A 144,179-nucleotide genomic window follows, 5' to 3' on the forward strand; every position below is an offset into this window, starting at 1 on the left:
TAACATAATTCTAAACAAGAAAAAATAAATACTTGAATCTGAAAGAATTATAAGGAATATGGGGTAGCTCCCATTAAAGTTCAGACTTTATTGTGATATGCGTGAAGAGCAAATGACAACATCTCATGCTAAAGTGATCACCATTTTCTAAATAATCTTCATGACATTCTTGTTGGTAGCTTCTGCAGTGTTGTTCATCTTTGGTCTGTATGATGAGGAATAAGAATGCTTGATTTTCCATTCAGCACAAAACTCTATTATCATCTTGCCATTGAAGTTCTAAGCATTGTCAATCATTATCTTTCCTGGTAGACTATATCGGCAAATTAAGTCCTTATGTTTAAAATGTTTCACCATTTTTTGTGTTACATGAGCATATGAATTGGTTTCTACCCATTAAATAAAGGAATATGAGGTGTATTGATCTTATCACTATACACCTGACACTTATGCTATTTTCTAAAATATTTGATGCAGTCTCTTTCTAATGTCATCCAGAAATAACCAACCGTTTGTATTTTCCTTGCCATGATGTGCCCACTAGTATGAGTTGAGCAGATCCCTTTATGGACTTCTTGTAACACATTTCTAGCATCAACCTCATTTAAACAGCTTAGCAAGGTTCTGTTGAATGATCTTTTATACAACATTTCTCTGTCTAATTAGAAATCCATTGCAATATTCTCAAGGTTTTCTTATCTGTTTTAAAGGCTCCCATAGGATATTCCTGGTTTTGCACAAGATTTTTAGTATCGCAGTACAAAGGGTTTCCATCTATCTCTCATTCAACTGAGCAACATTGAGCTCAGAAATTTCTAATATGAATGTGTAGCCGATCCTTTAATACAAACATTGTTGTTGCATGTCTTTCTTCCATGCATGTATGCTTCAGTATGAAAGACATATCCATTGACAAAATACCCATTATAGCACTTGACTTTTCTTTATGGGCCTAGGCTTAGTAAAAACAGTGAAATAGCAGCACTACCTCCCATTTGATAAACCTTGTATATCAAATACAACAATAATCAATAAACAAATATTCTGTAATATTGATGTACAGTTACCTTGCAAGATATACTAAGTTTGTGATAGGACTTACATGTGTTCTAAACCACGTGGCAAATTGTTCATCTTGTAATTGAAAGATTTAGGATTTGGTCAGCTGTGAGTTATTGGATAGTAAATATCGTCGATGTTGCCCGCAAGGTTTTTTCAAATTATATGAGTTTATGATATCACAATAAATAAATAGTACACTCTTGACAAAGTTTAAGCAAAACATCTACTTACTTCATAAAAGGTCTCAACTCATTACAGTTAAATATGACATAATTGTGTGCTTATCTGAACTCTATTTTAGACAAAAATCTTCCCCTTACAAGATTTTTAAGTGTGGGCCATCCAAGATTGGAGAATATTGACAAGTTCCCACATGAAGGCACTTCACCACAATCATCATGCCGTGGAACACGGTTGATCCTCGTTCTCAAATGAGGTTTGAAATAGTATGATATAAATGTTGAGATCTCCTCAATAATATAGGCCTCACATATTGACACCTCAACATGCGCCTTGTTCTTAATCTTTTTTTTTTTAAGATTGAACAAGTACCTGTATATATAGAATTAAATAAAATTATCAATTAAAAAAAATAAAAAAAACATTTAATTATGAATTACATTGCAACTGTAATATCTAACCTCTCGAATGGATACATCCATTTAAATGGTAAATGTATAGGTAGATACTCCTTTGAGTCAAAAGTATAAGAAACTTAAGTGTTTGTGTTGAGAAGAGGGGGAGAGTTGAGATGGGTGGTTGGCTGCAATTTGGGAGGGAAGAGTTGGGATGGAGAAGAAAAAGGGGAAGAAGAAAGAGAAATAGAGAAAGAGAGAGTCGGCAGAGTGGGTATATATTGGCTTTTATAGATGGAATCAATGATGGACACGTCCCATTGGTAAGTCCGTTGGTGAATGTGCCACGTCACTGCATGGAGATCCCGGTTTGAATCCCTCGGTCATTTCATCGGTAAAATCATCTGAAAAAAATCCACGTCATCACACCGTTGCAACTTTTCAAAAATCTATATAATTCGTCGGCAATACGGTCGATATATATCGACGGAATATGTTCATCGATATATACTGATCGTATTGCCGACGGAAATGGTCTGTCGGTATATACCGATAAAATTATAGATGGAATTATTTTTGTCGGTAAAATATATTGATGAAAACATTCCATCGGTAATTCTGTTGGTTTTCATCGATTTTCTAGTAGTGTGTCTAACTTCTTGTTCGGTTTGGAATTTGATATTGACAGAGTATAATGCATTTTCCTTCATATGGTTATATATAAATGTTTTACCTTTCAATTGACTTAAATTTCACTTTATTTAGAGTTATAAAACTCCATATATAGGCAACATACTGAGAGGAGGTTAGGCTGGAACCTGCTGGACAAATTTGCTGTCTAATTTCTTGTTTGGGTTGTGATTTGATATTGACAGAGTATGATGCATGATCCTTCATGAGATTGTGGATAAATGTGTTACCTTTCAATTGACACAAAGTTTTCTTTACTTAAAGTTATGAGACTCCGGTTACGAGTCATAAGTCACATAAGTTATGAGACTCCAGTTAAGTTGACGCAAAAACAAACTTTAGTCGTACGGACACTTGCACATTGATATAACAACCTTGAAAATGTATACTTGATATGTATATGTATGTTATGATGAGGAAATGAACATGCATGGAAAGTACCATGTGTATAATGAATGGATATGGATTTACTAAAACATTTGGCTTGAAGGAAACATGACCAAAGACTTCTTTGTGATTTAGGTGGAGCGACCAGGATTGGATCTTCTGTTGAAGGAGGTCACAAGAGAGGCAGAGCAGGTACATGGTTTTACCTCTCCTTACTATTATGTAATTTAAAGTCTTCCTGATGAATACAATTACAATTAAGTTACGTTTAATGTAAACAAAGTTTGGTGTATTAACAAGATTAACTTCGGCTAATGGCATCCGTAATAGGATTGCCCGGAAATGAATCTCAAGATTAGCTTCGGCTAATGGCATCCGTGATAGGATTGCTGGGAAGTGAATTATAAGATTAGCTTAAGCTAATAACGTCCACGTCGGGATGCCTGGGAACAAACGACAAGGCTCGATTCGTAAAAGGTATCCATGTTTGGATGAGCTGAGAGAATTGATAAGTATAATTGCCTAAACTGTCCAAGTGGGACTATGCAAAGTGACACGACCAAAAGCTTGATGTCTCTTCCCAAGTGCAGGAGTGTCGAAGTAATAAATAACCCGGCAAGACCGGGGTCGAACCACAGAGAGGTTAATTGTATAAATTATAAATAACAAGACAACAACAACAACAACAATAATAATACTCGGTACGTGGCGTTGTTATACCTGAGAATGATCTAAAGATCGGGTCACAGGTTTCCAGCCTATATACTGACTTTATGAAAAGATCAAAGATATATATTATATAATATAAACAGAATGTAAATAATAATAATAATAACAATGATAATAATAATAATAACAGAAGATGAAGAAATTAATGAGAACTTTGAGATAAAAGATTAACGTAAGGATTAAACAATGATAAAAACAAATGTCAAGGTTAGAGGATCCACTAATGGTACTTCAAACAAGTATAATATAAACTCTTATTACTCAATTGGAAACCACACATAAAGGAGGTTCCAATCAGATTATAAATTGTTAACATGATTACATTAATTATCTTATTCGAATAAAGCTAATACTTGTAAATGTTGGCAGGCATTCATGATTATAACTTATGTTAACAACAAATCAAGTTCCTTTCATAGCTCAGGTGTCGGTTAAACCATACAGTATGGGCTATGAAAGTGCCAAGTATTTGTTGTACCAAGTGTTACACAACATAAATCTAGATTAACCATTTAACAAGCAAAGTATTAAAGTGAACAAGATAACAAATATAAAACATGTTAGTATCCAACGTTAAGGTCCATGTTAAGTTTATATTATACTTGTTCTTACACCATTAGTGTACCCTTTTCACCTTGACATAATTAACTTAGCTAGACATAATAAAAGAAAGAAACATAAATGAGCAAGACAAGAACATAAATGAGAAAGAAGTTAACTAGACAAAGGAAAGGAAATGAAGTGCATAAACTTGATATTAATGAAAGCAAGACATAAGCAATACAAAGAGAGAAAGCAAGAGCATGATCTTGATCTGAACACCAAGATGCCTCAATACATGGTAAGTGCCTCCTTTTATAGGCCAAAATTTGGAACTATTGATTTGTTGACTAATTGATGAGTGGGTGGCCACATCTTGACTAGATAACAATCCTTATCTTCTTGTCTGATCAAGACGTCATTGCTAACATCATAATTTGCCCAGAATCCTCAAGAATGTTCTAGGAAATTGTCTCAGCTTTCCAACAAAAAAAAGATGAGGTCATTTGGACTTCTAGAACTCAAGATATGGGCTGAACACTAAATAGTGTTTGGGCTGCAGGACAGCTTCGGACTTCTTCGTTGTTCCTTCAATTTGGACTTCAAAACGACCTTTTCAAATCTTGGGCTCCTCATGAAAGTTGTAGGCCTTTGTCTTACCTTTCCATCCATATAAAGTGGACCTAAATCCGAAATCTAGAGCTCCAGATATGATCCAATTACCGAGCAATGTTCCGGTTTGGACTGCACCGACATCTCTTTTCTAAGTTTGGCCATCTCTTTGTCCTTTAACTTTCAATGCTTAAACTCATCAATCAATCCTTTTTTATTTATGTGATAGTCCTGCATTTAAAATGAGCATTTACCATAAATTAAGGTATCTTATAATATCAAACTTGTTATTATAAAACATGCTTTAGTTAAGGAGTTATTGATACTTCAAGTGCAAAATGATGATATAAAACCTTGATAAACATGCACTTTTAAGTATTAATCACACCCCCCAACCAGCTTATTACTAGTCCCTAGTAATCTAAAGCGTTAAAATAGAGAAACAATTTGCAAGTTCCACAAAGCAAGGCATTCATCATTCAACTTCCATTAATCTATCCAGATAAACAAACTCTCATTAAATTTATATTCCTGCTTCATACTTCGTAAACAAGATATTAATAAACCTTCTTTTTGTGTGCTCAATGAAAACATAGATGATGGGGCTTTTGTTGGAAGAAAACAATATTATGTTCAAATGTTTAAGGTGAACTTCCTTGGGTTGGGATTATTATTTTTTTTCTTCTTCTTCTTTTTTTTTTTATCTTTTTTTTTATATACACATACAACTTAAAACACAATGTATCTTTAACCCGTGTAACGAGTTTTAGGCTAATGACTCCCAGACCAGTTGATCTTAGGGCATTAGGTGTTGAGACACCCCTACGAGCTTAACAACTCGGGTTGCAGATACTGATACGTAGATAGTGCAATGTTTGATTCCCTTAAGCTTTTCTCCTTAACCCATGTAACAAGCTTTGGGCCAATAGCTCCCAAGTCAGTTGACTTTAGGGTATTAGGTGTTAAAACACCCCTTCGGGCTTAATTGCTTAGGTTAGGGAGGCTACGAAACCAAACTTATCCACGTTTTATTATCATCAATACTATCTCTTTTTTTTTTTTTTTTTTTTTTTTTGAAATTATATACTATCCTTTTCCCTTAGTTGTTACCTTCAACAAAAGAACATAATTAATGTAATAATCCAATGTGCAACCCACAATCATATGTTAAAGTGTGTGTGTGAAAATGAAGGTTTAATAATACTTGTTAAATGAGTATAAAAGCAGAATCAAGTGATAACAATGTGAGAGTTTGTAAACCTGAATATTTCAAGAAGTATTATGATAGACCTTGGTAATGAAACTTACTAAGATGCGTCTCTAGAGTCAATAAAATTGATTCCATACTCTGCCATCCTAATAACAATTTTGTCAAATGGTTTTAATAATAGCAAAAACAGTTAGCAAGTTAGTATTTTTTTTTTTTAAACTACTACCCTCTCCCCCCAACCAAAACGAGACATTGTCCTCAATGTTCGAAGGTAGAAAGATAGAGTATAGAAGACATCACCTGAAACAACGAACAATGACAAACCTGAAACACACTTAAACAAACATAAGAAGTAACAAAACAAAATAATATGCTATTAATAAAACCAAAAGACACAAGGTTTCACAGATGAAGGCTCAAATCTAATCTAAGCTTTTTACGGCTTTCCTTAGTTGACCAATCTAGACGACTCATGCAGGGATCAATGACAGGGATGAAAGATTGTAGTTGGTCAATCAATTGTTCAGCAGTAGCAGCAGAGATTATGATTTGTCGTGCCGAAGATGTTAGAAATTCCTGTTCCACAGCTTGATCAAGGAAAGACAGCAACTTATCATAAAAACCATTAACATTTAACAAACCTATGGGTTTATGGTGAATGTGCAGTTGGGCCCAAGATGAAATATGAAAGATCTCTTCCAATGTGCCCAGACCACCTGGTAAGGCAATGAAGGCATCAGCATGGTTAAACATGGTATTCAGTCGGTCAGACATTGTTGGGACCTGTAGTTCTTCTCCAATTGTTTTTCCAATGATGTCCCCATTTGCTAAAGCTTTGGGGACAACCCCCAAAACTTGACTGCCTCCTAAAAATGCAGCCATTGACACACCTCCCATTAACCCAAGGCTACCTCCCCCATACACTAAATGAATCTTTCTCTCAGCTAGTACCCGGCCAAGATGATTTGCTGATTCTAAAAACTCTTTTTCTTTCCCAGAACTGGATCCACCGAAAACACAAATATTTCTTATATGATGACTTGAGGAACCTGCCATTTCTACACACTTCTATATTTGATGAATATATGGGATGAGTAGAAATGAAGGGAAGGAAGAGAAGAATTTATAGATGAAAAAGTGAAAATGCAATCATACCACCTATATGTAGGCCAGCTGTAGTCTCACAAACTCTCTCTCTCTTTATTAATTATTTATTTTGAAAAAGCATGTATGTACAGGTAGTTGTGATTGTGGCTCACATCTTCCCTTGGTTTTACGTCCAAGAACGGCTTAAACGCCCTCTATGGGTCGGGGATAGGCTTCCCATCCAGTTTTCTTAAAAATTGGCAAACAGGGTCTTTTTTAGTCAGATTCCCAAGACTAAGTCGATCATGTTCTTTATGGAATTGTGGCCATAAATCATGAATTACACGATGTACATCTCCACTAGGATGCGTCTCAAGGGTCAACAAAAGATTATCTAAAGACCCCTTACTCAGGCCATCCTTAATGAATTGTATCTTATCTTCACGGTTTACAGATACCATTCCTAAAGAACGACATGTTGCATTACAAGTCCATCTGGCACATCTGTGACAGACTTTCAGTCGTTTTGCACGACGTTTCTTTGCAAAAGTGCTTTTACCTGTTCCAGGCATGTGTGAAATGAAAGAATTGGATGACTCACCTGATAATCGAACCTTTGCTTCAATTAACCAACGGATATCTTCAGGAATTCCATGATTCATTAACAACCTCAATCTTGCACACCTAGCACGGTAAATTTTATTAATCGCATTTGGAGGCAAAGCGGGAAAATACCTTTTCAACTTTTCAAGAGTGGTGTCCATTTTCAAAAGAGAATTAGAGAAGCGATTCAAAGAAGGAAGAAAGAGCTAAGAATTATACAAACATATACAGATATCAGTTATTTGGGAAACTGAAAAAAACCGACTTAAGTCACGGAGTACCGTTATCCGCCATTTGACCGGGGTGAAAGAGAGACTAGCAAAACAACAAAACACAAAACAATGTGAGAAAAAGAATCAATCTTTATATACAGGATCACTCAATTCAATAGAGTCATTTTCAACCGAAAAATTATCAAAATAAACTTTCAAACGATGCCCATTTACCTTGAAAACATTGCCATTCTTTGGATTCTCAATATCACAGGCCCCATATGGATACACATGTTTCACAATAAAAGGACCGCTCCATCTTGTTCTTAGTTTTCCAGGAAATAAATGGAGTCGAGAATTATAAAGCAAGACTTTTTGACCAACATTGAATGTTTTTCTCAGTATTTTCTTGTCATGAAACTCTTTAATTCTTGCTTTATGAATTTTTGAATTGTCATATGCATCATTTCTTATTTCCTCAAGCTCATTTATTTGCAATTTTCGCAGCTGACTAGCATCATCAAGGCTTGAATTGAAAGCTTTAATAGCCCAATAAGCTTTATGTTCAATTTCCACAGGCAAGTGACAAGGTTTTCCATAGACTAGTCTATAAGGTGACATACCTAATGATGTTTTATAAGCAGTTCGATAAGCCCAAAGTGCATCATTAAGTCGTAAAGACCAGTCTTTCCTATTAGGGTTCACTGTTTTCTCCAAGATCTGTTTGAGCTCCCTATTAGCAAGCTCTACTTGTCCACTTGTCTGAGGGTGATAAGGGGTGGCAACTTTATGTGTGATTCCATATTTCTTCATTAAAGACTCAAATGGCTTGTTGCAAAAGTGTGTTCCACCGTCACTTATCATGGCTCGAGGGATTCCAAATCGACTTAAAATGTTTTCTTTCAAAAACTTTATCACTATTTTGTGATCATTGGTTCGACTTGGAATTGCCTCTATCCATTTTGAAACATAATCTACTGCGACCAATATGTACAAGAAACCAAATGATGGAGGAAATGGACCCATGAAATCTATACCCCAACAATCAAAGATCTCAATGACAAGAATAGGGTTTAAAGGCATCATGTGACGTTTCGAAATAGATCCCAACTTTTGACAATTTTCACAAATCTTACAGAATGCATGTGAGTCTTTGAACATGGTGGGCCAGTAAAATCCACTTTGTAAGATTTTTGCAGTTGTCTTTCTTGATGAGAAATGACCCCCACATGCCTCAGAATGACAAAATTTAATGACACTACTTACCTCATTGTCAGGAATGCATCTTCGAAATATTTGATCAGGACAATATTTGAATAAATAAGGGTCATCCCAATAAAAGTTCTTCACTTCGTTCAAGAACTTTCTTTTGTCTTGGGTACTCCAATGAGCTGGCAATTGTCCTGAAACAAGAAAATTAACAATATTAGCAAACCAAGGCATCGTAGAGACAGAAAATAAAGATTCATCAGGAAAGTAGTCATCGATTGGTGTAATGTCAGATCTCGAATCGGTTGTCAATCTTGACAAATGATCCGCGACAACATTTTCGGTGCCTTTCTTGTCTTTGATTGTGATATCAAATTCTTGAAGTAACAAAATCCACCGCACCAATCTAGCCTTAGAATCTTTCTTAGAGAGAAGATATTTCAATGCTGCATGATCACTAAAACAACAACAGGTGAGCCAACAAGATAAGATTTGAACTTGTCACATGCAAATACTACTGCAAGTAATTCTTTTTCAGTGGTAGTGTAATTCATTTGAGCACTATTTAAAGTTTTACTTGCATAGTAAATCACATAAGGTTTCTTATCTTTCCTTTGTCCCAAGACAGCACCCACGGCATAATCACTAGCGTCACACATTATTTCAAAAGGTAATGACCAATCAGGAGGTTGAATGACAGGAGCAGAAGTAAGCAAGTTTTTAAGTTTAACAAAGGCTTCCTCACAATGTTCAGTCCATTCAAAAATATTATCCTTTGTTAGAAGGTTACTCAAGGGCTTAGATATTACACTAAAATCTTTGATGAACCTTCTGTAAAAACCAGCATGTCCTAAGAATGATCTAACATCTTTAACAGATTTTGGTGTTGGTAAGTTGGCAATTAACTCGATTTTAGATTTGTCAACCTCAATTCCTTTCGATGAAACAATGTGACCAAGTACAATGCCGTTTGTTACCATAAAGTGACATTTTTCCCAATTCAGTACAAGATTCTTCTCTTCACACCTGCTCAAAACCTTTTCTAAGTTAGTCAAACAATCATCAAATGAATCACCAAAAACAGAAAAATCATCCATAAAAATTTCAAGAAAACGTTCAACCATATCACTGAATATGCTAAGCATGCATCTTTGAAACGTGGCTGGTGCATTACATAATCCAAAAGGCATCCTTCGATATGCAAAAGTACCAAATGGACATGTGAAAGTAGTCTTCTCTTGATCTTCCAATGCAATTTCAATTTGATTGTAACCTGAATAACCATCTAGGAAACAATAAAATTCATGACCTGCAACTCTTTCTAGGATTTGGTCCATGAAAGGTAAAGGGAAATGATCTTTTCTAGTCATTGAATTAAGTTTCCTATAGTCAATGCACATGCGCCAACCCGTAACAGTCCTAGTTGGAATTAACTCATTTTTCTCATTTGTTATCACAGTGACTCCAGACTTTTTGGGTACAACTTGGGTAGGACTTACCCATTTGCTGTCAGAAATAGGATAAATGATTCCATTATCTAGAAGCTTAATGACTTCATTTTTCACTACTTCTTTCATATTAGGATTAAGCCTTCGTTGCATTTCTCTAGAGGGTTTAGCATTTTCCTCCAAATAAATCCTGTGTGTGCAAATCAAAGGGCTAATTCCTTTTATGTCAGCTATGGTCCATCCTAATGCATTTTTGTGCATTTTCAAAGTCTGTAATAACTTACCTTCTTGATGCGCATTAAGTTTGGACGAGATTATTACCGGAAAAGTTTCATTTTCTCCAAAAATGAGTATTTGAGATTAAATGGTAACGGCTTCAATTCAGGTTTTGGTGGTTGAACACTTGAAGGTATGGGCTCAATTGATCGTGGTGGCAATTCTTCAATTTGTGGTCTCCAATTGCATGCCTTTGATTCCTGAAAGTAGACCATTTGCAAATCATCAGATTCATCAATCTCAGTTTCACTAGAAGTGGTTTGAAATTGATCATGAACTAATTTTTCAATAAAGTCAACTTCCTGTAAATCATTATCATCTCCAGGTTGCTTGTAAATGTTGAAAATATTCATCTCCAATGTCATGTTTCCAAATGATAGCTTCATCAGTCCATTCCTACAATTAATCAATGCATTAGAAGTGGCAAGAAATGGACGTCCTAAAATGACAGGAATTGAATTACATGCTTCAACAGGTTGCGTGTCCAAGACAACAAAATCCACAGGATAAATGAATTTATCAACTTGTACCAACACATCTTCAATTATTCCTCTAGGCACTTTTACAGATCTATCGGCGAGTAAAAGAGTTACAGAGGTTGGTTTTAACTCACCTAGATTGAGACTCTGAAAAACTGAATATGGAAGTAAATTCACACTAGCTCCAAGATCAAGTAAGGCTCTTTCAATTTTATGTTCTCCAATAAAGCAAGAAATTGTAGGACAACCAGGGTCTTTATATTTCAAAGCATTATTGTTCTGAAGAATGGCACTTACTTGTTCGGCTAAAAAGGCTTTCTTTTTCACATTCAATTTTCTCTTCACAGTGCACAGATCTTTCAAAAATTTAGCATAGGAAGGAACCTGTTTAATAGCATCCAACAAAGGTATATTGATCCTTACCTGTTTGAAAATTTCAAAGATTTCAGAGTTGTGATTGACTTTCCTTTGTTTGGTCATGGCATGAGGAAATGGAAGTGCTGGCGGGGAATCAACCTTTTCTTTGCAATGTTCAGGTTCAACCCCTTCCTTACCCTTAGAGATAGACTCATCATCTTTCTCACAAGGTTCAAGAATGGGTTTTTCAATAACCTTACCACTACGAAGAGTGATGACTGATTTGACTTGATCCATGTGTTGGCTTCCAGAACCACTTGCATTTGCATGGTATTGCCCCTTTGGATTTTGCTGTGGTTGAGAAGGAAACTTACCTTTCTCTTGGAAACTGAGAGCAGATGTTAATTTTGCAAGAGCATCTTTAAAATCAGTCATGCTTTGAGCAAGTTGAGTGTTGATTGTCTCCTGCTTTTCAATGAATGCATGCAATGTTTCCTCAAAATTTCTTCTAGGAGGTGGAGCATAAGGAGGTGCATATCCATGAGAATTTTGGAAATTATGGTGTGCTTGAAACGGTGGATGTGAAGTTTGTGCATTGTTGTTATCACTCTTCCAACTAAAATTTGGGTGATTTCTCCAACCAGTGTTATATGTTTGTGAGTATGGGTTATGGTTGGGTCTTTGGAAACTGTTTAAAGCATGGGCTTGTTCATGGAGGCATTCCTTGAAAGAAGGCAAAGTTGGGCAATCATTGGTTGCATGCTCATTTGTTTCACAGATTTGACACACAATGTCTTGAACAGATTTTAATTGACCACTCTTTTTTAATTCTAGTGCCTCGACTTTTCTAGCTAAAGATGCAAACTTGGCTTGGAGGTCATGATCTTCCCTAAGGTTGTGCATACCCCCACTAGATGTATGAGGTTGAGTTTTACCTGGTGCCTCATAAGTACCTGTGGTGTCCCAATTTTGAGCATTTTCGGCTAGCAAGTCTAGGTACTCCATTGCTTCATTAGGGTCTTTATCTTCAAAGGTTCCATTGCACATCAATTCAACCATTTGCCTATCTCTAGGTGTTAAACCTTCATAAAAATGTGAAACCAATCTCCATGTTTCAAAACCATGATGTGGGCAAGTATTAAGCAAATCTCGATACCTATCCCAACATTAGTAAAATGTTTCTCCTGGCTTTTGAGTGAAAGTGATGATTTGTCTTTTGAAAGAGTTTGTTCTATGAGATGGAAAAAACTTCTTTAAAAATTGTTGTTGCATATCATCCCAAGCACGAATGGATCCTGGTCTCAAATTTTGTAGCCATGTTTTAGCTTTATCTTTTAATGAAAAAGGAAAAAGCTTTAATCGAATGGTGTTCATGCTACAATTTGAGTCATTATAGGTATTACAGACCTCCTCAAATTCCCTTAAATGCAAGTATGGATTTTCTAAGTCTAAACCATGAAAAGATGGTAAAAGTTGAATAATACCTGGCTTAAAATTAAAATGAGATGCATCAGGAGGGAAAACTATGCATGAGGGTGCACTTGTTCTTGTGGGATTCATGTGGTCTCTAAGTGTTCTCATACGGTTATTCTCATTATTCTCATTATGAAGTGATTGATTATCTTCTTCGGCCATATTTTCTGAAAAATGATGAGGATACCCTACAAAGTCTACCACTTAATGTACGTGACCAAACTCTCATGCACGTGTAAGAAGAGAATAAAAGCAAGAAAAGAAAATAAAAGAAAAAGAAACAAAACAAAACAAAGGAAACAAAAATAGATAAAATGAAAAGTGAAAAGAGAAAATAAATTAAATATTATAATTTATACAAGAATTTACCTCCCCGGCAACGGCGCCAAAAAACTTGACACGACCAAAAGCTTGATGTCTCTTCCCAAGTGCAGGAGTGTCGAAGTAATAAATAACCCGGCAAGACCGGGGTCGAACCACAGAGAGGTTAATTGTATAAATTATAAATAACAAGACAACAACAACAACAACAACAATAATAATACTCAGTACGTGGCGTTGTTATACCTGAGAATGATCTAAAGATCGGGTCACAGGTTTCCAGCCTATATACTGACTTTATGAAAAGATCAAAAATATATATTATATAATATAAACAGAATGTAAATAATACTAATAATAACAATGATAATAATAATAATAACAGAAGATGAAGAAATTAATGAGAACTTTGAGATAAAAGATTAACGTAAGGATTAAACAATGATAAAAACAAATGTCAAGGTTAGAGGATCCACTAATGGTACTTCAAACAAGTATAATATAAACTCTTATTACTCAATTGGAAACCACACATAAAGGAGGTTCCAATCAGATTATAAATTGTTAACATGATTACATTAGTTATCTTATTCGAATAAAGCTAATACTTGTAAATGTTGGCAGGCATTCATGATTATAACTTATGTTAACAACAAATCAAGTCCCTTTCATAGCTCAGGTGTCGGTTATACCATACAGTATGGGCTATGAAAGTACCAAGTATTTGTTGTACCAAGTGTTATACAACATAAATCTAGATTAACCATTTAACAAGCAAAGTATTAAAAGTGAACAAGATAACAAATATAAAACATGTTAGTATCCAACGTTAAGGTCCATGTTAAGTTTATATTATACTTATTCTTACACCATTAGTGTACCCTTTTCACCTTGACATAATTAACTTAACTAAACATAATGAAAGAAAGAAACATAAATAAACAAGATAAGAACATAAATGAGAAAGAAGTTAACTAAGTAAAAGAAAGGAAATGAAGTGCATAAACTTGATATTAATGAAAGCAAGACATAAGCAATACAAAGAGAGAAAGCAAGAGCATGATCTTGATCTGGAAACCAAGATGCCTCAATACATGGTAAGTGCCTCCTTTTATAGGCCAAAATTTGGAACTATTGATTTGTTGACTAATTGATGAGTGGGTGGCCACATCTTGACTAGATAACAATCCTTATCTTCTTGTCTGATCAAGACGTCATTGCTAACATCATAATTTGCCCAGAATCCTCAAGAATGTTCTAGGAAATTGTCTCAGCTTTCCAACAAAAAAAAGATGAGGTCATTTGGACTTCTAGAACTCAAGATATGGGCTGAACACTAAATAGTGTTTGGGCTGCAGGACAGCTTCGGACTTCTTCGTTGTTCCTTCAATTTGGACTTCAAAACGACCTTTTCAAATCTTGGGCTCCTCATGAAAGTTGTAGGCCTTTGTCTTACCTTTCCATCCATATAAAGTGGACCTAAATCCGAAATCTAGAGCTCCAGATATGATCCAATTACCGAGCAATGTTCCGGTTTGGACTGCACCGACATCTCTTTTCTAAGTTTGGCCATCTCTTTGTCCTTTAACTTTCAATACTTAAACTCATCAATCAATCCTTTTATTTATGTGATAGTCCTGCATTTAAAATGAGCATTTACCATAAATTAAGGTATCTTATAATATCAAACTTGTTATTATAAAACATGCTTTAGTTAAGGAGTTATTGATACTTCAAGTGCAAAATGATGATATAAAACCTTGATAAACATGCACTTTTAAGTATTAATCAATGAAACTATTTATGAATCTGTAAGGTTTTCAAAAAAAAGTTGAAAATGATAATGGCTTTTCAATTATAAACTTAAAGAGTGATCATGGTGGTAAATTTATAAGTGATTTATTTGAAACATTTTATGAAAAAAAAAAAAAAGATGCCACCATAACTTTTCAACATCTAGAACTCCCTAAAATGGGGTTGTGGAAAGGAAAATTTGGTCCCTTTAAGAAATGACAAAAACAATGTTAAATGAATTTGATACCCCTAAATATTTTTTGGTAGAAGCTATAAACACTTCTTGTTATGCTTTAAATTGTGTTACCTTGGGACTAGAGTTGAAAAGGACTCCTCGTGAGCTTTAGAGAGGTGGGAAACCTTGCATATCATATTTTAAAGTTTTTAGTTAAAAATATTTTATTCTTAACACCAAAGATAATTTAGATAAATTTGATTCAAAATTTATTATTGATATTTTTCTTGGTTATTCCTCCTCTAGCAAGGCTTATAGAGTATATAATAATAAAACATCATGTCTTAAGAAATCCATATACATCACATTTGAGGAAACTCAAAAAGACAAAATTGTTGAGATTCTAGATGACATTAATAAACTTTTTAACATTAAAGTCTTAATGATAAGACCTCTATGAAGGCAGACAATGAATAAATGGACAAAGACTAACCAAGTACAAACAGTCAATAAGAGATTGTAAATAACTCGTTTCTGCCACCAAAGGAAATAAGGTATATAAGCTTTCGTCCTCCCAATTTAATTATCAGTAATCTCTTTAAAAGCACTAAGACTAAAGCATCTCTTAGAAATATAAGTGAGAATTGTCCTTTCTTTTTTCTCACATAGATCCCAAATCCTTTCCAAAAACTGAAAATAATGCAAACTGGATTTAGCCATATAAGATAAGCTAAATCAATCTCAAAGAAATGAAGTGTGAGAACTGCCCCCTTTTTTTCTCTTATAGATCCCTAAACCTAAAAATCAATCTATTATAGGAACAAAATGGGTTTTTAGGAACAAAGTTGATGAGCATGGAACCATAATTAGAAACAAAGCCAAGATTATTTACCAAAAGTTATAATCAATTAGAAGATATTAATTAGGAAGAAACCTTTGCATTAGTGGCTAGACTAGAATCAATAAGAATGATTTTAGCTTTTGCATGCCATGCTAATTTTACACTTTTTCATATGGATGTTGAGAGTGCATTTTTAAATGGTTTCATCATAAAAGAGGTGTATGTTGAGTAATCTCAAGGTTTTGAGAACTTTCATCTTATCATGTTTCAAACTCAGAAAGGCTTTATATAATTTAAAACAAACACCTAGAGTTTGGTTTGAATATGTGAATATTCTTGGACTTGTATGGAAATAGAATCAAATGGAAAAAATAACCTATATATGTTTTCTTGTATTTTTTTTCCTCTTATTATTATTATTTTTTAAATTTTCAAATCATACTCAATTTTATTTATTTATTGCTTGCTCAAAACCAAAAGAAAATGTGAAGAAAAAACTATATATATATATATAAAATTTATTATTAATAAAAAAACTAAAAATCCTTAGTTAAACATAATGGATTGTGAGTGAATCCATTATGAATTAACATGGTGTTATCATTCTTTCTATTACTCTTGCCTCTTTTCTTTGTGCGACAATGCATTATTTTTAGGCTAGGCATTATTTTTAGGCTTTCTTCTCGACTTCTAAAGCTTTATGGTATGTTATGATCGGTTTGGTATAATGCATGTTTGGGTTGAGGTGAACCAAGGATTAGGCATTAAAAAGTGATTTTTTGAGATTGATGCATCTATTTTGTTTGATTTATTTTTTTATGGGATTAGGATAGCATAGCTCGATTATGACTGCCTTCTAGGTGTGTGGTAGGCCTTATTCTTCATGAGTGAGAGAGAGAGAGTGAGGTGTTCCATCATTGTGCATTAAATACACACACCACTTGTAATGTGCTAGGATTTTCCTTGTTCACTAGGGGTGTGGTGGTTGATATGCATGGATTGCATGTTTGATTTCCTGAGGATGAGCTGTTTATTTATTTATTTTTGCCTTTTCTCTCTGGCTTCTCTTTAGTTTTCGTTTGATTTCTACGGAATAAGTCTCTCATTCAATTTTGGTTATGTTTAGTTTGTTATTCCTATTAGAATAGCTTTTTTCTATGCTTTTCATGTTAGATTTTTGCTTGGGCTGATTAGGACATTAGTTTTAGTTAGATTTACTTAATGTTTATTTCTTATTATTTTTATATATACCTTGGAATTGGTAGTGTGCTAAGCCCTGAAAATGTTGGGTTTGGCACTAGCTAGACCCAACCATGATTGGGCTTGGCAGCCAAACTCAGTGTGCCACACCCAAGCCTAATCACGGCTAGGTCTAGCTAGTGCCACACTCAAACGCTATTGAGGCACGCTAGGCTTGACAGTATGCTAAGCCTCTAGCATGTCATGGGAATGTGCATCTTTCATTGGAACGTTAAAGGTAATGACCATCTTTCTTTAACACACCCAAGGGAGTAAGGTAATGTGGGTCTGGTAAACATGCTAGACCCCAAGCACTTGGACTTGGCAATTAGCTAAATCCTAGATAACACGGGTCTAGTAAACATGTCAGACCTAAAATTCTTGGACTTGGCAATTAGCCAAGTCTAAGGTAACGCATGTTAGACAAACATGTCAGACCCAAAATCCTTGCCAAGTCCAAGATAACAATCATCCTCTTTTAGGCACACCTAAGAGAATGATCATTCCTAGGGCATGCACTAAGGAATGACCATCCTCTATTTGCACTTCTAAGAGAATGAGGTAATATGGGTCTAGCAAACATGTCAGGCCCAAGGCACTTAGACTTGACAGTCAACCAAGTCCAAGACAACGCGAGTCTAGCAAACATGTCAGACTCAAAGCATTTTTCAAGTCCAAGGTGACGACCATCCTTCTTTGGGCATGCCTAAGAAAATAATTATCCTCCCTCAGCACGTCCAAGGAAATAAAAATCGTCATTTAAGTCTAACCTTAAGGAAGAACTCAGCCTCTATGGACTTAGCTATACCTAACGTCTTGGACCGTAATTTCCCTACACTTTTTAGGTAAATAAAAGTCCTCTAAAGACCCATCATATTCCTTTTATACATTAATATAGATGTAAGGGATATTTATTTTTCATTAAATGTCATTAGGGTAAGATTATATCTTTTTAGGTGTATAAAAATTCTTCAAGGAACCATTATATTCTCATCAAATATTAATATATTTATTTAAGATATTCCCATCAAACAAAAAGAGAGAGATGCATATATATTTTCAAAGCATCTTTCTCTAGAATATTCTTGTATTTTATCTCTCTAAAAAAATATTTATTTAAGTATCATAAAGTCCCTATTTGCACCCAAAAAAAACCTTTTGCAGGTACTAACCACAAGTCACCTTAACCTACCAAATACCAAATTTATAAGCTATCAGCCACTTTAGCTAGGGAGAATGAGTAAAATTACTAAAACCAATTGATTAACCGATTATTCAATCCAGAAAGCTTATTCCTAAGCTAGTGAATTCTTAAAACCTCATCACTTTCAACTCATTTAATTTTTTTGTTTACTTTCTATATGTTTTTATACCTTCTTGGTTTTTTTTTACCTTATTTCATTGATTAAATTAACTTTGATTTGTTATCAACTTTTACAACTTCCTCTCTTCGGTTTAGAGTCTTGAGCAAGAACTTGGAAAAATTGCTCTTTTCATCGGTGGGTTGCCCTTTCACACCTTTTATATCCATCTGTGCTTATATATTGATTGAGAAATGCATTATTTTCTAACCTTATCTCTTTTACAAAGCTGTCTTTTCCACTGTTTTTCTTTACAATCTCATGCTTTGGTCTTTATTTTTACGTATGAGAGATCAAAATTAAGAAGTCGTTGTGTGTGGGAATTGAATTGTTATACATGTGTTTGGGAAGACCACTGCTTGACTTGGATCTAGATCTCTGTTTCGCCTTTAATGACCGCTGACTGGCCCTCTTGCAATGTGGCTGTCCAGGTTTCTTACCAGGGTCATGTTCATGGGCGGCCATGGCGTCCCTCTTCACTGTGGAAAATGAACATAATTCTGCATCAAGAGGCCTTTATAAATGTGGTTGCTGGTTTTGTTACGAGTCAAATCTTGTGGTTAATGGGAACGATGGAAGTTTCTCCTTCCTAAATCACAAAAAATCTTTGCTATCTTTTTCTTTGACAATAACAAATTGAGATTGCCTTAGATGTCTTGAACATTGTTTGCTTCTTTTATGCATATCTTCCTTCTTACAGCAGCTGCTGTAAATTTGACAGTGTACACTAGCTGATCTTTTGGATTGCCTGGAAAACTGGGTGGGTGATAGCGATGACAATATATCATGTTTTTATCAAAAACAATTGCCAGAGACACTTGGAAATGAACAGGCCTCGTGTAATTTTATTAAATAATATGGTTTTCACTTGATTGATTATTCCTTCCAAACTCACAAACAATTTTGCTATGTTTTCCTTTGGATTTGTACCTGGAAAAAGATTGCCAGGTCTAATGCTTTGGATATGAAATCAACAACAAACTGATACTGTTGTGACTTTGATCATTGTTTTCTATTGTTTCTGTGCTTCTCTCTTCTCAACAAGCTTCTGCAAATTTCATAGTTTCTTGAAGCTCTACCATGTATTTTTTTTAGAAAATTTTTATGATTTAAAGGAAAAAATGAGCCACGAAAATAATAGCAAAGTGATTATAAACCGTTGAATTAATCCCTATCGTGAAAGAAAAAGACTTTTAAAAAGACAGTTTAAGATATCATGTCATTTACTATGCCTAAGACTCCCTTCCTCTCCAGGAAATATCAAACCATTCAAAAAAACATCGAAAATTAGGTTCCAAAAGGACCACTAAAATGATTTTCTAATTCATGTCCACATCTTCGTCTAGCTTAATCACAGCTAGCAATGTGCATATTCTTGGATTGTTCCTAGCTATATTTCATGTCGAGAAATCTTAGCCATTAAAACTATAGCACTGGTTTTAATCAGTATAACAGTTTATTAATTAGAATAAGAGAGCAATTAAGGTGAAATTAAGAGGGAAAAAAGAGGAATCCATCCATCCATCCCTCCCTCTTAATATCAGTCACACACTCTCTGTTCATTTGCATCACCACTTTTTTCTGATTAGGGAAAGGAACTGAAACCAATGAAAGGGCTTTTTCATGGTGGCGTATGCAGGTGGGTCCGTTTTGAGCACACGGTTCCAAAGACCTTTTGGAGTCCTACAAATACCCACATTCCCCCATTCCTACTGTCATCAAAGCCTAGAGCCATTCCTTCCTCAATACATTCTCTGTTATCAAACACTACATCCCCTTGTTCACTTCTTCTGCAACTCGGCTCCCAGTAGTGCTCTGTCTCTTTGCAGACCTCTGATGATGCTGTCGCTGCCTTCCTTTCTTTTCCTTCCTTGAGTTAATCATACAACTCCCTTAACAACTCTGCTAGCTTGTTTTTTTTTTTGTATTAATTTTGATTTTATCGTATTTGTTTGTTACAAAATAGTACATATAAGTTTGAAGTTTGATCATCATTTCTAGTATAAATATTCTGGAGATGTCGTCTCTTAGCAAGAGCCTGCGTTTATCTTCATCTATGGAAGAAGAGATGATGATGATGATGGTGCCACAGAAGCAGGGCATAGTGTCCATTCTTGGGTGTGATGTTGAGAGAACAAAATCTGCTGCAGCTTCTCTTAGGAGAACTCTCTCGGCTGATATGTCCTCCAAACAATGGCAAGCCCAACATGGGTTCTATCCACTCAAGAAAATTGCATCATCTGACCATTTCCCAGCTTGTGGTAGTATCACAGACTCTTCAGAAGATGAGGATTTTGAAGACAGGCCTAAAGAGACTGAAACTCGAGATCAATTCGATATATGGAGCTCGATTCAAGAAGACAATAACAAGAAAGAGGTTGAAAAGCCAGGACAATTTGATATGTGGAGCTCAATCTTATCACAGAAGGCAAAAGAGGACTCCAAGGATGTTCAACCTTATGTCCACCCTCTTGTTAAAAGATCAGCAAGTTCTTTAAGCGAGAAGAGCCTTGAGATATGCACTGAAAGTCTTGGATCAGAAACTGGCTGTGATGGGTTTTCTTCATATCCTCCATCAGAGATTGGTGATGCAGAGGAGAAAGAAGAAGAGCAACGACAAGAGAGAGTGACACAGAAGTTTGATATGGAGGATTTGCGAGCAGCCAAGTACAATCTTGCAGCATCAAATAGCAAGAAATCGCAACCAAGGTCATTCCCTCCACCGATTCCTTCACTGTCTAGCCGAGATGGTGCTTCTGTGCACATGAGGTCTCGTCGCGATAATGGTAGGTTGGTTCTTGAAGTTGTCTCTGTTCCTTCACAGAACAACTTCCATGCTCAGCGCCAAGACGGTCGCCTTGTCCTCACTTTGGCCAGCACTGCTAATCAAGAAGAAGAAAAAAGACAAAAGAATGATGAAATGAGTGATGTGGAGCAGTTCGATGTTGAGATTGAGAATTCTGAAGATAAAGAGGAAGTGGAGGAGGAAATAGAGGAAGGAGAGGTGGAGGATTGTGAGGATAAGAGAGGAGGAGGAGGTGAGGGGGTGAGGTATGTGATGGAGGAAACACCAAAACTGTCAAGTGGGATCTTAAGTGTACATAGGTTAGCGCTAATGATGAACAAATCCTTGGTGTTAGCTAATAGGAACCCAATATGGCCCAATAAGTTCGAAGACATGACGAAGTTTGGTGATGAGGTGGAGGTAGTGGACCCAATTACCCCAATAACACAATCACTCCCACCTTGGCGCCCTCCGGCAACAAGATTGATACCATCTCCGCCAGTAGCTACCATGGCAGCCGCTGCGGCAACAGCAAAGGCAGCTGCATCTTTTAATGCTTGTGAGTACTTTTGGAAGCCAAAACCTATGACGACAACAGCATCAGTTCTCAATCCACTTAGCCAGGAACAAGCATCATCATTAGGAACCACCCATGACAACAGATTGGCCCTTTCAAAGAAGTTTGTTCCAAATGAGCAGCAAGAAGTGGTGGTATTGAGAGGAAACAATGGAGATTTCTTGGTTCCTCTGTTAAAGAGTTGCAAGGGGCAAAGGAAGTCACTATTGTTTTGGGAGCCCCACTGCATCGCCACCTCCTGATGGTTCATAATCACTCTTATTATTAATCTCCAAAATGCAAATCCCAGTCCATAATCACTCTTATTATTACTTAGCTATTTTCTATTATGACCCTTTGTGTCACCATTTTTCACTTCCACTTCTTGAGGAGAAGCGTTGAGTAGTCAAGAAAAAGGGGCTGAAGACAAACAGAAAATATACTTTGATTCAGGAGATCAAAGAGAAAGAAAATAAGAGACGAGATGGCTAGACAGTGCTGTTGTTAGACAACCCTTTTTTTATCAGCCTATAACTGAACAAAATCTTAGCATCATCTTTGACTTGGGCGGACTGTCTTGTCTGTCTCTGAAATACGATGGGTCTGATCTCTTTTATTTCACTTTCTTTGCTTTTTCTTGAGCTAGCCAATGGGGTTTTCTTGAGGGTCTTGTCTTGCCTAACTGATCTTAATTTTGGGAACATCGTGATCATCCTTTGATTTGGGATGTTTTTGTTTGGGTTAAGGTTATCATTGTGAAGGATTTTTCTGATCAATTAATAATAAATATTTGAATCCATTTCCCTATTACCTAATTGATTCACACTTGGGATGTTTGGAGTGATTAGTGGTTATTTTTAAATTGTTTTTTATTTTAAAAATGTGTTAATATAATATTTTTTAAATTTTTAAATTTTTATTTATATTAGCAAATTAAATTGATTTGAAAAAATAAAAGAAAAAAATTATAAGTAAAGAAAAAAATTCCATTTTAAAAAAAAAATACTTTTTCAAAGTACATTTTGTTTGGAGATATATCAAAATAATAATTTATTATTATTTTTTAAAATTTATTTTTAACATTAGTAAATTCAAAACAATCCAAAAATACAAAAAATAAATAATTTGAAACTAAAAAAATAAATAAATAATTCAAATATACAATTGAACTACAATACCAAACACCACCTTAATCCTTGATCCTGGCTTGGGTTTGACATTGCCAAAGGCTAGGCATTAACACTTGCGTATTTGGTATTATAGTGCAATCTACTTTTTAAAATTGTTTTTTGATAAAAAAATATATCAAAATAATTTTTTTTTTTTTTATATTAGCACATCAAAATCATCAAAAACACTAAAAAAATATATTAATTTGATACTTCTTCAAGTTAAATATACTTTTAAAAGAAAAAATACCACACTTTCAAATACAAAATAAGCATGCAATTCCATTTTGCAAATCAAATGTTAATAAATATGTGATTTAAGTGTTACATGGGGATAACAACTAGATTAGTGCAATTACTAGATAAGTGATTCACTAATTACGAGTTGAACTGATTTTTTAAATATTAAAAAAATATCCAAGTTGTGGGAAATTTTCTAGCATTATCATTAAACTTAGTTCAATAAATTAAACTTGAAAACTCTCAACTCAACTTTTTACCTAACTTGGATTTCAAATAAAATTGTAAGAGTTGGCTCGGTGACCCAGTCGACTTAATGGGTTCAGAGGAAAAAAAAAAAAAAAGAAATAAAAAATGACAAAAATAAAATTCCAAGAAGGCAACCTAGACAATTATTAAAACTGTGGTTTGGCCTTAAAAAGAAATATCCCAATATGATTTTTTTAAAAAAACGTATTAGATTATTCTGAGTCAATTCGTTAAATTCGTGACTTGTGTTATAAACTCTAATAGGTTAAATAATATATTTTTTAATTTAATTATATGATAAAAAATATGAACACCAATTCAAAATAAATAAAAAAATCCAATAAAAAATCAATTTGAATTATGAATTAAAAATAAAAATAAAAATAAAAACAAAAAAGGTCAGGTCAAGAACGAGGGCTTGGGCAGCTCAACATGCATGGGCCATACTTGAATTTTTTTTTCTTTTTTAAAGGTAGCAAGCTTTTAAAAAAATAATAGACATGACGTGTTGCTTATTGTATCAAACAATATGTCATACTTGGATACCCTTCTAAAATCTGATCATCATTGTTGGTGTCTGAAAAAACAAGGGAGGGAAGTTTTTTGGGTTGAAAATTCATTTTTCAACTCATTTTTACCAAAAGCACCATAAAAACCTTTCTAAACCATTTCTAAATAGAAAAAAAATGAAAATTACCAAAAAAAATGACCTTAAAACATCTTGAAAATTACCAAAAAAAATATGAAAATCAACATAGTAAAAAATTTTCTAAATCGAGTTCTATCTATTTTTTTCAAGCAAAAAAAAGCTTCAAAACCACCACCATCAAATCCTTATCTAAATAGAACTTGTTGACACCAAGAAAGATGAGTTTCTTTATTTAAAAGTGGTCTAACCAACAACTTTCTCTCTCCAATCTATTTTTAATGATTTTCCCTTTCCTCTTCTAACACAAACTGAAAAATGAATAAAATTTTCCAAACTAAACTCGATTTTACCTTTTTCAAAAAAGTATAAAAGTTCAAAATCACCACCATCAATTTTGATGTCAATAGATTCATTGTAGAGAGGAGAGTTCAATGAAGTTGGTTTTGTTTTTAAAATATATTTAAAAAATAGATCAAGAATAATTAAATTTATTTTTATTGGTTTGATTTCTGATTTTCAAATTAATTAGATGGTATATTAAGGTTGGAAATGATTTCATAGAGGTTTCTAGTTTTTTTCTTTCTTCTTTAGGAATTTTTAGGCTAAAATAGTTGAAAGTTTAGGTTTTTAGGGTTTCAAAAAACCTTGATTTTTTAATAACTAAAGATGACCAAAATTTAAACAAGAAGACAAGGTTGTATGCTTAGTTGGGCAACACATCCTTTCTCAATTGAATCAGGACAAACAACATATCTTGGTCATCATTTGAAATAATAAAAAATAAACAAGAAAGCCAAGTATGCAGACTTAGCCTTCCAAACCAATACGCATCTAGTGTGTTGTTATTTTTAAGCCAATCACATGATTATCCTTCTAAACCTATGAGACTTTTTTGTTAAATAACTTTTAACATTTCTTTAACATTTTTAATTTTAGAACAAAATTATCTATAAAATAAATTTATTAAAATGACATTTGAATAATTATCCAATTATAAATAATTTTATATTAACCCAATATGCATAATTTATTTAAAACAATTCATTAATATTAATAAGAAAAAAACTATCTATTTTTTTATATCTTTTTTATTGTAAACATTTTATATAATATTCTTACATTCATTGCTCTTCTATTTTTTTTTCTTTAATATTCATGATTGTTTTATTGAAACTTGCTTTCATGATTTCTATTTAAAAAATAATTTTTCTAATAAGAAAGTATTTTTCTAAAAAAAAAAAACATGAATAAGGAAATATATTTTTTTATTAAAAAGATACACCTTTTCCTCTTTAATTCAAGTCATTTGAATTTTTACAAATATATTCTCTTGAGTACTCATTAGTTTTTATTCAATAAATCATTTAGCTAAAAAACAAAAGACATGTTATTGTCAAAAACAAATTACATGAATAAGAAAAATACATTTTTCATATAGAATTTTAAAAATTATCTTTTTTACAAGTATATTTTTTAATTGTCATATAATTAAATAAAAATAAATTTTAAAAAGTGTCATGTGATAGGTTGTTTATTTAAAATTTAATTAATACTCTTTCTCTCTCTCATTTATTTGTTTTATTTTATTTAACTTTGCTTTAATTTTTTATTTAAATTTTAATTAATACCCTTTTTTATTTTCAAATTGTTTACTTCATATTTGTTTTTTAAATATAGTTAATCTTTTTAATTGCTTTTATTTTATTTTATAGTGCTTCAAATAAATATTATAATTTATCTTTAAATCTTTTCCTTTTTATTTTATATATATATATATTTATAAAAAAAAATCATTCTGTTTTTAGCATTAATAATTAATCTCCAAGATCAAATAAATAAAAACATATAAAATAAAATAAAAGATGATCGATTATATATTTGCATGCTCACTCATTTTCTGCTTTTATAATACTAACACTTTTATAAATTATAAATTAACCTGAAATCCTATACACTGCCTAGCGCGGGTTACACGACTGGTTTTTTAAATCTAAAAATACTAATTTTTACTAACATTCAAATTTTAAGAATCTAACTACATTTTATTTAACTAATCAATCGTTTAACCAAAGAGAACCTCCAGTGACGAAAAACGTAGGAAAAGATAGACAGAGAAGCAAGAGACAAGAAAAGAGAGAGCGTAAAAGCAGCTAAAAGCGAGCGCGATGGGAGATACAAGATCCTCCGCCACCGCCTACGATGATTTGCTTCTCAAGAGCTTCTTCGCAGAAGTTAGCGAAGTCGAGCGAGATAACGAAGTCGCCAGGTCTCTCCTCTCTATGCCCCTCTCTCTCCCTGTATTTACTTATTTATATTCATGTATGTATGCATTTGAATCATAATTTGCCACTTAATTAGGGTTTTCTAGTTTATGATTTTGAATGAAAACTGAATTTCTCATTCGATTTCACACATGTAAACGCCTATAATTAATCTACTTGTGATTTGTATATTTCTATTGCTTTTCGATCGAATGATTATTTTGATATGTAAATTATAGAAGTGAGATTTTGAAATTTGTGCATGAATATTAATTTTGAGAAACTAAAATAGTAGTTTTAAACGTTAGGGAAGGATAAGAGTTGAAAGCTTTAGCGATGGAATAGTTAGAGATGACCAATTCATCTGTGTAGGATTATTTTACTTGAATTTTTCGTTTGATGATACTCTTTGAGTAATGCGATGGTCTTTGAACTATTGATTATATCATCGCAATCGGCCTCTCGTCATGCTTAAAATGTTTACCTCTCATTTGGCAGAATTTGTTTTATTCTCTTCTAATTTTGTTCTGTCTCTTTGGAAAAATTTTGAACTTTTTAGGATTCTTTCATGCTTCAAGTTAAATCCATTTGAGTATCTAAATTTACCATTTGAAGCATCTCCAGAGGATCTCAAAAAGCAGTATCGTAAGGTAACTGTTTTTGATAGGTTGGAATTTAATGTTATTATTATTACATTCATTATTTTTGTGTCTTATTCACATGCGCTATGTCTAATTCATGTGCAGTTATCTTTGTTGGTTCACCCTGATAAGTGCAAGCATCCGCAAGCAAAAGAAGCTTTTGCAGGTAAATTAGTTGTGCATAATATCTTGCATGGTTTGAAAGTATGAATATTGTGGTTGGCTTATTTTATTTTAGCATATGGGTTTTCTATTTACAAACTGGAAATGACAACTTTTGCATTGACTTGAAAAGATTTCAACTCCAACTCAAGTTCTTCTGCTGTGGTTTTGACAAGTCAAGTTTAGAACTGGAAAAACTGGATTAGCCCAAATATTTTGAACCAAACCAAACCCGACCCAAACTAACTTGGGCTTAGCTCAATCCATCATATTGCAAATGGAATGGATGGATCAAATTCACAGACCAGATCCAAAACAGCAAGTTCATATGCATCATTTTGTCAATAGGGGACTGAGTTAACTTGGTTGCAACTCAAAATGTAAGCAAGTGGGGCCATGTAAAGAAGCTTGGTTTTTGGACCAGAGTTCACCCAACCTATCACACCCAAAAATGTCAGCCTTTGTAGAACTATACATTTTGAGAAAACCTGGTTAGTGCAACCGGAACTGTTATTTTCTGATGTGAAGTGTAGATAAATTATGTGAAGTTGTAAGTTTTATAATTTTCTGTGGAATCATTCTCTGGCATAATGAAACTGGCATACTGTCAAGGTGCAGAGGATTTGAAGTAAAGGGGAATCATTAAATGATGGCATATTGATGGTAATTTGATGTTGTCTTGGTGTCATGGTTGAAAGATGGGCAGGACAATGTTGGATTAGGCATCAGATAATTTTGTTACTCTATTAAGACCAGCTTTGGTAAAGCTCTTGGAAGCTGTATGCACAACAACTGATAATTGACAAGTTCTGTTCTTCACAATGGTCAAAATTAGTCATTATTTAAGAACGTTTTCTATTCAGATTAGATTACAATGCTTGTGGTCCTCCACAACAATATTCTTCTGTCATTTAGGCACAGTGATGCAAGAGTTACAGTGGCAGAAAGCAGAGAGGTGCAGGGAACCTCTGCAGGAGGACTCTGAAGGATTAAAAATGATGTATAGGGTTTTGAAACAGAATCAGAAATTTGAAGAATGACCTGACTGGTGTGGTTGTGGGTTTTAGACTTTGTTTATGTTGTGCTAGCCTTAACTATAATCATCAAGGAGACTCATTTCAATATGCTGTGTATTTTATGGTTGTTTGTGATTTTTTATAATCATTTCCTGATGACTTTTTTATTGGAAATTTTTATATTGAGTGAACTGTGAATGGGTAAGGAATAGCAATCTTAAACATGCATTATGTAAAGATACATAACTATGCACTTGTTTCCTTCTTGAAGTATTCTTTAATGATTCACTCACATGGCATTGTTAAATTGTTTGCAGCATTAGCAAAAGCCCAGAAACTCTTACTTGATGAACAAGAAAGAGATTATGTTCTTGCCCAGGTTAATGCAGCTAAAGGTTAGTGCTAAAGGTTTTATAATTTACTTTCGCCTTTCTGTTTTAATGGACTGTAAACAATTTTTCTTGAAAACGAGAAGGGAAATTTTGTTGGGTGGTTTCATGTTTGTTTATGCATCTTGTTTATTTTCCTTTCCCCATTCTTCATTGCTGGAACATATATCCTGTATGTACCTTCCATCTATGTGGAAGGTATATTTGGGCCATAATTAAGATGTGTTTGCATTTTCTATGTGAGTATTGCTGCTGTAGCAACATTTGAAGGGGTTTATACTGAAATATTAAAAAACGTGGCTGTGCTCTTTGTTGTCCTCTTCATGTTGAATGGGAGCATTTCTGTTCACTTTGTTTCATGTTCTTTCTTTTTTTCTTTTGTGGTTATAGATAAAGTAATGTGAATTTGCAGAAGAACTTCGAGCAAAGAGGAAGAAGCAGTTGAAGAAAGATACAGCCTCCAAAATAAAGTCAATGGTTGATGAGGTCTGTGAGTTTTAATTATATTTTTTCCCTTGATTGCATTTTGTATTTGTGCCTATAGATCATTCTTGATGCACAAATTGGAGTTTTAAAAATGAACTATCTTTTAAGTTGGATACTATAGGTTTCGAGCAAATGGGTGATTACATGTTGAATGCCTCCTCTCGGAAAAAATTTGGTAAAACTACAATCACTTTCAACTTTCCAAAAACTTATCAAAACCCTCTGGTTGTCAAATACTTAAAAGAGAGGTTTCTATCAAGTTTTACTTAGCAGTTGAAATTTTGAGTTATTAATCAAAGCCAGAAACTTTTGGATAGCGTTGGTACTTTGCTATACCCTACTTCAGAACCGAGTATTACCTTAAATTAATTGCTACAAAAAAAATGCTATCAGTCGCATTGTTGCTAAACCTTGTTGCCAAGGTAGAACAATAGTTGTGGAATAAACATTATTGCCTGACCTTCAGAAATGAGAATTGACAATAGTTTTTCACATTACTACTTTCATGTTTCGACAATCAAAAGTTAATTTGTGATGCTGGGATTTTTTTGCGTGTTGATTCTCATCTTACCATAGTGTCATGTTTCCTTCTCACCACTTTACTCCCTTTCCATCTATAAAACTTTTTGTTTCTTTTACCTGTATTGTTTATTGCCATTTCAGAGTTAAATTGAGTTGGTAAATTTTTATTTTCTCAACTATACATTTGTTAACAGTTTGGCGGATATATTGAAGGGGAAGATTTCTATCTGATAGCTTCATTAATATTGAGTTAGCATCTTTTACTTTCCAATATACCTAATAATCTTGCCATGTTTGTTTGGAGTTCCTGGTATCTTTGAAGGGATTGTTCTTGTTTTTTTTTAAAGAAAGTAGTTACTGCACCAGCAGTTCTTCAACCATAATTTGTCATCTATGGAACTGAGCCTCTTTTTGCTCCTTTTAATTTAAGGGTTGTATGTTGAAATCTTGACTTTTATCCCTCTTTATGTGAACAGGGAAAATATGATCAGCAATATGAATGGTCAGAAGAGTTCCAGCAGGAGCTCAAATTGAAGGTTCGAGAAATTTTAACTGATCAAGAATGGCGGAGGAGGAAAATGCAGATGAGGGTATGCTGGAAGATCTGTTATTTTCTCATTTCCTGCAAGTGCTCTTGTTTAAAGTCACACGCTTTCATGATCCTCTTTCTTTTGTTATTAGATATCAGAAGAGGAGGGTAGATTGAAGAAGGATGAAGAAGAACAAAAGGAGATGTGGAAAAGAAAGCGTGAGCATGAGGAGCAGTGGGAAGGAACAAGAGAAAAGAGGGTTTGTTTCTGCATTTGTTTCAAAATCTAATTCCATTTGGTGACATTTAAAAAACTTACGAGTTTAAACTGTTTCTTCCTCAAATATGTGTTTTGCTGTTCAGTTGTCCAATTATATCTAAGGGTTCCGGTATCTGATGGATCTAAATTCTCTGAGTAATAGCATTCAATAAGTGCATAACTTGAAATATCTTATTGCATAAATTTGATTTCATATTTCTAACTCTATCTTGGAAAGCGGGTAAGGCCTATTGAATGGAGAAAGTTATCACCCTGCTGATTCGGTTACTAGGAAAAGAAAACCCACCATTGTGTCACCATCCTCTCTTGCCATTCTCTTTCTCACAAGTCCATGCCTGATCATTCTTCTTGTTTTCACAAAATTATCACTGTTGTCCGCACCAACCACCATTTCCTTCCTTCTGAACACTCCTTATAGGGTGGGCATTAAATTCCTTTGGTTAAATAATTTACATAGATGCACATCATGCATGCACTGCATGAAAGCATATGCCTGTGTTAGTGTAGATATGGATGAGGCAAAAATAGGTGGCAGTAATTAATTTATATAGATCGTGAGAGTATGAGCTACAGTTCAAACATGAGATGGAAATCTCACCTGTGTAGCTATGACTTGGGCATCATCATCTCCATCCTTTCTTCTTATCTTTTGAAAATTTCATGTTTCGTATTTCTTCTACTTCTTACCCCTCAAAAGCAGAATGGTATGTATTGAGAAATGTTTGCTCTACCAGTTATAGAGATTTTTAGCTTTTTATCATTATGTGGCATCACATTGATTATTATTGTTGTTATTGATCATCAGGTTTCAAGCTGGAGAGATTTTATGAAGACGGGAAAGAAGGTGAGACTAAATACTGATTTTGTTGAAGCCTAGATGGGCAACAATTTCTACTTGTGTTAGTTTTAGCAAGCAATAAAAACAGGCCTGAAACTTCTCTTCTTTCTAACTCTGTTTGCAGGGGAAAAAGGGAGAGATTCGACCACCTAAGCTCAAGACTGAGGATCCCAACAAATCCTATGTTCAAAGGCCTGTAAAGCGAGGTTAATCGTAGCTATGACATAACAACCGAGTTTCCTGGGAGTTGAAGGAGGCTTTGAGTGCAGGTATAAAATTGAATCAGTCCATGTCTTGCCTGTATAAAATACATGATTGAATTGGATATTAGGCTTTTGTGGAGCTTTGTCTTGTGTCTTAAAGTGAACCAAAATCCTTGTTAAGGCTTTCTAGATCTTAATTGTCAGGATACAGTTACGGATGCTTATATTACATTTAGTGATTTTAGAAGGCTAATTGGGTCGTGGGATTAGTTGTAGAGGGTAATTATCCAGTGGTTAGCTATTTTTGTATTTTTGTTTCCCTTGAGCTTATGAAATATCCATTTAAAAAAAAAAAAAACTTTTGGCATACTTGATGTTTCAAGTGTGGATATTAGATTTTAGTGCAGATGTTATGCATTTTTTTAGAAAAATTAACAAAACTTTTCTGTAACTCCAAAAAAAAAAAAAAGTGCAGATGTTATGCATTTTTTAGCATTAATTTTTTTCCACTATAAACAGAAAAGAGAAAAGATATAATATGTATTAATAGATATTTAAAAACAAAAATGCTAATCAATAATTAAAGACTGAGTCTTGTAGCTACGTCTAGTCAAATGCATATTAACCGGAGTAGAACTAATTCTTAGCTATAATTAAATTTAATTATAATATTTAATTTAGATTCAATTGATTTGAATTTAATTCGATTGATGAATAAATTAAATTTCTATGTTTTTTTTTAAATTCAATTCATTTTATTTCATATATTATCATCATTATCTTCATTTTATGTTTCTAAAAAAACAGATAGATAAATATTTTAAATAAACTAGTTTTAACATTAATTCTTCCTTTTTAGTATAGTTAATGAGAAAGGTTTTGCTTTTTATTTACTTTTATAATATTTTTAGAGATTGAATTTCTTTTAAAATTCAATTTTTAACACTCTGACTTATTCCAAATATGAATTTTTATTAAAACTTTTTAATTAAATTTAATTCATAAAATTTCAAATAACTCTCCTATGATTTTGGTAGGTGCAAAATTCATTTTCAATAGTTGGTTGCCCTTCAAATTGCATAACATATTTGTTCAAAGCCCTACTAATATAATTGGGATATTAGACTCGAGATATAATTCCCACGCTTGTATGATATACAATTATAGGGCCCTACCTCTATGTTTTTGCGTTTTATTTGGGATTATTTATTGGATTTCATTTTTATTCTTTCCTCACACCTAAATGATCACTAACAATCCTACAACTCAAAAACAGTTTGTAAACCCTAGATTTTATGGGAAACTCTCATCAATATAATTAAAAAGAAAAAAAAGGAAAAAGAAGAGGTCTGCTGCCCAAATCTACCACAAGCTGAGAACCACGATTCAACCACACAAACCACCTCACCTGCCATCCATATCACATCCCGACAGCCTCTCTCTAAAAAAAAACAAGCCACGAGATTTCCTTTCCTGAAATTCCAGCAGCCTCCGCCTCCGCCACCAATTTCCTTTCAAAGTCAGATCCAATCACCATCCGATTGTTTTTTTTTATATATATATATAAAAAAATATATGCATATCCATTACAGCCGAAGACTTTGTTTAAAGCAAGCCAATATTTTGTCAGTTGGTGTCCATACCATTCCAGCCGAAGATCCACCATCAATATGGCATATTTTTTTTTTTTATCAAAAGAAAGCATAGCGGGTCAAAAGCTAAAGCTTTATTTTAATAATAAAAAAAGAAGCAGAATGCATTTTAATCGAAATAACTTATTTTAGTCCCAAAAAAAATATAAGGGGTAATGATTAAAAAAATATCATGACCGTGTAAAAAAAAAAAAAATCAAAGTCAAACAATTAAAAAAAAATTGACAATAGCAAAAAAGGATTGCATATGTCAAGATACTATTGCTTTAGTGGTATTTAATAACAAGAGTTTGTGTTCCAAAAATATCCATTTAGTATTTGAGTTTGATGATTTAAGTCTTGTTCAATAAATTTCTTTATTTTTTGATTGGTTGAATTTTAATTTTTTTAATTTTACACTTATCATTTAAAGTTATTATTAATTTATTTTTGTGCCTAAAAAAAAATCATCTTACATTTAACTCTTAGTGATACTCTTAAAGCTATATAAGAGGAATTTAACCATTAGAGAATTCTTGAATAAAACATCTAAATTTAGGAAATATTATAGAAATAACTATTATAGGCAAGCTCACCCCAAACACCTACTTTTAAAGATGAAGCTTATTAGTAAAGCTCAACTTTATTATAAAGATATTGAGAATTGTCTAGAGAGAAGTAAACCTTCAATCACTTATAGAAATGAAATGAAATAAAAATTAGAGGGGAAGCACCTAATCCAATCTTATATAATTAAATTTTTACACCAATAGAATAATCTTAGATTAAAAAACAAATCTATTAGTAAGTACATAACACAGTTTGATAATTATACGATGAGATTTGCTATACAGGAGGATGAAGTCATCACTTTACATGGATTTTATAAAGGTTTGAATGATGATTTTAGAAAAGAGATTAGGTTCCTTATAGTATCTTTTTTAGGTTTTAATTTAAGAATGATGGTTCTTTTTAGGAAAATTATAGTCATAGTAGTGTCTAAATTTATAAAAAGAAAAATAAAGGCAAATGAGTCATTAATAAAATGTCCTAGGACAAGTTCAAAGGTTCAATGTGTTAAATGTCAAGATTTCGATCATAACTTTGTCAATTGTTCCTTTGAACTTTTAGTCATCAAAGAACATAAGGATATAGGTGGAAAAAAAAAGACTATTATGTTCAATTGTATGAACTCAGTCTTGAGGACTTCAGTGGCCTAGATGATAAGTATGTATAAAAAAAGGGACTTAACATAATAAGATCAAATGAGTTTGAAAAGAAGGTTAATAGAGAATATATTAAGTTTATTTTAGTGGTTGAGGAAATTTTTAGAAAACTCTTCAATGGAATCGCCTAAAGAGGTAAGTTTGGTATAAGAAGAGTCTCATGGTATTAGTCCTTCTAAATTACATGATTCCATACTTATCATTCTTGATGTTATAGGTTTAGAGCAACATGTTGATCTCTTTGATCCTTTAGCTCAACCATGTAATGAGAAAGATAAAAATAATCTTAATTTACTAGGTTGTGTCTAAACCATATCTACTCAGGCTTTGAATAGTGTTTGTTTCACTTCACACCCTCAATTATATAGTGTTCACATATACAAACCTAGAAAGGTTATACATCTTCTTCCTATGTCTCCTCTAACTAAAATATATTATTCAACTAAGTCTTTTGCATGTAGAGTTTATAATTTAAATGTTGATATCATTTAACAAATTTAAGCAAGTAATAAACAATACAAATTTCAAGTTGATTTTATAAGTATCATGATAAACTCAATGTTGGAGATTATTTTATGATACAGATTAAACTTGAACAGTGTCCTTTGAAAACCAATCATAAATTGCAAGTGAGTAATGCTAGAACATTCAAAGTGTTGCAAATTATTGAATCAAATAACTATGTCATTAAATTGCTACTAAACTTTGATATTAACTCTACTTTTGATATAAAGGACCTCTTTATATATAAAAAACAACAATATATCCTTGATACTCTTTTTGAAACCCTTGCTCAATTATCCTTATTTTTGGCATAAAAGGAACATATTAATGTTATTTTGACAACCAGAAATAGTGAACTTCATCAAATCCCAGTATATGGGCTTGACGATCAAATTCAGCCAATATATAGGTTGACGACCAGATACAGACTATATTTAGATTATCAAAGAAACATTATAACAGCTTAACCTTATCTTTAGAAACGTTATCGAAGCCACCTTGACCTATACTTGACAGGGTCAAGTTCTTTCAATCCCGGGAGAATTGGTGGGGACACCGAACCCAAAACATTGTTTAAGTACTCGTATGATCATAAACGATGAAGGACAACCCAAATAATTAAGAGATTGAGATGTTTTAGTTTAATTTATATAAATTTTTAGCTGATGTTTTATTTGTTGGGTATAATTTAATTATTATTGAGTATTTTATTTAGTGAACCATAATCTCAATATAGAATTTTTGATGAATTAATTAAAAAATTACAAAGTTGAATATTTTCCGATCCTCATTCTTTTCTTTCTTTACTTTCATTTCTTAGGTTCTATTTTTAAAAACTTTTTTTATTTATTTATTGTTGCGCTTCAAAGAACCACTCTCTCTCTCTCTCTCTCTCTCTGCTCCCTCACGCTCTATTTTTTTGAATGGTCATTCTTGCATCTGAGATAGACCATTCATTACACATTAATTTCACAATTTCTGAAGAGGTGAAATCATTCTTGCATCTGAGTCAAATTAAATTTTTTTAAATGAATAAATTTATTTTATGTTATTGTTTTTATTTTTATCCTCTAAACCAAACAAGTTTCTATTCTTATCTTTCTGTCGTTTCTTTCTGTCCTGGAATATTAACGGCACACAACTCTAGAGTGGATGACTAATGGAAAGAACCAGTCTAATTTACTTCAATGAAAAATATCGTTTGCAGTTTAAGTAAAGAGTGTTATAATCCCTGGTTAGACGATGACTTTATATATCTATCCAGTGTGAATCTGACTGTAAGAGAATTAACCATGCCTGCTTACCATTTCCACAGCTACAGCGAGATCATGGGCATGGAGGCCTCTATATATAGAGCCAACATGCAACTTCATTAAACACAATAACTCAAATATACACACCAGAGGGGGGGGGGGAGTGAGAGATAGAGAGAGGGAGAGAAATGGAGGTTGCTCAAGTGCTTCACATGAATGGGGGAAGGGGAGAGAAAAGTTATGCAGAGAACTCACTGGTTCAGGTAATTAATTATATAGATTATGTGAATATACATGCTTCTATATATGCTCAGGAGCAAGAAAACAATAAATAGTCGTCGAACGCTATTTGAAAGTGCACTGCTCACAATATATATTTACAAAAAATAGACCCGAATCTTAAACCTCTAGAACGAGTGCATTTTTTAGAAATTTGATACTATTAATCATACCAGGAACAACGTATGTACACAGAGACAAATCAGTGTAGATAATATGCTTTATTATCTTAATATTTAGCAGTGATTAGCTAAGATTTCGAACCAGAACATGAAAAAATCCTACGCTTGCTGGGGAAACTATTAAGCACGGACAAATCGCTCTTCAATAACTAGAAGTATTTGAATTAAATGAGAGAAAAAGCTATTTTTCTTAACAGATTACTGCTTTGTATTTCTGGACATGCAGCGAAAGGTGATATCCATCACAATGCGAATCGCAGAAGAAGCCATAACCAATATCTACTGCAGCACCTTCCCTACAAGCTTAGCCATAGCAGACTTGGGATGTTCATCAGGACCAAACACTCTATATGCAGTATCTGAACTTGTCAAAGCAGTGGACGAGGTTCGCAGAAAACTAGGCCATCAATCACCAGAATATCAGGTGCTGTTGAATGATCTTCCAGGCAATGACTTCAATGCTATCTTCAAGTCATTGGCAGGCTTCCAAGAAAATCTGAAAAAACAAATGGGAGATGGGTTTGGGCCATGTTTCTTTGCCGGAGTCCCTGGTTCTTTCTATTGCCGGCTTTTCCGTGCCAAGAGTCTGCATTTTGTCCATTCTTCCTACAGTCTCATGTGGCTGTCTCGGGTATGGTGTCGTTATATGTCACTAGTTACAGAGGCTGCATCATAAAACTTCGGGCTTGCACGCCCTTTTACATTCAAATAATTCCGTAGGCAAGATAGCAATAAGCAAGTCTAATTATTTAAGGGATGAAGAAAATAAAACAAGATTATACAGACTTATGTTTATGGTTTCAAGTTTTAATTTATAATTTTTTCTTCGTGATTATAGGTCCCTGAAGGGCTGGAGGGTAACAAGGGGAACATTTATATGGCCAGCACAAGTCCACCAAGCGTGCTTAAGGCTTATTACATGCAGTTCCAAACGGATTTTACTCTGTTTTTAAAGTGTCGCTCGGAGGAGCTGGTGGCAGGAGGGCGTATGGTTTTAACAATTTTTGGTAGAAGAAGCCAAGATCCTTCCAGCAAAGAGTGTTGCTACATCTGGGAGCTTTTGGCTGTGGCTCTCAATGAAATGGTCTTAGAGGTAAATTATTGATGAGTAATAATATATATAAACTAGAGAAGATCAAAATAATAAGAACAAAACAATGCAGGGGACCATACAGGAAGAGAAATTTGACTCCTTCAACATTCCTCAATACACTCCATCTCCATTTGAAGTGGAATCACAAGTTAAAAAGGAAGGGTCCTTTACCATTGATCGTTTGGAGATATCTCAAGTCAATTGGAATGCTTACGATAATGAAGTTCACCAGTCTGCAGCTTTTGAAGATGGTGGATACAATGTTGCTAGGTGCATGAGAGCTGTGGCAGAGCCCTTGCTTGTTAGCCACTTCGGTGAAGCAATTATCGATGAGGTTTTCTCTCGGTATGGGGAAATTGTGGCCAGTCGCATGTCAAAAGAGAAGACTGAATTTGTCAATGTGACTGTTTCCGTGACTAGAAAGGGATGATCTTGATGACTTGTTGACTCGATCATGATCATGTGGTTGCCAGTATCATAGTGAAATTAATCTATGTTTTCCTAGTTTACTTGCTCATTGAATGTTGTAGCTCAGCTGTTGTTCATGTCCTGGTCTTGAAGGATCTGAGCAGCTAGTTCGAGCCTTTCTTAATTTTATATATAAAAAAGAAAGTAATCCATTATGATTTTCTTCCTCAAGCTATGATTTCAAAATTTGTCAAGGAATTTGAAGTCCTTAAATTGTTTGCCTGCCCTTCATTGCTCTCATTTTCATTTGTAAAACCCACGGCAGTTCTTGGTTGTTTATTTAAAACAATAAATCCAGTAATTTAATTCGAGGTTTAGAATCGGTCGGGTTTGTTCATATATTATATATATATTAATTTAATCAAACGGTTGATTTCAATAAAATATATCAACTATATTTCTTACACTTGTTACATGATATGCATCGCAAGTTAAAGTGTAATAGAAGAATTATCTTTCAAAATAATAATTAGCAATATTTTCGTATACTTGCTCTTTTGTTTAATTGAATCTTTATGCAAAAGCCATGGGGGTATTGGTCTTAACGATTAATTACGGAAAACGCTAGGGTTATATAACTTAGTTTTTTAAATAAGTTAACATATTTAATGAGATAACTATTATTATGATTTTTTTATAATTTATGTCACTTAATTAAAAAAATTAAATATTTCTAGCATTATTCTTGAATAATATGTTCTAGTTCTCTGAGTAAGTAATCTCTTCCTATGTTTTTCTGGCAATTTGATTTATGTTTACTTGTCTTTGTACTTGCTTTTGCTTTGTTTCTTTAGCTTTTCTCCAAAAGTAGTTTAATCTAGTATTATTCTTTAATAAAAGTGTGCAAATTCACGAAACACTCTTTTATCATTTAAAATACCTTTTTTCCTTATAACGTGGTGCTGATAATGGCAAGAAGAAGTTTATTTTTTTGATGCATGCATTATTTATATAGTTGATGAAGAGGGTTAAGTGCATGTATGTTTAGTGATGTGAACTTGACTATGATTATATCCAAGTTTTCAAGTTAAAACTATTATTTTAATGATTTTAATTTAAGAATATAATCGCAACCATAATTTCATTATATATTTTTAAATTGGCCCTAAAAATAAAACAATGGATACTCATTAGAAGGAAGGATTTAAATTTTAATGAGCAAAAACTCATGATATGAAATATCAAATTTAGAAAAGTAAAAAATATATATATAAACAGTCGACCTTGCCCTAATAAGAAGTAATGGAGAATTTTGAGTGAACTCAAGAAATCATTAATGTAGTTATACTTCTATATATATATATATATATATATATATATATATATATATATATATATATCATGATCATGGCTATAGAGCTAGTATTTTCTTTTCTGCCATCCAATATAATCTCACAGTATCCAATCAATAGGTTCTATTGATTCATAAAAAGAAGTATAAATCTGACCATTCATTAAAAGAATAGAAGACAAAACTTACTTGTCCCTCACTCATCTTTCTGAAGCCAAATCTTCTTGTCCAGATTGACTCAGCTGCTGCTAGCACAGTAACCTCTCAATGCACGAGAATAATGGATTGAAAAGGGAGTTGAAATGTAAAAAAAAAAAACGACATTTCATGAAATGCAATGTACCTTACAGTCAAAAGCTCACAATACATGCCCCCAAATTCCTGGCCAGATATATTTCTCCTGCATAAAGTAAAAGAGAGAATTTTAAAGTTCTGAAAGTCCTGAGAAATTACAGAAATTAGAGGCAGACAACCAGAACCAGCAATTGATGCTGCTAAACTAAGCATGTAAATTCTCTTCAGAATGTTCTCATCTCTCAATACTCTAGTTCGTTGAAAGAAAAAGTGATTGAGAAGTGAAGACAGAAGGATAGAACATCAGTCTTCTACTGGTGTAATATGGAAGGGAATTGTCAAAGAACCATTTTAATTTAATAGTTTAAGTTTTTAAGTAAGGTCCTAGAATATGATTTACATTATTTTCTAACACATTTCCTTAAATGAAAGCTTTTTAAGCTTGAAACTTGCACATGTCCATATTACTTTGTGCTTAATTTTTACCAAATAAATAAAGGTTATGAGATTCGAACTCGTGACCACTTGATCATTAAGGCTCTGATACCATGTCAAAAAACCATCTCAATCCAATAACTTGAGCTTTTAAGTACGATTCTAAGATATATTTTATATTATTCTCTAACATAGATGAATAAACAAGGGAACAATTGAAAATAAGAATCCTTCATTCCAAGCCCTTCATTATCATGAATTAAAATTTAGGGGCCAAAAAAAAGGGAGAGATTTTCTCAGTTCTCTTGTTCGCAATTCCTATCCTTTTACAGGTAAGGACCTTTCTAATTATCCTATCATCTTCATCATCCTTCACTTCGCAAGATCTAAATTATTAGTTTCTCTCAAGGTGGACGGACAGCATTAGTTCCTCTTCTTTTCCCTTCTTCTATTGATAACGGAGAGCTAATGATTCACATGAACTTTGAAAGGAGTTTCATTATGTAACATTCAGCATTTTCTAAATGCTCTTTTGTTTGATATTTTTATTTAGAAGGTTCCTTGTCCATTTTGTAATTGACTCGGTGCTCAATTCAACTCATCTAGACCAAGACTCAATTCCGAACTAGCTGGGGCAGACTTCAAGGATCCACTCGCCCTTGCCTTCATTTTGTTCTATTATGAGCTAAACACTTGATAAAATGAATTGGACTCTCCCCGTGAATTAAATGTGGACAATGCATTTTTCTTCCTCTGTAAAAGTGAAAAATATGTAGATTTCTTTTTCTCTTCTGCAGAGAGGAAGAGAAAAGGAAATAGATAGTAAAACACAACTTATTTCTTCTCTTGCCAAACTAAAATTTCTCGCATTAATATCTACCTCAACCTCCAGTTTTTATCATTTCAATAAATGTACCCAAGAAAAAAGACATCCAAAAAATGATATTGAAGATGAAAAAAGAATAAATTAAAGGAAAATTCACACAAGAAGGCATAATTGCTGCTTGTGTTTTGGGAAAAGGAAGCAGAAATCCAAGAAGGCACACAAGAACTCACTCGAAAAATTGCAGCAGCCCCCGAAAACAGATCTTCTCCGTTGCGACTCTTTCCCTTCAGAATTTGCCACTGCACATCATATGCAGCTTCATCAACAAGTAGTCCTTTCTCGACATGCTTTCAATTTATGATATTTAACAGCGAAGAAGGAATTTTCTGCACTACAGTAAAAACAGAATTCCGGAGAGCTACATAGATATTATTGCAGTCTTGACAGCAGAACCAATTATCTTGGGGGATTTCTTATGGAGAAATATTCAAGAAAAAAATAGTAAATACTCCAGGAAGATCATAAACACAAGCTGTTTTGAGATAATGGACTTACTTTTAGATCACATAGTCCACTTTCCCGCAAGCAACCAACATGAAACTGAAAGAGAGCATAACAGTAAGACATCTATAGTAAGAAAAGCACATATAAAGATTATAGGAACCAAAAGCAAAATTTGATGAATGACTAAATTGAACTGAACAAGCAAAGACCAAGGAAAACTCAAAAACAAATCTGTGTTCATTGACCGGTAGGAAACCCTTCTGCAAAAAGCACTTGGGGCTTGGAGCTCTTGGTTGCTAGGAATTCTATATTAATGGAAGTATTAACTAATCTATTACTCTACAAAAGCTGTGTAATCCTTAATAACTAATTAATCCCATCTCCGCTAATCAGCTGCTATTGTGAATTTCTTATTTCATCAGTAACTCGTTGCCCTCTCCTCTCGTAAAGTTGCCACAATGATCCAACGATAGGTATAATCAACCATATAACCTAACGCTCAGTAATCTTGACTTGGAGTATGAAAATTTAAGCAAGGACATTCTGAGCTCGTAAAATACAGACCTTACAAAGACCACGATGCAAAAGTTAAAAAATTACATCCTTGATGATATATATAATCGTAAGAGTGACACAAAGGTCATTCTTTTCCTAAAAAAAAGGACTTCCTACTATTTGCAAGGGTAAAATCTATTAGAAATTTCAAGAGATTTAACCTGCAAACAACACAACCACCAACATCATATTCTGGAGTTTTAACAACTCGAGTCAGCCGGATGACAGTAGGTCTTTGCAAAATTGCCTTCGTCAATTTGGACAATGCCAAGCACCTTCAGGAGTATCCTGTAAATCCAAACATGCTGCTGCACAAACAAATACAAGATAAAATGGACAAGTATTCATAAAAATAAAAATAAAAGGTCAACTTCAATAATTATAAATCACAATGCACTCTTTTTAAATTGGGGAGTAATTTTATTTTTTTTCCACCAACGACTATTCGAGAGCAGAAAAAACAGTTTGTCTGTCATATGGAACTTGAGAAAAAATGCACCAGCAGAAAGGGACTTGGGTTGAGACAGTAAGATAAGTAAACGCAGCCCACCCCACGTAGCATGGAGAAGAGATTCTTATATTATGAGAATTTAAGCACGCAGAACGAATTTGAAGGCAGTATTTCAGAAGATGGAAAATGCAGGGGAAAGAAATAACAAGAAACAAGTCTCGTGAGTAGAAGCAAATGAAATGTTTATGAACTATACAACTGAAAACAAGTAGAAAACAGAGCTCCGGGTAGTGAAGAGAACATTCACCTGCATGAAAAGCGCGACGGCAACTCTGAAAAAACATTAGATCCCCTCCATCTCCACCTTCTGCACACATATCATCACCAATACCTGTGGTAATGTTTTGTCCATTTGCCAACGAAGTAGCTATACCGTGGAGGCTCAGCCCATTAGAATGTGACGGTAGCTGCAAGAGATAACACTTGATTATGAATAAGAAAGAGGTCAATTAACCAGGGAGAGGTCCATCTACTTTCAAAGGCTACTCACGGCGGACGCCTGGCAGACATTGCAGCATGAGACTCAAACTGTGAAGGGCTAATCTGTCTCCAATAAATTAAGGGAACAATGATGAGTGGGCTAGTGAGAGGGCTGCGACCATCACATGCAGCTCCAGGTATGATGTTACTATACAGCATAGCAATCTTACCTCTACTTCACAACAACTACAGACAATACCATTACCCTGCTTGTAACCCCTTAGTATTTTCTGGAAAAAAAAAAAAAAAAAACATTTCTTTTTAGCTCAAACTTTTATATTAATTCTATTTTAATATAAAAGACCTTATTAAATATAAAATATAACCTATCTTTGTTGCTTTTTATGATATCTCACCGCATTACCTTACCATAAGAACAAAAGGAACATGTTAATACTATTTTAGATATATAAGTTGTTTTTACCAAGAATTATGAAGTTTAAGAAATCTCAGTTAGGTGATCAAATTCAAACTATAATTGGATCATCAAATAAGCATTATAGCAGCTTGATTCTTGTTGAATTAATCGGAATATCAAACCCCTATATAGTTCACATATCTATATAATCTATGATGACAAGAAACAACCCAACCCTTAAGCTAATAAATTTAATTTAGATTATTTATTAGAGTTAATTAGTTAATATTTATCTTAGATTTTATTTTGGTTTATTTGCTATGTATTTTATTTAGTAAGCTACAAACCCAATAGTTTATTGTTATTTTTTAAATGTTAAATAACTTTTAATAAATTGAATAAGATTTACAGAACTGCAAACTTCAGCATTCTTTCTTTTCTTCGTCTTTCACTTCTCTTTATTTGACTTTTTTTTATCATTTTATTTCTTACTACTTCATCTTCTTAATCTCATTTACCCTGCATGATGAATGAAAAGCATGCTTCTATTTGCTGATAGATATTCCTGTAGCTGACAAGATCACGAGGATGGACGACAGTAGACAAAAGTGGTAGTAAAGGAGAGATCAAAGCAAAGATGAGAGAGATCCAGCAAAACCGAAGACCTGAAAACGCATTCTTCTGTTTGCGAGAATCTTTAACAAAAATGACTTAAATAATGGAAACGTTGCTTGTCAAAATAATCCAGGTCCCAAATTCTACTCTAGTTCTAGCAGCAAAGAGCACCAAAGGCCATTCTGACAAAAAAAAAACTTTCCAAGCTTTGTGGGACCAAAAGGTTTCTTATCTTCACACAAATTATATTGTACACAGAGCATAAATGGGAATTACACAAAACCTCTATTATACATCGTCGACGCCCACGGATTTTTGACAACATATATTTCATCATCACATGCAAGGCCCTCGTGCCCTCATAAAAAAGATATTAGGCCTAAGACGAGGAATGGAAAAAATATATATTAAAACTAACGTGAAAAATACCCAGCACTACCAACCCATCATCATAAACAACCTGGAAGACGACTTCTACCTGCTTGTGGCTCAATTTACAATGGGCGAAAGGGAAACTAATCGCCTCCTGCAACCTGGTTCTCGAACTCGTAGCTTAACCATCTCAAGGCCTAGCAATTGTGCATAAAATAAAAAATCAGAAAGCCTTCACTTTTTTGTCAGGAAAAGCGATCACAAGTTCGGGAATTCCTGGATCCATCATGCTCTATACAGATGCCAGAAACCCAAGGTGCAAGCACAAGCCCGGAATGAGTATATGTAAATATCAGAAGCACATCTATTATATCCAAGCAAGAGCGCCCCGATCATTTGTCATTACTTGAGGACGGCCTCTAGTTGGTGTAGGAGGTCTATTAGCATTCAACTCCTGTCATTAGAAAAAACAGTGGAAACAGGATAGAGATCACTGGTCAGCGCAAAAATAAGTCATAATATTAGGCTTTGAAATGCAACAGCACCTGCATCCATGTATCTTCAATATGACGTTCAGGTGAAGCTTCTGGTGATGAAATTGCTGGTGGTAAAGGATGAATGAGTTTGGGAACCACCACAAGATCTCTTCCCAAAACTAAGATTGCCCCTGCATTATTTGCAGTACCTGCAGAAACAGGCAAGAATAGAATCGCTAAAATTAATCATGAATCTTGGAAAAAATAACTAGCTAGTTTAAGTTGATGAGTAAATACCACAATAATTGGTGGCAGAGAAAAGTGTAATCAAATGTCCTTGAGCAAAACGCTCGAAGCCATCCATCACACATTCATGGGCGCGCACAATCAGCTGAAGATCATTGTTATTGCAGAACTCCATAACACGATCAGGCTGCAAATGAAGAAATCAATCTCAATGAGCATAGTTTTTCTTTTGGATTAGCACCAGGTATCCAGGCCAAGGCCTGACTAATCATAGGGGTGCACCAGGCCCTCAGCAAGGAGTTTCTTGCAAGTGCACCATGGTTAATTCATGGGCTCTTACCCAAGTCCGATGGCCCCATGGAATTGTTTGCACCTGGGAAGAGTCGAACTTGAGATCTTGGACAGGAGCACACTGCCAAGTCCCAGCTCTTCTCCACTAGGTCAACTCCATATGGTTCAATCAATGAGCATAATACACAAGGAAAGAACTGAGTTAACATAAATAGCCATCATGGACACGACAACCAGTGCTGAAATCAAATAAACCAGCCAAATGACTACAAATCCTATAATCACAATTTTAATAAGAAAGTGAGGTCCAAAAGATCTTAATTCATCTTATACCATGAAAGAAATTTGAGAGCATGGAACTAATGTAAGAATAATTATAAGTAGATAAAAATAAGAACCTGCTTTGAGTTTAATTTAAACAGTATCATTATTATTTCAAAAATTGCTCTAGTAATTCAAACAGACCTTAGGAAACAAGTTACAAGGCAACCAGGAAACAACCTCCAGTAATGAATTAAACACAAATACAACTGCTCTTACCCCAAATGTTACCAATCCTGGACCCCTAGCATTTGGTCGCAATCCTTCCACGCTGTCATTTTCTGTGGGATCAGACCTACAGCAGAAGAGAAAAAATGTCATTATAGAAAAATAAGCAAATGAGAGACAATTTGGCAGGAGCACTGACCATAACAAATCCATGAGCACAATTGAGCCTGCTTCCATGGTAATTGGACGTTGTAGACTCTCAATCTGTTCCACATGATTTATTGAGCGACCAATACCACCATGCATACAAATGATTTTCTTCTCAATTAGTGCTGCCAAAGGAAGCCAGTTGAACAATCGATTTATCCGATGCCAAACCCAAATTCCATCTCTCTCCCCCTGTTCATCAAGCCATTTAGTTTGTAACTAACAAGTTGATAAGATGTCAAATATGTATAACAAAGTACCATTCGCTCAATGCACTCAATCCGGAAGCCAAAAAGGGCATTGATATCTGCAGCTTCATGGTTCCCACGAATTAAATGTACATTGTTTGGGTACTCAACCTACAACAGTCAAACAACATTTGCAGAGCTCCCATCAAGATCCATGGCAAAGTTTAAAGTGAATCAAAAGGATTATTTAAGTGGAGAAGGAGCAATAACTCTCCACCCCACCCTCAAAGAGAGGGAGAGAAGCAGCCGCACCAAAATACCTTCAAAGCAAGCAGCAGAGTTATGGTCTCCAGACTGTGCTGGCCCCGATCAACATAATCTCCTAGGAACAGATAGTCAATATATCTGATAGTAATGGAATAAAATTAGCCACCTCACAAACCTAACAAACATGTGAATCTCTGCATGTGCATGTTCATCCATTCATGTGCACACAGGCATGAAAAAATTTATGAACACATGAAAACTGAGCACTTTCAACTCCCACCCCATTCACTATAATCCAAACCTCAATTCCCACATCCTGCCACCAAATCTTGCAACAAACAGCCAAAAAGAGCAACAATTCAGTCTTCAACTGGATCAATCTACAAACCCCTAACACCTTTATCCTATACAAATACCTGATTTTGCAAATCATAGCAGCAACCTAGAACTGCTTGTAGAGGTAATAATCAAAAGATCACCTCTCAATGTATAAATATGGGTAGCCATGGAAAATAAAATTGTATAAAGCATCTGAGTTCACTACGATATGAAAATGGGTAGCGGTGGTCTTTAAACATTTTCACCAAACCAATTCGAAATCCAAACCAAAATTAATACTTGACATCAAGCATTTAAACTTTGCACAGATCAACTGATTAGTTAGTATAAAAGGATTTAGAAATTGCAAAGCAATCTTTTCATGGGGCTTTTGCATGGAGCTCATATCATTTGGTGCATGGGAAATTTGTTGCTTCTCATTTTCAGCAAGGCAGGTTATAGGTGAGAGGTTTTGTATTTTAAAAGAGGATTACTGAGAAAAATGGTTGCAGATGAACACTTTATAGAAGATTCTTTCTGGCAGCATATGTTGGGCTTAGATTCCAAAGGGATCCAAAAATATAAAAATTCAGCAGTAGATACGACTCATGGAATGAAATTGTGGGAGGATAGCTTTCAACAAAATTAATAGGTTACTCTGTTGGACATGGAAAAAAATAAATCCACCATTATCTGTCTGTCTTTCAGGACTTTTATCTCATTATTAAGTGACATGAATCAGCAGGCAGAAAGTGGGAGAACCTAACAATAATCGCAAAAACGCTTACGCGATGTCACCAGCAGTTGAAGGTGAGCCATATTCATCAAAAAGGCGCATCAGATCCCCAAATTGCCCATGCAAATCACCAAATATCTTGATAGGAGCCTTAAGCTGTAAAACACTTGGTTCACTTGAAAATATCCTTTCAGCACTGTCACAAAGATCTGCTATTTCATTGCAATCTAAGAAAAATTGACGGCGAACTGGTGGTTTCCAGCCACGAGGCTTTAAGAGATGTACTACGACCTGATAAAATAGAAGCAAATCCCATTAAACTACAAAACAGAAAATTTGAGAAGAAAATTAAGTCTTGGTAAGTGATTCACTTAAAATACCAAAAACAGGTGCCCATGAACATCGAAGGCTTACAACATCTAACAAAAATTCACTTCTTACAACTAAGGAATCCAAGAAAAATAATTAAGTTGAAAAGGGGTGAATCAAACAACACTAAAACAAGTCTAAAGAGCAATTATTTGATTTCAAACAATATCCTTTGATCCAAAAAAAAAACAAATGGTTTGGATGGATGCTAGAAATTAGGTTAGAAATAACAGTGCAAAGCACGACAGGTGTATATACTTGAAAACTACAACCAAAACAATCACTTAATCATAAGGTAGTCCAGAGGGGGGAAAGAAACAAAGCAATACGCTAAGAGATTTGGGAAGAATTGAGCAACATAGCAGTGTTCTTGCATCCTGTATTGAAAGGTAGATGCATTCAAGACTTTGGTGCTAATGTTCTAACAAAGCACAACATACAACTATCCCATAGTCAAAAGGTAGAAAAGAATGATTATATGGCCCTTGACACTAGAGGTTCCGCATCTATTATCTATTAGAATTTATGCCAAATAGTATATAATCAGACAGGAAGTAGTTTGCAATGGAGAGTTATCCAGTTGAGTTTGAAAGCCAATATGGTAGCATTCAGCAACACTGGGATATTCTGATACTCATCTCAATTTGGAACATGTCAACTGAGCCCAAGATCTCTACCTACAGAAGTAGTTAACTGAATCCTGACTTCATTTCACGATGCATATGCCTATCTTAGCTATCAATCAACATATGGACAATTTGATTTACGTTAAAGACAACCCCAGCAGTATACGAATTAAAGTGCAAAAGCAAGAGCATTAACAATATCAATATTTCCAGACTAATTCAGGTCAGCAGCACAAACTGCTCACAAACGCTACGTTGTATAAAGATGCATCTAGCAGCATTTTCAAATCCACAACGCACATGTACCCAAATTGAACGGTCAAATACCTTTTTTGGCACACTATTGATGGACATTTGTCGATCCAGTAGTTTCCTAGCTGCAGTTGCACTCTCAGGGGTCCCATAACTTACCCGCCTGCCTTCATTTTCAAACTGATCGATTGAAAGCTGTCTAACCATGCCACCTAAAGCTCCACCAGTCTCAGCAGCTACAACAACCTGAAAAGGCAGTCTCAGATATAAAGTCTGGTGTAAATATGCATATTTCAAGCCAAATTTGACTTGAGATCATATTCAAAAAGTTCATTAATTTTTTATACTGACAGCTCTGTGATGTAACCGAACTCCAGCAGGAACAATACTGTTCGATCCAGCAGAATCAGGCTTAATCAAAGTGGATATTTGTTTCCCACTAGGAGTAGCCTCTGCTCCACGATCTCTATCAGGAAGTTCAACTTCTCCATTAACTTGTCGTGCCTTGGCAGCAGCCAGAGTGGCACTGATAGCCTCAGCTTCTGCAGCTGATGCTTCAACCAAATACTCAACACCTTTGTTCATTCTCCTGCATATTGATACACATCCAGCAACTCCTTGAATGACGCACATCTACTAACTCCTTGAATGACGACCATCTACTTAGATGTAATGAAAATGAAAGACCAGATGAAGTGGCTGGCTTACCTGGGTCCAGGGAGCATCGCATTCTCTGTGCTTATATCAGTGTACATGTCACCATTTACTGGGGGAGCAACTGGATTGCCCAACACAACAGCACCATCAGGTGCTGCTTCAGGCATGGTTTGCCTAGTTCTTTCATCAATAAATCCGTATCTTCCAGGTACCCTCCCAGCTTGTGCATTGGAAGCAGCAGCTACAGCTGCGGCATGGGAAGCTGCACTTGTTGTTTCAGCAGCAGCCAGATCTTCAGCAACAAGTAGGTCATCGAGCAACACCCCTATGCATAAACACATTAATCAAAATTGAGTACTTTGAATGTTAAGATAAGAAGGGTTCATATTAATGAACTTTCTAGATCAATGAATTGGAAAATCTTCAATAAACTGTCTCCAAGATTGAGTTTTTAAGATATTCTTCGAAACACATATCTATAGTTATAAGTTAAAACATAATTTTTCTCTTGATTGATCGTTTACATATCTATAGTTATAAGTTAAAACATAATTTTTCTCTTGATTGATCATTTCCATTCAGAAACAAAAACAAAATGGTACTAAACCAAACTCCATTGCAGTCTGATAATTTGTGTTAATACATGAACCATCAGGTCAATGGTTCAAGTCAGGTGGTTGCAATATCGAAAGGAAATGAACTAAATCAGAAGAATATAAACTAGAGCTAAGAGTCAAGGACCAAGTGTTATGCTCACATTCTTACAAGTCATTGTTAAGGATGATTATAGACCACTTCATGAAGGCATTTTAACCTTACAGCATGTTTAAGCTAATTGGCTTCCAATATCATCATTCAAATCCATTTTTATGTGATGTAGTTTCAAAAAATTCCAGCCCTTTTCAGGTTACTCCAAGAAACCCAGAATGTTTGTCTGAAACTGTAAACCAGTTAATGCCCTGAACCACATATTACTACAATTAAAAGCCATGTAGGATACATTATGAAATCTGCTTGAGCTTTAACAACGTTTCCATATCTTGTCAAATATACTCCACTAAATTTCAGCAATGTCATATTCAGCCTTTCACATTCCATTTCAAAACCAATTGAGAACATCAAGTAAAATCCTCTAACAGGTTTCCCTAGTCCATCTTTCCATAACATCCAGATAATTTTTGCTTATCACAACATAGAAGTTACCTATACAGCAATTTTATTGTGTGGACATCATGATGGCCTAAAGAAAACTCATAAACAAAATGCAGCAATTATTATAGAAGTAGGATCATCTCATACCACCACGTAAACCACCATAAATAAATATCAAGTCACTAACTGCAGCGGCTGCATGCCGGCAACGCCTTGTTAACTCAACTGCAGCATCACCACCCGCAGCATCAGCACTGTACCTGCCAGTCCTTGGACTAGTAACCACAGATTTGGTATCACACCAAACTCCTGCTGCAGTATCCAACACTATACATGGGAAAACATGAGGTTATTATTCGAATTCAGGGCAGAATCATCTTTGATGACAGTAAAAAACACAATCTTATTGGGAACAATTACATCACTGGAACTGGATTTTAAATTGCTCCACCTTCACAGTAAATTCAAGCTAAATAAAAATCTGACAGCTCAAGCTGATGGCATATTGGATACAGCAATGTAATTAAATGTAACTCAGGGTTTACCAGCAACACTTGATGAATCTTCTACCATGCGACCACCACCAAGTGCCCCTCCAGATACATGGAGTCTGGCATTTACAAAGACCTAGATTGCACAATTGAAGGGTAATTAATCTTCATGGACAGAAGCAAGTCAATTAAACACAATTTACTCAAGCACAAAAACCTACTGCTGCATGCTGATATCTTGGAGATGGAGAGACACCAGGAGCAATTGCCCATTCCCAACGGCCATCCCTATGTTTAGCAAGTCCATATGCACTTGCAAGTGGCTGAATAGGTCAAGAGGCAAGGAACAAGCAACACATAAAAAGAGGTTAACAAAATTTCACATCACAATAAAAAAAATATCACTATTCTTAAAAATAAAGTAATTTCACTATGTTCTTCCAAAAAAATAATTTCCAAATGAAATGAAAATTTAAGAAGAAACAAGGCATGATTTCAAAACTATAAACTCCTTTATTAAAAATATATTATTCCTGTAATATTGTTATTATCTAAATAAAACATGCAGCGAACATAAAGTTACACAATTCAGTCCATTCCTGGCAAAGTTGAATAGATAGTTAAGAAAAATTCCAAGCAATTTAAGAACAAATTTGAGAAATCACATTAATCAAAAGTTTCAAAACTTCAGAAACAAGAATGGCACAGAATTGACAACTGACTACAAGAGAATGCATGAGACAAGTTTCCAAAACCCAAAGACCCCAACAGCAGCACAGACCTTGTTATGGAAATAAATATAAATAAATAAATAATAAAACAGCAAAAGAAAATAAATCTCACTTTTCCCTTCAAAAGCTTAGGAAACCTAGAAAATTCTCTGAAATTCATTTCATTCTCTTTCATAGGAGGAAATTCTAGGTTGGCTTATCTAGATTAAAGATTGAATATCCACTAATGATTACTGGTGTAATTTTATAAATTTCCCCCAAAAAGCTGACGTCATTGTTGCTATTCTTAAAGAGGATTTTGTTTCCATCTTCAAATTCATGAATTAGAAAGATTAGCAATGCCATACAACTTGTTTGCCAACAAATCTAACAATTAGCAATATGAGGTTTCTTAATGAAAAAAAAAAAAAAATCAGAGAACATCTCTTGAAGCAATCACTATGAAATAAACAATAAAGCCCATTAAGAATTAATAATAATTTTTCTGAAATGCATCTACTATAACCAAACATTATGCATGTTGAGTTTTCAGCTCACCACACTGTTCGCATCCCTCCCCCCACAAAGCAGAAGCAGACCATCTGAGCGTGCACTTGCGGTCGCATACCTAGTCATGTATAATAAAGGATAAGAAGTTAGCTAAACCTTCAGATATGACCACAACATAAAAGTAAAATGACAAAAGCAAACTAAACAAAAAAGAAGCAGCCATTTGTGATATCAATTGCAAACATGTACTTGTAAACATTGTCATTGGCACATAAAAAAAAAAAATCATTATTTCCATCTTTTTCTACCATGCTCTGTCTCCATCTCTCCCTCTCCCATATTTTATTTTTCGTTTTCTAAGTAAAGATTCAAGCTCAAATGAATGTAGGGAAAAAGATAATGACGTCAAAGAGATTATAATGTTGAGTCAATTTGCAAAGAACCATGAATTGGATGTGGTTATGAAATGACAGTAGCTGAAACATTTCTTCAATAGTTACCAACAGTAGAAATGTCAGGAATTACAATTAGATAAGCCCCAACATCCAAATAAACATGAAACTAACACTCAAGTTCAGTACATACATACAAGACATAAAGAGCGTACAGAAAAATATCAGTAGGCACAAAGATGAAGTAGTAACAGTATATCTAAATCATACATTATGTTTTCATGAAAGATATATAGAGAGAGAGTTTTACATGCATGGTGGTGGCCCTTCCCCTTCCGGTTCTAGTTTACGCCATTCATAAGGTTTGGCAGCTGTGTCCAAGGCCCACACATCAGACAAAGGCCGCTTTCCTGAAAAGCATAAACCAAACAATTGTGAAAATACATAAAAGATCTTGATATATGCGCGCGCATACACATGCTTGCAGTGATAACCAACATGCTAAATTTAACTCCATGTACAACATGTGAGGTGTGAGCTTTGACTGTGAAGTCACTTACCATCATTCCCTCCAATTGCCATGAGATACCTTTGACCCACCAATGCCATCACATGCCCATATCGTGGCCCTGGTCCTGGGCCTTGAACAACCACTCTACAAGAAATTAACATTCATATAAATCAAAATCACATCATAAATACAAAAGAATGAGCAAGCATTTGTAAAGACTCCAACCTATGCCACCGCGGCCGTTGCTGTGTTAGGTCGAGGACATGAAGATCCTCAGCAGACAAACCAGCTGGACCAATTCCACCCTGTGTTGAATGTAAAATTCAAGTCATAACTGAAAAGTTAATATATAACAAAGTAAAGATAACCATGATCTGGTAAAAGATGTGAGCTGAATAGGATAATTCGCCATATGTTCACCTGAATTACTACCATAGTTCCCACAGCAGTTGCCACATGGGCAGCCCTTGGTGTGGGTGGTTCTCCAAATGGAGTAATCCTGAAAAAATAAGTTCATAGTAAATAATCCCCATAGAAAATAAGAGAAAGAAGGCAATGTTTTAGAGTAGAATTGAGCTCCTGAAATGAACGGTTCCACATGCAAAGCTTACCTAGACCATTTATTCGTTAGCACATCATAACAGTGAACATCAGCAGTGGCACCTGCTAATCCTGCATTTAGACCAAATCATAAAGGTAATGAGAATTCATAAAACATTATCACGGAGACTCAGTAGAGAAAAAATCCATCATCTTTTGTCATTCATTTCTTGCTAATGCAATTTCAGTTCAATGTCAACATGGTTATCAGACTGACACAAAAGAATGAAATGGCAACCATGTGCTACTTGGATTCAAGAAAAATAGTTCTGAATAAAGGGATGCCATAAGAGCTAGGATATCAAGATAAATATCATTACGAAAACTAAATATCCATTCATCTAGCAGCTATATGCAGCTTGAACAAGACTTGTGCATTTTCAAATCACAAACTTGCTAATCACTTTTAGTTGGGCTTTGACTTAAAAGCTTCACACACCACTAAAGCATCAGCATTCAAGACAAACACATGATGAGCATCCTGAGTAGCATACAGCCTAATGAAATAATTATCACAGGCCTGTTGAATTAGCTGGACTCTAACAACAGTAGGTCTCAAATACTGCTGGTATAGTATAACTAAAAGGAAGAGCAAAATCAGTGCCACCCATGATTTTGCAGCTTGAATTTCTCAAGATTCAGTGAGAGAACAGTCAGGCTACTTGGAAGCTCGGAACCATTGAGAAATTTGCTTAGTACCAGAACCAATGTGGACGCCGCATGACCTAAAACTTCATAACCAATAGCAGAAAATCTTGGTTCAATCTTGCCAAAATAGAAAACAAACCAAGCAAAATACCCCGTTTGAATTGCACTGAATTTAAACAATCCTAGAGTTCACATAACCACTTATTGCTATTGCCACTTCCTACAAGGAAAAAAAATAACAAAATTACCAAAACATGCAGCTGAGGTCACTTCCTTCCCATTTAACCAGAATTCAGTAAACTATAATCACCAGGTTCTCAATAGACCTAGTAACAAAACAGGCAAAAAACTTGACTAAACTTGCATAACCATCATCAATTCAATCAAAATTCCCCACGCCATATCAAAATTTCAACCTAAAATTACTAACTTATCATCAAACAATAGAACCACCAAAGTAATTAAAACCACCAAAATATATATATAAAAAAAACATACTGATTCCAGCACTCCCAGCCGAAGAAGGAGTCCCTGTAGACGCAGAGTTTCCCTCAAGTGCCGTGGCACCACCAAACAAGATCAACCTGGGTCCAATATACCCAGGCGTGCCTTCTTCTCCAACAGCAATCACAGCAGTCAAAGTATGCCCACACCTAGGCCCAGGGCCATCCTCTTTCTTCTCTATAATCGCATTCACCACCGAATACGTAGGCGCGTGTCTCGGCCCCACCACCGGACTCTGCTGTTGCGCTTGCACAACCTGCTGCGGCGCCGTTGTAGTAGTACTAGAACCCGTAACTGCCGCCGTAGACGCTGCCTGAGATCCTGCCAGCTGTTGCGACTGCTCCCCTATCTGTTCCCCGTCCATTTCCGTCGGCGAAGAAGTAGCGTCTTGCACCGCCGGATCGTGATCAGTCGCCCCCAACGACGCGTCCACGTCCATTTCTCAATCAATCAACCCTGATTTCAAGATCGGAGCTAAAATTCAAACGAATTCAAATCTCTAATTAACATTCTTGAAAGGTTCACTTCGATTATTAGATTATATCAGTTCAAAACCCTAGCTCAAGATCGTTCATTTTCAATTTCCGCGAAAATTTTCAAAATTAGAAAGGAGAGAGAAATTGTAATTTCTTTTCTTTTCTTCGATTAGGTTTCTCGCTTTTTTCTCTCTAACGCCGAGCCGGTCGAGGAAAGAAAGTAAGCAGAGAGAGAAAAATAAAAACGGAACGGAAACAATTTCTCTCTCTCTCTAAAAATGTAAGCACGTATGAAAGGATGCGCCTATCTTTGTTTCTCTCTCTACCAGGAAGAAATGTTTTTTTTTTGTGTAAATTATTTTATTTAGTCCTTCTTGTTTGAAAGAGATTAAATAGTAGTCTCTTAAGTTATAATTTATCCCTTTATTCTTGTTCACCATTGTTTATTAAGAGCATAAAGTAGTAGGGATGGCAATGGATATTCATAATCGGGTTTTAAACTATCTATTTCCGAAACTAAATGTAAAATAAATATCCAAATTTTACCCGAACTTGACCACGACTAGTGTGGATTTTTCATAAAAAAAAACCAGATTTTATCAAGTTTCAAGGTACCATTGATATCCATAATCAAACGTGATACCCAAATACATATTTTGTAATTTATAACTATTTAGTACATAATTAACTTGATATAAATTTTTTTATTTTTTTTAAACTTTAAAATTATTTATTTATTTCAGGTTGGTTAGATTATTATTCATTATCTAAAATTAATTAGGATCTAAAAATTTATTATTCATTAAAGTTAGTATCCACCAAGTTTGGATAAAATTATTATTTTTATCATGTGATAAATCATTCTTTTTTTTTAAAAAAAATAAAATTGTATTTTATAGAAATAGAAAGTAAGAAGGGTACAATACATTGAAAGTGCTTAACAATCTCTCAAAAGTGTGTTAGATTGTATTTATAGTTGAAAATGTTTTATTTTTAGATTTTTTTTATAATTAAGACATTATATTATCTAAGTTATAGAAATTCACCTAAAAATACTTTATTTTGGTACCCTTTTAGTTCTAAAGCATTTTGAAATCACTTTCAATCACGTTAATGAATACATTTTAAAACCTTTTGATTTTTTTTAAGTTTATATTTTTTCAAAAAAATTAAATTTTCAATGAGAGTAAAAATAATTGATTTGTAGGTTTTTAAATAAAAGGGATTAAGCTATAGTTGAGTTCAAAAATCAAGGACTAAAGAGTAATCCTCTCTTTTCTTTTCTTTTTTATACTTTCTATTTTTATAAATAATTAGTTAATTTACGTTTGGTTTTTCATTATACTTAAGAGGTATTTTGGGATTGTCACCATTATTAATTTGATTAAGAAGATATTTGAAAGTATTATAGTGTTGTTTTTTTAAAGTATTTTTTATTTGAAAAAAATATTAAAATTATATATTTTATTTTTTAAATTTTATTTTTAATATAAATATATAAAAATAATTTTAAAACATTAAAAATAATTTAAAAAATAAAAAATTAATAAAAAAAATATATATTGAAATCCATTGCCAAAAATAAAGGGAGTGCTCGGAGAGAAGGAGGAGCAACTCAGATAGGCAGTTCATGGCGGAGAAAGCGACGGAGTTACCGAATTAACCGGACTATTAACGATGATAACTGGTTCCTATTTATTTTCCCTTGTCTGCCACCTAATGAGGGAGTAGCAAAGGAATCACACTCGAAAGTACAGCGCGTGATTCACGCACGATAAATTTGCAAGTGCCGTGGTGAGATAAAGTAACACATCTTTATTAAAAGGTATTGATGGGCTCGTTTCAAATGCTATCTAAATATACTAAAATTAGTAGTAGTTTTGAAGTATTTATGATACATTATAACCATTATTTTATAATTCGAACCGGCTTGTCGGATAAATTTAAAATTTGGTCCATTCAAATCTTGAACTAATAATTTAGTAAAAATTGAGTTTTATCTAGTGATCGATCCATTTGATTAGGTTAAAATTATATCATTATATCATTAATTTATTTTTTATAAATTTTTTATCAAAATAATATTGTTTTGATGTTGACTAGTAACTTGGAGTCCAATTTTAAAACTATGCTTATAATGTATATTTACAAAATAAAATGTCTAGGAGAAAAGAAAAATGTGAAATCAATTCAAAGGGTTTTTCTTTAAATTATATTCAAATTAATTCATTTTTCCTATATAATTCATGAGAGTTCCACTTATATTATTAATCACAAAATTTAATTTATTTAATAAAAAAATAACTAAAAGACTTAGTTTTGTGATTAGTTTTAAGGAAATTCTATAGTTAGATTTTGATAAAGAGTGCATATTACAAAGAAAAAAAATACAAAAAGTCATTAGTTAAACAACGTAGCTAAAGACACATTTCACTATTTATTGAAATAGTAAAATGATGCTTATATTATTGGATAAAAAACTTAAAATGCTTGCAATTGGAGATAGAATTGTCTTTTTGAAGGGATCTATTTGTCATTGCAAAATTAATTGGGGATAAATTCTTCATGTCACCTTTTTTTATCAGAGCAAAATAGCTATCTTGCCTTTAAAAGAAAAAAAAAATTGTTAAGCTTTCGGTTATGGACTCTTTTGTTTTTTCAAAAAAAAATTGTACAATAAAGTTATGGTCATACCCTTTGGAGAAAAAAATTAAATATGCACAAAAGAGCTTCTTGCATCTTTTTCATTTTTATAAACATTTAAATTATAGGATTACTCTTCAATTAAAAAATAAGGTTGGTTTTAAGGGCATTTTAGTATTTAAATTATATGACATTTTTTTATTAGGCCTTTGGCTTCATTGTTTATTCAACTTTTTTTTTGTTAAATTATCCCAATCTCATATCCTATCTTAACAGATATATAGTACAATAAAAAACATGGGATACTAGTGTAAGAAAAAAGTTGACTATAACAACTCTATTCTATTTCTATTTATACCAATTCAATTATTAAAAAACCTTTATTTTCATTAATTCAAAAACTTTACTTCAACAGTATAGATCAAAATTCACAACTAAATCATTTTTTTATAAATTTATATTTACACTTTATATATAGATCAACCTGATAATATATAAAGAACCAACTCTAATATAAGATTAGGCTTTTATCTCGTAATATTTTTTTATGAATTAAATGCTTGATGTTATAATTAATAAATCAAGCACAATTGTATGAAAATGAAATTTATAAATTATGTAAAACAATCATTGATAAATTGACAAGAAATTAAGAGATAATGATCAAGAGATTACAACTAACTAACCTTAAATGTAATTTTAATGAAAGGGTATATACATGTGTGGGGTTTGCAAATGTGAAGTGTGATTCACTTTCAAAATAGGGTACGTGAGGTAAGTAACACCTGAAAAATACACTTGGAGTGAGAAGTTGGCTTTGACCAAGATATAATAATAATAATGAATATTAACAAAAAAAAAAACTCAAAAACTTGTGAGTAAATCACTGTGTTGTGTGATCAAGACTGTCTATACTATAGACTTCCACAATTCATTTTAGTTAAAATATATTTTTTAAAATATATTAAAATAATTTATTTAGTTTTTAAAATTTATTTTTGCTATTAACACATCAAAATAAATATAAAAATACAATAAAAAGTAATTTTAAACTAAAGAAAATAAAATTTTACAAAACTCCAGTTAAAAAACGAGTCCAAACATCCTTATAGTGTGGTTGATCAAGTTCGAGGACGTTCGGCTGGGTATGTGTTTCTCTTTTTCTAGCTACTTTTGGTTCTCTATATGGTGCACCTTTTCAATCACTTCTTCTTGTTGTGGTTACGGTTTGGGCTGCTAGCTCATAAGAGTTGTTTGCACTTCTTTCTTTGAGTTTTCTTATAGGGACTATGAGAGTCCTTGGTCTTTGACATTATTAGTAGAACTGCTGATTATTAGGTAGGAATTAGGATTACACATTTTTTTTTTTAATATGGACAACTGGTTTAGGGAAAATCTCTCTTTTGGTTATGGAAAAGTTTTGTTCTTTTGGCTATTGTTCTAGTTTAGTTAGCTTTTTAGATGCCTTTTGGTGGATCTCTGCTTGCTTTTCTGTCATTTCAAATCCTGTTTTATTGGTTGTTTTTTTTAATATGTTATATTGTTGTTGCCTTTAGGCTTACTATGCTTTCACGTCTTTTTTTTTTTTTTTATCCTAGATAATGTAGATAGGTTCATTTGTGTTTTTTTCTTGGTTTTATTTCATACCTCTCTTTAGGTCTATTTTTTTTTGTGTTTATTCGGTTTTTTACTGTTGTTCCCTTTGGTGCTTGTTTTTGCCCAGCTTTTGTTCCTTTCTTTTCATGAGCTTACTTTTATTTCTTAGGTCATTTTTTGTGTTTATTCAGTTTTCTACCATTGTCCCCTCTGGTGCTTATTTCATTGCTGATTTTCTTGAGGTCATCATCTTCCTAGTTTTTCTTGTAACTTTCATTAGATATGTAGGTTTGATTGTGTTCGTGGTGTCTCTAAGAAATTGTTTTCTTGTTGGTTTTCCGGGGCTGTTTGTTTTGTGGATATACTTTAGTCGGGTTCTCCTTCTTTTATTACCTTTTTTTTTTTTTTTGCTTGGTTATGTTACCATTTGTGTTGAGCTTTAGTCAGTTGTTGGAATATAGGCAAAATATTATAGATTATGGACATAAATTTATGGGAATGGATAAGCTGCTATTTTAAAAATAGTTGATCACTTGTCAGAATCTTTTAAGGGTGTTATTGCCTGCAAAGTAATTTAGAAAACAAATATAGGTTTCTAATGATGAATTGATTGATGTGTTTATCATAGAGTTATGCATGGTTCATGTATTTTTTATATGGCTGCTTCTCGTCTCCATATCTTAACAAGGCATAAACTTCTAGCTTTTTGTCATTTAACATAAATGAATAAAAGCAAAAAAAAAAGTAAAATATGACACATGGATCATCAGTTGGCCATTAACAAGGAAGACACACATTTGACATTTCTGTATATATATGATGCAACATTAACTTGGGGGAGTGCTTTTTTTACGGCTAGTTTTAGCAGCTACATGACATGCTTGCAGAGGCTTTGTCAATATGGATTTCTATTTTATTCACATAAATCCCACTTATCTTGGGACTATAAAAAGTCCCCTCTTTTTGTGATTGTTTGTTTGGGCTCCACTTGAGGGTTTGGAGCCTTTTCTAAGGGAAACTCGTTAATAGGTGTTTTGTGCATTTCAGTTGCATTTTTTTTATTTCCTTTTTCTTTGGTTTAATTAGGCCCATGTTTAATAGCTTTTTTTTTTTTTTTTGGATCTTTCATGGATGGGGTGTTTTGATCCCATATATAACAACCTCGACTTTTACATAGACAATACATGTGTGTATGTGTGTTTTAACAATTATTGTATCATCAATCATAGAATATAGTTCTTTTTTAACCGATCATATAAGAGTTTTGTTATTCTGCTCACATTGAGATAAACATCTATAACATAATTAAAACTTCTTAAAAATCTTTGTAGCTGAGTTTTTTTTATAAAATATTTTTAGAAAATTTAATAGTAAATGTAAGAGATTTATCAATAAGTGTTATGGTTCCTTGGGAAATATAATGACTCAGAAAACAAATATGAGTTTGAAAAAGAGAAATCTTTGTTTTTGAAAAAACTAAATTATTTTTCTTTGTGACATAGAAGAATGTCTATAAGTATTTGAAATGTTATTTTATTGAATTTGAAAAGATAAGAACATCATTAATGTAAATTATGCAAAAAATTTTAATATGCATTGAAAATATCATTCATGATTTTTTGAAATTTAGAGGGAGCATTTTTTTAGTCCAAATGGCATGACATTTCATTCAAACTAACCAAATGAAACTATAAAAACAATTTTGTAATGATATTTTGGATGAATTTGAATTTACCACAATCCTGACTTCATATCAAAATTTGAAAATGTGAATGTAGAATGTAATTTTTATAATAAATATTTTTTATTTGGAGTTAGGTATTAATCTATTTCAAAGTTTTGTTCAAATGTTTATAATTTATGACAAGTCTGATGTGTCTCATTCAATCTTAGAATTTTTATTAACATAAAAATCTGCATATGACCAAGGTGATTTAGATTTTTGTATAAGACCTTTAGACTCTAAATCTTTGATTTCAAGTCGATAATATTGTTGTAATTCCGCATTCATTTGAATAGGTCTTGCTTTTGTAAGGAATTTGCTTTTCATTAAAACTGTTATCATAAGGAAGATCAACAACATGTTGTTTTTCTTCCAAAAAGCATTTGGTAAAATAGAACAAATCTCCTTTTCTATTTTTTTTTGAAATTTTGAAATTTTTTTTTATAAAATAGGATTTTGTAATCACTGCTAATTATTTTTGTAAAAAGACATCTTGTCTAAGATGGATGAGATGTGCTTGCTTTCCTTGAATCAATGCATTGATGTGGTGAGTATGAATAGAACATGTATTTTGGAATACTAATGAAAGGGACATTTGGGAGCTATATTTCCTTATTTAGTGTTTCTTGATGAATTAGACAATGATTTTTTTTTATATCAAGTAAAAATAACCAGCTTCCTTCCCAGTAATTGGGACAATATTTGTGCAAAGAATCATGGATTATACAAATAAAAGAAGCACTTTTTGCTATTCCAATGTGAACCACCAGTATTGCGACAATAAAACTATTTATTTATTTTTCTTTTTTTATGACTTTACACCCCATGTCTACACTTTAACATGTATTCCTTATGTTTTTGGTCATATAAATATATGTATCTAAGAGATTTTTGTCAATAAGAAAAGTGTTAAGGCCATGATAAATGCAAACTAATCCTCAGAAAACCTAAGTTTTTGCCACTTTCAGAAATTGTAAACCACATGATGAAATTTCTTGATTAAATCTAAAGTTTTTTTAATGGATGTATGCTAGATTGCCTAACCTTAAGATTTGAAGGAACATGATACGAACCAAGTTATGTTCGAATTTGGCCTTAAAATATCTGCTGACTAGTTTTGAGAGATTATACATATCTCTCAAACCGTATATCGAAACAAGCTGAAATTTTACAAAGAGATACTAGACAATGAAACTATAGTTTACTACCTATTTAGGTCAAATGGAAATTGAAAACATATTATTTCAGAGGATTGAAGCTACTAGATAAATCTTGTCAAATCTATCAAACTACACATTTATGTATTGTTTGGGACATATCTGAAGATAAAGGTAGAAGTTTGCTGAGATTCAAGTTAGGTGAGAAACTAGATATCTCAAGCTTTCCAACCATATATGGTAGGCTCAATAATTCGCTTAGAAAAGAGAGAATGACATGTTTGAAGTAAGGGTTGAAAATCTACCAAAAATGTGCAAAAATTAGAGATTCGAGATACATAGAGAAATTTTAGCAAGAAAAATTTGTTTTTAATATCCTATTTTATTTTTTTATTTATTTATTTAATGTTGAATAATTAGTTTTAATTTAGGTTTGTTCTGGTCCATTAAATATTGTTTAGGGGTTTATTTTATTATTGGACTTATATTAGTTGATTACTTGTTTAGACCATTAACTTGCAACCCAAAATGGGTCTGTAGAGGATACTATATTTTTTTTTTTAGCTTCAAAATTTGGCAATAAGTTGAAGAATAAATGTGAGTTTTTATTTTATTTGTTTGTGGCAAAACAACATTTCTTTGCAAAGACAAAGATCAAACACTGACTTATCAAAGATTAATTGGTTTCATAGTGTCATTCGTATACTTAATGTTCTTAGATACAAAGTTATCTCTAGGTCCAAGTCTTTTTCCAATTACTTTTGGTTACTATTGGGTCAATGTTATATTGAACTTGATTTTTGGTTTTCTGGGTTGTTATCTACATTGTTGGGAGTTGCTTGACCACATGATCAAGATGTTCATATCAGTTGGTATCAGAGTTAGGCTCCAAAAATCAAGTTACATCCTTTATTTTTTTTTCTTCTTAGGTTTGGCTTTCTTAGCTTTAGTCTTTGATTTGATTTTTGATTATTTCATGTCTAAAGCCTAGTAATTTATCATCTAGGGTTCCTTAAAAAAGATGTTTTAGTTTATTGACGTCTTAGAATATATTAGCAGCATAAAAAGTAGAAAAAAGAAAGAAAGAAAAGAACATTCAAAAGTTACTTTTGTCAAATTTTTCATAATACACAAACAAAGGAGAATTTGGAACAAACCAATTCAAAAAACTCTTAAATTTTATATATATGTTTTGGGAGTACTAATCGCACCTTATATAAAATTTGTGATCATTTGGAAAAAAAAGTTTCTATAGTAACCAAGGTTAGGATTAAAACTTATCGTAATAGTCAGATTTGTATCAGAAGGGAACTTCAAGTCAAATAAATTCAGAACATTCTCAAATTTTATATATTGAATTTTAAGGTTTGAATTGCACTCCATATAACATTAGAGGTCATTTGGAATTCAATGGTTATAGGAACAAAATTCAGGATTGAAACTTATCGTAATGAGTCTAATTCACATCAGTAATTCAAACTTGTTTTGTTGCTGTTATTTTTCAATTATGACAGTATAATAACATCATAATTGATATATGTAGGTGTTATTTAATTTTTTTATATATAACATTTGCATCTTTTTCTTTCATGTCTTAAAAAACATATATTTTTCATACAAATTCACTTGTTACTCATGAAATTGTAATCATAGTTTCATCTTTGCTTGTTTTTATATTTTTCTCGCTTTTTGAGTCATATACACATATTTGCGTATGCTTCTAAGATTGTTATATTTTATATTGATTTTAGTTCTGTAAGAGTCAAAGAAAGGTGAAACGAGATGGAAAAGACATAGCAAACATATTTGAGTGAAACACGAGAGAAGTGTAAGCACACGAGGGAGTGGGTGAGGAATATATATTTCTTGTAAACTAACTAATTTTCATATTCAAAGATGTTAGAGGCAAGCAACAACATGGCACTATAGAAAGGAGACAATAAAATTATAACTCAGTCACGCATCATGAATTAGTGAATGAATTAGATTACCAATGAATTTGGAGATAGGTTAGAGAGGCAATGTGTTAATGATCATAGTAGGGTTCAAATTAATCTTGAGCAAAGAGAATTTAATGTTAGGATAATTGTTAGGCGAGTTAACACTAAATTGATTAGTTTGTGGTTAATAATGCAAACATGGGTGGTGTTGATTTTGAAGATGTGTCTATGAGATATGAGGAAAATTTTGGACAACGTTAGAATTGTCAGTTTTTAGGGAAACGAAATGGTGATAATTTTGGTTAGAGGGTAATTATAAGTATCAAGACCATAATATTGAGTTAGGTGGAGATTTGGGTACAAGTAAGCTAAAAATACTGGCCTTTTAAGGGAAAAATGATCTAGAAGTTTATTTAGAATAGGAGAAGAAGATGGAATAGATCTTTGAGTGTCACAATTATCTGGAACTCGAGAAAGTCAAGCTTGATGTGATTGCTTTTATCGACTATGTCAGTGTAGTGGGATCAATTAATGATAAATAGCATGAGAAATTTTGAGAGGCAAGTTGATACTTGAAATGAGATAAAATTCCTTATACATAGAAGATTTGTGCTTAGCTACTATTATAGAGAATTGTATCAAATGTTGCAGAGTTTGAGTCAAAGTACAAAGAGTATTGAACACTAGTTTAAGAAGATTGAGCTTGCTATGATTCGAGCTAATGTTGAGAAAGATAGGAGGGCTATTATGGCTAGAATCATGAATGGTCTTAATCATGATATAACTCATATTGTGGAGTTGCATCATTATATGGAGTTGGAAGAGATGATGCATATAGCAATAAAGATAGAGAAACATCTTAAACAAAAAGGAATCATTCAATAAAGTCGTGTAGGTGCCTAGATAGGGTTCACCTATCCTAAAAGACAAAAAAGTCTTTCACAACTCGTATGTTGTAGTGAAAAATACTCTCAATTAAAATGGGTGAATACCCAAAATAATTTTAGAAATTTTCCAACCAATTTCTAGTATTTAAATACTAACTTACTTGTAGGTCCAGTATTTATACCAGAATGTTAACCATTAATTCTCATGAATTAAATTTTTTAAGGCTTATTAAAATATTGATCAAGTTTTCCTGGATTCAATAAACTGATTATTAAATAAAAAAAATACATGCAAATATATTCTTTAGAATTTTAGTGTATATATAATAAATGTTAAATCATACCATATGTTTTTGTATATTTTAAGCAAAATACTTGGTTGCGCACTAAATAAAATGTATTTTTGTATTTTTGAAATGAGAGAATTGTTTCATAAATGTTGAAATTTTTTTAGATTTCGATAAAAAATAAAAATAAGTATTTTAATATAATGCATACCTTATATTGTAAATCTTCGACCCTGATATTAAATAAAAATACTGGAAAAATATGTGAGGACCCTTAAATAATTTTAACTTCTAATTGTTTTAGTTCTTAGCCAAATTAAACGAATTCAAGCCATTTCTTCAATCTTTTCATCAATTCAACCATCAATTATGGCCTAAAATTCCCAAGCTCTTTTTATTTTGCATGTGATACTGAATTTTTTGTCTGATCTAAACCAAAACTATATTTTTATTTTTATTGTATATATATATATATATATATATATATTTATAATTATAATTAATTCTAAGCACACAAAAATTAATGAAAATAACAAAAAATGATTAAAATTAACTAAATTTACTAAAAATATACATTTTTTATTTTTATAATTTTTTAAAATATAAAAAAATAGGGGTAAAAAATTAGGTTATGAAAAAAATATTTCCAAAAAAAAAATATTAATAAAAAAAACAAGAATCAGATTTGACAGGAAAAAAAATTAGGGAGGATGAATTGTTTTTTTTTTTTAAATAAAAATTTATCTCAAATAAAACAAATAGCAAAACAAAAGAATGATGACTAAATTTTTAAAACAAAAAGGTTAACTTGGGGATGAAATTGTAAAAGAATTTTAATTTTATAAATTATTTTAAAACATTATTCCAAATATTGAAGTATAGGATTGGAAAAAATATTAATTTAAAGAATTAGCAAAAAAAACCCAACAAAGAATGACAAATAAAAAGACTCAAGATAACTAAGGTTATTTTCAAGACCAACAGAAACTCTATAGAAAGCAAATAAATAAAAACAAAACAAAAAAACCAAACTCCAATTAAATAAATAATGAATGATGAAAATGAAAAACAAATAGCTTAAACAAAGGAAAATAAAACACCAACCAAACCTGGCACAAATCTCTTAAACCTAGTATAATCTTTGAAACTCCTAACCTGTAAATCCTGGACCCAAGTCTAATTAAAAAGCTTAATTTCCTACTAATTTAATGTTGAATAATGAAATCATAAAAAAAAATCAATTTAAAAAACTTACCAAAGAAAAAAATTAACAAAAAAAAAAAGTAAAGATCAAATTTGATAGGAAAAAGACACAAAGTAGGATAAAATTGTAAAAAATAAATAAAAAATAATTCCAAACAAAAAAAATAGCAATCAAAAAGAATGAGGGCAAATTAGAAAGATAAAAAAAAAATAGAAAAGGGGGAAATTTAAAAAGAATTCTAATCTTGTAAATTATTCAAAATAGAAGAAATAGTATTCAAAAGGATAGAAACAAATGTTAAGGTAAAGAAATTGGAAGGCTTGGTTTAAAATTTTAAAGGGGTTGGCATAGAATTCAAGATGGGGAGAGATGAGAAGAAGAAAAGAAATGGTCACTAATACCAAACTGTGCCAAATTAGAGAAGTGTTTGGCACACACGTCGTCTTATCATGAAGGAGGCTTTGAGACCTTTCAAACGCCATCGTAGAAGATGATGTTTGGTGACTAAATGACCTCACACATCCCTCCACCTTGGTGCGTGTGTGTGACATGCGAAATGTGTTAATAAAAATATTTTATATTTATTAAAATACAAAATTACGTGATTTAACTTGATATTAAAAAAAAAAACTTAATTGTCCCAATTATTTTTCTTGGACAAAACACAAAATTCTTTTTATTATTATTATTATTATTATTATATATATTATAATTAAGTGTTCGACCGTAATTTCTATCGAAATCTCAGCAAAGTTTCTCCTATAACAGGAGATTCCAAGTTATCAACTTAAACTTGTCTTATATCTATATACAAACTTAGTCCTTGAACCATTTTTCCTAAATCATAATTGATATAAATCAATGTTTTCCAATCATTCAAAATCATTAAACAATAACATCCAATAAAGTTATATAACAAATGATTCCTTAAGAATTCATATAGAGTTCAGTATGTATAAAATATTAGAGAATATTTAGCTTTACGTAACTACCACAAAAAATATAAGCATTTATGTTTACATGTTAAAATAAAATAATATTACAATTCAAAAATACAAATTATATACCTAGTTTATATGACAAAAAGAGGTAGAGTAAATCTACTCCTAACCTGAATGTGATGACCTTAAAACATGCAGCATTTAATACATTATCTAGAAAATAACTAATGAATGGTTCAATACATTAGAGAATATAAATAAATTCCTTTTTTTTTTTTTTCTATTTCACTAACATTTCTATTCCAGTAACTACATCAAATATCATCAATTCTTCGAGAATCAGACCCACTAAACAGGGCCAATATCAATTATAAACTTATATTATTAACAATTATCTCAAACATGATTAATCGGGATATGTCTATACCAATCCACCTGATATTATTAATTGTCAATACATTGGATAGTTAATTAGATTTCAAGTAAATATTGATACCAATGATATCATTATTCTCTTATACTAGGAACGACTAATCAAAATTCAAGGAAATTCCAATAGCAATTATCATTATGGATAATGTATTCATTAGTTATGCCCCTTAGCAATAAGTATTTTACTTTTTTAATTCTAGTGTTAAATTAGTAATTTTACTGTGCAATAAAAAAAAATGACATTGTAACCCTATACAATTTGTAGAAGATAATAATGTAATTGTGAAAAGACAACTTTGCCCCCAATATCAAGTCCAAAGTTTTTCTAAGTCCAGGACAATTTTGTCACAATTCCAATGAATAGTGAAGTCTCTTGGAGTATAGTAACTTCCCCTTTTGTTTTAGTTTTTTTTTTAAAATGCAATAAAAAATGAAATGACAGTCTAATTCTATACAATTTGTAAAAAAAACAATTGTATAATTATAAAAAAAACAACTTTGCTCTCAATGTCTAAGTTCAGTTTTCTTGAGTCAGGAATAATTTTGTCATTTACAATTCTAATAAATAGTGAAGTGTCTCCTGTGCTAGAGTAATTTTTCCTTCTCTTGTAGTTACTTTTAATTAATAATTAATAATGTTAATGTTAATAATAGTACATAATTAATCTAAAGATTTTGTTTCCAGCCTCATCTTTGTCCTCATAGAATAAAGTCTTCAAACCTGTTTTAGATAGTTTTACTTTTTAAAATATTTTTCATTCAAAAATATTTAAAATAATATATTTTTTATTTTTAATAATATTTTTTATATCAACACATTAAAATGATTAAAAAAAAATTAATTTAAATAAATAAAAAAATAAAAAATTTTAAATTTTTTAAAAGTACTTTTAAAACATAAAAATAAATAAAATATTAGCCCTCTTCCATCTTTAGATCAAAATCAAGTTATGGGTCTACCATGGCCTAGTAGTAATATGCAGTGAGGAAGAATTGAAGCCAGGACGAACCCATCCATTAACATGGCGCAGAACGCTGGGGCAAGGCATTCATGAATAAAAAAAATTGGAAAGGCATTGAGAACTTGAGATTTTGTATTTAGTGTTAGGGTTTAGTTCACATGGATTTTTAACTATTCTACACTACAATAAACAACTGCATAAGTGTTTGCTATGTTTAAAAAAATAATAGTAATTGATGCAACGAAAGATTTATTTCCTTTAGATGAATCAAACAAATGTGAAAGATGCGTTCTAATAATACCTCTTTTTGATGAATAAAACAAAAATATTGTGGAGTTCTTGAGTCAAAAATCCACCAATTAGTCTTCAGAATCTAGCTACTTAAAATAGTTTTTTTTTTCCCTTGCAAAACACCATATAATAGCACTATCTGTTTCCAACAAATTAACGTTGAGGTTGAAATGCATAAGAGGCTGGGTACAAATTACAAAAATATTTTACGACCAATTCGCATCATAGAAATATAATCAATCTATCGCTTTTTGCAGACGCGCAGGAGCTCTACAGACTTCGATAACACTGGTGCTCAAGCTACTCTATCCTTTTCCTTGCCCCTCTTCGTCACAGAGCTGACCTCTAGGTGTCAAGCCGTCGACCATAAATATGCAGCAACGACAGGCGAGACAAGAATGATAAAGGAGGAGGTAATATAAATACCTGCGCTTATTTGTTGCCTTACCCAGTCTTGAGAGGACCTGTGTTCACCGATTTCTGGAAGACTCTTACAACCGGCATTCCATCACCACCATCGTTTTCAATCCTCCATGATCGATCCTTTTTCTTCTGAGGCTTCTTGTGATGCTTGTGCGAGGCTGAGGCTGAGGCACTTGGCTTCTTAACGGTAACCTTCTTGTGAGCAAGTCCATTGGCCATGTCAAATGAATTAAGATCATCCAGCACATGCTCAAGGGCAGGTGTATTTTTGCCATCATTTTCAGCTGGGTTTTCAGTATCAGATGAATCTGACTGGTGTGTTTTGGACAAGCTGGGCCCCGCGTCATCTTGATCGCTTCCTTCCTCGTCAGATATTCCCGGGGGAATCTCATGGTGAGTTAGCTTCCCATCGATGTAATCCTTCAGAATTTGACGGGCAGCTCTGGTTTCATCAGGCAATCCACTGGATGCTACATACCCTCGAGAAGCACAATATGTCCTCAATAATTCTGATGCCAAAGGAGGCCGGGACTGAAGCTCGTATGGCTTAGGTTTTGGCAGGTTTATTTTGTAGACATCCTCAATGACATGCCTTGGAACTCGGTTTGCTACAACCTGCACAGCCTCCCTGTGCTCTGTCATTCGATCAATTGGCAACACCCCTGAAGCAATCATTTCATATCTCGAGCTTGAAAAGGAAGGGAAAACTAATCCTGGGCAATCACATAAGGTCAACTTCTCAGACATTATGAGTGTTTGGAAATGCTTTGTCTTCCCCGGAGTAGAGGTGACTCCTGTTCGCTTCTGGCCCACCAAGGCATTGATTGTGGAGCTTTTACCCACATTCGGATACCCAACAAAACCCACTACCACATGCTTGGGAGCAGAATTGCCTGCAAAATTTCCGCCAGAAGACTGAAAATTAGATGGGCCTGAGCCACTGGAGACTGATTTGCTCCTGATTCTGACTATTGTTTCTGCCTCAGACTGTAAACGGGCCAAAAGCTCATCCCTTCCATAAATTTTTGTATCAGGGTCATCCATCTCTTGCAGGGTAGCTTGTTCATTCCAGGGGCCCTGTAGTATTTTCCCCTCAAGAACTGCAGTCGCAGCCTTGGCTGACCAGAATAGAAACAGAATCCCAAGATGGCGAAAATAATCTGCCCATTTCTGCCTGTGGTTGAAGCCAGTAACTCAAAACTTTAAGAGATTGCAGAAAGGTAGAATCAAGTAACATCAACAGAGACCTGCTAGGGTACTTACCTGACTGAAAAAGGTAAAAGATCAGCCTTGTTTACAAGGAGTAGGGTCCTTTTGTGTTCATCAATCTCCCGTGCATATGCCTGCATCAAACATAATACCAAACTCATGCTGCACTGCACCATCTAGCATAAAACTTCTAGCTAATAAAGAAGGGAAGCAGAAGAAGTCAAGCAAAAGTTTGACTGTATTGTCAACATCTAATAATTTCTTCTTTAATTTTCCATCTAATAATTATCTATGACCTCTTAATGAGGTCCAATGAATGTCCAACATCAACTGTTCTAGAAATGTGCTTTAAACCAACAGACTATGCCTCTTCAACAACTAATTGGACTCCAGTTGTTGAAAGGATACATATCCCATATCAAACTCCTCAATGTGAAGGAGATTTCCTTAATTTGGGAGTGGCACGGGTCACTTAAATCTTTCAACATTGCAGCTTGTCCTGGACATTCCAATTCTTTTAACAAAGCATCCTCCTGGCCATGTCAAGTTATTTTAACACTATTACATAAAAAGCAAAGGTATATATTACCTCAAGATCAGGGCAGCGGTAGAACAAGGGGTCTCGAGCATCAACAACCATTACCAGCTGCAACGAACAAAACATGTCAAAATTTCCATGGCATAGCATAAAAGAAAAGGTTTACATGTAAGGGAATTCAAATGCTTTTTGCCTATCCTCATAACCATACATACAACAATTTACAGACAGGATGACATCTTGCAAAAGAAGTTTTAGGGAAGTTAAATACATCAATTAACAGAATTGCCTCATTAAAAATATCATTGTCAAAGAGAATGGACAATCTGTGTAAGAAACCCAACCCCTAAATAAAATAGATGTGCCAACCTTCATAGTATACATGAAGGAGCGGTCAGGATGATATCTTGTAATGGACGTTATCGGAAAATTCTAAATATTGAAAAACATCACCGCCACCTTTTTAACCAAGCATATAATAACCACGAGCAGTCAGGATGACATCTTGTAACTGCCTAGGGAAAAGGTTGTTTTGGACAGCCATTGATCAAATTGTTTTTAAATCCTACATATTTTGCACTCTTCTCATGGCATTATATGTATAATCCCACTGCCTGTTCTATAGTAGTCCAACTAATTCTCAACAATGAGCACCCAACTCACCCACCTCTTATTCAACATAAGGGATCTTGAACCTTAGATTCTTCTGACCAGGAAAAAAAAACACAAAAAAGCAGAGAGAGATCACAATTTAGTTTCCTTTGAACAAATGTGTTAAGGCCAAGACACCCTGAACAGTTAAGGCATTTGCTTGGACAGTATCTGCACTGCTTGCATTTTACAGGCAAGGGTTCTTATAATTTTGATAGTCCCAGTTTCATATTTTTATATTCATATGATATCTGATTCTCCAGTGTGTAATGCTGTTCATATATATATATATGTGTGTGTGTGTGTGTGTGTGTGTGTGTGTGTGGTACATAACTAAGAAACAAGAAAAGAAAAGTAAAGTTATTCCATATCATGTGATTCAACAACAATCCGCTTACCAAATCACTACGTTCAAGCACTCGCCAAAGCTGTCTCCATATATCCAGGTTCTTCTCAAATGGAGTAAGAACAAGGTTCTCATTCTCCTCAAGGCTGAAGAAATAACCATGCAAAAAAAAAAAGAGCATTAAAACAAAAGGACTGTTTGGGAACAGTCAATTCTTAATTGCTCAATAGACCAGAAAAAAGGATAGAATCTCTAATCACTGAAAAAGTAACATAAAATGTCTTTCAATATGGTTAAGGCTTCACCTTCTAATCCAATTACTATTCATTTGTCACAATTCACAACATCAGTCTAAGTTGAAGATAAAAGAGAATTTGGGTTGACTAATCCACAAACATCATCTTTTAGCATAGGCCACCTTCCCATTTTACTTCCCACAATTTTTTTTGTATATACTTTTCTTTTGTAAAACAAAAATCCTGTTTAATACATTCTCACAGTGAAAAAGACAATCAATCAGATTCAAGTTCAATCTACAAAGAACTTGACAGACAAAATAAGTATTTTCCACATGTGAACCAGACATCATCTCATTTGACAATTTTTACAAAATTAATAACAGTCCACATACCCTCTCCAAAAATCAGTCTAATGAAATCTATATCCAGCCATACATTTCTAGCACACCCTCAAGCTAATTAGATATGCATATTTTGTCTTGCAAAAGGCAAAAGATAGAAAAGAAAAAACCTTAGCACAGACATCAACAAGTTGACAAAGGACGGAACAACCAGAGCTTGATGAAAATCTTTAAGAAACAAGATCATGAAACAGTGGCCCAAGATTCAATAAAGATGGTGAAAGTCATGAAACAGTGGTCCAAGATTCAACATAGATGGTGCAAGCATGAGACTTGTAAGATGATCAATTGAGGAGCACCGATAGCATCAGAATATGATGAACACGCTAAAATTGCTAACAAAAAAAAGCATGGGAAAACTACATCAAAACCAACTTCATGGAAGAGATATGAAATCCAGATCCAAGAGGTAACAAAAAAATGTCATGATACAGTACCCAAAGCTCTGGATACAGGGTTCAATCCAACAACTATTAAATGCTCAATGAGTAAATGGAAGCAAAGCCGGTGATTTATCTATTTGCTCATGTGAAAAAAGGTCACTTTTACACCACTCTACACATTTGCTAAGAATAAGTGAACGGATTATAGGGATGGGATTTGCATACAATTGATAGCAAGATAGCTACTGCATAATTGGATTACTAACAGGAAACTCTAGACAGTATCTACATTCAGTTATTATAGCCCAAGCAACCTCTCCTGCACCGATGATTAACTATTAATGACGCATGAAAAAAAAAAACACCAAAATCAATGAACAAACCTAGCAAGACTCCGCCGCCAGGATAAAAAAAGTTTGCTTTTCATTAGCATCTAGCTCTTCCACCGACATTCCAGCATTCCACGGCGGCCTAAACAACACAAAGTTTACATTTCACTCATAAAAATTCTGCACTGAAATTAAAAAAAAATAATAACAAAAAAAGTTGAAATAGGTTAAACAATCAATAAAAAGACTTGCCTGCGAGGAACTCGAAGACTACTAGCATGCAACGCCTCCTCTTTCTTCTGCTTCTCTCTCTTCTCTTCTGCCGTCATATCACTCACTCCAGACCCCGTGTCCCTGTTCAATTCCAGAAAAAAAAATTACAAAAGTCAAAAGAAATTAAAAATTACACAAAATCAATCACTTACAGTTTGATGAGGAGGTTGGGGACGGGATGGTGGACGGAGGAGGAGGAGGAGGAGAAAAGGTCCCCTTCTTCGACTTGTTCCATGACGGCGTCTATTTCAGTGACATCAGTGAAGGATTCGAGAACTTTCTTGTGTTGTGATTTGTAAAACTGGCCTTTTTCTTTGGATTCTTGAATCATTTGATTGTGGTGCTTTACTAGTGCTCTTCCAAGTCTTGTTTTCTCATTCTTTCCCATTTTTTTGGTCTCCGGTATCTCAGCCTCCGGCCAAGTTTGAACCGTTTCTGTTTTCGTTTTGCAGGGTTTGCAGGGTGTTTGATTGTGTTCTTAAAAGAGAAGACGGTGGGAGCCGAAAACGGTGCGCAGTGGTAAACGTAAGCTCTCACGTGGGAGTGACCTTGGACGGCTGGACCTTAGAGATACATGGGCTGGGCCTAAAAGTATACAGGCTTTATTTTATGTTCGGGTAATGAAGCGCAGGTCCAACAAGATACACCCAAATGAGTTTTCTTTTTCTTATAGATACTATTACTACTTTAATTTTCCTCGCTATTACTTGACCTTCATTTTTCAGTTAATGAATATTTTACTTAATTTAATCAAAAAGAAAAATTCGGTGTATATTTTACTTAATTTATATATAAAGTTCACCATGATACCTGAAAACCAGATTATTTTTATATAAAAACATATATTTTTATTTCTAACATGATTTTTTAATAAAAAAAATTATAATAATTTGAAAAGCAAGATGAAATAAAAAGGCAAAACAATTATTTTTTTGATAGTTTTTATATGAATATAAAGAATAATTAATTTGAGAAAATTATATAAAAGCTTATAATAAAAAATTAGATATTTTAAACATTACGAGAAATTTATGTAAACAATATGCATATTACTTCATATATATTCTTAAGCAATTACTTGCATTACTACTAAAAACCTCTAATTTTGTTTTAAAAATATGATATGACCGCTTGATTTTTCAAAATTATCATCGTAGTTGGTTGATTTGAAAATAATTTTATTTTAGAATATTATAAAAATAAAAACAACAAAATAATAGGTAAAGAGTAAAGCTCAAATATATCTAGAACTAAAAGGCCATACTTGTTAGTCCAGACTTAAAAGGCAGCTCGCACAATTGAGCTCAATTTATTTGAAACTCCAAACTTAAATTTCAACATGATTTCACTTAAAAATAGTAAGAAGATATTTTATGAACATGAAAACAACCTCATTCCTAACATGATGACATGTTTTAATTAGTATTAAAACTAAAAATCAACACAAGCTTTTTAGATTTCAAACTACCTTTCTAACATAATTAAAGGCTAAAACCACTTTTACGAAACTTTTATATTTATGAAGAACTCATTAAAACCAAGATTGGTATTTTTTATGGTCGGGTCAAGGCTCTTGATGCGGACCTCTTGAACACATAGTCAAACAACCCCAACAAAGTAGATAACAACTCGAAAAGTAAAAAATCAGGTTTGATAAAAACTTGACCAAGAGGTAACCATATATCTAAAAATCAAAGGTATTGGAAAAAAAATTTAGACCCAGAGATAGCCTTGTATCTAAGAACCTTAAGTATGTAAATGACATCACAAAACTAGTTAATTTTCTATAAGTCAGTGCACAATCGTTGTCCCTATAAAGAAATGTTGTTTTACAACAAACATACAAAAGGAAAACTCACGTTTATTCTCCAACTTGCTGCTGAAATTTACAGCTAAAAAAATACAATATAGTCTCCTCTAACTAACCTTAATGGATCGCTTTTGGGTTGCAAGCTAATGTATCTAAACTAGTAATCAACTAATCATAAGTTCAATAATGAAATAAACATCTAAACAATGTCTAATGAGCCAAAACAAACCCAAATTAGAAATAATTATTCAACATTAAATAATTTTCAAACATTCTTGACTAATTTTCAGTCCTAATTTCAAACAATTTATTCTTTCTTATCTTAATGAATTACTAGGCCTACCATATATGATTGGAAATATTGAGATGTCTAGTTTTTATTCTTTCTTATCTTAATGAATTACTAGGCCTACCATATCTAATTGGAAATATTGAGATGTCTAGTTTCTGGACTAACTTGAATTGCATCAAAATTCCACATTTAGCTTCATATATGTCCCAAACAGTACATAAAGGTCTATTTTAGCAGGTTTGATAAGATTTATCTAGTAGCTTTACCCCTCTGAACTAATATGTTACCAAACTCTATTTGAATTGAAAATATAACAAAATATAGTTTCATGTGTTTACTATCCACTTGTATAATTTTAGCTTGTTTTAATGTACAATTTGAGAGGTATGTCCAATCTCACAGAACTGGTCAGCGGACATTTTAAAGCTAAATTCAAAGCTCACTTAATGCGTATCATCTCCCCCCATAGATCCACTTGTCTACTATCCACCTGTACAATTTCAGCTTGTTCCAATGTACGATTTGAGAGATATGTTCGATCTCATAAAATTGATCAACAAACATTTTAAGACTAAATTTGAACCTCACTTGGTGTGTATCACCCCCCCGGCCCATCTCTAATTGGTGTTTCTCTCTCACCTCTCTCAATTACCAGGAACTAAAATATAAGAGAAATGAGTTCTTATATCCAAATTGAAAATTTTAAAAACTACAAGGGCCAAAGTGCGCCTCTTTAAAAGTAAAAGAAAAAAAAGGGTATTATGTCTTCTTTTTTCCTTTAGTCAATGTTGTCTTTGTTCTTCCAATTTATTTTTAACTATAATCTAAAATTATATTTTCTTAGTAGAAATCTTTAATGTTATGTAAGAAAAAACTTTGTCAAATCACATATATGAAAGCATGCATATAGAAACACACCCTTATATATAAAACTATTGTCATAACCTAATTTTGAACCCCTCAAATTTGTTTTATAAAAAGTGAATGTTTTTTTTTATTAAAAAAATCCAAAAATATTTTTAAAATATACCAAGCTACTAGTAAAATAGTCAGATTGACGTATTTTGATAAGATGAGAAGAAAAACTTAATTTAAACAAATTTCAAGGTTGAAATCTGATTTTAACAAAATTAGAAGAGTTAATTAAGTTTAAGGACTTAATTCAACTTCTAATAGGTTTAATTAATTTAATTAAAGACTTAATTGAAACAAAAATTAAGTCTAAAAATCCATTTGAGCTCAAAATTGAAAGAATTAATTAAGTTCAAAAACTTAATTAAACTTCAATGGTTTTTAAGGATTTAATCAAGGACTCAATTAAAGAAAAACTAAGTTTGAAGGCCTACTTCAAATCAATTTGCAAAGATTGGAAGATTAGAGACATAATTGAAACTTTTGAAGATCAAATTGGTGTAATCAATGGTTCAATTACAAAAAATTTTAAGTCCGAAGGCTAATTAAAGGCTAGATTAAAAAAATCAAGACCAAAGACCTTTCTATAAAAAGCGCGCAATGTTAAGGGCCATACCGAACCTTTTCAAGGACTAGATTGAAGAAAATCAAAGTTTAATACTTAATTGGAGACTAACTTAAACAAACTGAAAACCAAGGGCCACTTTGTAAAAGGTGTCAAACTTGAAGGATCTCAATTGATCTTTAGCAAGGGTCTCATTGCTTAAACTTAGTCAATTTTATTTTAATTAAGAATGTTTAAGCTTAAATGGAAATAAAATGGAACAAATTGAAGTTTTTCATATCCCAATTAGAAAACTTAATTTTTAAGGTTTGAGCAAACAACATGTCGCTCGTTTTTAATGAAAATATTGAGTGACACATTGTTTGTTTTTGTTTTATTGTCTTACCTAGCTGAGAAGGCTGATCGGGATGCCACTTTTAAGTGAATAAATGTGACATCTTTGACCACCACAAGCACTTTAACCACCACTAATATACTAAGAAACATCTCTTTTACAAGGATGAGACAGTTCCATCAAATGTTTTATTTTAACAAATTAGATAAGATCCTATCCCTAATCAACCATTCTACATTGACAGATTAAAACTGATAAAATGCTAATATTCCAAGCAACGAATATGGAGTTTTGGGCCTTCAAATTGAATGTGATATGTTTATGAAGGTAGATTTGCATCCCGTTTACATGGATTAGGTAGACCAAGGGTATGATTATCTCCTAATTTTCATGATAACCTCGTCAAAGTAGTACCTCAATCAACCATGACTAAAGAAGAAAAACTCTCTTGATTGACTAACTTTGTGGTTGTCTTCTTTTAATTAAATTAAACTCATAAAATAATAAAATGAATCAGAATCTTTTTTTCTAGGGAGATTAGGAAAGGATGGGCATGAATTTTCCTTAAGCCACCTATTTTTTGTGCAAAACCATCCTAGTTTTGCAATAGCTTTTTTTGGGATTTTGTTATAAAAGAGCTGTAACTCTTTGAGGAAGGGATCTAGAAAAGAAAGAGACGAGAATAAAGAAAGCAAACACTTATAAAACTAATAAATAAATCATATAGGTGATTAAGAGAAGCTAGAAATATAGGGCATCAAATTGAGATAGAATAAAGGAACATAATCCGGACTAGTTAGAGGTGAAAATGTGCTTAAAATCAAAAGGAAAGAAACTAATAATCTAGAGAAGAAAGCTATATCATCTTTACAATGTATACTCTCAAATTTGATGGAGGGGTGTGGTTCAATGAGCAAATACACCATTTCTTTTTTAACTTACAAATCCATGTTTAGATTTATTTTTGAGTATCTGGTATTGTTGTTGTTAGTTTAGATACAATAGGATTTGTGTTTAGGAAATCACTATATCATGTGATTTAACATGTTTGATGTGTTATGAATGTTAATATAATGATATAGTTTAGCTTAAGAAGTGTTTTATCAAGTTTTATTACTATTTTGATTTTTTTTATATCATTTAGAATATTTAAGTTTAGGTTTGCATTTTTGTTATTCTGATGTGTTTCTACACCATAACAAGCACAAGTTCATGTATTTGAAACTTGAAAGATGTCGCAAATTAATTTTTTTGGATTATTACATTTCAGAATATATTTGTTATGAAGCTTGAGTTGAGAACTATAACATTAATTTTTTGGGTTATATTGATGTTTTTTTATGTTTATAAAAGTGTATATAAGTATGATTAAGTTAGGGTTACTAGGTTTTGACCTTATTGTTGGGTTTTTATGTTTGTTTATGGGTTTAAGCTTGTTATTGCTCTTTCTGGGTTTAGAGATGAATTCTTTTGTTTTAGTTTTGAATGTTCTTGAACCTATATTTGGGTCTTTTCAAGTGTTGATGTTTTAGTATCCCCGTTGAGCTTTGATCGAAACTATATCATATATACATGATTGTTTTACAACTTTATTTGGTCCTTTTAAAGCTTCTTTTGGATCATTTGATTCTTAAATTTTTTTGAATGTTACATTTATGGTTTCTTTATTGTTAGGGTTGATTTGTTCATATTAGCACTCATTGTCATTGTTTGATGCATTATTTTGTCTTAGTTTCTTATATTGCATTTTTATGTGTCTTTTGTTTAATGTAATCTGGATTGTAATTGCATTTTAGTTTCTAATGTTTTTTAGTGAGATTCAAGACTTTTTTCTTTTATCAATCTTTGTTCTTTCTTTTTATGATTTTGGGTTCGGTTTTTTAGCCCAGGCTTTGGGGCAAGAAGCTTAGCCTATATGGTTAGACTGAGTCCATCAACTTAAGGTCACATTTGGTTGGATGAAATTCTAGCGAAGGAAAAACACATTTTTTGTTCTTAAAGCGTGTTTACCAAATATGACCTTAAGGTATTTTTTAAGCTTATGATTTTGGGTAAATGTGTGTTTGACAAACACACTCTATTGATTTTCCATCAATATTTATTTTTTTATTTTTTGTGTTTTTTTCCAAACATACCCCAAATAATTTCTAAAAAATTCTAAAAAACTTTAAGGACCATTTTCAAATTATTTTGAGGTCCCTCACGTATTTTCTAAAATTTTATTTAATATTTAGGCTATACTGTAAGATGCTAACCTAGTATTAAATATATTTTTTTTCTTCAAAAATTTTAGAAAATTATAAAAAATCAAAATTTTCTTATTCAAAGAAAATACAAAAAAAATGTTTTTATTTGTGTTCATATGGCCAAGTCTCTAAAAAAAAAAAATCATATTTGCATAAATAAAATAAAAATAAAAAGGCATGGTTTAACATCTTTAAAAATTTAAAAAATATATATATTTTTGTTGATATCTTTGCATTTTTTTTAATTTAATAATCAATTTATAAAATCTATGAGAACTTGACCTACATTTTAAAAATACCAAAAACATATTTTTTTTATCTTTATATCAAAGATTATGAACTTGTACGTAAGATGTGTTCTTGATATTAAAAAAAATACAAAAACAAAATATATATGTTTTGACATTAGAATAGTTAGGTTTTAACCTAATAAGATAAAGATCTCCTTACTGAGAAAGATTTTCTTAAACTTTAGACAGATCAACTATTATAAAACACAACAACGCCTTATTTTATATCAACCAAATAAATAATACAGCTTAACCTAGATAAAGTGTACTGGGGCTGATATATCCTCCTTATATAAATCACTCTTCTTATTCAGACTATAATATCAGTTAGGGTTTCTAATAACAAAAAAACTAGATGGCTACTCCAATTCATTTTTTTGATAAAAAAACAAGATTTTTTTTTCTTTCCACCCATCATCACAAAGATCCATAAAAATGATTATTGCAACGTCGCACACGTGTGACAAATATAATAACATAATTGTTTAGAACCAAAAAATAAATTAAATAAAACACATTGACTGAAGTGTAAATCATGGAAAACTTAGTGGATTGAAGCCAAAAAAAAAAAAACTCCCTTAAACATTAACTTGAACAGTTCAACATGAGGGGATGAATAATCTTAGAACAATAAAAGTCTAACTTATTATATTAAGTATTTGGAATCTTATTCTCTTGTTTTTTATTTCTTAGATGATGATAGCTTAGTATAAGTAGATTAATGAAACTAATCAATTAGTCATTATGGATTTAAAACTACATATTTAATTAGGGTAAATTTTAATTTTTTAATGTTATCTCAGATTCATAAAAAAAGTTTTTGTTTATCTTAATCACCATTCAAACCTTCTGTTGTGATTTTAATTTTCTTAAATTTCTATCAATATCAATAATCATCATCATCATTATTACTATTATGATCATCATCATCTTACTATTAATTATTTTAGTAAATTATTTTTTAATAAATTAGTTGTCTTTAGTTTTTCTAGTTTGGGTTGATAAATAAAACTTTCATGCGTGACAATTGATGGGCCTTAACCACATGGTCCATGTTCTAATACCTGAAAAAAACTTGCATGATACATGAGCATAAATTCATGATGGATCATAAAACTCATCCAAACACTCAAGAGCCTTGGATAAAGCTTACAATCATTCAGATTTCACATAGTTCAATGCTTTTTTAGAATAAGAGTCATTGATTTAGGCCTTTGTGATCCCTAATAGCTCAAAAAATCCAAAACATCAACCATGAAATTAGATTTAGGGAGTCCATGGGCTCAACATGAAAGCACCCCTATATAAGAGGTATATTGGAATCCCATGCAGATCGAATCCTGGATATAGTTGATACACCTAAACAAGATTGTTACACCTTAATACAATATTCATTAGTCAAACATGGTCTACTCATAATCAACCACAATGACAAACCATAAATATATAGGCAGCGTTTGGTTACTATCTCAAGACATAAGACATGGAGACAATGGAGATAGATGAGACGTATCTTTTTATACTTCATATTTTAAAAGTACAAAAATCTACTATAAAATTATCTCAAAGATAAATTTATTTTATATCTTTATCTTTTCAATCAAACATATTTTTATCTCTTTTATATGTGTCATTTATGTCTTGAAACACTGACCAAACTCAACCTAAATGGTGATACACCTCTTGATCATGTGCCCCTCACAAATTAATCTTGTTATTGACATTAATAGCATACAACCTATAAAACCAAAAATGAGAGCAACCTTTATAGCGACTTATTGTCACACTTGATCTTTGTCTCAAAACAACCCAAAACTATAAGTGAAAAAAATATTGACAATCATATCCTTGCATGGATACACCCACATAACACACCTTTCTAAAGCTATCACCTTTCACCATTAGTACTAACTTAAAAATTTGATGATCTTCTAAAGACATCTTATTTTGTAGATTATTCAATTTTCTAAACTTGACCGCTACACCTTTCAATACATCACAAGTTTGAAAAAAAAAAAAAAGCATAATCTTTAGAGATTAAAGCAACCTCATCAATGATGAAATGAACCAGAAAAAAAAATCCAACAAAAATATATATATATATATATATATATATATATATATATATATATATATGATTATAGCTTCAACTAGATAATTGTCCTATGCTTTGTTGTGGATCAAGTAAAAAAATTTAAACATAAAAAAAAAAAAGAATGTGCAGGTGTTTGTAACATGTTTTCTAGTTGCAAGACAAAACTTGATCATGAACTAAAAATCCAAATAAAATAGTTTGAGAATTAAATGCATCAATAAATATTAAAAAAGAGATTTTAACGCTAACTAAAGACTAAGTGATTAATTTGAGAAACACTAGCAAATTAAGATATCTAATCTTGTTTTCTAGGGAGAACTTTTTTTTTTACTTAATAATATGACACAAATTTTACTTAAGAAAAGTTATAATTAAAATTCAATCAAAACAAACTCATATGATATTATAAGTTTTCATTTTCTTATTAACATATTTAATTTAAAATAAATCTAACATTTTATGAAGTGTCATTTATTTATTAAAGCAATCAAAACACGTGCCCAAATAAATTTGGATGATTTAAAATATGACAAAAAAAAAATCTCTCTTATTAGAACCTGTTTGTCTAATTAATGAGCTCAATTGTTTTTCAATTTTCTTTACTAGAATAGATTTTTTTTAGATATCATCTAATCATTATCCTAAAAGAATGTTTGAATTATATAAAAAAGAATTTTCATAATTTAAACGTGAGTGTACTAAAAAACATAAGAAAAACATAATGTTTGTAACCACATGAGACTTTTTGGCAGTGTCAACCTTAACAAAAAGGTTAATATTGAAATCCTTTGACTTGGCTACTTGTGTGGTCTAGGTTTCAAATTAGATCATGTAAGGATTGACTCGATAAAACTTGGTTAACTTGATAGGTCAATCCAGAGACAAGCAGGAAGACCAAGCAAAACTCAATTTGGGCTAAAAAAAACAACTTTCAAGACGCCATTTTTTTTTTTAAAAAAAAATATTGAGACTTAACATCTCAGAGTAGTACAAATCAACCCAAGCTGGTTAACATATTAAACCCACAACCCAGATCATGGACTCAGTTGAGTTTAATGATTTTTTTAAATTATTTTTTATTAATTATGTGATAACAAAAAATGTTTATAGTAAAACAACCATTTTTTTTTAATTCAATTATGATGGGTTGCACAACAAAAAGCGCTTACCAATATTAAAAATAGTTTCTATAATCTTATTCAAAAACATAATAAAAATTAAATGGCATTAAATAAAATAATATCTAAATATATTCTTAATTTGTTTAAGAATTTAATAAAATAATATACAAAGTGTATTTTTAATTAATTATTTTTTAAGAAATTACATCTAAAGTAATAGTAAAAGACTATGAAAAAGTTTAAGCACGCTCTTAGCACTCAAAGGCCTTTACAATTTATTTTTTCTAATAAATTGGGTGGAATCCACCTAAATTTGTTTTTTTTTTTAAATAGAGCACACATCATCTGCTTGTTAGGCCACCATAGAAGTGACTAAAAATTAAGATAATTTGTTTTACACTTTAGTTATCTTTTGTTGAATTTTGTCTTTTCTAACCAAATGGTCATACAAAATTGTAATTGAAAATAAAAAAAAGTTGAGAATGAAAATTAAAAACAATTATACATTATTACAATAAAAAGTGTTATATTGAAAATAATTTAGCCATAACCCAATGCTTGTGTCTCTTAGTATCCAAAAGTGGCTACATCACCAAAAATTGCATCATTTTTCACTTTGCTGCATGACACAAAAATAATAAGCTTGGATTAAAAGGGAAGCTCAAATATTTAACAAATTTAAATAAAAATAAAGTTATAAAGGAAGGAGTTAATAACAATATCATCTTTATAATTTAATAAAACTCATTAATTGATCCTTATTGTATCAAAAACATAGATTTAATTCTTATCTTTTTCAATCTATCTTGTTTTCTCTTTTAAAAAATAGAAAAAAGTTTAACGTATCTTGGGACGTGTTCACTTCACAACTTCTTGAGAAAAAAACCCTTTTAAAATCATACAACTCACAAGTTGACTCTTTGGCGAAATACAATTTTTAGTTGCATATTTTTTTTTGAAGAAAATAAGATTATGACAAAACTTAATTTCTCATGGAAAAAACCCTTTTAAAAATTATATCACCATGAGTTGATTTTTTAATAAAAACAAAATTTTATTGACATATCTTTTAGCAAAAACAAAATCCTACTCATCAAAATTAAATTCTCGAGGACAAAACTCATTTAAGGATTATGCCATCCTCGAACATCCATATGTAAAAGAAAAATAGAATGCACATTACAAATAACTTAATGCAACCTAATTAATTCAAACAAGTATAACCTAATGCAAACATCATACACCCTATTTTAAATTAACAACATACAAACAAATATACATTTGTGAATAAAAAATTAATAAATATGTTACAAATTATTCTCAAGACTAGTAAATCACATATTAAGATTTAAATTTGACCTTTACGAATCATTTGAGTTGGCTGAAACTGCATTAGAGTGGTTACAATAAAGTGAAATATTGGCGACACACTACATACTTGAACAAGCAAGCTAGACTATGGAGTGTTATTGCACACTTAGACGAGTCGAGGAGGCATGTGGACTTGCGGGTTAGTTACTTCACTTTTTCTCCTTCCATAGTACACAGGTGATGTAGCCCACCTCCTTCGACAAGGAAAGATCGATGACAAAGAAGTTTCTATTATTGTTCTTTTATCTTTTAATAGTATGTTGCAGAATTTTATAGATGAAGAGAGGTTGTTAACTCAGTCCATTTTAGTTAATTTTGGCACTGATTTAGTGAGGATCTAACTATATATGGTATGTGATGTTGATGTGGGTGTGTTTGATGTCTTTAGAAAGTATTGGTGTTAAAACAATTCATGGTTGAGCAAAAGTAAAGATCAACAACTTGAAGATTTTAGTGATTAGGTTTTGTCTTCTTTTTAATACTTCCTTTGTTTTCTTTATCTTCCTAGTTTTTTTCTTTCTCTCTTTTGCAAAATCTTCTTATTATATTTTTTAGTCCCAATTCATTTAGTTCCTTTTTCTTTCTTGCTTCTTATTTCATTCCCTAAATTCTTTATATTTTTTCTTCTTTATTATTTTTATTTACCTACCTTATAACACAAAACCAAAAAAATGAAAAATAAAAAAATTAATTGAGCTTTATTGGAAAAAATATATATTTTTAAGAAAATTATTTTTGAAAACACATGAAAAAATTGATGGTAAAAAATGAGTCTAGATGAAAAATTTTAATTAGAAATCAAGGCATTTTTAGAATAATAATAAAAAAAAAAACTTAATTGAAGATTCTAAATACTGTTTTAAAAAATTATTTAAAGTTTTTTAAGAAAGTGTTTTGAAGCGTGGTAAATATTATTTTTTAAATTTTTTTTATTTAGAAATATATTAAGATAATATATTTTTTTTTATATATTTTTTTATATTTGCACATCAAATTTTTTTAAAAATATTAAAATGAAGAAATAAAAATCAATTTTAACGGAAAAACAGTTGAAATACTCATAAAACTACAGAGATTAATTAATTAGCTTCATAAAACAGGATTAAGTTATAATTAAATCACAGGGGAAGATTCCATTCTGTCATTGACGAGGAGCACGTGCAAAAGTGAAAGCCCAAAGCGAGCAAAATCAGATGACAACCTTGGGACTTAAACATTCGTTCTTTCTAACAGTTTGGTTCATGCAAAAATCTTTGTCTTCTCTCACACTCTCCTCTCCTTTGCGTTATATTCCTTTCTTTACCCTTTGCAGGCAGCATTGCTCACCATCACCGTTGTTAACGTTTTGATGCACTAGTAGATAATAATAATACCCATGGGAGCTCAAAAGAGCATCCATGCTGGCAAAGGTCAGTATTGAAATTCGGTTCTTGATTTTTTCTTCTTTTTCTGGGAATTTTATTTTGTTGTTATTGATTGTGGATTTTGATATGTTACAGCCAAGATTGATGTGAATGTTGATTTTACTCACAAGCTATGTGCTACTTTGATGCTTCCTTCTCTAAGGTTCTTTTCTTTGTATTATCCATTTCTTTGATTATTAATTCCGAGTAACTGCCACATCTCTCTCTCACTCGTTCACTGACCCTCTTTCATGTAAAACTGCAGGAACACTGGAAGTCCTCTTTCTCTGATAATTGGGAGGTGGGTCTTTTCCTTTATAACCTTTGCCGTTTCGTTTATTGGTTACCAAGTTTTTTTCTATGGGTTTTTTTTTTTTTTTTGGCTTCTAGTATGAATTTTCTTTGTTTGGTTACTGAGAAAATGGTGGGAAAGAAAAGGAAATATTGTTAAGTTTTTGAATCTTTCCATGTAATTGAATTCATAAAAAGCTGGGTTTTGTTCTTTAACTATGTTTTGTAGACCAGAGAAATGCAAAACAAAATTTACACTCTTTCCTGCTTGCAAAAAGTAGTGTCGGTAGTTGTTTGGCAATTAATTCAATTGCGTTTTGCAGTCTTTGCATCAAACACCCGAATTTATTTGGTGGAAGTGAGAAGCTTGATGTATCATGGGATAAGGGGCTCTATGATTCAAATGTCTCAGTAACTTATAGAAGGCCAAGACCTGAGTGGCTTTGTCAAAAATGTTTTGTTATTCAGGTCAGTTGCTATAAGCTATGACTACTCTTTGGTGCTATTATTGTGTTTTGTAGACGGAAAATTAAGGAACTGGGTTTTAATGAAGAAACTGTTTAATTCGATTTATTTTGTTTTTGGTATAGAAAATCTCAAAAATTTAGGATTTTCAAAGAAAACAGCCAATTGGGATTTTAAGGGAAAAGGTTTGTTTGTTTTTTCTCCCCACTAATTGATCCACGAATTATTTGTCCCAGCATTCTTTTTCACCTGAAATTGGGGTCCATGGTACACCAATTGACAATTTCTCTCGTTCGGGGAGTGGAGATGTAAATTTGTCTCGTTTATCAGTTGGTCTGGATCGAAATGAGCCTGCAAGCTCTGACTGGAGCAGCAGCACCAGTATCAAATTTGAGGTTCTGGCCATGCTTAATAAGCAGTTATTGCTTATGTTGTTTTTTTCAGCTGAGTTTTTTTTTTTTCTTGTCATATATGGTTGATTTATTAAGAAATTAATTGTTTTGGGCCGTGCAGCATGTCCAACTAGTGAATGATGATGGACGCTCCATAACCAGGGACATTGATGGGTTCCCAGTGACATGCAGGTAGTCTACACTTTTATTATTTCAGTTTCAAGTGATTTATATTATGTTGTTTCCTAATGAATCAGTAAAATGCTTGTAATACAGTGGCAGTCCCCATGACAGTATGCTAGTTTTGAAGCAAGAGTCTCAGTATGCAAAGGCAAATGATCACAGTTTTTCTCGGGTAAACCTTCTTGATAATATATAAATTGTGCATTCATATTCGTTCAGGCTTAGTTGTAGTTCTATCCATTGTAATCTCTATCTTGACACATACACCTTTAGTGCCAGCCATGTTGCTTTTCACTAACTACTAGTTTTGTTATATCCAGTTTAGTATGCAAATTGAACAAGGGATTCCTATTCTATCAAAGTGGCTAATCTTCAACAAGTTCAAATTTACTGCTACAAAAGGAGTCAAACTTGGACCAGCATTTTTATTGGCAAGGTGAGCAAGTTTTCTATGCCGTTTTTAGTAGGTGCTGCATGGTTGTTAGTGCAAGTAGTGATTTAGTGGTCCAAAAGAGAGGGGAGACCCTGAACACTATTGGTAACTGGAAGCAGGATGTAAAGGACAAGAGTCTTTTCAAGGGCGTCAGTAGCTACACAGCATGTGCTAGGAAGCAGGAGAGGTGTTCTTAGAAGCATAAATAAATTCAAAAACTGTAGTATGTTGGTACTGGGAACTAGTAATTTGCTGAACAGAACAAAAGGGAATTATATCTTGGCTGATAGAATGTAAAGAGAGTCTTAATCTGAAATTTAGTAAAATAATGCTTGAAATGATATGGTGTACCTGGCTACGCAAGTTACTCAGCAGTCTGTACTGGAAGCATGCTGCAATTCTTGCTATCCCCTCGAGCATCTTAGCAGTAGGAAGAAATTATACACTCATGCTTCTTATTCTCTCTCTCTGTGCATGACTCATACCCTTTCATTCTGACAGCCTGACAGGTGGTTCCATTGTAGGGGACATGGCTCCTTACCAAGCATTTGCAATTGGAGGGCTTGGTAGTGTGCGAGGATATGGTGAGGGTGCTGTTGGATCCGGAAGATCATGTCTGGTTGGAAATAGTGAATTGACGTTTCCTCTGGTATGTAAAGCTTCATGGTATCTTTAAGGATGGCAAATTATTATAAGATGCAAAAAGTTCTGGTTCATGCTGCAATTTAAGGTTTCTTGATTTTTCACAGAAATCTTAAGGAAGAGACTCATTTCGCCCTAAATACTTATGTTGCAGCAGCACCTTCACTGATCAGAACACTTTAAAAAATTTAATAATAGCAATTATACTGTTTTATATTCGGGTTTCAAGCCTATGCATGGATATGTTGTTTCTTTACAAGACATCTGGTTTGCTACTATGTTGTCTGTTTCATTGTGTTGGGTATTGAAAGTAGAAGAGGGGATGGAATCAAATGAATTACTCTATCTGATTCCCATAATCTCTTTTTGTAATTCATAAATACAGCAGTTTGTCTTGCCATGTGATTGTAGTTTGTTTAGGAAAACAAGCAAACATTGACAATTTAGGAGAAATAGGCCACCAAATACCATCTGTTTTGGGGTAGCTAAAACACAAAAAACTAGCTGAGCCTGAAGTAGGGAATAGTAGGAAATGGCCATTTCCCATGTCTGCATCACCTGTGCAACTGGTTCTGTTTCTAAAATCCTCCTTTCTTTCAAGGTTTGTTCTGAAATGCATAATAAAAAAAAAATTGTGCTGGTGGCATGTTGGTGAGGGTAAAACTAATCTGTACTTTTCCGGGCAAGGTCATATTTAATAGATTGGACTGTGTAGGCCACAATGTCCTAGTTTTGAATCCTTGGCTACTTAATAAGTAGGTTGATTGTTTCTTGCAAGAGACAAGAAATGTTCTTTGCTGGTGGAGAAGAAACAAGATTCTAGAGTGTGTGATTTTTTCTCCTCTTCATCTTAAGGAGGATTGCATTGTCAGCAAAAGCACAATTGAAAATTCATTAACCCTCAAAGAAAAACGAGAAATCTGTGTTGTGAATCTTGGAACCTAGTCTTGCGGTCATCTTCAATTGAGTCATTGCTAAAGTCACCTCTAGATAAATTAGATTCTCGCTATTTGGTGTAGATGCATTCTAAATGCTGTTGTTCTCACTGCTATTTATAACACTGTGAAGTACAGCCTCTTTACCATGGCCATTAAGTCTGTTATATGAAAGCTTATAGCATGGATAACTGGGTTTTCTGAAATTCATATGCAAAATCAAGGCAATCGGAGCCATGCTAAAGTGAGTAGGTAAGATAGAACAAGTCATTTAGGTTTGTATCTTTGTCAAAGATATAGTTAATCTTTGGTTCTGGGACATTGAAGGGACCAATATTATTATTTTTTATTTTTCGGTGAGGGACCAATTATATGACCACTCAACTTGCACATTAATTCTTGGTGCCATGACAATATACATATTCTTTTAAGGGTTCCTCTTGCCTCTAGGTGATGCAACCCTAAAACTCCTCAAGACTTGAAATAATCAACCAACTTCTATTTTTCTTCTACCATGAGATTGGTGGCATTTCCATATTGTTTCTTCATGTCCTCTCATGATTTATTAGATATTCCGAGCCTAGCAACTCTAGCCATTATATTGGTGGAACTTAGACATATAGTAAGAAGGTATGGGTCAACAACATCACACTAGTTATTCTTAAAATTTATAGCAAATTTTTCTGTTGTAGCTGCCTTCCGTCATGCACTCTCACATTCTGTATATTTTTCTCTCATGACTGAATTTGATGAAGTGAAACATGTCAACTTACTTTCGATGCGTTTCTTACTGTATCCAGAGTAAGATGTTGGAAGGTGCTTTTTTCTTGGACTGTGGAACTGATCTGGGATCTGGCCGTCTTGTACCTGGTAAATTAACTTATCTCACTTGCTTAGAAATTGTTCTCTACTCACAATTTTTCTTTTTATTTTCAGTTGAATTTTTCATTCCAATGTCCAATAGTATTTATGTTGCTGAGTAAACAGTGACATTCAGTTTCTCTGTTTTAGAGATACAAACGAATCTGCATTTTAGTTCTTAGTTGCACAATGGACTTAAACAACTTCTTATAAAGTTTTCAAGACTTCAAACACATCTAATTGCAGCAAAAAAATGGAGGAATTTAGATGAATAGGAATCTGCATTGTAATTGGATGAATATGGGCCATGGAGTGTAATTATAGTAGGAAGTGAAGGACTTAGTCTTTTCTTTCTCTAGGAAGTATGAAGCCTTGGTGTTTAATAATTATTAGTTGTATACTGCTTCCCCATTCTTCTGCTAACCTGATTAAGTTAACTTGTCTATGTTGGTCTTACTTCAGTAGATCTGTTTGAGCCCCCCTCATTCAACCATGTCTGCAATTGCTCAGTGTTTTTACTCAGCATGTTCCACAACCCTGTGTGTGACGACTACCACTGCTTATCTGTTATTTTCTTTGCCATTGTCAATTTTGTTGTTTTCGCCTTTGTAACTTTGAAGTCCTTTTGTTTTCCCTCCCATTTCTTCTTCCCCACCACCCATCTTTTTGGTTATTGCTGCCAGGCTAATGACACCGTTTGCCTTTTGAGTTTCAGGAAATCCAGCGATGAGGCAGGGCAAACCGGGATCTGGAGTTGGGCTTGGATATGGCCTTCGTTTCAAGTCTCCAGCTGGTCATTTTCAGGTTGACTGCGCCATCAATTCCTTTCAACAAAAAACTGTCTACTTTGGCATCAGCAACCTCATCTGATGAATTCCGTAAGCCCAATGGTCGCTTTCTTTTCTGGCTTTCCAATGGATTAGATGATGATTATTGAGAAAAGTTAGCTGTGGAATATGGAATTAGTAGAAGCATTGACATTTTCCTGCCGCTAAAAGGAAGTTGTTTCTGTTCTCCATCAATGATAAAGTTGCCGTTATCTGTAAGTTTTGTCCACTTACATTTCCAAGCAGTCTAGTCACCTTGCAAGTTACAAAACCAAAGAGTACATTGCTGGAAATATCTATTTTCTTTTCCTGCTGAAATTAAATTTTAGCGGAGAACAGTTCAATAGAAAAAATGTAGAGTAGAAATTAAAGTATCCCTACAGGTTCCTAGTAATTTTTTTTTTTTTTAACCACAGAACTGATTTCCTTTTCATGTTCAAAAATCAATAGAATAGAATATGAGACTGCAAATTCATGCGTGTAAATGGAAGTGATTCTTCAGCATTGTTTCTGGTATGGTATGGAATAAGTCTGTGGAAAAGGTCAGATTAATTGTCTTATTGCCTCGTTTATTTCTTAACAAGTGTGTGTTTGATTGTGGTAGCTTTAGTGATTATAGTTTGAAAATATAAATTTCAGAAAAGTTATAAATTTGAAACTTTTTTATAATTTCAAGAAAGTGTTTTTAGTGGGAATTTATGCATGATAAGTGTTTGATTGATTAATCAAACACTCAAATCTCAATACAATATCAAATATCAAATAGGCCAGGTGCTTACCAGTAACAAAACACAACCTGCGTATATAAACAGTCCAACAGAATCATTCCCCTTCTTTCTAAACTTACCTAAATGTAGCATGCTTGCCCACTTTGTGAAGAAGCCTTTGACAGCAGTAGAAGTTTCCACAGAAGAAAGGACAGGCAATTTTCATTCTGGGCACCATTCCATTGAATTTTCCAAGCTTGTTTCATGAACATGATCTACAGGTTGGTGACCCACCATTTTCATTTTTGTGTGTTAGGACAGTGAGCCACAAGTTCTAACATTTATAGCTGGTTGGCCCATGAGGTGCTCAGGAGAGGGAAAAAGGCACCTTTTTGTGAATAATGATGAAGGTGCATTATTGCAGACAAGGTGTCATGATTTGTATTGCAGTGACAAGTTGGAAGTCGATACTGTTTCTTACATGTTAAGATCCAAGCAATGTCCTCGTTTTAGTCAAACTAGGAACATGGAAAGGTGGTAATGCATTAAAGACCATAGCCGATATTTTATGACGGGAATTGCAAATCTAGAAAAAGACTTTAATACTCAATTGTGTAGTCTAAGTATTGTTAGGTTTTCAAGCTTGAAGGCTATTTCTGTTTATGTAGTATTGTGGTTTTGAAAAATATTTGGTTTACATTAAATTGATTTTATTAAAAATTCTCTTAAATTTGGTAAAAAGGTTGTAAAATAATTTTTTTTTAAAAAAAGCAGCAGAAGCAGCAGCATGTTATGCTTTTCAAATTTTCTCGGTTTCGAAGGTGTCATTGCCTGTTTGGCATTGCGGCCAAACCGGCTTTTCAAAAAAATTCAAATTTTTTTTTTATTAAAATTGAATGCGGTTTATACTTTTTGGATCGTTTTGATGTGCTAATGTCAAAAATGATTTTTAAAAAATGAAAAAACATTATTGGCATGCTTTTCGGCACAAAAAACTATTTGAAAAGCAACCGCTACCACACTCCCAAACACTTTTAAAAAATAATCAAAGCAGTTTTTTTATTTTATTATTATTCATATAAAATGTTCAGGCCAACGTACATCTCAATTAATTAAAACAGCTTTTATTATTATGCTGGAAGAGGAGGAGAGTGAATCATCCAAATGTAAACAATTTCGAAAAATCTTGTCCTTCGGCAATCACAAGTTTTGGTAGTTAGCCAGCACCCATCCTGAAAGTAATCAAATTGTCGGCAACAGCTCATAAAAAAGTTCAGTATTATTTTCGTTTTTTTTTTTAATAATACAAAGGCAACGAATAATAAAAACTTGAAAACGTAGCTTGACAACCCTGCCAAAACCTTTCATGGTATTTATATTTATTTATTTTTTCTTGGGCATCACTGCTGCACTTGTCATTTCATTGCCTAAACAATACCATTGCAATCAGATCCCATGCGAGGTTCCGAGAAACAAGTGAATGGGAGAAAAAAGAACTCATAAATTTATTAAATAAACTGAGATTTTGCCCAAAAATAAAAATAAAATAAGACATCAAAATTTGAATAAGAGAGAAGGGGTGGGTGGGGGAGGAGGGGGGTTGATTTTGGCTCAGGTTCTTTAATCAGAGCCCATCACCGTTCCCTACAATGCTTTTCCTTGCTGAATTGTTTACTGCATTTTCTTCCCTCCCTCTTTCTGTCCTAAAAGTACATAAACTTTCACATATGTACAGAACACACACAAAAAGAAGACAAAAACTCCTTCAATTTTCGACTTTTGCTGATATCTTCATCAAAAAGTAGTTTCCTTTGCTCTCCACCCCCGAGTTTAAGTACCTATTATTCATCCCTTTCTATGTTTCTAATGGCCCTCTCCGGGCTGCAACTTTTGGGGTTAATTTTTTCAGGTTGTGGGCACTTGACGCCTCTTCAAAACCATTCTCCCCAACGCAAGTTACTCCAACAATACCTTACACTTCTTCATATATCTTCAACTCTTTTATTCATCTGTAAAAAAATGACATTTGGCACGAATGAGTCAGCTTGATCGGCAACTTGAGAATATATATGGAAACAAATCAGAAACCAAATAATAACAGACAAAGCATAACAAATTCGGCAAGCTTAAAAGGATAAGATGTAACAAAATAAAGCAAGTAAACTTATGGCTAAGCTGCCATATATGATAATGTATATATTATTGGTTGCCTAATTGGGTCGAAAACACAAAAAGCCAAAGTTCAGGGCACGGTCAAATACAATTTGGTTGATATGGTTGAGTTCTAGCAGTTCAAGAATCTCGAATATTTGGGTGTGTCTGGTCACCAGAAAAACATTAGTTAATAACATGGCCTGTATAATTTGGCTAAAATGTTTAATATTTGCCACAACTAAAATAACTTCCAAGACAACGCAACCAAAGTCTAGCTCAAGAAACAAGATCATTCCCTGGATATGCTAATCTGTCACAAATCACACATGACTTGCTGCTTATTTCATCACCAAATAATATCCCTCTAACTTTCTCTCAATTACATCAGCAAAGATCAACAAAATATGGAAATCAATGGTCAAGAATCTAAGGCCCATTCAAGTCATATTAAGACCAAAAGTTTGCATCTTGAGCAAATTCTATCCCAAGATCATACAAGATAAGCAATTCCGCGAACTTGCGAGGGAAGAAATTTGGTAAATGTGGATTGAATTGACATGATAATGACAGCATGACCAGGTTGAGAGGCTAATCTTCATTCAAGTGAAAACTCCATCCCTCCAATAATTCTAAACCAACATTTGTAAAAGTACTAAAGAAAAAGTGCCACCTTGACTCCGACTTTAGCCGAATACCAACTTCTAATAACAAACCATCTTTTCTAGGTTTGATCAAAGCCAAACCATCCTACCGTCAAACCCAAACTCACCGCGTCAACTCACTAACTCAAACTCAACAAATAACAAAATTACGCAGAATAATAGACACTTACCACAACATTAGTCCTGGAAAATGACTTCATCAGCAATTTTCATCAAAGGTTTCAAACAATTTGGTTCGAATTTCCGAGCAAACAAATACGAACTCGAATAATTCGATTTTCTCAGCTCCTGAATCAAAACCGGAGAAATCTCACTAGCCTTATAAGTATAAGGATGCCCGTTACGGGTTCCTGTCCAATTAACCCTTGTTAATGTATACTTAGTACACCCCTTTGGATCCTGCATTGACAATAACGTAGGAAAATAATGTTCTTCTGGGTAACATTCATCTTCTCGATAACACGGCTGCTTGAACTTGTTCCACAGCCTACGATCCTCAATAACCATGAGCGCGTGTCGGCGCGTGATAACAAAAAACTGAGACCCACCACGGAATTTCTCAAAGGGCACCTCTGGCATCATTGCATACCTCCCTCTAGCCACATATCTTTTCCATAACCGCCGCTCCTTCGATATAATCTCGACGAAACTCTTGTACTCGATTTTCACATTATACTGAGTCGACTCAGGTCCCGACTCGGAGGAAGAAAAATCGAAAGATTTAGAAGAAATTAAGGAATCGTAGACGTATTTGAAGGAATGGAGAGGGATGCAGTACTGGGAGAGGACGGCGAAGAATGTGTTGGTTGGGTCGTCGAGGATGGCAGTGGCAAGGAGGCGGCGAGTGGCAGAGATCAAGGTTGGGGAGGCGCGATAAGTCCGTTTCGCGTTCCGAATGAACTGGGAACTAAAAACCCCTTTGGGTTTTGTAACATTGGAATAAGGATCGGCGTGAACGTAAATGTTGAAGAGGTTTTTATCGGCGGATTTGAAGAATTGTTCCCATAAAGGAGCGAAAAAGAGATCTGTATTGGTCAAGAAAAGGAAAGCGATTTTAAGTTTTTTTGATTTGAAGGTGAAATGGGCATGGGCGGAAGGGTAGTGGGTGACGAAGGAGGAGGAGGCGGCGACGGCGGTGGCTTTGCGGAAGAGGTCGAGGTCGTCTTGTTCATCGTAAGGGGAGATGGGGATGGAAGGGTTATGAGGAGGAAAAATTCTTGGGGCTAAGAGGAAAAGGATAGGAAGTGATAAAAGAAGAGAAAAAACTAGGAGAAATTGTGTTGTGAACATTATAGGTCCAATTTTGATGGAATTTGGACAATTTGTTGATGATGTTTCTGGCATGTCTAAGATTTATTTGTTTGGTATGGAAATGGGGTTCGTGGAGTTGAAGAAGGTGCGGGGTTTTTGTTGGTCATCTATCTATATGCATGGAATGCACCAAATGCCCTCCATTTATTGTGTATATTTCAATTTGGTCCCTCTCATCTTTTTGTTTTTTAATATTTACCAGCAGCGGGATGAGGGTACGCGTGGTGGTCTGCCAATCCTTTGACTGACGAGGGTCTAACTTATTTCTTTAGAGAGAACCAAAGGCCCCGATGATATTATATATTTTGGTTTTTTTTTTTTTAAAAAGTTGTTTTTATTTAAAAATATATATTTTTTATTTTTAATATTAATATAATAAATTACTAAAAAAATATTAATTTAATTTTTTTTAAAAAAAAATTAAGATGAAATGGCCTTAAAAAAACGCTTCTCCGCTGCAAGTATTTGACCCCAAATTTTCTTATTAAGTTGGAAATTGCCACTGTGGTGTGCGTACGAGACATGTTAATTCATCACATATTAATAATTTTATAACAAATTAAAATGAAACCCCAATTGTTTAATTTAAAAAAGGAAAATACTTAATAAATAGTGTAATGAAAATAATATTAATAAAATTAAAAATATTAAATTATATAGTAAAGAACCATTCTAATTACTCATGCTATGCTGCAAGGTGTATAAACTTGTACTTATAACTTAATTGAAAATCAATTAGAAATAATATATGATTGTTGACGGTTTTATTTTTGTTTCTTGTATTTTAAGAAACAATCTACTAACACTTTACCAATATTGTTTAATAACTAAATAAATATAAATACAAAAAAAATTAAATGAACAAGTTATTTAGTTATGAAAGGAAATTAAAAAAATAAAAAACTTTTCAAAGGTAAAAAATCCTCTAAGATAGCCAAACCCAAGATAGACAATTTTCACTAGTTTAGAAGACTAAAAGAGGAATATTTTTTTATTACAAATCCTTTGTATATACATTACTTTACTTGTCAAGATAAATACTTTGCTTTGTCTTCTATCATAGTAACTTTCCAAAACACTTGACAATCTTCAAACTGTTGTCATCCTAATTGGAACATCCAATTGCTAATAGTTAACACAAAAACTCCTTATAGGAGTCTACAGGCTCTCCGACTCTTCAACAAACAATTCTCATTGAGATTTTTCTTCACACTCTACTCGTGTGTCAAGAATATATGCTATGAAACTTGGTGTAACTCCTTAGCTAGTTGGGCATTTTTGCTCTGCTGCAGGTGTTGCTATATCAAATGCTTCTGATTATCCTTCCATGTATATCTTCAAGCTTTCTAGTCTATTATGTTCTTAGTAGACCACTAACGTGTTTTACAAAAACACTTCTCTAACAATTATTTTTAGATAACTTATATTTATCTTATTTTGATAAAACTTATTTGAACTTTCTATATAATTCATCCAAACAAACTAGATAATTATAGAAATAGTCACATTGTATCTTATAAGATAATCTTAACTAACTATTTATGTAATTTGGATAAACTAACAATCTAAACAAATTCATCTTCATCAACGCAAATAATCCTTTACTAATCAAAGCCAATCATTTTAACATTTACAATCTCCCTCTTTTGACTAATTTGTGACAAAACATAATAATAATGAATTAGCATGCAAAAAGTTCAGATTGTTCAATCATAAACAAATACTTTATTAAAGTATATTTGTAAGCATAATTGAAACAATTTATATAGCATGAAAGTGTTAATAATTATGCAACAACATCTCAACAATTTTTAACATGTTTCATGCAAACAATTTATGACATATTTAAAGAAAACTTCATGCAGCATGTCGCATCCTAAAAGTTCATAATATGTTAAAAAACTATCATGCATTAGATGTTGTTATGCAACTACATGTATCAAATTCCAAGTGCATTGAGTATTCAATATAGATGTTTCTATGCTACAAAAAAAATATCCTAGTTATTACAGACCAAAATATTCAATATTCATTACCACTTAAAATTAGTAAAATTCTAGAAAAGCAAAACAAATTCCTAACGGTTAGCTGATTGCTTATTTCCTTATTCTCCTTCTTCTTTGCATCCTTGTATCCTTATTGGTTTGGCACCAATCATATTCTTTATCTTCACCAACAATACACTAATTCATTCATATGATATCCAAGCCAAGTTGAACAAGTTTGTCATTAACCTGTATAATATCTTGTTGCATATTTATTAGCAACTTGTAAAAAAACATCAATCTTTGTCTCACACTTACTAGTAAAACTACCAAACTTGCTTAATAGTTCTTGTAATTATTCAATTATAAGATGGAGTAGGGAGTTCGTTTGAGGAGTTTTGAGTTGAGATTAGGTAAACTCTTTAGGATGTGATCTTTTTTCACTAACCACATCTTCAGATTTGATAACAGTTACAACTGAGATCTTTCTATAAATCTTGACTGTTGGCTCATTGTCATGCAAATATACCTTGGCCATAATTGTTACCCTAGATATCAATCCACCAAAAGGTAGGCTCATTTCCTTCTTAGTTGTAGCATTTTATATAACATCTATAAAATAAGTGGTTAGGTTGATAATTGTAGCAATAACATACATGAACTAAGCTTTCTCAACTATTAGCTTAATATGCTTCTAATAGGCTAGAGGTTTGTTAACATATTTTTTGCTAACACTTGATAAGAAGGTAACATAATGTTCATAGACAACTTATGTGCTTTGACAAACCATTTTGGTCTTTTACAACCAACAAACAAATCACTCATCCGAGGCTTTAAATGGGTTTATATTCCTTTATAGGGTAAGCTAGGATCTATGATTCCAAGTAGTTCATATAACTTCTTAATAACACCAGGAGAAAACTCAAGGGTCTGACCTTTAACAATAGAAGTAATACAATGATAATCAAGATTGAAAGTCTCATAATTGGTATAAAACTTCCTAACCACTTTAATATATGGAGCAAGTGATCCTTTAGTTAGTTTGCCCCATTGTCTTTTCTTAACGATGTCTTCTATAAATATAAATATAGGGTCAGAAAGATCAGTTACTGAAACTTCTCTTTCACCAATTATGTTATTTTTGGAGAAATTGTTTTTGTAAGCCATCTCTGAACTATTGGAAGTGAAGCGGTCATATTTTCCAGACCGTGCTGTAGATTTAGAGGAACTAGCCACTACTTTGTCTTTTTCTTTTGTTCTTTAAATCTTAAAAGGCTAGTCTAAAGTCTTTTTAAGGGATGAGGTCTCATGTTTTTCCTCATTGAAAAATCTTAAAACAAGGGCTTTAGGTTTCTTCTTTGCTTATACTTTATAACATCCCTTTAACAAAAGAGAGGGTTGTCATTTTGATTGAAAATGAAAAGATGTCGGGGTGAGGGGAAACTATAAGGGCTAATCCCTTCTTGGTGGCTAGCATTGATTATAGCTAGAAGGGGTAGTCATGGGTATAAAGGAAGACATTGATATGGTTGTTCAGGTGGATGGTGTGAAAATGAAAGATGAAGCCATAAGGGTCCAAAGGAGTTGAATGGGTCATCGACTGGAGGGAGGGAAAACAATGGGTCAGCTGCTACAATTATGGTGGTCCATCCATTATAGATGTTTGTGATGGTTATTACTACTCCTCTGTTGGTGTTACGGGGAAGGAAAGATAAGGTTCACAAGTTAAAGTTGTTGTTGTGTATGTGTTAGTCGTGACTTGTTGAAGAATGAAGGCTAAGGTAGGTGCTTGTTTGTGGGCAAAAATAAGATAGGGATCAAGGATAAAGAAGCTGTGAACTTGGTGTGTGAGGGAAATATTAGGGTTGAAAATGGTGGCTTATTTCATTATTATTTTTTACCTCCCCCATCCTTATGTGATATAACCACCTATTTATAGGTGGAAAATGATTTGTAATTTTCCTCCCTATTGTTTGGTTCTAAAAACACTTTGGACTCTCATTTTCTTCCTTTGCATTATATTTCTTATATCTAAATACTTTTTAATTTTTAATTTTTCTTATTTTTTGTATTTTTATGTTTTGAAAAAGACAATGTTAATGTCGACTTAATGAGAAAAAAATCAATGATTTTGAAAAATATCACTTTAAAAGTTGAACGCGTTGAAAATAAATTTTAATTTAAATTCTTTTAAGAAGACATCAAAAAGACAAAAAATGTTGCAAATACATTAAGAACATTTTTTTTTTTGTATTTTTTAAATATTTAGAAAAAAACAGGGGGTCAAAATTTAGGTTATGACAATGGATGTTAGGTCATTTTTTTTTACACAAAACTCATGTAATTAAGAAGTCTTAAAATATGTAAATTCTTGTTTACACACCCAAAAAAAAAGATGATATTTAATGATGAACAAATTTCTTATTTGATTCTTACCTGCAAAACATATATACAAGCAATAGTGAATAAATATAGGTTTTTTGGTTCATATTCTACCCCAAGTTTTTGTTTCCTTAAACTTGTAGTTTTAAAGAAAGAAAGAAGAAAAAAGAAAGAAGAAAGAGGAGATCAAGATTAAGTGTTATTTTTTTCTTAATTTGTATTCTACTACTTGTACATTGCTATTTATTTTAAAAATAAAAATCTTTTGTTGTTAATATATTGATTTATTATTCAATAAGGGTGCCTTCTGATGCTATATTTCAATTTCCCGCAAATTTTTTTGGGTCCGATTCTACTACCTATACTAGATTGTATATAGTTGCTCTCATTGTTTCTATTTTATTTGGTTAATAGAGCTCCATGATTAGATTAGGTTCTTAGAAAACTCATCTTCGATTTTGTTGTATCTTAATGTTTTTATTTATTTCATTGGTACGTACGCTTTTATTGCTTGTCTTTTAAATGGTTGAATTTCTTTTTCTAAATATATAGAAAAATAAAATATTAGTAATAAATAAAATCAACTAGTTTGCAACATGAGTTCTTAATGTGTATTTGTTGGCTTTAAATTTTTATGTAGGCTATTGTATATGAGAGGTGTTGCCTATTTTTTTTTTTATATAAAAAAATAGGATATAGTGATATTATTATTATTATTATTATTATTATTATTATTATTATTATTATATCAAATTTATTTAGATGACAAATATGGACAAGAGCACTACTAGTTCTCCTGAAAGCTCTTCTGATGAGCATGAGCCACTAGGTGCCGACCGTGACGAGGCACCTGAACCACCCTTTCTTAATGTAGGCTCGTCAAGTGCAAGGGTGGCTCACAAATAGGGTACTATCCCTTATGAATATGATGTATACACTGAGAAGTATATTGTTATGTGGAAGCTCGATCACATCATGTTGGTTTGGTTTGGTTTTTTTTCTTGCATGATAAAAAAATAAACAACAATTGATAAAGTTTGAATAGTTAATTTTAATGAATAAATGAAAATTCAAGTTTACAAATGTTGAGGTTACTTGTATGATAAAACCAATGATGAAATAATTGATGGAAGTGCTTTTATTTCAATAGAGTCAGGTTTTTAAATATTCTAAATGAAAGCCTATAATTCATGTTTGGTTCGAAAAGTTCAAGGTTTTTATATACATAAACAATTTTTTAAAAATATTTAATTCTGTTAGTTTTTTAATTTTAATAAACTAATTATTTTATGAAAATAACATGTAAGAAAAAATTTTATTGGGAGCCATCAATCACCGGTAAACCATGCGGTCATACAAAAACAAGTTCAAACTAAGACGACCCAATTTAGGGTTGAGACAGTTGAATTTAAAGGATAAAGTGAATGTCCTCGAGCAACTAGTGACAACTCTTACTAGTATTTGTGCTTCACCTCGTTGTCCTCCTAGTTTTGGTGAAGATCCACCTCTATTTCCTCCTCCAGCTTCTGTCCACTAGATAGATAAATTATATTTAATAATATGTTTAAATTAATAATAAAAATTTGATTTTTTTTTTATTTTACTTAAGTTTAATTCTATTTGAATTTGCTTTTTATTCTATTTTTATTCTGTTTTATTTTTTTAATTGTATTATTTGTTTTATTTTTTAAAAATAATTACATATAATACCAACATAATTACCATGGAATTAGAGTCTCTTAGAGAGTTCTAGAAAATTAAAAAAAATTATAAGACTTGCCACTGTTATATGTAATCTTTGATTGATTAATTTCGTCAATAATATGCATATAATCACTGATGGATTTACCATTAGTTTATCCCATCAGTAATATGTCATAATCACTGATGGATTTACTAACAAAATTATTGCCAGTAAATGTTTTTGTTTGACGTGGTAATTCCATTGATGATTATATTCTTGACAATATGACTAGCATAATAGAAATCACTATTGATATGCTTTTTTACAATATTTTTTCTTACGTTATTCTGTTGATAATTGTAATTCTAACATAATCGAACAACAACAAAATATTTAATTGGTGTTTTGTTATTTTCTAGCAATGTTACCAGAAATAACAAGTTAAAGTAGCATTCCTCCATTTATTAGAAGTTGTTTTGATCTTGATCCATATATTATACATAAACTAAAAGGAAATGGTTTTTACTATAGAAATGATGAATTAAAATTTTCTCCATTTTTTTTTACTATAATAGGCATTGTAGCGGTTACAAATCAATAATTTTCAGTGGTTTTGTTTTTAGAAAACTAAATTTTCTTATATATATATATATATATATATATATATATATATATACTTTTTATACTTGATATTTTTATCATTTTATACTTGGCTTATTTATCATCATTTTTTTTCTTTTCTTCATTTTCTATTATATTTTTTGTTAGTTTTTCTTCTTTTTTTGGTAAAAAATATTATTTTTTATTCTTTACACTTGAAATATTTATCATTCTACATTTGACCTATTTATACCATTTTTTTATTCTTGTTGTCATTCTTTTTTATTTTATTTTTAATTTTTTTTGTTTTTGAAAAATTATTATACAAAGACAGAGAAAATAGTGTTTCAATGTAGTAATTGCAACATTGTCCTATTTATTTACAACGTTAAAAATGAGCTTGAGATCATATATGTCTTTACTAACACTTATGATATTCACTATATTTTATTATATATAAGCATTGACTTTTTGATTCACAGTTATATTTTTTACCTGCCATCAAAAAACATATTAATAACACCTACACATTAATTTATTTGTGTTAGAAAAAACAAATTCAACCTGCAGTTAGGCGAGTCAAATAAATGCGTTAACATTTTTTTTTTTGTATTTATTGGCATAAATGGTTCTTAATTTATTTAATTGAATGCATGTATAATTTTTTTTAATAATAATTAGGATTTTAGTTTTAAAAAAAATATTTAAAAAACTTGCATATTTATTTATTTTTTCCAAAAAAAACTATATGACCTACGGCGAAGCACGAGTCAAATAATCAATATAAATAATAATAATAATAATAATAATAATAATAATAAAATTTGAGGTAACCTATGGAATTTGCATGAGTGGGCATGCATTAATTTCAAATACAGATGAAAAAAAAAGTGGTATTTTCTATACTGATTTAATAACTCTACGTCTCAATGAATTGTAGCTCGACTAACATTAACATTGCCCTGGCTATTAAGAGATTTTGAGTTTGAAAATTTTCATAATAATAAAAAATGAATAAAGGAACCGAGGAAAATAAAAATAATAATAAAAAAAAAAGCTTTTATCTGAGGACAAATATTTCCACCATTTGGCGCAAGAATGAAAATCACATACACATCCACAGTTAAAGCAATATTTAAATTTACAAATATAGATTGGTATACCCAAATAACCCATTTTGCATATCCATGAAATCTTGATTTCCATCTACCTATGCCCCGAAGTATGAGTATATAATATACAATCATTAACCTTAATCATGGCCTCAACCCTCCCTAATTACCTATTTATAAGAACACTTGGCTAGTTGTTCTCTGTAACTAAAACCTAGCGATACTGAGTTTTCTTCTTGGTTTACAGCAACCATCATGCTTAGCTTTTTTCAGCCTCGATCTCTTTCTATTGGCCAGGGTACATTAGAAAGGAGAGAGCTATTATTTGCTCATGTTACCTGAGATGTTCTTGAGAAGCACAACTATGAATTCTGAAGTTAAGTACAATATAGTAAGTAGTAAATTGATCATCAGGCCACAAAATCTGGCAATAATTGTGCAGGAAACCTCTTTCTGTTTTGGATGTCAATGCTCTCAAAACCAGTGCTGGAGTGAGAATTTTGTGAGGTGTTAATCCCAGAAAAGTCAGGTTCCGTACCGCTTCCAATTTCTAGTCTTCTTCCTCCGAGCTGATTAATGTTCTGGTTCGAGAGGTAGTTTTGTTGAGTTCCTGAAAGAGAAAGGTTCTCGCAATGCGGCAGACCAAGAGTAAGGGAAACACTGTTTCCACTAAATCTTGGTGTCATCTGCTCAAGGTTAAACCTCCCAAGATCTCCCATTGGATATGCTCCAAATCCACCACTGCTAGTTATTAAAGGATAGCCATCCTTGATTAACCTTTCACCACCAAAATTCGCACTGATTTCCCTACTTGTCTCACCTTGCTTCACGTCCATGTCCATGGAGAGGATACTGCTTGGAGAATTCTGCATGTCACTACTCGGTTTCTTTGAGCTTCTATGAGAAATGCCTTCCATTTCATCTGGTCCAATAAGGGTGAAACCAGCTTGCTGGTGAAGGGGTGCTCCCATGGGAGACATTGAGATTGCGGGATATGAAAACCTTGGAGGAGAAGCGTTCTGGTTCCTGGGTTTTTCGGCTTGTTTCGAGTGAAGTACTCCCTTAAGTTGATCCATCTGAAGTGTACTGCTCTCTCCTGGTGCGCTAGAATGAGACCTCGACTCCTTGTTCTCATTTTTATTTGCGTTCTCCTCAGAACCAGTTTTCTCTTGCTCCTTGATTTCCTCAACGTACATTTCCTCAACCATTGGCTTCCACAGCCGAACCCGAGCATTTATAAACCAATTAGACACCTACATATGATCAAATCATTAATGTGATGGAGATTAGATAATTCATAGCGGTAGAAGGAAATTACATTCTCTATAATTTATTAAATTCGGATTACAAAGGAGAAGTTCGAATCTAAAACCTCCGAGAGCGAGAGAGAATGAGTATCAGTACTTGGGCTACAAGCTGATTGGCTACTCTATAATTTATTTTCCAGAGACATATATATTGGGAATGAAGAGGATTAGGGTTCATACCTGGCTCCTAGTAAGCCCTGTTTGTTTTGCAAGCATGTGCTTATCAGAGTCTTTGGGATATCTGCGTTCAACCAGAAGCAAAAAATTTGTCACAAAATTATTCAAACTCAAAAGTAGCCAATGCATGCATATATGCACGATACCATATACTTGTAAGATCATATATATACCCAAAACTATTATTGAAACCTCGTCTTAAAGGTAGGAGAAGTTTCAAAAATGGTTTTTATTATGTTCATGTTTTAGACTACTGAGACTTCCAGAAACTTACGGGTGAAGGAAGTGCTCAAAGAGCCAGGCGCGAAGAACGGAAACAGCACGTTCCGGCAATCCTCTCTGGGGTCTCCAAGCATTATGTTGGACCATTCCCAATTGTTGTAGTGCTCGCTGTTGTCGAAGCTGATGATCCACGTACCTTAGTCTTGAACCTTCAACCTTCGCTCCTATGCAATCCTCTTCACCCAAACTCTTGCTTGCGGCTCTGATTTGCGAAGAAATTGTGTCTTTAAGACTCCTGAATTGCTTTGAGATAGTCTGTAATGCTAGGGCAGTGTATGATTTCGCCGCACCAAATCCTGATGCTTGCTCGAAGGAGGAAACGACTACTTGCATTTGGTGGTGGTATTGCCTGTATCTTTGTTCCACCTTTGAAAGTTTCCAAAGCAAGAAAACAGATTTTAAGTACTATACGTAGGACCACATTAGACTTGAGGACTTTATAGTATGTTTCAAGTTGCCTTTCGTTAGTTCATGACAACCACACAAAAAAGAAGAAAAAGAAAAAGGAAGAATCAAGAAAAACAGCTGGGGTAATTGATATAACCAGAGATACCATGGTTTGTCTGAAATGAAATCGACTTTGCTAATGGACCCTAGCTCTTTACTGGGACCTAACTTAACAGCCATAAAAGACGAACATATATAGTTTGTACATTAATGAAAATAAACTCTCTCTTGCTCTACAAATTTCCATCATGTTCTAAGCTATAAGTCATCTCTTCTTCTTCTTCTTCTTCTTCTTCTTCAAGATTTAATTGTTGATGTCCATGAAACCACCAAGATGAACCCAAATGCAACCCGTTGATTACTAGATAAAATCTAATCTTTGTTTACAAGTTGAAGAACAAGGAGCCATAACAGGAATAAGCATCCAATTTAAAATTTCACAAGCAAAGAAACTACAGATATATAGTAATAGCAAGGCCTAATTATGATTGTGTATAGATTTAGTGGCAACAAGATTTTCTAGTGATGAATTCATCTTTAGAAGGTACAAAAATCAATTGACAAAGACCTTACTCTAGTTCTAACCGAACTTTCAATTTCCACTATTGAAATGGCACACGTGAAATTACATGGAGCATATGAAAGGTAAGTTTTTAGTAATTTACATCTTCAAAGATGAAAAATCTAAAGCAGCCATCAAAGAAAAGCAGTCAGAGATATATCCATGTGCAACTTGTTTTATAAACACATATATGTACGTACCTCGTCGAGCATGTTTACAAGCTTTCCCTTCTTCATTTGCAGCTCCTGCCTATGGGCTGTCGTCAGCTCAGCTCCACGATTAGCAGCATAAGCTTCACCACCACTAGATCCATCCCCAGTTATGGATTCTTTAGTCATCTTCATCTTCTCTTTAGAACTCCCTTCTATCAAGCCACTCTTTATTAGGTCTTTCCCAACATTAACAGCTTCATCAAGCAACTCCTGTGTAGCTCTCAGGTACTTGGATCCCAAAACCATGTTTTGCAAACCGGAAACCCCATTCGACACTGCCGAAACAGAAGACGGAGAGTTCCCAGAAACTCTGATTTCATCACCAGAAGACACAACCGAAACACGAGGATGCAATGCTTGAATCTCATGATGTTTATTGCTTATAGCCCTATTATACGGTGTCGGTGGTGTCGGTGCTTGCTGAGACGAAAGACTTAGAGATAACCCTTGCCTTCCAGGAGACACCGCCACTGGCCTCCGAAAACCCACCTGCGACGACACGACATCATTGGCCGCACTAGACTCACAGGCTGTTGCGACCGAATTCTGATCTATCGAACCCCAAATGTTATAGTGAAGATGACTAGGGACAACCCCATGTAGGGACGGACGGCTGTGACTGTCTGGAGTAAGAGAAGCGATATTGGAGGAGGGAGCAGCAAGTGGGATGCCGACAAAGTGGTGGTTCTGCGGGGGGCCATGAGGAAGGTTTCCGGTGTGAAGGCCATTATTGGAAGCGGCAGTACTACTACTGGGGTTAAAGAAGATCATGTTAGGGGGCTGTTGTTGGTGCTGCTGTTGAGTCGAGTCAGAGTAAGAAGAGAGGTAGTTAGGGTTCATAAGATATAGTGTCTGGATCCCATCAGATGGTGCAGCTGCTGCTTGGATTTCTGAGCTTCCATGAAAGTACGTTGCCATTTAATATGATTCACAAAAGGCAAAATCAATAACCCTTTGAGCCTCACTCCTATATATGCAAAAAACTTTTATGTATCCAAGCTTGAAGCACTGAACAAATTAAGGATCAGCCCATTTTGATGATCGATTCAGAGGAATTGGATCCTGACTTGAGTCTGGCGAAATTCTGGACAAAGAAACAAGAGCAAAAGAGACTGATTATGAATCTATCTGTGTGTGTCTATATATATATATATATATATATATATATATATATAAACATGATAAAACAAAGAATCCAAAACAAGTATGTGTGTGTGTGTGTATAGTCTACAGCACAAATCACCTACTAGGTAGCTAGAAACTTAAAATCTGATCAGAAGAAGAAAAGGAAGAAGGTGTAGAATATGAGCTGAAGATGTTTATATATAGCTCGCTAGAGAGGGAGTGGATAGGAGAGAAAGAAAAGGAGAGAGAGAAATTAGTTAAGAACAGGACACAAACCCCATCAAAGATCTTCATCCAGAGACCGCAGATTAATGTATAAATAAAGAAAAACAAGAAATTGTGAAAAATGGAAAGGAACCCATCAAAGAAGTTGCAGAGACAGGTTCAGCAATCAGTACCCTTCAATTATGATTAAAGCAAGCAATTGCACACGAAGGAAGGAAGGAAGCAGTAATTGTGCTTTTTCATTAAAAAAAAAAAAACAAAAGAAAAAGAAAAAAACAGAAAAAGCAGTAGTAGAGCTACCTATTTCTATCAATCTATACAAGGACATGAGTTAAATATTTATGTATCCAACAACAACTGTTTACCAAGACAGCAAGAAAGCTCTTTAGAGTTTAGACTACTCGGGTAGGGGTCTGATGATCTTGTCAGAGAGAGACCCTTTTTTATTTCCCCTGCCGTTCTCCAAGTAAAAATGATAATGATAAATACAAGAGAAAGATAGAGGCTTTAAAAAGTCTCACAAGAAAGATACCCTACTTTAATTTTTCACTCAACTGTACTTACATTTATGGTCTTTCTTTTACATTCTCTCAATTATTTTCTGACATTAACAATACTAAATTCCGAGCTCACAAAAGAGGCTGAGATCGAAAGGGAAATTTAGGAATTAAGGGATTAAAATAAAAGGATTTCAGAGAAACTCTATACATTGTAGAGATTCTCACGAAATGAGAGAAGGTTTGAACAAAATACTAAATAATAAATTTAGTAATGTTTTTCAATGCAAGTGAGTGTATACTATATTCAATGTTAAGCAAGATCAGCACTCTAAATCATAACGAAGGGTCGGTGTTTATATATATATATTGTTCTTAATTATTAATTAGTAAGCTTATTATCACCATACCTAGCTCTCTTCGGTATTTTGAGCTTGGCAACTTGGGTGGATGAAAAAAAAGAAGAAAAATTCCAGTGACTTGACCCTGCTTTTCAAATCATTTGATGCAGGCACGTTTGACAGGGAACTATAAAATAAATACGACAGATCTGTCCAGGCAGAGAGAGAGAGAGAGAGAGAGAGAGAGATAGGGTTTGATCTGTAAGGAAATTAAGTGGGACAGCAGAACATAAGATACAAGCAGCTGAAAAACGAGGAAATGTCTTCTTCCACAAAGGGCTTTGGATTGATTACAGTTAGCTGGAGAGGAGAAAGGTCAAGGAAGTCCTCTTATTGGCCTTTCGTTAGACCTTTGAAAAATATCTCCTGTCCTCCATTATTTATACACCTTTCTCTGTGTGTTTGTGTGATTATAATTTGCTTGCCTTTTTTTCTTCTTTTTTTTTTGGATGCAAGGGAGGATAAAGTGTTTGTGAGACACCTAGTAATAATCCCCACTCTTTTGAAAGCAACTTCCATTATCAAACAAAGGTATTCAAGTGGCCCTCGAATATTTAATGTGTGTTTGTTTCGATCGATCGGCTGCTCGCACAAACAAACCCTAATCTAGCTTGTGAAGGCATATATATTGCTAGTTCCAACTATTACAAATAAACGTACCTTTAATCTAGCTAGTGGAGGCATATATATGTCACCTATTATTATTAAGCATCCTGAAATTAATTTGATTTCAAGCACAACTTATAGTTTTTTTTTTTTTTTTTGTGAATAAAGATGTGTATAGATAGGTTGAGTGGATATAATTAGATGACAAACATTATGATTTTTACTCTCACACGCATATAAAAATTCTAATGTTTCCCCTTGATTTTAGTATAACGAAATACATGTATTTTTTTAGAAAAAAATTAAAAAGAGACATATACAACTTTTCTACAAAGATATATTAAATAATGGGAGGAATTTTATTTTTATTTTAGCAAAAAAAATGGGATTCTAAATAAAATGAGAGTGGTGTTCTCCCCACTACACTTTTATTATTCTCACTCCATTATTTATTGAAAAGACTAAACTAGCCTTGTTAATGTTTTTTCTTCTATTTTATCAAAAACCTTAAAAGCTATTAACTTTAAAATGGATATTCTTTATACTATCAGAAAATTGATAAATACAAACAAAACTATCAACGGAAAAGAATTTTATCAATAAATTACAGTGAAATTTACTGACATAATAATTCCTCACTATGTCCCTCGGTATATGCCATTGAAAAATTTTTTGTTAGTGTATACCGATAGAATTACAATAGAAAAAAATAAAAATAAAAATTATATTCTTCAATAAAAATATTATTGATTAAATAATTCTTCAGTAAAATACAAAATTCTGATAGTATTATATTCTTAAAACAATATACAAAAAATAGTAAACTATGTCCAAATATTTGTGACTTTATTTTTCAAAAATAAAAGTCAAGTAATTTGTTTCTTCTAAACTTAATATTGAATTGGTCATAAATAATGTGAATTTTATATAAAAGTTATGATGCAAATTAAATATAAATATATCATTTTATTAAGAAGTGAGTTACTAGACTCAACCTATTAACTTTAAATGGAATGAAACTCCACTTATATCACCTGAACTAACTACTCGAGGCATTCAAACAAATAAACTAACATAATTACATGAATAATATGTAGTAATTTCATGCTTTCAATAACAAATTAAATTCATTAATTTTTTTTTTATAAAATAAAAGGTCGTCTGAATTTATTCTTTTTAAAGAAAAACCAGACATATAGGCACTAGGCGCGCGCGCATCATCAAACTAAAACTCATGATATATACACAAAAGATTAATTTTTTTGCTTATTAATGAACTAAACTAAGAATTGCGTCTAAGTTGGCATCCAAAGGCAAAGCAGAAATTAACAACCAATATCGGTAAAAATGTACATTTTTCTATCCTTTTGCAAGGTGTGTATATATATATATATTTAAATATATATTATTGTAGGGCAGGTAAAAGTGCTTGTAAACTGTCCTGGCAATTATTAGAGGTGTCCTATTTCAAGCAATATAAGCATGGCAGTGCCAGCAACAATGGAATCTTATGTTTGTGTGCTTGACTTGGTTATCATTGCAAGCTTTTTCTCCATTCTTGTTGCTTCAACTTCAAGGTGATCGTATCGCTGTTCTTCTACTCTCTTATCTCAATCTCGTCACTCTCGTTCATTTTGAGCATGCCTAGCTTTCCTAGGGTTTGCAACACCTTTTCGCTGTAAAGAAATCAACAGTGGAAAAAAAAAAAACTTTGGGTATTATAAAATCTTGTGATTACATCACCAACAAGTCAGATGGCTAGCTCACTCAAAACCCATCACGAATCACCAAAACCTATAGTTTTTTTACTTGATTATTCAATGCATCATGTATAAATTCTGTAATATTTAATTTATAGATTAAAAATGTTTTTGAGACCATAAATCCTTGTCAACTTATGCTTAAAAACCAAGGCATGGAGAAAAGTAAAACAAGGCGGCGTGCTTTTCCTGACCTGCTTATATTGTTTTTTGGCTTTCCCTTTTTGTTACATCACTAGAGATAATTGCCTGCGGTACACTATAATTGCTTAGATCAAATTTTTATTATTAACATGTTTTCTACTAGAAAAAAAAATAAATTATATGGGTTAATTCGATGTGATGTAATAAATTTTGCAAATCCAAAGACAACTTCAATCACAAGTAAAAAATCTAGTTTAACTAAAATATCAAGACAATATTTTTTTAAATATCAAGACAAACATATTGGATTAATTTGGATTTACTCATATCAACTTATATTAGCCAGCTAAATCCTCGATTTAGGTCATGAGATTCTGATAACCTTGTAGAAAGTAAATAATTTTTTTTTAAGTCCAACTTTCAATCAATCTGATATTGAAGGTCAAAACTAAAATAAAATTCAATTAGAAAAATCAGTTGAGTCAACCTAAGTTAATTTATCAAACCTTAGTCATGAGATAGAGATAACGCCATAGAAAGAAAATTAAAATAATTATAAAACTCAATTCATAGTCAACCCAATGTTACAAGATAAAATTGAAAATAAAATCAATTAAAAAAAGACATAAAAAACTACCCGAGTTAACTTACCAAACTTGTGACTTAACTTATAAGGCCAAAATAACATCATAGAAAAAACAAAATAAAATAAATTATAAACTTAATTATCAATCAACTCAATATCAAAAGATGAAATTAAAAACAAAATATTAAATAAAAAAATGAAAAAATTAAGGCAACCAAGTTAATCCACGATCTGAGTTATGAAATCATGATAATCCTATATAAAGTAAATAAAAAAAAATTTTATAATTATCAAATTCTCAATCAATCAAATGTTGAAGGATTAAATTAAAAATAATTAATTAAAAAAACAAAAAAAAATATATCTCAAGTCAACTCAAGTTAACCTACAAATCCTAGCCATAAGACCAGGATAAATCCATAGAAATAAAATAAAAAAAATTATAAAATTAAATTTTGAATATACCCAATATTGAAGAATGAATTTGAAAAAATAAAATTATTTAATTCAAAAAATAACTCAGAAAAAAACTTAGTTAACTTATCTAACCAAAAAAACTCACAACATGAATTATGAGATCATGATAATTATATAAAAAGCAAAATAAAAAAAATATGAAGCTGAATTTTCAATAAACCTAACGTTTAAGGATAATTAAAGTTGAGAAAAATTCAATTAAAAAAAAACCAAAAAAATGACTCGAATCAACTTAAGTTAACTTGTTAAACCTTAATCATGAGTCTAATACCTATTAAACCCAGTGTTAGAAGATGAAATTAAAAAAAAAAAATTAAACTTGAAAAAAGAAAAAAAAACTTAAGATCTAATACCTATCAAACCTAATATTAAAAAATAAAATTAAAATAAAAAACTTGAAGACCAAATTAAAAAAGGTCTTGATATTTCATTATTGGTATTTCATTTCAATACATGTTAATATTGTTGTAAATCTTTATACATAACCTCAAAGCTGTTCAATCAAGCCTCATGTGGACAATGATAGGTTTAGAAGGGTCCGGGAAGGGCCATGGTCCCCAAAGTTTCAAAAGTTTACAAAATCAAACTGAAGTTTGATCATTTTTTTCATAAAAGTTGTATGAATCAGCCCCTCTAGAAGTAAAAATATACATTTTGCCCCCCCCCCTCACATTTATAAATCAGGATCCCTCATTGAATATGGGGTTAACACACCAATGCATATCCAAGTTGAACTTTGCAGCTGTATTGCCTAAAAGGTTTGAGGCTATAACCTTCTTTCACTATCAACTTAAAATTTTATAGGAAATAGGGAATATATCACAAAATATATTGCATGCGCAAGTTTGTGCGTTAATCCAAAGATAATTTAAATGTGTGTGTTTAAATAATATTTTCTTTATATTTTAAATTTAAAAATTATCTATATTTTAATTAAAAAAATGAAGTCATTTAATTTCACCTCTAATATATATCTTTGAAGATAATTTTTACTTTGTCTCATGTATTAATTTATAGATAAAACTATAAATCATAGAATTCAAAAATATAAATTCAAATGTATTATATTGATATTATTTTAAATAATAGAGAATGATCACAAAAATCGAAAGAAAAATAAATAAAGCTTCAACATATATTTAAGCCAAATTATGTCAAAAATTCGATGTAAATACAAGAATGCGTGTTTTAACCATTGATGGTGTTAAAAGTCTCCACTTTCTTTGTCATTAATTATGTGTACTTTTGACTTGAAAATGTTAATCCATATATATATATATACACTTTCAGTAGCCATCTCCGTAAAAAAAATAAAAATAAAAATAAGTAAGTACAAAAGAACACTCTAACTGTTATTTCCAAATTATTATACAAAGTTTGATAATATAGAATACTTGATAATGATTGTCAAGAATAACTTGATGTTGATAATCTCTTTAGCTTGATAAATATGACTTTATTTATTTATTTTTAATTCAACCTGTATTGAGCATAAAATATTATAAATTGATAAATATTTTATATATGAAATGAAAAAATGAAGGATGTAAATTTAGGATATGGTTAACAGTGCGATAAAGGGTTGTTGAAACTGTATTTTATTTTAATAATAATTATGAAAATATTTAATTAATCAAAATATATCATAATTTTGTATAGGTCCATAAAAAACTTTCTAATCTTGATTACAATAAAATTAAAATTTATAAATTTTGTTTTTAATATTTTTAAATAGTAACCGCAAAAAATTATCACAAAATAAAACACATATTTAATAACTACTTCTAAAGTATAGATTAAGAGCTAAAGTTATGCCATTTAAAAAAAATCATGGAATTTCTTTTATTTTTATACATTTTCATGTTTAACTTACTTTATTTCCTTTTCAGTTGATTCGTCATGTTCTCTCACACACACGTATACATAAATATACATAAAAGATAATATAAAATTTGCTAGTATTAATTCGAGATATTATCTCACATATATATAAAAAATAATATAGAGCTTGCTAGGGTTAATTCGAGAATATTATAATTATAATATCTTTAAATTTATAAAATAACTAGTGTATTTTCTCATGTTGTAGATTTCAAATAATTTTGATAGTTCAATTAATTATTTATAATTAATTTTTTGGTGATTTAACTATATTGTTGGAATCTTGTTTGTGTTGTCATATCTATTATAATTATGTCTATTTTTATTGGATTTAAATACAATTGGTAATATATCTCATACCATCAAAAAACTTAAACCAAATCATTTATAACTATTATAACATTTTTACAACTTTAGTATGGATGTTTAATTTTTCTTATTGATTGAAATTGAGATTAGAAAATTTCTAATCTTAAACAAAAATAAAAATGTAATCTAATCCGAAAAATATCATTGGAGGGGATATTAGATGTCCATGCATAAGGTGTAAAAATAAAAAAGGTTTTTCGATTCAAATGTTGTAACGATGCATCTTCTACAAAAAAAGTTCATTAAGAAATACTTGTGTTGGTATGCACATGCAGAACCATGTGTTCATCACGATACCATAATAGAAAGGATGATTGGGTCAACTTCTAGATTTAGCAACATGCATGTAGTTGTAGATGATAATAATATTTTTTTTATACAAATATGGATATAGATGTGATGAGAATGAATCAAGGTCATGCCGGTCAATGTTCAATCGTAGATAAAGAACCTAATGCAGACACGACCAAGTTTTTTTTATTTTTTAAAAAGATTCTAACGAATTATTATAAGATGGTTGTACAAATTACACTAAATTATCAATTGTTGCACAATTGTTCACCATCAAGTTAGATCATGGGTTAAATGGGGTCGGTTATGACAGAATTATCGATTGAGCGAAAAGCATTTTACCTGAAGGAAAGAGACTGAAAAAGAACTTATATACTGCTAAGTCCATGATGAAACTCCTTGGTCTAGGATACCATAAAATTGATATGTGGCCAAAATTTTATGTGTTATACTACCTTAAAAATGCATAATTGACCGAGTGCAGAACTTGGAGGCATTCTCGTTATAAACCCATGACTGCAGGGCAAGGACTCTTATAGCATACAGAAAACTTAGATATTTTACAATCACACCTAGACTGCAAAAGTTATTCATGTCATCAAGTTTATTACGCATACACTCTTTCCTTAAAAAGAATTGTTTAATAGTAATTGATTATCTATAGTGAAAACCAAAACCAGTGGCCGTGTCGAGGTTGTTCAGAATAGCAACGATGAATTAATTGTGGGAGATGATGTCTTTTAACTTGGTGAGTCAGTTGATCCGTATCGAGTTGCTTCGTTTAATGAGTTAGAATAAAATTCCAATTTTCCCATCGCCAAGAATATTTTTGTTGATGTTGAGTTGAATGATATTTTGAGCTCCAGTAGACATACACAAGTCCATAAATATGATAGTGATGAAATCAACATAAAAGATTGTGATGAAGAAGAGAAAGAGTCAATTGACGAAGAAGAAGACAATTCTGATTAATTTGCACAACACAGATATGTAATGACATAAATTATAATGTAATATTAATAGATGAAATTCACTTCAATATAATGACAATGATGTTGGTTTATTATTGAATGACAAGGAATATTTATTTTATTATTGTGATGTGAACTAGTGTTATTGTGTTGTGTATGTAGTTGTGAATATAAGTATTTGCGGAATGGATAAATAGGAAATACAAATATGATTTAGCATTAAACATTATTTTGCACCGATAGAAATACTAAAATGTTGTATATTATATACGGGTATAACGACGAGATGTGTTAGTTGGTATATTCTAGTGACTATGGGAACGGTTCCTCTTCTCCCTGGCATTATTCATAGTGTTCATTACATACGAGAATATTGACGAAATGTATCCGTTAGTATATTCTAGTGACTATGAGAACTGCTCACTTCTCAAAGCGTTGATAATTAATGTTTTTTTTACCGTTCACTTTTTTCCCAACAACATCATCAATGGAATGAAAATTCGTTGGTGATATTTGGAGGGCTTTCTGAAAACTTTCTTGCAAGTTAAAAATTCCATTTAACTTTACAAACAGAATCACCATCGATAATTTCATTGGTAAAACTAAATTAAAAGACTAGAATCAGTTAAAATGAGGCTTCATCTTCATCTCTCTTCTTCTCTCACAAAGTCATTTCTCTCTTTTTCTCTTCTCTTTTCATCCTTAGGTATATTATATTTCTTCATTTTTCTTCCTAATTTTCTCTCTTTTTTTTGGGTTTATTAACAATCACTTTTCTTTTTCTTTTTCTTTTTCTTTTTCTTTTTCTTTTTCTTTTTTCTAATTATCAGCTGAAATTAAGCACACCATTAAGATAAGAACTTTTCATTCCTTTTTTCTTTTTTGCATTATTTTTGTTTTTTTGTCATTATTTTTGTTCAATTTTTTTTTCTTATTAATTCTATGAATTAATAAATGTGTTGAATTTTAGTTATTTTTTTTTCAAATTTGTTGTTCAATTTCAATTAAATGTGTAGAATTAATTTTAATTATTATTTTGTATTTAGTCCATTTAGAATACTTTTTTGTAAATACAGTAATGCTGAAAAGCACGAGTCATTAGGTGTTGATCAAGAACAAACACTTAAAGCACATACATCAACTCACGATGTGAGCTCGTTGAGTGCAATATCACAACGTCAAGGGAGCTCTCTTCATAACAAGATCCATTTAGCTACAAGTACGACATGTAGTGGAAGGATGATCTTTCAATGTAAGTTTGATTTGCTTTCACAATGACATGTTTAATAATTTTTTAAAATATAATTTCACTTAACGAATGCAATTTCAAGTTTATAAATATTGAGGCTGCGAGAACAATAACATCGTCCTCTAAATCGTCAATGAAAATTTTATTGTTTCAATGGAGTTAGGTTTTCAAACATCTTGAATAGAAACCATAAGTCGATTATTATTGCATCAAATCATTGTATCTAAAAGTTCCTGGTCAATGTCCTATTAATATTGTACATTAATTAGAGTTGTTAAGACCGATGCATATTATATTCTTTTATTTATGAAAGGAAGTAGCTGCTTTCATAAATTGAGGTATGAGGGATACCTAGAACTAATATGCAGGTACTTATCAGATGACATATACACTAAACTCACCCATAAAAGAATTTTATATGAAGAGATCACCTATGTCTATGAAAAGGCTCTCATGATAGTTGTGTAAGTGATTCTTAGATTTGAGATCACTAAGTTATCTTGTATAAAGAGTGTTATGCTTTGATCCTAACTATATGATGTCCTAATCAAGGATAACAAATGAGCAAAAATTGCGTATAACATAAAGTATATGAAAGTATTTGATCAATCAGTAGAGGATTCATCACTTTGGATGAATTAGAAAAAATATTTCATACGTTCTCAAATAGTATTAATTATGAAATCATTAGCCAAGGTGAAATGAGTTTTAAAAAAAAGTTTCATATTGAGAACTAATCATTGACTATAATATTAATCATTGACTATAATATTGAGAACTAGCATGATTTAGCAAAGCATACATACTCCATTCTATAATGTCTGAATCAAAACATTCATAATGAAGGGATAATAATTACATTAAGAAACTGGTCATTAAAAGATTAAGTCAAACCATTTAAGACTTTCTTGATGTTTGGAGGATCATAACAGGTTGCTAGACATTATACTTAATCTTCAAGTATAAATCAATCAATTATTGAATTGATAATAAATTAAAATTTTTTAATTTATTTAATCTTATTTTGTAATTTATATTTGGGTTAACTTATTAGAAAATCTAATGGGTCACTCATATAAGAACCATTTGTCAAAAATTAAAATGGAATGATTAATCGAGTGTAACTTGATTGTAAATAAATTTTAGAAATTGAGAACTAGAATGCAATTAATACAGGAGATTACTATTTCATGCTTAGAAAAATCAAGGAGGGACTTGATTGAATACAATTCTAAAATTATCATAAAATAATATATGTGATATTATTTAAGGGACAACTTGATATTTTATTATTTTTAGGATTTTTAGGTTTCTCTATAAATAGAATGCTATGCCTCTTATTTCCTGGGGAGAAGATAAGGTGAGAAAATTACAATACGGAAATACATAAAACAAACAAAAAAGAAAAGCTAGCACTCTAAAGTGTAACAATCCCTCTCTCCCAAAAGGTTTAAAGAGATTTCTCACTAGTGATTCGTGTGGATTATTGTTAGATGTCGGACACTTGGACAACTTTTGGTTTGCGACAACCTAGCATTGAAGCAAACATTCAAAGTTGAAAAAAATATCTGATCTTCAGGTAATATTTGCATAAACCTTAAACAACTCTAGATTTGTCTAACGAGATCCTTAATGCTCCCAAAAAATTTTAAATTTATTATTTTCATTGCATGTATGTATTTCGAGAAACCCAAGTCATACCATTCTTCATTGGAGGTAGATATCGTATGAAATTCTTTTTATTTTTTAATGGCAACCAACAACTCATCATGTATAGTGATAAGAGGTGTTGTCAAGAGCAGGATATATACAAGGCTATCACGAATGAGTTTCTTTATGCTTCTCTTAGATACCAAACAATAAAGCCAATTTACATAATAAACAAGTTTAAGGTAATTATATAAAGTTTTTAAACATACGAGAGGAGTGCATAACAATGCCAAACAATTAGACACCACTTAAAAAAATTAATTTCAATTTACTCTATTGTTTTGATTTAGCATAAATTTATTCATTTTATCGCAATCAAAATTTATAGATTTCACAATTTATTATGAACTATTTTCCTTGGTCCCTGTTTGTGAAAGTGACATTGTTTTGTTTTCAATTGGCCTGTGAAATTTAAATAAAGTCTAATTAATTAAGCAATAATTTTTTTATCATTTATTATTTTTTTCTTAGCATTGATGCTTGATTGAGATCTTTTATTTATTTCAGGGAGTAATAGAGAATAGAATGGTGTTATATCATTATTTCCACTTCCATCTTTTTCTCTACCATAAGGGTTTATAGATAAATTACAAACCGCAAACTAGAGTTTGGTAATAAATTGAAATATTATAATCCATGTGCTAAATTAATTGAAATTAACCCTTTAAAACCTTAATGTGAAGAACAAGAAAAGATGTGAGTAGGTGCATCAAGTACCAAATTAAGATGACAAGTGTGTGATTACCTTGCATTATGATCACATCATTATGGGTTCATTGAAACTTAAGCCGGTGGAGACATCAATTAGGCATATGACTTTTTTATTTTTTCTTTTTAAAAAAAGGAAGAATTTAACTTCGAGTTATACATATCATCATTAGGTGGAAGATATATCTTATATGGCACATGTATAAGAGAGAAGGAATCCATTTATTAATTAATTACTACTAAGAAGATCGGGGAAGTAGATTAAGGAGTGGAATAAAGCATCTTTTCTTTCATGTGATTAAATTATGGAACTATTAATTTTAGATGTCCACGACGGGCACAAGATTCTTTTGCCCTTTTACTCTAGTTTAAATATTTATGGAGTTTATATATGCATCACTCGCAGCGATGTCATTGGCTTACATATCCTCGATATGCATACTTCTATGACATTAACATTCTTGGCTTTAATACATAGTGTTGGGTAATTTTAATACATTGAGTCTTATATTCTTATGTTCCCAAATTCAGTATTTTTCAAGGTGGCATCTTTTGTTTACCATTATGCCATTGAACACCATAACACTTTCTATGTAATTAAGCTAGCTAATTTTTTAATCTTAAAAGATAGTTTAACTGGTCAGATTTTAAATTTATTTTTTAATGATCACGAATTCGAGTTTTTCAGGGTCATTGGAAACTAACATAGTCGTTAATTTTAGGACCTGTGAGATTAGTCGAGATACGCGCAGATTAATCCGAACACTCACTTTAATAATAATAAAAAATAAGCAAAATGAGTCCAAAATTAAATAAGCTATAACATTTGCATTCACCAGTGAATAGTCCACGGAATGAGTAAGTTTAAATCTTTATTTTGAGTTATATTAACAGGCACATTTTTTTATGCATTTTTGTATGCCAACAAGTTATATATATGCACCTGTAATGATCTCAAAAGAAGTGGGGGGGGGGGGGGGCTAACTTTGGTTTTAATGTATTTCTTGTGCTAATGTCTCTGTAATCTTTGTGGCTTCAACCATCAAGGATCCCTATCCAATGCAGTGACTTACTTTTGCAAGGTGGCCAAAAAAAAAAAAACTAATCATATGCATAAACGGTCCATAAAAGTGCCTGGAGTCAATTAAACATATGGAGGTTCAAGAAAGTTAATTTGCATTATCAATCGCATCGCTTGCTTTTACCCGTCTGTCAAACTCGAGTTGACTCATCCCAAGGAATATCCCTACCACACATGCTTCGATGAATAGTTACATACTGTATGTGATTTTGCGCTGTATGTGTTTCTTGAGAAATGAGAACTCAAGAAGAACAAACAAAACTAAATTCCCTTTACCTTTTGCTTTTAACTTAATTTTTTTCATGTAAAATTATTTTCGAAAACAAAACTAAATTCTGTTCCCAGACAATTAACACTTTTATCTGATTTTACAATTATTTCAATTCAATAACTTAAACTGTTACATGACATTTCAAAATATAATATATATTATTTTTTTAATATATTCTCTTAAATAAAAGTTTTTTGATCTTGAAAGTTGTAAGGATTTATATTACTTTGTGCTTAAATAGCTTGTTATTATTTAATTATCAAAACTATGATACCATGTCAAAGAATAATCTCAATCCAATAACTTAAACTATTAGGTAAAATCTCAAAATATAATTTTTATTATTATCTAAAAATAGTATAATTATTCATTAAAGTCGCAATGAGACCCACATATTTCGAATATTATTGGTATGTGCTGTGCTTTCGTGCCAAAAACCTAAGCCATGAGACAAACAACTATTTACAAGGAGTAAAAGTGAAAGACACTACATAATTAAACACAGCTAAACAAGGAGGGGCAGCGGTGGAGCAGTGTCGTGGACCACCAGGTTGTTGATCACTTTGCCATTCATTAGTTGCAAAATGTGGGTCTCTCTCTTTGTCAATGTCTCACCGAAAGCCCCGATAAACACGCAAGGATAATATGGTTTGGTCTGAATTTTTTTCAAAAATTATAAAACCCCACCAAAATGTCCAGTACAAAAACCCTAGCGAGTAGTGGTTAGCTTCAACCACCAGCTCCTACCATTAACAGTGTTCTTTATCTCTTACACCTTTCCTAGTTCCATGCCAATGGCCTAACACTCTTGACCATCATTTTCGGCACCGCCGTATCATTATCATCACCGTCGTGTTGCATTTTTCATTAATTATTCCAAGTTCTTCATCATCAAAAAAAATCATAGTATTTAAAAAAAAAATTATCAAATAGACATGAATTTAGGAGGTTAAAGAGGCTGAAAGAGATGGGAGATCTTCATATGGATTTGAACGAGCTACCTACATGGGTTTCAATTAATGATTTTCATTCAACTTAAAAAAAAAAAAATTCATTGAGTAAATCATATAGAGCATGAAAGCCATTAATGTGCATCAATACTAATTATATGCACCAATTTTTTCTAAAAAAAAAAAAACTAAAAAGGAAACTAAAGCAATCTAGATTACCTCAATATATAATTATAATATAATTTTTTTAATTTTTTAGAAAAAAGAAGTTCGAAGCCAAAATATTTAAAAATAGGAGAGGAATATTAGCACTGGTGCTGTATGTTTGTATATTATAAGTTCAATCTATGTAAACAAAGTGTTAGAATCCTTAACCTAAATTTCCATGCTATTAAAGCTTGCACGTTAGGTTTGTATATTGTGTTTGTTTAATGGTGTTGTAGTGTTTTAAAAATATATTTTATTTAAAATAAATATTAGATTTGATATTTTTTTAGTGTTTTTTAATTGTTTTATATATTGATATTAAAAATTAAAAAAAAAACTATTTTAATTTATTTTTAAATAAAAAATACTTTTAAAAAATCGTTATCATATATATATATAAAAGACAAATAGGAGGGTAGCTAATTACCACTGTAGAAACAGTTTCATCGAATGAATTTGAAAGAATGTGCAGACACCTTTACTCAGAATGGGTTCACTCGGGAAAGAAAGCACATAACTTGGTAGAATTGACCTAAAAAGGGCGTTGTCATGAATGATTGGAATCTTCAACTAGGTAAATGCTTTTTATGTTAAAACCAAATATAAATGACAACCAGCTTCGGCGAAATTGAGACTTACGTGCCTTTTATAGTTCAAAATAATCAAGTGACCTTATTATACTGTGAGCCAGGTTAAATTTTTTCTAACTTTTAAAAAAAAAAAAGTTAAGCTAATTATAACTTGAGCCAAAGATTAACTTGCCAAATATATATCCGAGATATAACATCAAGATAACTTCACAGAAAAGTTCAAAATCACAAAGCTAAAAGTTTAAAAAACCTAATGTCAAAAAGTTAAACTATGAAAAAAAAAAATAATTTTAAAAGAAGTAACATCAAAGAAAAAAATCAAGAGTAAACATAAGTTAACTTGACTAACCCGCAACCTATGATATGATATCGAGATAAAAAAAAAATAGATTTTTAAAAAAAAAACCAAAGTTAAATTAAAAAAAAAAACTAAAAAAAACTTAAGTTAACTCAGGTTAACTTGACTAAACCACACTTAAGATAACCTAACAGAAAGAAAACGAGAAAAATTATAAAGTTCAAAGTTGAAGGGTCGATAATTTAATATCAAATTATAAAATCAAAATCAGTTTTATCTTTTGATCTCTTAATGGTTGGTGAGAATATGTGTATTATGGGTTTGAACTAGTTAAATTTGATAAAGGTATGAATTGAATGAATTGTTTACTTGTATTGTTTGAAGTTTAATTTGTTTAGGGATTGATTATAAAAATATATCATGCTAACTGTTAGTATATAATTTTACCTTTTATAAGCTTTCAAGCCTTCAACTTAATTATTTGAAGAGTGTTATTCATTCAAAGGTTATGTATTTCTAGAACTTATTTAATATCTTGTAAGGATTTTATTTACATTACATGTGGGAAAGAACATGACAAGGGCATGTAAAAATTTAATCATTTGGAACTAAAAAGTTAAACTAAAGCATGTTATTCATTTATCAGCCTTTTGAGCTTATTTATATTTTCTTATTTTCTTTGTTTTACCTATATTTTATGAACCTTAACTTTTCAAATATTTTATTTTCCCTAATCAAAGACACTAGAACATATGTGTGATTTTTATATGGGTTTATTGTTGGATATTTGAGGGGGGGGAAATGGTTATGTGATGGATTTTTATGTTTAATTTGAGTACAATTAGTTTCTACCATATCAATTCAAAAAAGAAAATGAAAGAATATTAAAAAAAAAAAACTAAAACATAATGGTGATAAAAGAAATAAAAGAAAATATTTCCTTTATGATTTTGATGAGATTATACCATGGAAAGCTAAAACCCAAAGAAGTTAAGTATTTATGCTTTCATAAAGATGAATATATTACATGTAATACAACCTTAAGAAAAAAACCATTTGATTCATATATTACATGTAATACTTAGCAGTGAAGAGAAGATTGAATAGCAAGCATATGGTAGATTATAACATTGAATGACTTTGAGCGAAACCCTATGAGCTATGAATACTTAAGTGTTAGAGTGTATACTAATGAGAAAACTTATTATTTTAGTATGACAAGCATTTCATTTTAGTTCTAAAGGCTAAGGAAGATTCAAAAGTCCCATTGTGAATAAATACATGAAATTCTATGTTTAAATCTCTTTTAACTTGTACCTTGCATTTAATGCTTATACATTTTTTTATGCTGTTAGGAGATTGAAAGTAAAGTTGAATGCTTAGATGATTTTGACTTTTATTTTTAATTTGTCTGCTTTTATTTTGAGTCGTCATTTTTTCTTTCTTTACAAGTTTTAAGTCTTATTTTTAAAGTTATTATCTTTGACTTCTCTTTTCCTTGCTTGAGAATGTTCAAAATCTAAGTGTGTGAAAATTTAATATACTCATAAGGAAGATTCAAAAGTCTCATTGTGAATAAATTCATGAAATTCTATACTTAAATCTTTTTTAACTTGTTTCGTGCCTATAATGCTTATGCATTTTTATGTTATTGGGAGATTGAAAGTAAAGTTGAATAATTAGATGCTTTTGATTCTTTTTTTCAATTTACTTCCTTTTATTTTGAGTAGTTAGTTTTTCTTTCTTTCCAAGTTTTGAGTCTTATTTTTAAAGTCATTGTCTTTAACTTCTTTTTTCCCTGCTCAAGAATGTGCAAGATCTATGTGTAGGGAAATTTAATACACTCTTATTATTATATATTTTCAGCATCTTATTCTTAGTCGTTTATATATGTTTTATATCTTACAAGTTTATTTAACTTATTTTATGATTAACAATGCTAAATAAAATATTTTTAGCACAATTTCAAGAAAATGACTAGAAAGAGCATATCAAGATGAGTCATTGGACTTAAAATGTACAAATCTTAATTGCATTAGGAATTCATCTTGAACAAGAAATTCTAGTAGAATTAGGATAGATTAGAGCAAACACAATAAACTGAACCTTCGTGTACTCTGTGGACCATATATGAAGCTACATATAGAATTTTACTACGATTCAAGTTGGGCTGAAAACTAGATATCTCAAGTTTTTCATTTATATATGGCAGGCTCAATAATACATCTATTATAGAAAGTATGACATGTTTAAAGTTAGGTAAGAAATCTACCAGCAAACTAATGTGGGTCCAGCCTATTTTTACATGTTGTGATGATGACATGGCAGCTTATTAATAATATAGCAAGGGTTACACATGACCAAGAAACCTCTTATAAGGAAACCTTAAAATACTTTGATTAGGAATTAGTTGTTAATTAGAAAACTTCTCTACCTCCTCACACACTCATAATTAAACCTAGCCCTAAAAGAAAGAAAGGAATAATGTTCAAAATAGTGGAGGAGATGGAGAGGAATTATATGGTTACAAAAAAATATTTTTCTTTTTCCTTGTTAAAAGTTGCGTTAATCAAGAATTTCATACAAGCTTAGTTTTTAATTTTAGAAGGTATATACTCTTGGATCTTGAATTATCATGAGGATTTGTACTTAAAATTATTCAATATTTGTTTGTGATATATGAATATCTTATGTTTTTCTATGAATAAAATTGTTGATTGATAATTGAAATTTTATAAGATACGCAACATATGTTTTTGGTTTTTAATCTTTTGTTATTGATTAGTTAATTTTGGATGCATGACTAATTAACTTAAAGTAGTAGAAGTATCTGCTTTTCAAATCCATATTTGATTATTTGTTACTTGGAAAACATAAGGTTTAATTAAATTAACTCCTCATGCCTGTTTAATTATCATGAATCAATTACACTTATATTGATCTTAATATTTTTCACGTAATTAAATCATGCATGCTTAATAAATGTTATTATATGATTAGGGTTATTTGATGAACAAATGCTAGATTAACTAAAAATTAAGGATATGTAGACAAACTTGTTGTTTCTTCATGGTTGGTTTATTTACTATCACAAATATGATTAGAAAATATATTTAAATTAAATTATTAATGTTTAATTATTCTTGAGGAATATTTCTTATAAAGTAAAAAATTATTATCTTTGTATTTTATATTCTATTGAACCTGCCTTGTAATTTTTAGAATTGGTTTTTTTCATTATCTTAGCTTTCTAAGCTGTTTTTAGTTTGATTGGATCATAAACAAAATCCATCTTTTAATTACTTATTGTTTATATTGCATATGAGTTAATTTCATCATATTAGTGTAGTTAGTGCATCTATACTTTGTTTGCTTTAATCTAGACTTAAATAGCTTGCTTTAATTGAGTAATTAAGTTATAATACAATTATTTTTATGGGATGATATCCTTACTTTCTATATTATAAATAATTAATTTTAAGAGTTTGAATTTGTATGACCTTGACACTCATCAATTTAAGAGTAAGAAAACAACTCATTCAACTTGAGCACTCGGGCTTATTGAATGAGGCATGGTGGAGATTTCTATTCAAGTAAGATATGCATTGTTATAAGAAAGAAACCAGATGTTGACTCACATAAGTTTATTTTATTTTAATTAAATGATAAAAAATAGGCAACGACAACAAATAGACCAAATAAAAAAATAATCACGATAACATGGAGAGAAAAAACCTTTTTCTAAAAATAAAAATAACAATATAGCTTAATTCTCAACCAATTGAAGTACAGAGTAAAGAAATTGGGTAAAAGAAATGACAAAAAAAAAAAAAAACTGACCAAGTTAACCCTAGTTAGCATGATAAATCTATAACTCAAGTAATAAAGACAGGATAACCCAATAAAAAGCAAATGAAAAAAAAAAATACACAAAGTCTTATTCTCAACAAACCAATTATAGAAGTATGAAACCGAGAAAAAATCAACAAATAAAAAGGACCTAAAATAAAATAAAAATCAAGTAAGATAGTGAAACCCTCTGACCTAGATCATGATAATGGTATAACCCAATAAAAGTCAAACCAGGAAAAAAAATGGTGAAGATTAATTTTAAAAAAAAAAACTAAATATTTAAAGACAGAACCTAGAAAAAATTAAAATTCCTTTAAAAAAAAATGACTGCATAAAAAGGGTCAAGTTAACATAAGTTAACTCATCAAACTCGCGGCTCAATTATGAGATTCGGGATAACCTAATAGAAAAGAAAATGAAAAAAAAATCACAAAGCTCATTAAAGAAAATGATGTCATCCTGCGTTAACTTTTCAAACTCGTGGTTTTAATCATTAGGTCAAAAACGCTCTATCTTTAAAAACCACAAAACTCAATTCTCAGTTATTTAAATATTGAAGAATGAAATTGAAAAAAAAAATCAATTGTACAAAAGTATCCAAAACAAAAAATAGCAATTAAAAAAATGAGAATTAAAATTTAAAAAAATCCAAGAAAATAAAATCAAAAGAATGAAGGCTAAATTGGAAAAAAAAATAACATGTCACAAATTAGAACTGGATAATGAAATTGAAAACAAATAAAAATTTTACAAAAGGGCTAAGAATAAAAAATAAAGGGTTGAAGTTGAAATATCAATAAATAAGAAGACAATTCTGTAATTTTGAATAGCCAATGTTAATTTTTAAGGGATGAGAGAGAAATGAGGGGGGAAAGAAAGCACTGCTAGCAACAAACTACACCACCACCAACACCACACATCACCCAAAAAGAAAAAGGAAAAAGGCATCGTAATGATTCCAACTACATGACAAAAGAAGAGTTTTGTTTGCTGAAAGATGCCGCACAAGATATTTTTGTTTATTGGGAGATGCCACATGCTTAACTAAAAGACCGTAGTCACCTCCACAAGGTGGCATGTGTGTTGTACACACCAACCACTTTTTATTTTTTATTATATTTTTATAACAATTAATGGGAAAAGATCAAGCAACAATTCAAGGGCAAAATCTTAACTATTTTTAATAAAAATTGTTTATTTGGATTAGTTGTATTTTTCATTTGCCAATTATTTGTTGTTAATATTTTGTCCTATCATTCATGTGATTAATGTTTTTGAATATCCACTCTAGCCATTATATAAAAGAAATATCTTATAAATAAGACTTCGTTTTAAGTTTTAATTTCATGTCTTTAAAAAAAAAAAAAAAAAAAAACTATCTTCCCATTTTCTGTATTGCATCGTTCAAAAATTTACCACAGGCTGCTTTTCCGGAGAACTCCCTCCTTTTTGATTTGTAGACTTTCTTGCTTGCCACCGGCTTTTCAACAACTACACGGGTTCTTAAGAAAAGATTTTGGTAGAGATGATAATGGGTGTTCTTGAAATTGTGTTTTTTATATCCATACCACACTTATTACCTATCAAATAAAAAATTTAGATATTTACATGATATGTATTAGGTTATATATATATATATATATATATTAGATTTATGAGTTTCATATATATAATTATATATATATATTTATATTTTATTTATTATTTATTAAATAAGAGAATTATTCAAAAAAAAACCTAAAAGATTACTATGTATTTAGTTAGAGTGGTTTAAGGTGAATAAAGAATTTTGATAAAATTATAAATGAAATTTTTTAAAATATTAGGAAATATTTATATATATATATATATATATGAGAAGTGAGGTCTTAAACAATTTTCTTTTTGTGCATAAGTTTTTTTTGTTAAGGGTGAATAATTTTTATTTCATAAAATATAATTAATAAATTCTTTTTTCAAATATTTTAATAAATGAGATATTAGTTAGTAGCTCTTAAACTCTAGCATGCTAGACATCCGGCTAAGATTAAATGGATAGCGAGGGCATGAGGCCAACTTGCTTATCTCCAATTTAAACACTCGAATGGTCCATAATGAACCACGTAATTAAACCGTACTTGTGACAATTATATTTGATTAAAAAAAAAAAAAAAAAAAACCGGCAATAAAAGACGTAGACCCCACTAAGCTAAATTTTTATGTTAATTTAATTGGATCTGTACCTACTACAGGGTCCCACCTAATTAACACGCGTCGACTTCAGACAGCATTTCGCAAAACTGGGTCCACAATAACTCAGCTTACTGTAAACGCGTCGTTTTCTTAGTAACGTTCCCGTGATTGCGGACCCGCAGTAAAAGACTCGGTCTCTTTAGAAGGGACCCACTCGAAGGCTTTTTATAAAGGACTTCGCGCGTGTGTCAAACGAGTTATGGGACCACGTGTTTAGTGCCCCAGTGAAGGTCCATTAAAACTTTTGGGGTACGCAGTACAATAATATTTACGTTGCGGATATATTGTAAACCCCCTCATTCATAGTTATTAAAGCTGGATTGACTTGGCAAAAGAACCTGATTGATTTGATGGCTGGAATAGTACAAGTAAAATAAAAAATTAAAATAAATAAAATTTTAGTAAAATCAGGTTGACGTTTAACTCGTGTAACCTAATAAAATTCGGTTTAAATTTAATTTTTTTTCAAATGTTTTTTTTTCTAACTAGAGATTATTTTTTATATTTTTTAATTGGTTGTTAATACTTTTTAAAATTAATTTAAGATTTTTTTTTAATTCTTTTGAATAAAATTAAGTATAATTTTCATAATTATCACTGTATTCATCTTTTCCTTTTTTAATAAAAAAAAGAGGAAAACTTATGTTGAGGAATATAACTTCAAAAAGTATATTTACATTTAGTTCACAAAATTGACTATTTTGATGTTTTTCTAATTTCTTTTGTCCATGCATTTGATTTCTTAATTTTACCCTCTATTCAAGTGTTATTTTCATTTAATTTTTTATATTTTTTTATAAGAAATTATTCATATTTTTCATTTTTTATGATAAAAATAATTTTCAAACTAACTTATGCATCAATTAAGGTTAAATTCTTACTCGAACAATTTCAAGGACATATCATTTACATGGTGCATTCAGAAAGAATTTAATAAATTATCTTAGATGCTACACTACCTGAATTTTACAATTTATCTATGAAATATTTTGATAGGAGTTAGAAATTAATTTTGTCAGCATGATTTTAACCAATAGGCATACAGATGATTATTATACATCAAAAAAATATATTTAATAAATTATCTTAGTATAAACCTCCTACAACCGAATGTTATATATTTCCGGGAAAAAAAATCAACAAATTCAAAAAAGATAATAACTTCAAAAAAGAAATTGTTGAAATCCAACATGCCATGAAGTACTGAGTTCATCTATCCACGAGCTATTGCACCTTTTTGTGACGGTTATCATTTCACGCGTACGTTTCAATAAAAAGCTTTATTATTTTTAAATGTGAACTGATATTAATATACCTTCAAAGTTTTAAACATATCTTATATAATAAAAATAAAATAAGATTTAAATTCATAATTACACTGGATTTTTTTCATTGTAAATACCATTTGTATAATGGTTATTAGTTATAAAATTAAAATCATCATTTATTGAGCATAGCATATATGATATATCACATATTTATAATTAATTATCCATTTGTTTTATGTAAAAAAATTTATAAATAAAGAATATTTGGCTTGAAAAATATTTTTCATAAAATATTTGGCTTATAAGATATTTTATAATGCTGATGGTGGAGGAGAAAGGAGGTGGGGAGGTAGTGGTAAAGAGGAGGTGCTAGTGGTGGTCAAGGTAGTGGTGAAAGAGAAGGTGAGATGAAAGTAGCGGTTGAAATAATTGAATGATATTATAAGTGAATTACTATTTATAAAATATTTTACGAAACTTCATAAACCAAAAATATTTTTCAACAAATGAACTACATTTGAAGGCTGATTATAAAATATTTTATGAGAAACAAATATAGAAAAATATTTTATGGATAATAATTTCCATAAACAAATATAAAAAGATTTGGAAAATATTTTCATGTAAAATACTTTAAGCAAAATAAACAAAACCTAAAACTACATATTTAAGTACTCTTTACATGTGTATCAAAATGCAATGAAACTAGAGTTGAATATAGTTCAATATGAAACTATTGCGATGTATATATTAAATTTAGAATATCAACATTACCATATGGATCAAAATATACATTATAATTTTGGTAAGTTAATGAACTCATTAAATAATATTTTTTTAATTTTATTAAGTTCTGATTAATTAAAAAAAATCATAATTGTAAGAGTATTAATTTATAAAGATTGAATTGTAGTTAGTGTTCAATTATACCATGATACACAAGTATTTAAGCATTATTGAAGTTATTTTACTAAATTCTTGTTAGGATACTGCAATAAAAAGAAAAAGAAAAAAAGATATAGAAAATCTTGTCAGGGATAAAAAACATATAATAATATTGCCATGTATGAATGTTAAAAAGAAGTGGATGTTGTTTGGCTTCTTGAATATCATACACGTAATGAAAACAATAAAATAAAATTATTCTTAAGTCCCTAGGATCTTGTTAAACAGATCAGGAGTTGTTTGAGGATTTATCATTTGAAAATCTGAACTTCTTTAGCTTTGAATAATTCTTTAAAAGTTGGGTTGTCGCAAACCACAAGCCGTCTAATTATCCAGCCTTCAATGATAATTTACACAAATCACCAGTGAGAAATCTTCTAAATTTCTATTTAGAAGATAAAGATTGTTATGTCTAGAGTGTTAGCGCTCTATTCTGTGATTTATGTAATTTTGTCTAATAGACAAAAATAAAAAAATAAGATGCATAGCTTATTATTTATAGGAAAATTTAAAAAACCCTATAAATTGATAAAATATTAACTTGCCCCCTGAATAATATCCACATATTAATTCAAGATAATTTTAGAAATTAACTCAATCAAGTCCTTCCTTGAATTTTCTAGATCTATAAATACAATCTTTTATTAATTTATATGCTAGTATTAATTTTTAAAATATATTTTAATCAAGTCATACTTTTAAATCATCTTTTAAGTGACACATAGGTTCCTAATATGTTGGCCCAAATATAAATTATAGTTATAATTAAATAAATTAAACAAATTAATTTACTATTGATTAAAAAATTGATTAATTTATATTTGAAAATCAGGTGCATAATCTAACAACGTGTCATGATCCTCCAAATATTAGAAAAGTCGTTAATGGTTTGACTTAACCTCTTGGGGATCAGTTTCTCAGTGTAATTGATATACTTTTATCAATAATATTTTGATTTAACATTAAAGCATATATAATATATATATGTTATGTTAAATCATGTTTGTTCTCTACATTATAGTCATTAATCGTTTGAATAAAATTTAAAATTCTTTTCAAATCTCATTTCACCTTGACCAAGAATTTCTTAATTAATAGTATTTGAGAACAGATGGAACATTTTTCTTAGTTCACCTAAAGTGATGAAACCTTTCTTGGTCACTCAAATACCTTTATATAATTCATGTTATATCCAATGTTTACCCCTTCGTTACCTCGATTAAGATAACATTCTTTGTAACAAGATCAAAGCATAATATTTTTTATATAAGATTACTTAGTGATCTCAAGTCTAAGAATCACTTACACAACCGTCACGTGATCCTTTTCATAGACATAGATGATCTCTTCATATGAAATTCTCATACGGATCAGTTCAGTGTACATGTTCTTTTGACAAGCACCTACATATTAGTTCTAAGTATCTCTTATACCTCAACTTATAAGAACGGTTGCCTCCTTTCATAAAGAAAAGAACATAATATATACTAATCTTCTACAGCTTTAATAAATATCTAGTATTTAAGATAGCATTGACCATGAACATTTTAGAAACAATGCTTTGATACAATAAGAATCTCATAATTATAAAAACTTTATAATTTTTTTTATAAATTCCTTTTTGTCTCATGGACCTTATCTTTACTCTGAATTCATAAGTCAAACATTAGATTCATCAATCTAATATTATATAAACATTAAAGATAAATAAAGTTTTTATTAATAATAAATATATATTTACACGTATATAATAATATTATACATAACCATCCAATTAGCTACAAAGTATTATAAAATAATAAATATGACGTCCACAGGAATAACATGAAACTTGTGAGCAATAATAGTACATAATCTAATGAAGTGTTGGAGCAATGGAGACTTGGAGGCCACTATCCTCCGTTCCATGAATTTTATTTTGACCTCCATCAATGTTTATATTATTTTATATTAAACAAAATTAATTTAAATGTGGTTCTCAATGGTAGGTATTTTATTTGCAAGGTTGGTGCTTCAAAAAGTATGGACAAATCATGGATTCAGAAAGTGTATCTAACTTTTGATTTAGGTTTTAATATCTTGTTCTCTCTCTTTTAAGCACCGCTGAATCCATACAAATCAAGTAGTTTTCTATAGGTCACAATTGCAGCATAGATATTATTATATAATTTATGAATCTGACAGAGTCATTTCTCATCACTACGTGTGCATGTCCCCCCTCCAAATTAAGTTGAAGGTGTCAAAATAGCATAGTTTTTATACCTCTTCCGTAGTCCTGCCCGGTTCAAGATCTAAATTCTAAATTTTAATTGGAATATTGGATTATATGGGTTAAATTTTTTTAAAAAAATTAAAACGATATCATTTTAATTAAAAATAAATAAAACAAAAGTCAACATATCTTGCCATGTCAACCGGGTCACTGGATCATATCGGATTTTTTTTTCAACCCGGCTTGATTTCAACCCTAGATTGATCAGGTCCCGAGTTGACCCGCCGGACCAAACTGGATTTCAAAACTATGCAAAATAGAACTAAATTTCTTAATATTTTTCTTTATTGTATTTTTCTCGATGAAAATGATCCCACTGGAAGGAAAAAATTTAGAAGAACTCAATATCATTTTTCTTTCCATTTTGTCTCTAATAAAATAAAATTTATTTTGAAATCGGTGTTAATTCGATTCGAGTGCTGAGCTGCATACATTTTGCAAAGAAAGAAAGAAAGAAAGAGAGATGGGCTCACTTCGACTGTTTAAGGATTGATTCATAGTTGATGGATGCCCTGTGGGCTCACTTCAGCCCAATTTGCGAGGAAAGAAAGAAAGAAAAACCTATTTTTATTTTTACATGTTGAAACAGACTCCAGCCCTCTCATTTTGGGGTTCATTATTTAAAAAATCTAAATAACATTGTCTTTCACTATTTAAACAAAAAAAATCATGGGTTAAGCATTGAGTTTTCACATGATCAAGTTTAGATTTTTGACCGGTCAATAGATTTTATATTTTTTTATATATTTTATTTAATTCAGGTCGACTCCAATTCAATTTATCAGGTGATATAAGTTTAATAACTAGGTTTTGAACCTAAAAAAAAATAAGGAAAAATTACCAAAAACTTTCTTATAAAAATTTTATCTATCCAAAAAAACAAACCATCAAAACTTTTGTGATCTATAAATCCCAATACCATATTTTCATATAAAAGAAACTCAAAAGCTATCCATTAGACTTTTTTTGGTTTAATCTTTTTCTATATATAGTTCTAATGATTTAAAAAAATTATTGATTTGGATAGAAATTATTTTACAGTTGTAATATTTTTCACCATAATACAAATACATTGTATTGCACATGCATAATATAACATAATTTATTTCCTTTAAATTGCAACCATTGTTTAAACGAACATTTTTTTTCTATCCCCGTAGTTATATATAGTCTTTGTAGTGTAATGGTTTAAAGAAATAATAAATTTATTATATCGTATTTATACTTTTGTGCTTTTTTGGAGAACTGCCCTTGTATACTTTCTATCCCCGTAGTTTCCATTATATCATAGTTTATTCTATCATAATATATTATTTTTATTTTTATTTTATTTTTTTGTATTTTTTTGGAGAACTTACCTTGTATACTTTTGTGGCTATGGCAGCAGCAGCACTGTTAGTATTGGACCTTAAGAAGATGTTAAGGCCCATAATAATCCGAACCTTAACATCCTTGTACCCTGTCCTAATGAACCCAATCAACGTCTACTGCACTCAAAATTTCAGTGTTACGGAGATTTTACTCTTTTATTTCACTTACACTGATTTGCCGATCAAATCTTGTTCCCGGAGATCACCTCATCCTGTCCATGAAATTATCTTATCCATGGTCTAACTTAACTGATTAAATTTTAAATTTATTCTTTAAAAATTATTAATTCGAGTCCTATAAATCTTGAGTCCACTAGAAACTTACATAGTCATTAATTTCAAGGCTCATGGATTAGTCAAGGTATTGGCAAGCTAACCCAGACATCCATGTTAATTTTAAAAAAAAAATCTCCTCCATGTAATTTAGAGAGATATAACTCAATTAGTCAGGTCTTGGATTTATTTCTTAAAGATCACCAGTTACATGGTCATCGTTAACTTTAGAGTTTCAAGAGATTAATCAATATACATATAAACTGACTCGGACACCCATAATATCTAAAAAAAAAAAAAAAAAAACCTCCATGCCAATCGGAAAAAAAAAAAAATGATTCCCTTGGCTCCAAAGCTTTGTGAAGCTTGGGAGTGGATCAGCAACTTCTTTCTTTGAAGCAAATGTTATCTGTGATAATAATCATATGGTCCTGCTTCATGTTTTTTTACAGTCAATTTTTTATTATCTGATTGAGCAAATTATACAATATTGATTTACTACTGTGTGGAAGGAATCTAATATTGTGTTGCGGTGACTTTTGTAGTTGTAATTTAAAAAAAATATTATATCATAGCTTTTTTTTAATTAAATTTTCAATAGAGAAATGTTATTAGAATTTAATTAATTAAATATTTTTAAATATATAACTAAAACAAACAAAAAATACACTGCATCACTCAGTATCACAAAAACAAACCAAAAAAATAGCTCAGTCAAAAACAAAATTCAGCAGATGTACGTTACAACATTACAATAAGGACACGTTCATGTACAGAGGAACAAGAATTTTCTACCCATTCTCCAAAGAAAATTTATTTTTTACCATAACTATAGTTGCAGGGTTATCTTATATGTTTTTAAAACATTTTTTATCTTAAAAACAATTATTAACCTCGGCCATCATCAAAATTATATAAAAAACACATTAAATAAAATACATTCAAATACAATTTACAACTTAGACTCCGTTTGTTTTCCAAAAAATAATTTTCAAGAAATCACTTTCAAAACTTTTTTGTATTTGTTTGCTATTAGAAAAGTTAGTCAACGGAAAACACTTTATAATCAAAAGAAAATTTAACTTGGTTTTTTTCTTTTATTTTGAGCGGAAGTGTTTTATGAAAAATTTAGAAATATCATATTATTTATTGATTATATCAAATTTGATTCTCAAACTTTTGATTGCAATATATATTTTGTTTTGAATATTTATTTTTCAATTTGATCCCTTAGAATTTAATTTTTATATTAATTTTGATCCTCATTTTTATAATTATTATTTGTTTTTTTCAAATTATTTTTTAATTGAAATTTTTTATCTATCAAATTTGGTTCTCATTCTTTTGATTGTTACTTATTTTATTTGAAATAATTTATAAAATATTAATTAATATTATTTTAATTTCTTCATCTTTTAATTTTTTTTATTTTTTAGATTTGATCTTTATTATTTTAATTATTATTTATTTTATTTAAAATAATTTATGAAATTATATTTTTTTTCAATTTTATTTTCTTTTTCATTTAACTTTTTAATTTGTAAGATTTGTTCCTTATTATTTTAATAAACTTGAAAAAAATAAAATATTAATAAGTTACTTTCCAGCTCATTTTCCATAATTTAACTAAACAATAAAAAATATTTTTTTAATTTATTTTTTATCACACTATTAAATATTAAAAACTAATTTATTTTTCCAGAATTTATTTTCCATAAAAATAACTATTTTCCACGTCTTACTTCGAAACGGTAACAAAAAGTAACACAGCCCTCAGGCCCCTCACGTGTCACCAGCTAGTGCTCCATCTTTTTATGTCTCAGCCCACTTTTCCTCCTGGTGCCAGACCAGTCACCGCACCGGTAAAATAACTCCCTCATCCTCTGCAGCTCTTTGATAAGACATGGACCCACCACTTTATATATATATATATATATATATTACAATGAAAAATCTTACTGTTAAAATTTGCGAGATCAGAACGGTAAGAGATTGTATTTTAATAAGATAGGTTTATTTTTTAATTTTCTAGATTCAAGTTCTGAGAATCTATCCTAATGATGTAAATGTGGGTTCTTGAGATATTTTGAAAAGGAAATTCGATTTAAATTGATTTGTGATATGTAAACTTATTTGAAAATACTTCTTATTTTTAAATAAAAAGAAATTGAAGTCTTTATCATTAATGTGATGATCCTGTATTATTTTGGTCAAGCTTCAATATCTAAATTATGTTTGTTTTTTTATTTTAAAAATATTTTAAAAAATAAATTTTTTATTTTTTATTTTAAATTAATTTTTTTTAAATTTTGATATTGTTTGATGTGTTGATATCAAAAATAATTTTTTAAAATAAAAAATATTATTTTAATTTATTTATAAATAAAAAATATATATTAAAAAATAATCACTTTTATAATTTTAAATATTATTTTAACAGGTTTGTGTGAAATTATAAATGATTAAATTCAAGAAATAAAATAAGAGCATCACAAGTTCACAACTACCTAGGAAAGTTAAGGAAGGATTATAAGATAAAAAATATAACCCTTTACGATAGTTTATTTGGAAAGTTTAGGACAGCAACATATTATAACTTCTACGAGCAACGAGAAAAGAATAAGGAATAGAAACACTGACCCTTTCATAATCATTGAAATAATTTGATTTTTAAATATCTTGATCAGTTTAATTATAAAAAATATATAAAATACATGATGTCTATCCCTCTTTATAACTTCATATATTCTTACATTTAATTGATTATAAGTTATAATTTGTTACATTTGTAGGGTTTTTTTTTTAATAATAAAATTTTTGAATATTAAATCCATACCCATTGTTTTAAAACTCAAATTAGCCTAACAAATTGGTTTAGAACTCGATTGATGCAAGGTCTAGATAAGCCTAGGTTAAAAATAGAAGAAATACAAATGATTTATTTAAAAACTTGATTTAATTATATTGACTTGGGTTCATCCTATTAAAATTTAATTAGATTTTTTTAAAAAAAAATTATTAAAACTATATTATTTTGAATTTTAGATTCATAACTTGTATTTTATTCGAGATGAACTCCCAATTGGGCTTCAAATCTATAATCTTACTTAACTTGTTTTTAGGAATTGTAGTTTCTCGTTTGAAAACATGATTGTACCTGTGTTTTAAAAAAATTTAAATTTTTTGTTTTGTTAAAAATTAAATTTTTTTATATGTTTTGATGCACTGATCATAAAAATAATTTTTAAAAATAAAAAAATATATGATTTTAATATATTTTAATATAAAAAATACTTTGAAAAATAACCATATTTTCAAACTGTACACATTTATATATAGTATCTGTACACCCATTTTTTGATGGGAAAAAATAAAAGAAAGAAAACTTGTGTATTGTTTTAATCTTTCACCAAATCTCCCTGGCAGCAGAAGGAATATTGTTTTCAAATTTTGGCAGTCAAGATTCTTTAGGAAGCGATTGTGGCTAAACATATCCTGCCCAGAAAGGACAAGCAGACATGGAAGACATCTGTGGAGAAAGGATGAGCTCAAAAACACAAACAAGTTTTATGTCCTTGCTACTGTTTCTTTCCTTGTTCCAAATATTATCCTTTCCCTTCTTGTTTTAAGCCATTTTTTAGCAACAGGCAAATGTAATTCAGGTCCATAAAAAAAAACTCTCATGAAGTGATTTTATCAAGGCTACTGAGGGAAAAAAAAAAAAAAAAGACTTGTGGAATCTTTGTCTTAGATCAAGAGACATGTTTTCAATTCTTGCGTGCCCTAAAAAAGATTGGTTTTTTATATATATAAAAGAGAATCCTAGTGAATTTTGAAAGCTATATCAGTAGAACTCTAGCTTTTTTATTTTATTTTATTTTTATATATATTTAATGGATTTTTAGCTGCACAATTGGAGTAACCCTCATCTATTGTATCGCAAATTAAAAAAAAAAAAAAATTACTTCACTGAAGGAATTTCTTGACTTGGAGACTTATCTTTATTTCTTCTTTAATTATTCTATCTTGTCAGAAAAAATAATTTATTTAACGAATTATCCTCTCTGTGTGGATATCAGGGCAAACTAGTGTATAAAAAGGATAAAAAAAAAAAAAAAAAAAACATTACCACATTGTTTTATAAAAATTAGGAACATAATGGATATTAAAATATTTTAGATAAGAGATTAGTTATGTAATAAAAAAAATAGGCATCACCATATACATTTTATTTAAGATAAGCTACATTATCACTTGTTTTTATTAATAAATATATTTTAATATGATTTGTCTAAAATGGTATGTGTATTATTCAAGACATTGTCATTGTTTACAAAACAAAGTTTAAAGGATAAGGTTCAATACTGGATTACCATCATGTGTTATTTAAAAATTATATATAAGATTATTGTAGGTTGAAAAATTCATTTTATCCTGTAAGTACCATCTATTAAAAGAGCCTGCAATTGGACCATACTATTCTATGCTATTTAATAAGTAATAAAAATATTGAATTGAATTTGTAAAATTAAAATAATTATGGGTGACCAAAGATTTTATTAGTTACTACCCTTAGAAATCATACATTAATTAATACTATTATTCATTTATCAGCATATCCAATATTAAACACAATTATTTCACTTGATAAATATTAATTGACCCGATAAACAACATCTAAAAAAACAGAACCTAGTACAAGAACATTGGATCTTGGTGAGTTAACAACTAATAAAAACAATTAACACGCGTGTTTTTTTAAAAAGAACGTTTTTTTGTGAGCGGGGGAGGATTAGAGAATGTGACAATGTGTGGATCACGTTTCTTGTGTTTATTTTCTTGAGAGATTTTGCTTTGGTGTGGTGTCTTTTTTTTTTCTTTTTCTTTTTTCCCTTCTTGTTGTGGAGCGTGTGTTAGGGTATTTATATTATCCTTCTCAACCTTTTTATTTTCTAATTTTTCTAGATTTCCTTTCAATTTTTCTAGATTTCCTTTCAATTTTTCTTTTGCAATTATTATTTTTCAATTGAATCGGTCCTTATTATATGTTTTCCAAATTATATTTTAATCAATAAAAAAAAATTATTTAAATTTTTTTCTTGAATTTACATGTTTTTTTTTTTCTTAATTCATGGCAAGTGTTATCAATTCCTAATTTACATAAAATAAAATAAAAATAGTTTTTTTATGATATAATAATTAAATAGATCAAATTCATCAAGATTCAAGTAATAAATATGTATTTAAGAGTTTGATGGCGATTACTTTAAATATATTAAAATAATATAATTTTTTATTTTTTAAAATTATCATATCAAAATAATTTAAAAATATAAAAAATAAACAGATTATAAATACACAACTTCTAAGCATCATGCATTTAAGAATTTATCCACTATCTTTTGATGATTAAAGGAGTTGATAGTAAATACCACACTATTTTATTGTAGCAGATGATGAATTTAATGCGTGATGATATCATTAACATCATCAAAGAAACTAAAACAAGTGTAGTAGTGCGCGCTTTCGAGGTGTTGTGGAAATGTTATTACTGTGATTTAAATAATTTTTACATCCGGTCTCGTTTAAAAAGCTTGGTTTCAAGTTTTAATCCAATTATTAAATTTTGATTGAATTATCAAGTTATTTAGGTTAATTTTTTTAAAAAAGTTAAAATAATATGTTTTTAGTAAAAAAAATCAACTAGTTATAATCAAGTTTTTTTATAAGATCAACCCACCAAGTTAGCTAAGAGGGTGTTTGGGAGTGTGGTAGCGGTTGCTTTTCAAATAGCTTTTCGTGTCAAAAAGCATGCCAATAATGTTTTTTCATTTTTTAAAAATTATTTTTGACATCAGCACATCAAAACGATCCAAAAAGTACAAACCGCACTCAATTTTAGCAAAAAAAAAAAATTTTTTGAATTTTGGTGAAAAGTTGGTTTGGCCACAATGCCAAACGGGCTCTAAGTTATATATATATATATATATATATATTTTTTTTTTTTTCTTCAACTCGATTGTATTTCAATTCTAAAAAAAAAACTTATTTAATGACTTGTCAAAGACTCGTGAAATCTTTGTCTTGGATCAAGAGACATGTTTTCAATTCTTGTGTGCCCTAAAAAAGATTGGTTTTATATATATATATAAAAAGAGAAAATCAATTGATAAATCCTAGTGAATTTTGAAAGCTATATCAGTAGAACTCTAGCTTTGTTTTTTTATTCATCAAGAGATTTATTTAATGGATTTTTAGCTGCACAATTGGAGTAACCCTCATCTATTGTATCGCAAATTAAAAAAAAAAAAATTACTTCACTGAAGGAATTTTCTTGACTTGGAGAATTATTTTTATTTTTTCTTTAATTATTCTATTTTGTTAGAAAAAATAATTTACTTAACAAAGTGTCATGTGTGTAGATATCAATGCGAGCTAGTGTATAAAAAGAATAAAACAAAAAAAAAAACATTACAACATTGTTTTATGAAAACTAAAAACTATAACGGATATTAAAATATTTTAGATAAAAAGTTGGTTATATAATAAAAAAGATAGACATCATCATATACATTTTATTTAAAATAAGCTGTGTTATTATTTGTTTTTATTAATAAATATGTTTTAATATGATTATTCTAAAATAGTATGTGTGTTATTCAAGGCATTGTCATTATTCATAAAACAAAGTTTAAAGGATAAGGTCCGATATTGGATTACCATCATGTGTTATTTAAAAATAATAGTCACACCTATATATAATACTTAGTTGAAAAATTCATTTTATCCAGTAAGTACCATCTATAAAAAGAGCCTGCAAGTGGACCATACTATTCTATGCTATTTTAATAAGTAATAAAAATATTGAATTGAATTTGTAAAATTAAAATAATTATGGGTGACCAAAGATTTTATTAGTTAATACCCTTAGAAACCATATATTAATTAATATTATTATTCATTTATCAGCATACAAAGAACATGGTCCAATATTAAACACAATTATTTCACTTGATAAATATTAATTGACCCGATAAACAACATCTAAAAAAACAGTAACTGGTACAAGAACATTGGATCTTGGTGAGTTAACAACTAATAAAAACAATTAACACGCATATTTTTTAAAAGAATGTTTTTTTGTGAGTGGGGGAGGACGAGAGAATGTGTGGATCACGTTTTTTGTGTTTATTTTCTTGAGAGATTTTGCTTTGGTGTGGTGTCTTTTTTTTTTTTTTTTACTTGTTGTGGAGCGTGTGTTGGGTATTTATATTATCCTCGTCAACCTTTTTATTTTCTAATTTTTCTAGATTTTCTTTTAATTTTTATTTTGCAATTATTATTTTTAAATTGAATCGGTTCTTATTATATGCTTTTCAAATTATATTTTAATCAATAAAAAAAATTATTTACATTTTGTTTCTTGAATTTTCATGTTTTTTTTCTCTTAATTCATAGCAAGTTTTATCAATTCATAATTTACATAAAACAAAAAAGAGATAGTTTTTCTTTATGATATAATAATTAAATAGATTAAATTCATCAAGATTCAAGTAATAAATAGTTATATGAGAGTTTGATGGCGGTTACTTTTCTAACTGTTTTTCACTTATAAATATACTAAAATAATATATTTTTTATTTTTTAAATAATTTTTAAAATTATCATATCAAAATAATTTAAAATATATAATTTAATATAAAAATATATATAAAAACATTCAATTAAAAATATATTTTTAAAATATAAAAATAAACAGATTATAAATACACAACTTCTAAGCATCATGCATTTAAGAATTTATCCACTATCTTTTGATGATTAAAGGAGTTGATAGTAGATGATGAATTTAATGCGTGATGATATCGTTAACATCATCAAAGAAACTAAAACAAGTGTAGTAGTGGCGCTTTCGAGGCGTTGGGGAAATGTTATTACTGTGATTTAAATAATTTTTACATCCGGTCTCGCTTAAAAAGTTTGGTTTCAAATTTTAATGGAGTTATTAGATTTTAA

The 144,179-nt window shown here is 31.3% G+C and overlaps 8 protein-coding genes across 12 annotated transcripts; 4 read left to right on the plus strand and 4 right to left on the minus strand.

Annotated features, from left to right (window-relative positions):
* The first annotated feature begins 20,267 nt into the window (after positions 1-20,267).
* LOC118053839 (protein FAF-like, chloroplastic) lies at positions 20,268-22,830 on the plus strand. Its single transcript, XM_035065229.2, has one exon. It carries the CDS (start codon positions 20,697-20,699, stop codon positions 22,281-22,283), a length of 1,587 nt encoding a protein of 528 aa, XP_034921120.1. The 5' UTR covers positions 20,268-20,696; the 3' UTR covers positions 22,284-22,830.
* Positions 22,831-26,351: 3,521 nt separating this feature from the next.
* On the plus strand, positions 26,352-31,907 carry LOC118053842 (uncharacterized). The gene is made up of 9 exons (XM_035065234.2): positions 26,352-26,593; positions 27,148-27,238; positions 27,335-27,395; positions 28,725-28,802; positions 29,209-29,282; positions 30,281-30,394; positions 30,486-30,593; positions 31,419-31,457; positions 31,576-31,907. Exons 1-9 carry the CDS (start codon positions 26,493-26,495, stop codon positions 31,660-31,662), a joined length of 753 nt encoding a protein of 250 aa, XP_034921125.1. The 5' UTR covers positions 26,352-26,492; the 3' UTR covers positions 31,663-31,907.
* A 4,493-nt stretch (positions 31,908-36,400) lies between these two features.
* LOC118053865 (S-adenosyl-L-methionine:benzoic acid/salicylic acid carboxyl methyltransferase 2) lies at positions 36,401-38,252 on the plus strand. Its single transcript, XM_035065268.2, has 4 exons — positions 36,401-36,531; positions 36,956-37,360; positions 37,568-37,822; positions 37,893-38,252. The coding sequence occupies exons 1-4, from the start codon at positions 36,457-36,459 to the stop codon at positions 38,250-38,252; spliced, it is 1,095 nt and encodes a 364-aa protein (XP_034921159.1). The 5' UTR covers positions 36,401-36,456.
* A 6,094-nt stretch (positions 38,253-44,346) lies between these two features.
* Positions 44,347-55,955, minus strand: LOC118053838 (serine/threonine-protein phosphatase BSL3). The gene is made up of 21 exons (XM_035065228.2): positions 55,166-55,955; positions 54,031-54,091; positions 53,840-53,918; positions 53,645-53,724; positions 53,469-53,563; positions 53,219-53,318; positions 52,565-52,634; positions 51,518-51,619; positions 51,351-51,432; positions 50,953-51,132; positions 49,705-49,978; positions 49,348-49,585; positions 49,072-49,242; positions 47,802-48,040; positions 46,749-46,833; positions 46,501-46,599; positions 46,233-46,432; positions 46,085-46,160; positions 45,305-45,440; positions 45,077-45,216; positions 44,347-44,985 (listed from the first exon to the last, which is right to left on the minus strand). The coding sequence occupies exons 1-21, from the start codon at positions 55,608-55,610 to the stop codon at positions 44,899-44,901; spliced, it is 3,039 nt and encodes a 1,012-aa protein (XP_034921119.1). The 5' UTR covers positions 55,611-55,955; the 3' UTR covers positions 44,347-44,898.
* Positions 55,956-69,770: 13,815 nt separating this feature from the next.
* On the minus strand, positions 69,771-75,017 carry LOC118053837 (GTPase LSG1-2-like). The gene is given in 8 exon segments (XM_035065226.2): positions 69,771-71,307; positions 71,397-71,476; positions 71,932-71,988; positions 72,930-73,023; positions 74,284-74,312; positions 74,314-74,371; positions 74,482-74,583; positions 74,655-75,017. Coding segments are annotated over 8 exon segments (1,809 nt in total). The 5' UTR covers positions 74,891-75,017; the 3' UTR covers positions 69,771-70,154.
* Positions 75,018-86,722: 11,705 nt separating this feature from the next.
* LOC118053836 (outer envelope protein 39, chloroplastic) lies at positions 86,723-92,553 on the plus strand. Its single transcript, XM_073411274.1, has 11 exons — positions 86,723-86,947; positions 87,038-87,104; positions 87,207-87,242; positions 87,556-87,700; positions 87,934-88,092; positions 88,211-88,281; positions 88,366-88,444; positions 88,593-88,708; positions 89,207-89,354; positions 91,083-91,152; positions 91,859-92,553. Exons 1-11 carry the CDS (start codon positions 86,914-86,916, stop codon positions 92,011-92,013), a joined length of 1,080 nt encoding a protein of 359 aa, XP_073267375.1. The 5' UTR covers positions 86,723-86,913; the 3' UTR covers positions 92,014-92,553.
* A 1,605-nt stretch (positions 92,554-94,158) lies between these two features.
* On the minus strand, positions 94,159-96,897 carry LOC118053835 (glycosyltransferase BC10). Its single transcript, XM_035065224.2, has 2 exons — positions 95,664-96,897; positions 94,159-94,686 (listed from the first exon to the last, which is right to left on the minus strand). Exon 1 carries the CDS (start codon positions 96,835-96,837, stop codon positions 95,671-95,673), a length of 1,167 nt encoding a protein of 388 aa, XP_034921115.1. The 5' UTR covers positions 96,838-96,897; the 3' UTR covers positions 94,159-94,686; positions 95,664-95,670.
* Positions 96,898-104,501: 7,604 nt separating this feature from the next.
* On the minus strand, positions 104,502-109,427 carry LOC118053834 (BEL1-like homeodomain protein 1). 5 transcript variants are annotated; one of them, XM_035065220.2, is made up of 5 exons: positions 109,270-109,427; positions 107,543-108,638; positions 106,326-106,699; positions 106,055-106,115; positions 104,502-105,820 (listed from the first exon to the last, which is right to left on the minus strand). In XM_035065220.2, the coding sequence occupies exons 2-5, from the start codon at positions 108,470-108,472 to the stop codon at positions 104,978-104,980; spliced, it is 2,208 nt and encodes a 735-aa protein (XP_034921111.1). In that variant the 5' UTR covers positions 108,473-108,638; positions 109,270-109,427; the 3' UTR covers positions 104,502-104,977. The 5 variants fall into 5 exon arrangements, with proteins under 5 accessions (XP_034921111.1, XP_034921108.1, XP_034921109.1 ...); XM_035065217.2 differs by having other exon boundaries at positions 109,205-109,360; XM_035065218.2 differs by lacking the exon at positions 109,270-109,427 and adding an exon at positions 109,078-109,196.
* Positions 109,428-144,179: the final 34,752 nt, after the last annotated feature.

This window comes from Populus alba, chromosome 9 (genome assembly GCF_005239225.2).
Source record: "Populus alba chromosome 9, ASM523922v2, whole genome shotgun sequence".
Taxonomy (NCBI): Eukaryota; Viridiplantae; Streptophyta; class Magnoliopsida; order Malpighiales; family Salicaceae; genus Populus; species Populus alba.

Coding starts and splice junctions, on each gene's coding strand:
- LOC118053842 (XM_035065234.2), top strand. CDS start 26,493: ATGGGAGATACAAGATCCTCCGCCACCGCCTACGATGATTTGCTTCTC. Junction 29,283..30,280: donor TAAAGTCAATGGTTGATGAG/GTCTGTGAGTTT, acceptor TTATGTGAACAG/GGAAAATATGATCAGCAATA. Junction 30,594..31,418: donor AAGGAACAAGAGAAAAGAGG/GTTTGTTTCTGC, acceptor ATTGATCATCAG/GTTTCAAGCTGGAGAGATTT.
- LOC118053836 (XM_073411274.1), top strand. CDS start 86,914: ATGGGAGCTCAAAAGAGCATCCATGCTGGCAAAG. Junction 88,093..88,210: donor GCACCAGTATCAAATTTGAG/GTTCTGGCCATG, acceptor TGGGCCGTGCAG/CATGTCCAACTAGTGAATGA. Junction 88,282..88,365: donor GGGTTCCCAGTGACATGCAG/GTAGTCTACACT, acceptor CTTGTAATACAG/TGGCAGTCCCCATGACAGTA.
- LOC118053865 (XM_035065268.2), top strand. CDS start 36,457: ATGGAGGTTGCTCAAGTGCTTCACATGAATGGGGGAAGGGGAGAGAAA. Junction 37,361..37,567: donor GTCTCATGTGGCTGTCTCGG/GTATGGTGTCGT, acceptor TCGTGATTATAG/GTCCCTGAAGGGCTGGAGGG. Junction 37,823..37,892: donor TCAATGAAATGGTCTTAGAG/GTAAATTATTGA, acceptor AAAACAATGCAG/GGGACCATACAGGAAGAGAA.
- LOC118053834 (XM_035065220.2), bottom strand. CDS start 108,472: ATGGCAACGTACTTTCATGGAAGCTCAGAAATCCAAGCAGCAGCTGCA. Junction 106,700..107,542: donor TTGTAAACATGCTCGACGAG/GTACGTACATAT, acceptor AAACTTTCAAAG/GTGGAACAAAGATACAGGCA. Junction 106,116..106,325: donor TTTGAGCACTTCCTTCACCC/GTAAGTTTCTGG, acceptor GGTTGAACGCAG/ATATCCCAAAGACTCTGATA.
- LOC118053839 (XM_035065229.2), top strand. CDS start 20,697: ATGTCGTCTCTTAGCAAGAGCCTGCGTTTATCTTCATCTATGGAAGAA.
- LOC118053838 (XM_035065228.2), bottom strand. CDS start 55,610: ATGGACGTGGACGCGTCGTTGGGGGCGACTGATCACGATCCGGCGGTG. Junction 53,319..53,468: donor GGCAATTGGAGGGAATGATG/GTAAGTGACTTC, acceptor TATGCTTTTCAG/GAAAGCGGCCTTTGTCTGAT. Junction 44,986..45,076: donor TTGAAGATACATGGATGCAG/GTGCTGTTGCAT, acceptor TTCTAATGACAG/GAGTTGAATGCTAATAGACC.
- LOC118053835 (XM_035065224.2), bottom strand. CDS start 96,837: ATGCCAGAAACATCATCAACAAATTGTCCAAATTCCATCAAAATTGGA.